Source organism: Haematobia irritans, chromosome 1 (genome assembly GCF_050003625.1).
Source record: "Haematobia irritans isolate KBUSLIRL chromosome 1, ASM5000362v1, whole genome shotgun sequence".
In the NCBI taxonomy this organism is placed as follows: domain Eukaryota; kingdom Metazoa; phylum Arthropoda; class Insecta; order Diptera; family Muscidae; genus Haematobia; species Haematobia irritans.
The window spans coordinates 33,457,035-33,601,213 of NC_134397.1; the positions used below are offsets into that span (position 1 = coordinate 33,457,035).

At 33.4% G+C, this 144,179-nt stretch overlaps 6 protein-coding genes and 1 long non-coding RNA gene across 8 annotated transcripts in view; 3 read left to right on the top strand and 4 right to left on the bottom strand.

Moving 5' to 3' along the window:
• Positions 1 to 14,542: 14,542 nt before the first annotated feature.
• LOC142220541 (importin-9-like) lies at positions 14,543 to 19,987 on the top strand. Its single transcript, XM_075289729.1, has 6 exons — positions 14,543 to 14,922; positions 15,898 to 16,545; positions 16,607 to 17,025; positions 17,093 to 17,478; positions 18,174 to 18,339; positions 18,416 to 19,987. The coding sequence occupies exons 1-6, from the start codon at positions 14,787 to 14,789 to the stop codon at positions 19,748 to 19,750; spliced, it is 3,090 nt and encodes a 1,029-aa protein (XP_075145844.1). The 5' UTR covers positions 14,543 to 14,786; the 3' UTR covers positions 19,751 to 19,987.
• Positions 19,988 to 21,897: 1,910 nt separating this feature from the next.
• On the bottom strand, positions 21,898 to 41,755 carry LOC142220545 (transketolase-like protein 2). The gene is made up of 4 exons (XM_075289732.1): positions 41,507 to 41,755; positions 23,921 to 24,256; positions 22,597 to 23,868; positions 21,898 to 22,534 (listed from the first exon to the last, which is right to left on the bottom strand). Exons 1-4 carry the CDS (start codon positions 41,608 to 41,610, stop codon positions 22,357 to 22,359), a joined length of 1,890 nt encoding a protein of 629 aa, XP_075145847.1. The 5' UTR covers positions 41,611 to 41,755; the 3' UTR covers positions 21,898 to 22,356.
• Positions 41,756 to 45,195: 3,440 nt separating this feature from the next.
• On the bottom strand, positions 45,196 to 47,175 carry LOC142220550 (uncharacterized). Of its 2 annotated transcripts, XR_012717888.1 has the most exons (5): positions 46,856 to 47,173; positions 46,203 to 46,622; positions 46,045 to 46,141; positions 45,670 to 45,927; positions 45,196 to 45,415 (listed from the first exon to the last, which is right to left on the bottom strand). It is a non-coding gene; the product is annotated as an uncharacterized LOC142220550 (long non-coding RNA). The 2 variants fall into 2 exon arrangements; XR_012717887.1 differs by having other exon boundaries at positions 45,670 to 46,141; positions 46,856 to 47,175.
• Positions 47,176 to 53,098: 5,923 nt separating this feature from the next.
• LOC142220544 (inhibitor of nuclear factor kappa-B kinase subunit beta-like) lies at positions 53,099 to 94,281 on the top strand. Its single transcript, XM_075289731.1, has 6 exons — positions 53,099 to 53,456; positions 78,984 to 79,384; positions 83,338 to 84,354; positions 84,419 to 84,582; positions 87,332 to 87,769; positions 90,452 to 94,281. Exons 1-6 carry the CDS (start codon positions 53,348 to 53,350, stop codon positions 90,558 to 90,560), a joined length of 2,238 nt encoding a protein of 745 aa, XP_075145846.1. The 5' UTR covers positions 53,099 to 53,347; the 3' UTR covers positions 90,561 to 94,281.
• A 1,907-nt stretch (positions 94,282 to 96,188) lies between these two features.
• On the top strand, positions 96,189 to 100,548 carry LOC142220549 (protein takeout-like). The gene is made up of 3 exons (XM_075289735.1): positions 96,189 to 96,335; positions 99,367 to 99,741; positions 100,089 to 100,548. Exons 1-3 carry the CDS (start codon positions 96,239 to 96,241, stop codon positions 100,388 to 100,390), a joined length of 774 nt encoding a protein of 257 aa, XP_075145850.1. The 5' UTR covers positions 96,189 to 96,238; the 3' UTR covers positions 100,391 to 100,548.
• A 5,651-nt stretch (positions 100,549 to 106,199) lies between these two features.
• LOC142220548 (circadian clock-controlled protein daywake-like) lies at positions 106,200 to 117,710 on the bottom strand. Its single transcript, XM_075289734.1, has 4 exons — positions 117,512 to 117,710; positions 109,494 to 109,734; positions 109,227 to 109,413; positions 106,200 to 106,567 (listed from the first exon to the last, which is right to left on the bottom strand). Exons 1-4 carry the CDS (start codon positions 117,627 to 117,629, stop codon positions 106,325 to 106,327), a joined length of 789 nt encoding a protein of 262 aa, XP_075145849.1. The 5' UTR covers positions 117,630 to 117,710; the 3' UTR covers positions 106,200 to 106,324.
• Positions 117,711 to 131,914: 14,204 nt separating this feature from the next.
• Sdr (Secreted decoy of InR) overlaps positions 131,915 to 144,179 on the bottom strand; it is a 12,499-nt gene continuing 234 nt past the window's right edge. Inside the window, exons 1-10 of the mRNA XM_075289737.1 lie at positions 143,402 to 144,179; positions 139,012 to 139,248; positions 138,546 to 138,783; positions 138,327 to 138,474; positions 138,052 to 138,257; positions 137,780 to 137,966; positions 133,182 to 133,398; positions 133,037 to 133,115; positions 132,596 to 132,770; positions 131,915 to 132,515 (exon numbers count right to left, since the gene is read on the bottom strand). The exon at positions 143,402 to 144,179 is cut by the window's right edge and continues 234 nt beyond it. Coding sequence (XP_075145852.1) covers positions 132,074 to 132,515; positions 132,596 to 132,770; positions 133,037 to 133,115; positions 133,182 to 133,398; positions 137,780 to 137,966; positions 138,052 to 138,257; positions 138,327 to 138,474; positions 138,546 to 138,783; positions 139,012 to 139,248; positions 143,402 to 143,908 — 2,436 coding nt within the window. The 5' untranslated portion in view covers positions 143,909 to 144,179 and the 3' untranslated portion in view covers positions 131,915 to 132,073. The remainder of the gene's footprint in view (positions 132,516 to 132,595; positions 132,771 to 133,036; positions 133,116 to 133,181; positions 133,399 to 137,779; positions 137,967 to 138,051; positions 138,258 to 138,326; positions 138,475 to 138,545; positions 138,784 to 139,011; positions 139,249 to 143,401) is intronic.

The window sequence follows — 144,179 nt, forward strand, 5'->3', positions numbered from 1 at the left end:
AGTTTTCCCATGGTCAAGCCTATTTTCTTAGGTGGTATCGAAATTCCCGTTGGTAAGTGTGCAAAATACCTTGGGGTTATATTGGACAGAAGACTGAACTTAAAGCTAAGAAAGGACGAGAAAATCCACGGTTACCCTGTACTCGTGCAAAAGGCAATATGGAAAATGTGGGGACTAAAACCGAAAATTGTGAACATTCCTGAGAATTGAAACTTCTTCGCACATACCATCGTCTTGGATATCATCGAATTCGCTGCCTAGCTGACGCGACTAAAGTATTTTCAGTTTGCGACTTTTGTTACTTTTTCTACATTTACGACGCGTATGCGACGTTTACAACTTTGCGACAGTCGCAAACCTAAAAAAGTTTGATACAGACCATCTCTGGTCACATGGCGATCTTGCAATATCAATTGACACTCAGTATCAATTGTTTCCGGAACAACAACTGATTTTCGACGACCTTCATGAAATTCGTCTTGGAATGAACTACGACCTCGGTTAAATTCACCATACTATCGATTAACACTGGTCCTTAACAGAACTTCATCGCCAAAAATTTAATTAAGCTAAGCGATGCACTGCTATTGAGTTAATATATCAACAAATCATTACTATAAATTCGGTGAACTCAACTCGAACCTCCCGAAGAATGGCTACATATGGGAGCTCTAATTTCACTGTCATTTTACACTGTTGAAGCCATCTGATCACCTACCCACTTAAATCAAAATTGATTTTCCAATTGTCCCAAAACGCACATTCAAATTCATCGGAAATTCATTTTCCAAGAATCATCTATAATGCCCATATTAAATTTTCCATGCAAATCCCAAAATAGGGAGATGATGGCGAAATTCTAAACATACCACTTGCATAGAATGTAACTTTCAAATTGAATTTAAATGAAACGTGTCTCAGGAGTACATTCCAATATAACATAAGACAACAATCGCCAGCGAAGCGCAAAAGTAGGAATTAAATTAAACGTCAATCATACGGAGCAACACAGGAAGCGAGATATGAAGGTAATTGAAAAATCAGAAATCAACGCGAACAACAGAGTACAAAATAAATTCTAGGTGCACAAGTGACTTCTTCCACATGGCACCACCTCTTCCACATGGCTACCTATAATATTCTATGCTATTCACCATAGTATTTGTAGTGTGGCCTTCTACTCTCCATTTGGAAGTACTTCCATTGTGGGAGAGCCCTCTTTCACATGGTGCGTGTGCCAGTCAGTTGGTTGTGAACATAAAAGTAAAGGCGAAAGAGAAGGAGTTGGCAAACATCATGCCAAAGTAAGTGACTGCTATACGATGTAAAAAGAATTAAAAGTCCAAGAAATTACCATCTATGGATGAGTGAAGAAAATAATGGATAGAAAATCCTTAAAGTTGCTCCATAAGGATTAGGATCAATTTTTTTCACCAAAAGATATGAAATTTTCCAAGACGAATGCAAGAGATTTCATTGAACCATTAATGGTCGAAAGTTGTGAATTATATATAAATTTCCATTTTTCTGAATGGTTATTAAGGTTAGCTACACAGAAAAAAATATTGACCTAATATGAAAGATTATGCAACTTAAATTTAAGGATGCGCAATTCACATAATATTAAAGGAAATTTCTTGAAAATAATAAAATATAAATTAAAAGAAAGTTTATAATCTTTGATTTAAATTTTTTTATTAATAAAATTTAGGACACGAAGCTTAGAAATTTGCGTCCATTCATTAAAGTCGTATGTTTTTAAATTAAGGAGTATTTCCTTTAAAGTAAAGAAAAACGTATTTGAATTAAATTAATATACTGAATAGAGGTGTGCGCGTGACACGAAATTCTCGCGACACGCGTGAATCACGTGAGTCGTGAACAAAATCCAAAGCAACTCTCGTGAATGTGCGTGAATGGGACTAAAATAAATATTTCGTGCCTGGGCGTGCGTGAGAAATAAAATCGGTTCGTGAATGTGCGTGAATATAATTTCTTCAAAATCACGCTCACAAAAATAATCAAGATTTAATTCACACTCGTATGTTAACTGAAATTAATTAGGCTCTCGAACTATATTCTATTTTTGAATTTTGTTACCTTTGCTGATTTCCGTTTGGAAAATATCGTGAGTCTCGTGAATTTGTCGTGAATCACGTGAATTGTCGTGAATCGTGCGTGAACGTGAGTCTTTAAAAGAAATTCGTGAGTGAGCGTGCTTGAGTACTGGTTTCATTTCGTGAAGGTGCGTGAGTGGGATTGGCTACCACACGTATCGTACGTGAGCGTGCGTGAATAAATATTTTTCTTCACCTTTTTATACCCTAAACCACATAGTGGTTTGGGTATAATAAGTTTGATCGGCCAAAAAATGTGCCTACCAGAAATATTGATTTTCGACCCCATAAAATATATACCGATCGACTCAGAATCACCTCCTGAGTCGATCTAGCGCTTGGTGTCCGTCCGTCTGTCCATGTATTTGTTGTTCACAGGATTCCGGTCGCAATTATTAACCGATTTTGATGAAATTTGGTACAGGGAGTTTTTTGGGCACAAGGACGAACGCTATTGAATTTGGAAGAAATCGGATCAAATTTAGATATAGCTCCCATATATATATGTATCGCCCGATTTCGACAAATGGGGTCACGTTGCGCGTTTTTGCAAACGCATCGTCACCAAATTTGGCAAAATCTTTTCCGTCGCTCTTCAAGTCTGCAAAATTTCATCCAAATCGGTTCAGATTTAGATATAGCTCCCATATATATGTATCGCCCGATTTTCCATAATTTGGCCACGAAACCCTTATTTATCAACCGATCTGACCCAAATTTGGCTAAATGTAGTCTTCTATAGCACTTACTATATGTGCAAAAAATCATCGAAATCGGTTCAGATTTAGATATAGCTCCCATATATATGTATAGCCCGATTTTCCCAAATTTGGCCATAGAACCCTTATTTATTAACCGATCTTACTAAAAGTTTGCTAGATTCAGTCCTCTATAGCACTAAATATATGTGCAAAATTTCATCGAAATCGGTTCAGATGTAGATATAGCTCCCATATATGTATCACCCGATTTTGAAAAATTCGCCCCTAATAACCTTATGTTTGACCATACAGGCCTCATTTCATAACTGATCTTACTCAAATCTTGCACAAGATAACATTTTGTGGTATTAATCAAACCAGCAAAATATTATGCAATTTGGTTCAGATTTAGATATAGCTTCCATATATATACATCGCTCTATTTTCCCAAATTTGGCCATAATACTCTTATTTATTAACCAATGTTACTCAAATTTCAAATTTTGATGTACTAGCCGATCGTATTTATAAGTACTTGTAGCTTTTACATAAGAATATTGCTCGATTTTTACAAATTTTGATTTATTACCCACACTAATTGAACGATTTTCTCTTTTTTAATAATGGGCTCAATATTAGTGGCATACTAACTCCGTAGGCGCAATATCAACACAGCCAGTGTTGCTAGAAGTAGGGGAAATTCCCTATATGTAGGGTTTTTCTAATATTTAGCGTCTTGTAGGGACGTAGGGCCACAATGTAGGACATTTTCACTCAACATAATTTGTAATAATTTTTACATTTTGGTGGCTCTAGAGGAGGAAATTAGAAGCCGGCAAGGCTTGATCTTTAATAATGTGTGGTAAACTTTATTCCTGTAGAAAATTTTGTCAAAATTGTATTTCTATAGAATTTTTTTCAAAATATTATTTCTATAAAAAATTTTCTCAAAATTTTATTTCTGTGGAATTTTTTCTCAAAATTGTATTTCAATAGAATTTATTGTCAAAATTTTATTTCTATAGAAAAATTTCTCACAAATTATTCGATTTTATATTTTTTTATACCCTGCGCCACACTGTGGAACAGGGTATTATAAGTTAGTGCATATGTTTGTAACACCCAGAAGGAGACGAGATAGACACATGGTGTCTTTGGCAATAATGCTCGGGGTGGGTCCCGCAGTCGATATAACCATGTCCGTCTGTCCGTCCGTCTGTCTGTGAACGCATTTTTGTGATCAAAGTCTAGGTCGCAATTTAAGTCCAATCGCCTTCAAATTTGGCACATGTTCCTAATTTGGGTCAGAATAGAACCCTATTTTGCACTAAGAGTACAATTAGTAGTATAGTCAAGTGTGCAAAATTTGATTGAAATCGGTTCAGATTTAGATATAGCTCCCATATATATCTTTCGCCTGATATGGACTAATATGGTCCTAAAAGCCAGAGTTTTGGCCCAATTTGGTTGAAATTTGATTGAAATCGATTCAGATTTAGATATGCTCCCATATATATCTTTCGCCCGATATGCACTTATATGGACCCAGAAGCCAGAGTTTTATCCCGATTAGCTTGAAATTTTGCACAAGGAGTGCAATTGGTAGTATAGTCATGTGTGCCAAATTTGATTGAAATCGGTTCAGATTTTGATATAGCTTCCATATATATGTTTTTCTGATTTCGACGAAAATGGTCAAAATACCAATATTTTCCTTGTTAAATCGCCACTGCTTAGTCGAAAAGTTGTAAAAATGACTCTAATTTTCCTAAACTTCTAATACATATATATCGAGCGATAAATCATAAATAAACTTTTGTGAAGTTTCCTTAAAATTGCTTCAGATTTAAATGTTTCCCATATTTTTTATTACTAATATTGTGTTCCACCCTAGTGCATTAGCCAACTTAAATTTTGAGTCTACACATTTTGTAAGTCTATCAAATTCTGTCCAAATCGAGTGATATTTAAATGTATGTATTTGGGACAAACCTTTATATATAGCACCCAACACATTTGACGGATGTGATATGGTATCGAAAATTTAGATCTACAAAGTGGTGCAGGGTATAATATAGGCGGCCCCGCCCGACTTTAGACTTTCCTTACTTGTTTTTTACTAACATTGTGTTCCACCCTAGTGCATTAGCCGATTTGAGTCTATAGATTTTGTAGAAGTCTATCGTTTTCGGTACACTTTTTCCAAACGTTTTTTTTTTGCGTGTAAAAAGGCAGCCCCTTTGGCTCAGAATCAATACCAAAATCCTTGAGGGAATGTCGAAATCTTTGGATCAAAGTAAACTGGTTTTTAGTGTACAGTCAAAACTAAAATTGGATGTCGCGACATTTTCGACGAGATGGTTGATCAGTTCAAAATCCACCTAATGTGAGTCCTTGGTAGTGGGAATACACCAGGCAACTATAATTCATTTGAATTCAGAACTGAAGTATCCCCTGAAGGAGCCGTAATCACGGAATATTTAGCCTCCTAGAGAGATATTTAGCCTCTTAGAGATATACCATGCGAACCGACTATTCAAGCAGACTGATTTTAGTAGAGAAAATTTTCTCAAAGAACTTTAGGGTCAATTAATTTCCTTGTTTCAATCAAAATTGTAGATACGAAATTTCCCCTAAATAAGACATTTCTAAGGTGCCAGTCAAATTAGCCAAAAACAAAAAGTTCAAACACGCTAAAGACCATCTGAGTACATAAATACCTACTCGTATAGTAAAATGCACAATAACAATAGCAACTACAAATGTGGTAGGAAATATAGAAATGATATTGTACAAACGGAAAAAAAGGAAAAAAAGAACTTTGTAAGAAAACCTCTTTGATTGTTTCTTTTTGAAATGGCAAAGAAAAGAACTTAAATTCATACCCATGCAATCTTCAATTAGGAATATAGAACAGCTTGAGTTTATGTGAGTGCCTGTGTATATTTCTGTATGCATTTCCCTCTCATTCCCTCAAACAATTATAATTTCAATTTAAATGGTATTTGTGCCAAATTGGCAAGCAAAACAATGCCAGTGAGAAAAGTGAGGAGTTTACAGAGTAAGAGAGAAACTGAGTGAGTGAGGAGTTCAGTCAGGCAAGAGCAAACAGCAAAAACCAACAATCATTTCCGTAAACTCACACTGCAGTTATGGTGAAGTTGGCCGAATGCTAACAAAACACTAACATACATACAGACAATACGTATTTGCTCACATACACCCACCATGCAAACATTTTATATGGAAAAAATATCTAAGTACATCCAGAAAAGTTATGTGTGAACATAAAATATCTTTGTCGCAACCATGCTATTTTCTCGGACATTTTAAATCTGATTGCGACAACCATGATATGTTTGGTAATCAAAAAATAACATTTTGCTCCAGAATGACCATGTTTCTTCTCTGACAGTATATTCGCGAAGAAAGAAAGAGCTTTTACAGGTAACTAATACCATACTAGCATACCCATTGGAAATATGGTTTATGGACAATTTTAAGATTAGTTGCCCAACTAATATTTAAAATGGCACCTAATCAGAGAATGAAGTCGACCCATTTTATCGGCGGCGGATGATACAAAAATTTTGCCTCCGGAGGCGGCGGCTTGACGGCTAAGCCGATATAAATTTGTATATTCGGCGGCAGACATTTCACCATTATAAAATCAAATTGACGTTATCGAAATGATTATGAGATTAATTGTACAACTAATCTTACAATCAAAATTTCATATCATTCATATATTTTGAGCAAGATTTTTGCGAAATTATTATAGAAACCTATTATTGAATAATTGTAGATCGAAAGTTCAAAATTTTGCCAGAAAATACAACAATTATTAATACATTTTACTAGTTTTAATAAATATTTATGATTGATTGGCGACTAAATTTGAGTCAAGACGAGATGGCGGATAAAATCATCGGCGCGACTCGACGGCTTCTTTCTCTGCCACTAATCATTCATTTGAGCAAAATTTTATTTTGGTTAAATTTTTTCATTTTTGTGATGATAATCTTGATAGATATTGAAATTTTAGATAAGTTAGCAACTATATACTAGTCTATCAACGCTGGAGTAATCAGCGGCGGTATCGGCTGGGAAAAATTCATCGGTGGCGACTAAAATCGTTGACACGATTCGGTGGCATCATTCTCTGGTCGATAATCTTCTGTTCGAGTCAAATTTGTTTCGAAACGAAAACACCACACAGGATAGTGCTTATTATTGTTGTTGTTGTTACCATAAGAAAATTTCCTAGTGATCCAAAAAAGTGCCATTCTAGCCAAAGACGATAAAATGAATTCCCAAATGCTTGTAGGGTATATACACCGACCACACATACAATACTCTTCCAATTCACCATTTAAACGGCTTCATCAAATGTTGACTTTAAATGTTCAGTTTTGTTATCGTCTTTTTTTGAAAGCGTTAGAAATAATGGTTATCACTGTTTCTTTCATTGTGACGTGAAGAATGAGGGGGAGTGAATGGTGGCATAAGCGGAACAAAAGTCAGAGCAAATTGCCAACACCCTTTTGTAATTCAACGACCGGAAGTGGAGGATTTTTCAGCAAAATAAACTTACGACCACATGCGAAGAGATCGAAGACAAAAAAAAAACAGTACAGCTGCAAATTGATTGGGAGTTTATGGAAAAAGGCCTTTGGTAAAATTATACATGCAGAGAAGGAATATGAGATGATCATATTCCTTCTGGAGCTATTTTTTTGATGGTGAATATATAACGTGTTTGTCGCAACAGATGTCATATTCCTTCTGGAGCAATTTTTTGATGGTGAATTTATAACGTGTTTGTCGCAACAGTACAGCTGCAAATTGATTGGGAGTTTATTGTAAAAGGCCCTTGGTAAAAGTATACATCCAGAGAAGGAATATGATGGTGAATATATAACATGTTTGTCGAAACCATATTACTTTTTCGGACATTATGTATTTGATTTCGACAACCATGTTATGATTGGTGAGAAAACAATATATTTTGCGGCAAAAATATTCCATCCAAAAATAACATTTTGCTCCATCACACAGAATTTTTTTCTTATTCAATCAAAAAATTAATTGATCCAATTAATTTTCTAATCGAAATGTCTGCAATCACGAAAATGATAGTATCAATCACAGTTTTAATTGTGCATTAAAAAAATACTTGATTAAAAATTTAATTGATTTCATTCGCAAATTTCAATTTGATTCAATTAAATGTTTAATTGATGTTGATTGATAAATGCAATTAATTTTTTAATTAAAAACATAACTATTTTTAATCACTATACTATATTTCAATTACTTTCTATAAATATTTTTAAACGCTTTTTAGCTTGATTAAAATATTGATTTTTTTCAAATAAATTTTTAATTAAAAAAATCCATAATTTTTAACTGACTTACCCCCATTTTCATGAAGCTCCGTTAGTGCTCCGTTAAATAACGAACTTTTAAACCGTATTATGGACATAGCTGTCATGTTGCCTATATATTCCATATGCCAGTTAGGAACTTAACTGCAGAAAATTTTTCAGTTATTGTTAACCGGAGAGAAGATATTTGCAATTTACTTTCTGTTAACTGAGAGTTAAAGCCTAACGGAGCTGCATGAAAATGTCCGTTAGTCTTCCGAGTTTGATTAAAAAGTTAATTGTATCAATTATTTTTTTAATTGAAAATTTAAAAATGTTCAATCATTGCGTAAAATGTTTCTAGTTTGATTAAAAGTTTATTAGTATCAACTAATTTTTTAATTGGGAATATTTCCGTGATATTTTTTTCTGTGTACATATATTATATATATATTTTATATTATATTATATATATTTTATTATATTATATTATATATATTTTATTTTATATTATATATATAAAAAGGCCTTCAGTCTAACTTTTCATACTCGCTGTTATTTGCTTTGTGACTCACGTTGGCTATTGCAAAGAAAAATGAACATATCAATTGCTAGCGGAAATCGGAAATGGTATTTGAAATGACACACATACTAAATCAAGATCAATGCATTCAATGTTGTTTGGTCGCTGTTGCTATTATTATTGCTATTTTATGTGTTTCGTATGTGAGCGAGTATTTGTTGCAAATATTCTTTTACTATTCGATCCTAGGAAAGACACACACACATATACAAAAAACCATTTTTCCGATATGTGTCTCAAAAATGGCAAGAGGAAACCAAAAATGTCCAATTGCTCGACATTTCAAGTCAATAGGATTTTACACACCAACTTAGCTCATACAATAAAATTCCTGATGTAAACTCAAAAGTAGTAAAAAAAAAGGTTTCCATGATGATGTAGATTGTATGGTTTAAAGATACTAAATATATTTTGAAGTTTATATACGCAACTATTTCTAGTCTCCACCATAGAATGGGGGATGTGCTAACATAAATTTGTCATTGGTTTTGGTGGTCCAACGAATTATTGGTGATTATTACCCTGAAATGCTTAAAATACGAAATCGTTGCCACAGTTCAACCTAGAAACATCTTTAGATCAATTATTTTCAATGAGGTCCGTTTATTTCGAAAAGTTAAACTAACAATTTGGACAAATATAAGTCGGTGTAAACAAATTATTATCAACACATTTTCAATTAAATGGAAAATATAATTGTATCAATTAAATTCGAGATTAAAATCGTACTAACATCTGTACGAATTATCATCAGATTAAATTTTTTCACAAATATTGGGTGGTCCTAGTAAATATTAATTCGAAACAGCTCTATATCATCTACAAAACACTGTTTAATTTTATTTTTTATTAATTTAATTATACACCACGCCATAGAAATTTAAAATTCAAATCTAAATATATCCTTAGTGTGCAATTCTTTGATTCTCTGGTTCGGAAACACAAAGTTATTGGAACCCGACAAGCCTGTTTTTCTGTGCATTTCTATTTGACTGTTTTTTCTTATCTATTCGTGAATCACCTTTTTGGAGGAGTGGGTATACGCCTAATGTGACCATTATATGATTGCGATTGCATATCCAACAATGAAGTTTCTCAGCATTTACGCTGAACCGAAGTCCCATGGACCTTAATTGCCTAGAAACACAGAATTGCATGAGCAGATTAAATACGCCACTTCACACATACCGATATTCAATGGAGTTGTGACAGTGTCTAAATACCTCTTAACCTTACAAACTCATTTAACTTTGTGACAGTAAAGGTGATAAAGGACAATAATGCGAGAGTTTTGTGAGAAGGTACAGATGATCTCAGAGTCTTCATAGTCATGAACAATGAAGCAAAGAATGAAACATCAATGACGGGCCCATGAAGAATAAGAATTTCATAAACGGTAGTTAAAAATCCAAAAATTTATGTAATTTGTCGATATGAAAAAAAACATTAATGTAAACCTATGGAGTATGAAATCTTGTTCAATTTCTGCACGAGGTAGTTCATTTTTCCCATTAAACAATTCACTTTTTTCTGTGTATATTACGGAATACCGCTCCCTCTTTACTAAATAACAAAAATTAATTTCATTCATCTTCATAATCCTCTGACTACACCGTCGTAGGCTATAATGATGAAAGCCATGGCCTTACATGCTGTCAGCATTCAAGGACTATATCTTGATAGTGGCTGTAACACGTTGAAATTTCTACCCTCTAGCAATCTAATCAGCATAATTTCCGTTGGCTATTTGTTAACATCCGTTTCCGTTTCTGCGGCGAGAAGGATTTTACAACTGTGTGGGTGGTAAGCACACAACATATGCTAGACAAGTTAACATACCTAGGCTAAACAATTACCTCGCATACGTATACACAAAATCATCCCGACTCATATTCAACCAGGTAGAAGATACATAGAGGCTTACTAACAAACGAAGGTAAACTCATGCTGCCAAAGCTAAAGTCTTTCTTGAGCACCACCATCCTTCCGCCTAAAATGCTTTGGGGGGTTTATTTGGCAAATAGTGCCGTAGTGAAACTTCTAATGTATAAATGGCCGAAAATGCATACGAGGTAAACGGAGCTTTTATGGATATTATTGTAAAGCTGCAAAGTTTGCATTTAATGTTGCGAGGTATTGGATGTACATGGAATCTCCTAATGGAAATTAAGGTCATGGTTTATAGCGATCATATTACGAAGATGGTCCGAAAAGCATTGTGCCTTTCTGCCTAATGCAAAAGCAATTTATAATAATTTATTATCGTAAAATTTTAGACAGACGCGAGAATCTCCACATTTTAGAAAAATTGACAAATAGCAAAATCGACCTGTGTCCCGAACCCTGGTTTTGGAAAATACATCGCGCTGCAAAATCAAAAAGCTTTATTGTGTATGGCGACTTTCCTCCTTAGATGGCTACCGGAAAAGATTGGTTTATCACGTTTCAAATAGACATTGTAACGACAATCAAATTTTCGACCTTTCTAATTTTTCCAAATTTGGAAAAATTATACAAGTCGGCAATTACAATTTTCCAAAAGTCGACTTTTCGACTTCTTGGCAAAAAAACTGGTAGTCAATTTGATAAAACTGAGATCAACTTTTGCGATTAATGAAACTTTGGCTCCACCAATCATATATAATATTATAATTATAAATTAAATAAATAAAATCACATAACATAAATGAAAATATAAATAAAATATATAAATCTTTTTCCTCTTATGTTTTAAATTCGACTTTATATCTTTTTTGTTAAAGTTCGATTAGTCGCTTTTGGTCACTATAAAAAGTCGAGCTTGCCACAGCCAGCAAACAGTTTTAGCTCATATTGGATATATAATATCATGGTATGATTATTTTTCAAAAATTATATCCACATATTTGGAAAATGGTTATGGAAAAATGTTTGACACTTATTTTGGTCAAATATTTGCCTAGTGTGACCATAGCCTAAGTAGTGCTCCAAATTGTGGCATACATATGTTTTGCTGTAAACTGCTTCTACTGATTATAGAAATCTTTGTGTAGATTAGGTTAGGTATGGTGGAAACCTGTTATTTTAGGTTCACATAGAGTCACCTAGTCCATTGTGATACCACAAATGGTGAACATTCTTTGAGTATAAACCATAGTCGAAATATCGAAATACATACCTGTTTATAAATGAAGTGTCATATTCATTCAATTAAACATCTAGCCCTATGGAAATTGATCGAGAATGGGAGATTAGTGAATATAATTTTCATATCAAATGTAAAACTTACAGGTATCCAAGCTTGATATCGGAAGACCTAAAATCTTAGTAAAATACTTCTTTTGAACACCACTTAATTACAAATTGTTTTTTCTCACAACAGAGTTCTTTAATACATTAAAATGTACCTTAACAATAACGTCTACAATATATTGCCGTTACAACCAACAGTTGATTGTTATCGCTTTTATTTGTAACCGATTACAAGGTTGTATAATAGTGTTAGCAAAATAATAGCGAATGTCGATGGGCGACTGTTTATGTGTATTTCTCTATTTAGAAAACTACAGAGATTTCAAATGGCAAATTTTCAAAAGTCTAAAACGATAATATCGTGATTATGTATATGGCAAGCCTTTTTGATCGAATTTCTTTAGCAAAATCTTAAAACCGTTAGAAAGTTGGCGAATGAAATCTTTCACAGCCTACCAAATAAAATCTATTGTAAAGCCTTGTGAGCAGAGTGTGAAACCGCCGACCATTTTTTGCCAGTTGATGCCTTCGCTGAATATGTCCACTCATCTCGACTCAAATTTAGCCGCCAATTATTCAAAAATATCAGTTCAAATCGGAAGAATGTATTAATAATTGTCGTATGTTTGCCAAAATATTGAACATTTCATCTTTCAAGGTGCTATACTTATTTTGCAAAATTTTGGCGCAGAAAATCTTATGCGCTTTACAGACTATCAGTTATTCCGGACGACAGTGCTCGTGTCGTACATATCCAATATATTGTGCACACTATAAGTTAAGTCCCAAGGCATAATCGATACTGCTGCATGTTTTTGGGATAGATAACACATTTACCGATTATTTAGTCATCGCCGACAAGTCGTATCGATCCGACACACTGTAAGATTCTTTACAAACACCGACATTCCGACCTGAATGTCGGTATTTGATTGTAAGAGTAGTTGTACAATTAATCTCATTACAATTCTGATGACTTCAAATTGATTTTATAATGTATAATTTTCCGCCGCCGAAGAGACATATTTATATCGGCTAAGCCGGCAATCCGCCATGCCGTCGCCGCCGGAGGCAAAATTTTAGTACTCTGCTTGTGAGTATAAACCACTACTGCCTAATGTTTTTCAACTCATTTTAAAATTTTTCACATTTTTGAAATGTGAAAAGTCTTTAAGGAAATATGCCCAGATGCAAAACAATTTATTGACAGTTTATCGAATGAATTTATATGACAAAAGTAGGCTTTTTTAACTATTTTATATATGGTGGATACCCTTTAAGTTAATTGAAATTTCTTTAGAATTTCTGAAATGTTTTACTTTGAAGTAACTGGTGTAATTTTTTTTTAACTGATTTTTTTTTAACTGATATTTTTTTAACTGATATTGAATAGTTTTCTTAATATATCGCAATAAGATAATGAATATTCGATAAACGAGAACCGTATTCAAATTTTATGTTATTATTGAACTGCAATATGGAATAGTAGAAGCTAGAGTTATAATGAGCTCAGAAAGGAGCTCAAAATGATTTATTACACTTTGCAATTCTTTACTGGAAAGAAGATATTGCATCAGTTTTATTTGGCAACTTTCAATAAAGGTTGAAGGTAGAATTACATACCATGCGTTCAATACGTACAATGCGTCCGATGATTGAAGAGTTGAAATTTCTCTTTGAAATCAAAACCTCGAATAGTCTGCCGCAAACAGAAAAAAATCAACCATCAACGCACGGATTGACGCAGAGTGTGTAATTCAACCTTGATTTACATTAATGCGTTAATCCGTGCGTTGATGGAAGGGTTGGTATTTTTCAGTTTGAAGCACTCTAATGGCCAGTTTCTCATCCTCCGATTAATTTTAACCGGTGGATAGACTTCCGGTTAGTAAAATTTTTGTATGGAATCAGCTGTTTTATCGACACGATAAATAATAACAAGACATTGAGAAACTGGCCCTAACAAAAATGTTGCTTTCAAAGAGAAAATTCAACTCTTCAATCAACGGACGCATTAACACATGGTATGTAACTCAACCTTAAGGTAAGTACTATGTTCGCTGTTCGAGTTGAAATTTTCGCGGTTACTTTATTAAAACAGACAAATTAACTCAATTGATGCGCAGTTTCTTGTTCCTATAGATTTAGGCATGACTTTAATGGAATATGTTTGTTTTCATTTATAATACTGATAATTTCATGAAAAGTAATCGCGAAAATCGAACATAGACACACCTTTAAGAGATAACCTTTTTTCGGGCTTCTTAAAGTCAAGTTACATTTGCCAGGTATTTTAGCAATTAACAACACTGATTTTTATATGGAATATATAAATATTTTTATACAACATTCGGGCAAATTACCGATATTTTGTTCCTCTATTATATCTTCCGACAACATGGCCGATACACTTTTTAAGTATTTTAGCACTTTTGATAGACTAGCTGTGGCAACACTGATTGTCTTTGTTGATAAATGTATTTTGCATTTTTGTACATTATCGATATTTTGCTCCCATCACTGTTGCACACCCTCCTTCGTTTTGCGCGCTAAAATTTGCAAACCTACCATAAACAGAACATCTTCATCAAACAAACTATCGCTGGCAACGGAATATAAGACCACGCGCCCGTCCATTGAGAATTTTGTTTGATAAAATATTAGAAATATTGTGGATCATTAACTACTTACTGAGTTGGATAAGTTGTTCTCCTGGAAATCGGGCGAAACTGTGGTAAATTCTATTCTCCGGACCAATATACAAGTAAAATTCCTTCAGGCAAGAAAGATGTCTTTGGCATTTCAAAATGATTCCGAGTCTGTGAAGCAGGCCTTATTCGAAGAGCTACAAAATCTACTTAGCTCGGAATCCACAGTAAGGATCTCGGCCGAACAACGAATGAAACAATTGGAGTTCACAGAAGGTTTGTTTATTTACGAAAAACATGTTTTAATGGCGTGATTTTAAGGTTATGATTCTGGTGTTGTTAACTTCTGCAAGGGCCACTGGAGGAAAAAATTGCATTGGAGTAGATAGTTTTGTTATAATTATTCATTACAATGAAAGTTAAAACATATAAGAAACCCCTTGGTAACAATAGTGACATTTCAACGTGGCGTTGGATATTATATGTCTACCTAAAGGAACACTGAAGATGGAAGAGTCTTATTAATTGACATAAGAAAGGGGATGGGAAGCCCTGTTGATGTGAGGCGATTGGTTTTACAATAGTCCAGTAGTTTTAACGACCCCTTTTAACCGGACACCCAGTTGACCTTAGCCAATTGTAATAGTCAGGCTGCTGTCCCTGTAAATTGTAAAATTTGTCTTCGCCCGCCTTGAGCCCTTCCTCAATTTTTTTTAATAAAAAGTCCAAAGATTGTTTTTAGATCCCCAATCTATAACCCTGATTTAAATTTCGCAAAATCCAAAATATGGAATTATCTACGAGTTTTAGTTATATGCGATTTGCAGATTCACAAACCAGAAATGCCGGAAAATTCGATTTTTAGGGCCGTGGCTATTTGAAATTTCTGTAGAATCCCTTCCACTAATCTACAATGTATAACTTAGGATATTCGTTTTTCTGTGGCTGGGTTTAACACCATACCAAAACTTCGAATTATGAGTGGATAGTCCTATAAATACTTAGGTAGGACGTAGGTTGGGTGGAGCCCGATGTATCATCGATAATCGACCGCTGAAAAACTTTTTGGTGTTCGGTCGAAGCAGGAATCGAACCCACGACGGGCATGCTAACCATTGCACCACGGTGGTATATTCGGTATATTCCTAACTATCATTATTTCATTATTGAGACCTTCAGTTTTTAAAGAGTAGTTAGCTTTGTTATATTCATTTGCAGATTTTATTAAACCCATATTTTCTTCCTATCTAGGCTATGGCGTTTACCTCGCTGAACTTATAATGAATCAATCTTTCGATCTTCCGTTGAGACAAATTGCTTGTATTATGTTAACACGTTATGTGGAAAATCATTGGGGTGAATTGGATGAAGATGGAAATCCTAATGATGCTGGAAGTGTTGCCACCGACCAAGCCAAACGTACAATTCGCAACATTTTACCCAATGGACTGTATGATCCCAACTCTAAGATAAGATCATCAGTGGCCCATGCTATTTCAGCAATTGCTGCAACTGAATGGCCTGGTGTTTGGACCGAATTGTTTGATATCATCATTAAATGTCTGGGTGGTAATGAAGATTCTATACATGGAGCCATGCAAATTTTACAAGATTTTTCCTATGATGAAAAACAAATAAAAGAACTTGGACCAGTTGTTATCTCAGAAGTCTATCGTATATTCGAATCGGAACAGAATTATTCGATCAAAACCCGCACATCGGCCATACGCATATTGAAACCTTTATTTACTTCCATATGCATTAACATAATGGATAAACAAGAACAGGCCACTATGGCAAATTCCATATTGAACAATTTCATGGATAAACTAATCCACTATTTGTCTATGAATAGTGGGGCTGCTTCCAATTTTATGTTGCGCATGGAAATTGTTAAACGTAAGTTATATAAAAAACGATAAAATTTCTTCTATAGAAAACCTCTTCATTAATTCCTTAGTTCTCACATACCTTGTAACCGAAATGCCCAAATATATACAATGTCATATGGATCGTATTTTGCCCGTTATTTGGCAACTACTAACACAAGTTGCTGAGACTTATGTTAAAGTTACAGTTAATCAAACCGAGCCAAGCCCATTCCCTGCTGCTGATAATGAAGACGATGATGAACTCAATAATTTCTCTGCTATGATTATTCAAATAATCGAATTTGTTCAATGTATAATTGGTGCTGGAAAATTCCGTTCAACTATTAAAAATGTTTTAACAGATTTAATTTACATTATGATTGTGTATATCCAAGTTCCTGTGGAACAAATCGAAGACTGGCATGAAGATCCTGAGAAATTTGTAGAGGATGAAGATGATGGTGGTGTTGAATTGACCATACGTGTCTCGGGTCAAGATGTTTTAGCGGTATGTTATCATGAATGATAATGGAATTAAAGAATTACAATTAATATTTTTTCATCCATACTTAAAGGCTTTAAATGAAGAGTTGGGTCCTAAGGCCTTGACAGCCCTTCAAGAGGCTTTGGGCCGTCATATGAATGTTGCAGAAGCTGAAAAAGCTGCAGGCAATCCAAATTGGTGGAAAATTCAAGAAGCTTGTATGGTTGCTGTCCACGTTTTCCGTGATCTTATCTTAGATTCTGAAGAAAAATTTGAATTGTTAAATTATCTAACTTTGGTACGAAATTGGTTGAACAATCAAGAATGTCCCCACTTAGTGGGACGTGCTCTGTGGACTTTAAGCACCTATTCCAAATCAAAGTTATACAATCCACAGATGTTGGAGGAAATTTTAAATGTCACACTGCAGTGTTTGCAACCCGACAAGGCAATTGTTTTGAAAATTAGTGCTGTGAGGTAAGTGAAAAAAAGTTAAAATTATAATAATTAGAGTTTGTAAGGGGAAAAGTTAATTAAGTTAAATAGTCGATTACCATAAAAATTCTATCACCCGTGAGGTAAGTGAAAAAAAGTTAAAATTATAATAATTAGAGTTTGTAAGGGGAAAAGTTAATTAAGTTAAATATTCGATTACCATAAAAATTCTATCACCCAAACTTTTCTATGAAAGTTCAACGATTATCGAAATTTTCTATGAAATTTCTATAATCATCGAAATTTCCACAAAAACTCAATAGACGGAATTTGTTTATGCAAATTCGATTATCACAACATTTCTGTGAGAATTCGTTTATTATCGGAATTGTCTTTGTACATTCGATTACCATAAAAATTCTATTATCACCGAAATTTTCTATGAAAATTCGATTATCATCGAAATTTTTTTGACAATTCAATTATTATTGAAATTTTCTGTGAAAATTCAATAACGGAAATTTTCTATGAAAATTCATTTATGATCAAAACTTTTCTATAAAATTTCAATGGCCGAATTCAATAACGGAAATTTTCTATGAAAATTCCATTATGATCAAAACTTCTATAAAATTTCAATGGCCGAATTTTTATTATAATGAAATATTTCTATACCCAATTTCTATAAATTATATAACAATAATATAATTATTTTGTCATTTATCCATTTCTTTTAGAGCTATACATGGATTCGTAGAGGCTCACGAAAAATCTGATGGAGAGAAACGAGCTTTGATTCAAGCCAAATTACCTGGTTTTGTCGAAGGTATTCTATCCTTAATTCCCGGTTGCAAAAGCTCTGTATTGAGTATGCTTTTAGAGGCTTTAACGACCATTATAACTGTAAGTTGAATGATTATACTTACATCAATACATTCGTCGACATAAAAAATTGTGTTATACTTCTTTTTATTTCCAGTTCGATCCTGCATTTGCGGCCCAGGCACAAGCGAAAATAATTCCATTGACTATTGCAGTTTTTCTCAAATATCCTGAGGATCCTTTCATATTTGAAACGGTTCAAGATGTTATCAAAGTTCTTTGTCAAAATCCCCATTGTTTCCAACCACTTCAAGAGAAATTCATACCCACAATAGTTAGCATATTGGCTTTGCAGGGTGAACAAGCTAATACGGCCAAACAAGATATTGCTCTTGATGTCCTAACCACAATTGTTAAATATTCCAAAGCTCCTTTACCCCCGGCATTGGTAGATACAGCTTTTCCAGCAATGATACAATGTGTCTTGCGTTCAGATGATCATGCCGTTATGATGGCTGGTGGAGAATGTCTACGGGCATTTATTTTCGTTTCACCCGAACAAATATGCTCCTACAATAATGGCGAAGGTCTTAATTATATCATGCAATTGACCACTATGCTATTGAATCCCATGAACAACGAATTGACTGCTGGTCAGATTGGTCGTTTGGTCATAACTATCATCACCAAAATGGGCAATATGTTGGGTGAAAATGTTGATTTACTTTTGAAAGCTGTCATAAGTAAAATGCAATTAGTTGAGTGTTTGAGAGTAATTATGAGTCTTGTGGTTGTCTTTGCCCATCTGTTTTTAACCCAGATGGATGCCGTATTGAATTTCCTTTCTACGGTCCCTGGTCCAACTGGAGAACCTGCCATGCAGTTCGTTTTCAATAACTGGTTGTCCAAACAAACCTCCTTCTTTGGTGTCTATGAACGTAAAGTCACCACAATGGCTCTGTGTAAACTTTTCGAATATGGTGTAACAACACAAGACACGCGCATAACATCCATTAACGTTAAAGATTTGGTAGTTAATGAGGCAGCTAATAATACACCCAGGGTAAAAACTCGTTCCCAATCTCAAGCAAATCATCAATGGGTTACCATACCAGCTCTAGTAAAAATGTATAAGTTATTGATAAATGAACTCTATCATTTAAAAGAGGCTAATTTGGATGAGTATGAGACCGAATCCGAAGACGATGAAGATCCATCATCGGGAGCTGCTGAAAAACCAGCTGGTAATTCTCCACCAAAAGCACGTTTTGTCTCGGATTTGTATTTCAATGATGATGAAGATGACAACGACGATGATGATCAATTAACACAGGAACTACTAAAGGATCCTCTATTTCAAACGAATATGGAAGAAAATCTAACGAAATTTTTACAGAATTTCTCAAGTAGCGAACATTTCCCCATGTTTGCTGGTCATTTGACAGATAGTGAAAAGGCCGTATTGAAATCAATACAGGTTGAAGTTCCTTAAATACCAGTGAAAAAAGGAATAATCAGCATATACATACATATTTATTTTGTGTCCTTATATCATCTATAATAGAATTTTTATAGCCCATCCTTCATTTGCATAGTTTGTTTTGCCATCGCTGTCGTTATACATTTATAGTTTTGTTTATTTAAAAGTTTTTTTTTCATTCTGTTCACAACGAAACTAATTTTTTATATATAATAAAAATGATAATTGCATCGATATACATATATACTAGATCGGAGTTTGGAATGGTTTTTTCTTCTTGGGGTTTGAAAAAAAATATTCTAGTCTCAGTTTTAACTTTTCTTTTACTACTGTTCGTAATAACAATGTCGCAGGACGATAATGGGTGGCACTATACATGTTACTACACGATGATGTGAAAATTGTTATCTACACTTCTATTTAATTTTGTTTCTAGTTTAGAGAAGCTGACTTTGCACCGGCGTTAATATAGTCGATCACTGTGAGTACCTTGCATGGCGAATGAGGAAACCTCCTCAAGAATAATATGGCCAGACATTTCATTAAAATCGTCTGGTCTGTTCCCGTCCTTTCATAGGATTGAGAGCACTTGCACAATCTCTAAAGGCGGGTCGTACATCAATCTAAATAAAGCCAAAAAGGGAGAGCTAGCGAGAATACACAAAGCTTCGAATTTGACCCCAAAAAGTCGACTTCGACTGCTTGACCGTTTTTGTATCCCTACACTGCACACGCCTGCCGGTAAGTGACCTTAGTATCTTGGGCCTGATTACTTGCAAAGGCTGTCGAATGTGACCCATAGAATCCATCGACTCTGATATTCAGTCGAGTTTCTACTTCTGTGATCCATGAGGAAAACTGTGTGACCAAAGATTTGGTGGTGGTGTCATCAGCGGCTATAACTGGAAATATAAGCAGGGTAGTTTTTTTTTTTTTTTAACTTATCACAGATGGCATTAAGTCATAGTCTTAGGAATGCCTGATACTTGGGTTCAGGCACCGTCCGTCGCCAATGTGACTGAAGCTATGCCATTTTCTGCCGGTGTTCGGGAGGTTATTCTCAGTGTTCCACAATTTATACATGTGCCGTCGGTCCACTTATTGATCTTAAGAAGTAGTTCTAACGATGCTCATGAAGAATGAGATCGGCAGATATAAACCAAGCGGTTGCTGCGTTCACACAAAATAATATTTTTTAGCTTCAATCACGAAATTAATTGATGCAATTAATTTTTAATTGAAATGTATTCAATCGCAGAAATGATAGTATCAATCATCATGGTCAATTAAAAATCAATTGATCCCATTAAAAAAATTAATTGATACTATTAATTATTGCGATTGATTTTTTTTTTTTAATTAAAAAGTTTGTTGAATCAATTAAATTTTGATTGAATATTTTTGGAAATTTAATTAAAATTTTAATTGAGAATATTTTGGTGAATTTTTTTTCTGTGTTGATAAGAGGGGTTTCACTGAAAAGACTCTTAGTGTTGTCTTTTTATTGACATATGTTGCGCGTTCAGAGATTGTGAAATCGACTATGAGATTTAATGGGAGGGTCCCAAATCCAATGAAATGATGGATTCTCAGATTACATCAATTAACAGAGCATATAAAGCTAATCAAAAGTCTGGCGAGTTGTTGCAATCACCTATATTTTTGTGGTGGCCTTCTCTTCCATGATTATTCCTCTTTAGTCATTATCTAAAAGAGAATGCCATAGTTCGTCGTGGGTATTAAAGTCTTCGAAATCCTACCACCATAGTTACTGACAAGATCCTTACACAGCACTTCGTATCTAATGCAAGGTATTTTTCTATTTGAGAAAACCAGGCAACCATGATGCCGCAATAAAATATACCACCATTGGTAAGCTATAAACTGAAAGCACAGTGGCTGGTGTTTATTCCCAGATCCCCTACCTGATCAAATCCTCGACGACACATAAATTACATAAGACGAAAAGATGATCTTCCAAGACCCCATTGATCCTTTACACATTCCTACGATGCAAACATATTTGTTGATTCCAGTGATAAGAGAGGTACAACATCGGTCAAGGTAACACAATTTTTAAATACCCCCGTAAGTTCTAAATAGTTTTTTCTGCATGGCTCTGCACACAGAATTCAATCCGATTTAATAAAAGACACATGTTTAATTTTTTGTTATATGTTTATATGTATGTAAATAGTTCAAAATGTTTATAGAATTCCAAAACAAAAAAAAACGTACAAAAATTAAATCTGTTTTTAAATTTGTACCTTATACAAAATGAAAAAAGGCAATAACACTCTACTAAAAATGCACACTAATAAATGCTGCAATTGACAATGATAATATTATTGAGAGGAATGAAATCTTTAAGATTTTTGTTTTCGTTTTCTATGGAAATAACATTCATGCATAAATAGTACATATAACCAGGTTATATAGTGAAACTTAAATGAAACGGAAAAACTATAGATAGATACAAAAACATGATATAAAAATATTAAAGATTAGGGGTGGATGGCTATGTAAATTCTATATGGGATGTTGAAAACGGCATTATCCAAATGGACAATGCTGGTGCGTAAATTGAATAGATTCATGGGCAGTGATCATTTGCCAGTTTACAATTTCAAAACGGTATTGGCAGCTTCCACGACATGACGGGCCGATACACCAAACATGTCCAAAAGAACAGTAGGTGGTCCAGAGCGTGGTACACCGGGGACAAACAAGTGTTTAACAACGAAATCACGTTTATCAGCCAATACAGAGAGAACAGCTTCACCCAAACCACCTTGTCTGCAAAAAAAATGTAGGGCATTATTAGGAATTCCTTTAAAATAACATTTTCACAAACTTACTGGTAATGATCCTCCACAACAACAACACGACCGCCACAGGCACGACCATTTTCAACAATCAAGTCAGCATCTAAGGGCTTAACAGTGAATGGATCAATAACACGGGCATGAACACCAGCCTTTTCCAATTCAGCTGCGGCTGTCAAACACTCGTACAGTGTAACACCAGCGCCAATCAATAAAACTTGATCATTGGCACTTTGTTTGACCACTTTACCTTTACCAATTACGAAGGGCTCATTGTTGTCATACAACACCGCGGTATTGGGACGTGAAGTACGAATGAAACAAACACCCTTAGTATTGGCAGCCAATTCCACGGCACGTTCACAGCTCACTGCATCCGAGGGATAGAAAACAGTGCTACCGGGAATGGTACGGAACATGGCAACATCTTCCAAACCCATTTGAGAGGGGCCATCTTCACCAATGCTCACACCACAATGAGATCCAACAAAATTGACATTTGTCTGAGAGATGGCACCCATACGAATTTGATCAAAGGCACGAGTAAAGAAGGTGGCAAAGGTGGAGGCGAAGGCAATGGTACGATCACGGCAAGCAGCTCCAATAGCTACGCCTACCAAATTCTGTTCGGCAATGAAGCATTCAATGTAACGGTCTGGGAAAGCTTTCTTCAATTTATCGGAGAATGTGGAATTCTTTGTATCACCATCCAAGGCAATGACGCGATCATTGTGTTGTGCCAGCTTAGCCAAAGCTGTTCCATAGGCCAAACGTGTTGCCACTTGTTCACCCAGTTTGTAAGCTGGAGGAGAAGCCAATTTCACATTGGTGATATCTACAGGAGGAGCTGGCTTGCTCTTGGTGGGAGTTTGAGGAGCCAAAGCTGGTGGCCTGGCAGATGAGTCAACCATCAATCCTTGCAAATGTTTAATGATTTCATTGGCCTTATCACCCAAAGGTTTACCATGCCAATTGTCCAAATCTTCAATGTTGGGGAAAAATTTACCCTTGAATGTCTTGGCAATAATAGCAGTTGGTTTATTCTTTGTGATCGATGCCTCATAGAAAGCCTTGCACAATTCCTCAACATCGTGACCATCAACAACCAGAGCATGAAAACCGAAAGCCTCCAAACGTTTGCGATACACATCCATTTGATGTTGCAAAGATGTGGGCTCCGATTGACCCAAACGATTAACATCGAAGATAACACATAAATTGTCCAATTTATAATGGCCAGCAAAGTGAAGAGATTCCCAAATGGAACCTTCAGCGGATTCACCATCACCGACAACAACGTAAGTCCTAAAAAATCATTTTATAGTTTTATTTTTAATTTCACCAATAATGTATTTACCTGTAATCAGCTTTATCGAAATTTTTGCCCACATAGGCCATACCGGAAGCAACAGCAACACCCTGACCCAAAGATCCAGTACCAACATCAATGAAATTCAAACGAGGTGTGGGATGACCTTCCAAATCACTATCGATTTTACGTAAATTCTGCAAATCTTCCACGGGGAAAAGTCCAGCTTCTGCCCAAGCAGCATACAAGATGGGAGCAGCATGACCCTTAGACAATACAAAACGATCGCTAGAAGGATCGCGTGGGAATTTCAAATTCAAACGCATGGTATTGAAAAACAATACCGACATTATTTCAGCAATCGAGGAACATGATGTTGGATGTCTAAAATTAAAGAAAAAAATTAAAACAGAATTAATGAGAATTTTCGCCTTTAAAGGGTCTATATTTTAAAGTAAGGTGATAAAAGCCATAATCCATATATTATGGGTTTAAATAAACTACACGTTACCAGTTCTTGCCGTTCTATAGACAGCTCATTGTATTATTTACTACCCACCAAATATTCGCATAAAAAAGTCGTGCTTACCTAACCTAACGTATGCACGAAAATGTGGCCCTACGTAAGGACAATCGAAGACAAAAACATGGTCGGCAGATCATGGACGCTCCAACGACGCTTGACACGGTCGCATAAAGCATGTATAGACAGCTAGAAGCTCATGTTCCGTACATTATTATGTCAACAAGATAGACTTTTTTATTTTTATTTATTTATATTTATTGTAAAAATAACCAAGCCTTTAGGTCAATATAAAACGGTTAGAACGGTTTTTCGTTTTGGGGTCTCATTACCAGAAAGGTAACGACTAAAGAAAATGCCGGTGGTACTTCATGTCAGTCACCATGGTGTAATAGTTAGCACACCCGCCTTGCATCCAAACATCCAGGGATGAATCCCAGTATACAATCCACCAAACTGGAATGAGTCTAACTATCTGGCTGTCACTAAACCTTACCTAACCTATCCTGTATATGGCGGCTGTATTTTTTTTTTTTTTTTTTTTTTTCAAAATCAAGCATGTATAAACCATGGACAAGTGGCTGTCCAATCGATCAGTCGCCAATAAGATAGAATTTTCCGTTTTGGGCTATCATTTTAAAGAGCAAGGTAACGACTAAAGAATATGCCGGTCTATGGATCAATCCCAGTTGCCATCAATATGAGATGATTCTAAATAGCAGGCTGCCACTAAACCTTTCCTAGCCTTACCTGTATATGGAGGCTATATCTATATTTAAACGCTAGCATCCTTGAGCCAAAAATATAGCGTGCACAAAATTGGATAAAATAGATGAAGAATTGGGGTGTGTATCCTACGAAACAACAAGTAGATGCACTGACATATGGATACCAAAAGGTTCATAGACTCAGAAGGCGATCCTAAATCGATCGGTATACCAACAACTGTATTATCTAAATTTCTTCAATGAAATTTCCAAAAATTTTCAATTTTAAATTTTAATTAAAAACAAGTATATACAGCACTAAGTTCGGTCCACCACCATGAATCAAATATAATAGTTTACTTTGAAAACTCTTCGTCGTAGCGGGTTAGCAACGACGAATAGAACTTCAGGGGGTTTGATGACAAATATTCTCCCAAGCAAATAAGTTCATCCTGTACGCTTCCCGAAGATAAATTTAAAGATGCTACCTATGAAGACTAGATCAGATTCTGGATTTATAAGACCCAATTTTGTTTGAGTTTCATAAACATATCGTGCAAATGATGATATAACGCCTTGATTTGAAATCTTAAATCTATAGATTTTTACCGCCATTATTTAAATGATTACGAGTAGTAAAATCTTGAAATTGTACTTTCAGTTTCAAGCAATTTTCATGAACAGTTCGCCTGCTATACACTGAAAGAAGAGTTTTCTTTTCTGAGGAACGAAATTTTATACAAGCAAAGTTTCCTTTTACCATAAATTTTAGAGACAATCGTTGAATCGCTTATCAAAAATTCGTATTAAATTCGTATCCAAACGAAAATACTTTATACGAAAGGGGATTTTCGTTTGTTTAAAATTTCATTCCGAAGGAAAATATTTTTCCTTTGGGTGTACCCTCAAGAAGAAAAATCGGTCTATATCGATGCCTTACCATATGGACCGGTAAGAATAAATGCAATACATATTTTTGAGAGTCTACAATACCAGTATATTTATATATGTATATATCGAGCAGATCGGATAAAAACTACGGTTTCTAGAAGCGCAAGGAGTTAAATCGGGAGATCGGGCTATGTGGGGGCTATACCAAAACATGGGTCGACACACACCATATTCAGCTGACCTTTTTGTGGTCAGCCGGATTCTAGAAGTCCTAGAAATTCCGGAGGTAGGCCTATATGGGGGCTATACCAAAACATGGACCAATACTCACCATTTTCGACGCACCTCTTAATGGTTCTCAAATAACTCTAGAATTCCAATTTCAGACAAATTGTCTACATGGGGGATATACCCAATAAAATACCTCTAGATTTTCAATATCAGGCAAATCGGATAGTAAATACAGTTTCTAGAGCCCGAGAAGAAAAATCAGGAAGCCCAAGAAGCAAAATCGGAGATCGGTCTATATGGGGGCTATATCAAAACACGGACCGATAGGCACCATTTTAGGCACACCCTTTTATGGTCATAAAATACCTCTAGATTTCCAATTTCAGACAAACTGAATGAAAACTACGGTTTTTATAAGCCCAAGACCGTAAATCGGTAGATCGGTTGCAAACAATAACCGAATCTGTGCCAAATTTCAGGACGATAGCGCCATTATTTAGGGATGTAGAGTGATTACAACAGACAGACAGACGGACATGCATGCACCTGTCTTAGAATTTCTCCCTGATCAAGAATATATGTATACTTTATATAGTCGGAAATCGATATTTCGATGTGTTACAAACGGAATGACAAACTTATTATATCCCCATCACCATTCTATGGTGGTGGGTATAAAAAAAAAACAATACCAAACAAATATACACCGCAGTAAATACCGAATCTTAAATACCCACCACCATGAATCAAATATTATAGTTTCCTTTGAAAATTTCAAGGGGGTTTTATGATAGATGTTCTCAAACAGAGCAGTTCAACCAGTAAACTTCCCGACGATAAATTTAAAGATTCTACCTACGAAGACTATATCAGATTCTGGATTTATAAGAACTAATTTTGTTTGAGTTTTAGAGGAATCATAAACATGTCGTGTAAGCGTGCAAGAAGATGATGAAATTACTCCTTGATTTGAAATCTAAAATCTGTAGATTTTTACCCCCTGTTGAAGATTTGAGCCTTTTCAAACCTTTTTTCCAAAAAATAAACTAAAACCAATTAATTTTAGACCTTTTTTAACAATTTTATTTTCTCGTATATTTTATACAATGCGAAAGCTCAAGAACGATAATGAATACTCAAAGAAATTTATATCAGCCAGCCGTCACGAACCGCTAAACAGAAAATCACTGCTTTAAAATGAAAGTAAGAAAAGGACAGCAGACAAGTTGTTGGCCTTGAACGTTGGTGAAAAGTAGCGGTGATCACACCAACAATGTAATCGAGTGACTAGTTATAATAGCATGATATGTTGAGAATAAGGCAGCAGCAAGAATGACGATGAGCGAAGAGAATATTTGTATCATTCAAAACGAAGAAATTGTGTATAAGAGATATGTGGCTTGTGTTGATATCAAGAGCAAACGACAACTTTGAGTGGGGATTGCTTAGCTGGTGTGAAACTACGACAAAAAGGGGGTGGTGAAGTGTTTTTGTTCGTAACAAACGACTAGCAACAAAGTAAACAAATGGGGTTTAAAGTGGAATATCGATGATTTTGGTGTTTGGATAAATTTGATAAAAATGAGATCTTCTCTTATTACATGTCTTAACATACTCCCCGCGCCCTTAATTGGAATTAATTGGAAGTTTACAAATCCTTGTTATTGCTCGCTTTTGTTGACCCTCAGCAGTTTTTACAATAACAACTCTGACATGTCCATCTGGCCCTTGTATGGTTTCGACGATTCTTCCCAGTTTCCATTTTAAAGGGGGAAGGTTGTCCTCCTTAATTAAAACCAAATAATTTGTGCTAAGATTGGTGTGTTGTAGTTTCCATTTTGTTTTGCTTTGAAGTTCTCTGATATATTCTGCATGCCATCTCTTCCAAAATGATTGTTGTACCCACTGCATTTGCTGATACCGTTTCAGTGAATCAACCTTTTCGTTTACCACTGAGGGTTCACATATTGTATGAGATGTTCTTCCAATTAAAAAATGAGAAGGAGTCAGAGCACGCAAATCATCCGGGTCACTAGAGAGAGGTGTTAATGGGCGGCTGTTTACAATTGCCTCAGCTTGGCAGCAAACTGTTTGTAATTCATCGTATGTAAACAAGCAATTGCCGAGAGATCTTTGCAGAAAATATTTAGCTTGCTTTACAGCACTCTCCCATAAACCTCCAAAGTGTGGGGAGCGCGGAGGGATAAATTTCCATTGTATACCTTCTTGTCGGCACATTTCTTCTACATTTGTTATGTGTTCTGTGGAGAGAAAGTGTTGCAACATCTCTTTCAATTCTCGATTAGCTCCCACAAAATTTGTGGCGTTATCTGAGTATATGGTATGACACTTTCCACGTCTTGCAACAAACCTTTTTAATGCCGATAAAAACGCTGTGCTGCTGAGGTCTGTAGCTAACTCCATATGTATGGCTTTCGTACTGAAACAAATAAAAACAGCCACATACACTTTAATCAGATTCTTACCTCGCAGTCTTGGTGTAATATGAAACGGTCCGCAGTAATCTACCCCGGTAATAGCAAAGGGATATGTTGGTTCCACTCTATCTTTAGGAAGAGATCCCATTATTTGTTCGGCAATACGAGGTCGACAACGATAACATATTATGCATTGATGTATTACTCGTCGGATTGTATCACGTGAATTTACGATCCAAAATTGATCACGAAGAAGACTGGTTAAAGTTTGAATACCAGCATGCATATGCAATTTATGATAATAGGCAATCAAAACGTCGACAAATGGATGATCATTAGGTAGCAATATTGGATGAACGGTGGCATACGGCAACGAAGAATTTATTAGCCTTCCTCCAACACGAATAATGTTGTTATCCATAAATGGCGACAATTGGCTTAATTTAGACCCAGCCCTCAAATTCTCTTTTCTGGATAATTTTTCATATTCCTCAGAATAACATTCTCTTTGGATTGATATGCATATACACATTAATGCTGAGTTTTCTTCCTCAATGGTTATATCCCCTACGGGTACATCATTTCTTCTCTTACATAAATTAATGAATCTATTTGCATAGGCGAAAACTCTTACGACTCTCTTGAAGCTATTGGCATACTTAAGACCTTTGAACAATGACGGAGATGATGCGACCAACAATGCGGTTGCTTCATGTCGCTCTTCAGGTATAATTGGTTGTGAAGAGGGCTCCAATTGAGGCCATTCATTTACTTCTTTTTGCAGAAATTGTGGCCCATAGAACCACAATTGATTGTCAATCAAGTCTTTGACATTTGCACCGCGTGACACCAAATCAGCAGGGTTCTCTGTTGTAGGACAATGATGCCAAGTATATTGGAACGTAGCTGATTGTATTTTTCGAACTCTATTAGCAACGAACTGATTCCAACGATTAGGGTCACCATTTATCCATGCTAATGCAATTGATGAATCAGACCAACAATGGACATTTTCAGGATTTGGGTTAAAAATTTTGCAAACAGAATCCAGTAGTTCAGCTAATAGCAGTGCGGCACATAGCTCAAGGCGAGGTAGCGTAACTGGTCTAGTTGGAGCAACTCTAGATTTTGCGCAAAGCAATGATGATTCGAAAACACCTTCCTTGCAGACTACATATATACATGCTCCATATGCCTTTGTACTGGCATCTGCAAAACCATGAATTTCAATCTTAGACTTTATATGTACCAACCTTTTTATTTTAAGGTTTTTGATATCTGGCAATGAACGGCAAATGTTTTCCCATTGTGTGGCGATTGAATGAGGTACGCTTTCATCCCAATGTATTTTCAGCTTCCAGAGGCCTTGCATTAATATTTTACATTGTACGATAATTGGGTTTATTAATCCTAGTGGATCAAAAAATGTTGCAATATGCGATAAAATTTTCCGTTTAGTTAATTTTGACGATGTTACAGGTAACTGATAGTAAAAAAGAAATGAATCTGCTGAGGGACTCCACTTTAATCCAAGTGCCTTTATGAATTCCATATCATAAAGCTGAAATGTTGGTTCCCTGTCCGCCATATTAATATCTTTAATTACATTTGAAACATTCGATGCAAACTTTCTCAAAGGAAAGCCACCAGTTTCTAGTAACTTTGTAACTTGGTTTTTAATTTCAATTACCTCGTCTATTGTATCGGCACCAGTCATTAAGTTGTCGACATAAAAATCATTTAAAACTATTTTCGAGCCAAGAGGAAATTTTAATTGTTGGTCCTGGGCTAATTGCTGCAAACACTTTGTTGCCAAATAAGACGCGCACGTAGTTCCATATGTGACGGTTTGTAGTTGATAAATATTAACCGGTTCTGATTGTGAATTTCTCCACAAAATACATTGCCACTTTCTATCGTCAGGGTGTATCATTACCTGGCGATACATTTTTGTAATGTCTGCCATGAGTACAATTTTGTGAGAACGAAAACGAAGAAGAATTGTAAAAAGGTCATCTTGTAGTTTAGGGCCTACTCGAAGAAGATCATTGAGTGATACTCCAGAGGTAGTTTTGCTGGAGCCATCGAAGACAACTCGAAGTTTTGTTGTCGAACTGTCTAGCTTCGTAACATAATGGTGTGGAATATAATTAAACGACGATTGTTTTTGCACAAGCTTCATATGTCCGAGTTCTATGTATTCGTTGATGAAATTGGTGTACTCAACTTTTAGTTCACTATCGCTTTGCATTCTTTTTTCCAATGAGAGAAGTCTTCTATATGCGATATCATATGAATCTCCAAGCTTATCAAACATAGATTTGAATGAAAGACGAACGATGAAGCGGCCTGTTTTGGGACAACGTGTGGTAGTTTGACTAAAATAATTCTCGCAATCTTGCTCTTCGACACTCAATTCGGCGGGTGTGGAATTGATATTCTCTTCTACGATCCAAAATTTTTCTAATATTTTTTCGAGATGGGTGGTTGTTGTTGCAAGAACAGAATATTGAGTAGTCGATGACGCTATGGGTGATTTTGTTATGCCCCCAGCCACTATCCAACCCAAGGAGGTTTTTTGCAAAGTTGGAAGATTTTCTTGAATCTTAATTTGTCCTATCATTAAAAGTTCATAGAAAACACCCGTTCCCAATAACACATCGATTTGACTTGGAATATTAAAATTTGGATCAGCAAGTTTCTTTTTAATGTTCAGTGGTATGTTCCAACCATTGATGTTAAACGCTGTATGTGGTTGATTTCCAGTAATTGAAGGCAAAATAACAGCTTCTACAAAACAGTTAAAAGCATAATGGATAGATTTTAGATTGAAACGACATTGGTTATATGCTTTAATTGAATTTGTTCCAATCCCAGAAATGTCCATATTTATTTTATCGCGTTGTAAACCTAGAATTTGCGCTACACGCTCAGTCACAAAATGCAGCTGTGAAGCTGAATCTAGCATTGCTCGCGCTGTAATCTTCTTTCCCGAAGACGAAACGATTTCCACCAATGCTGTGGCTATAATGATTTCGTTGCCTTTTGTAACTTGAAGAACAACAGGAGTTGATGACTCATCATCAACTTTGGATTTAGTTTTCTCTCTATGGAGCAGCGTATGATGACTCACATTGCATTGCTGACATCGATTCGTTGAAGGACAATTGCTAGACACATGATTTGGAGTCAAACAATTTAAACACAAGCCTTTCTTTTTTATAAGGTCATATCGACCTAAAGGGTCAAGACTCATAAAAACTGTACATCGAAATGGATTATGTTTACCGCCTTGGTCGCAAAGATGACATATTGATTCAGAGACGACAAACGACACTGGTTTTCTATGATGGGAATTAGATTTTGTAAGCCTATCGTTCGCAATAATATCCATAGTTTGACTCTTTTTTTCAAGAAATTTGGTTAGTGAATCCCAATCTGGCAAATAGAATGGTTCCGATGAATGGTTATGGCTATTATTAGAAATTTCTTCCTCCCATTGTGTTTTTGTTTGGATATCGAATTTTGAGACAACGAGATTTAATAAAATTCCGTCAGAAATTTGTGATTTTGAGGCAAATGATTGTATTGCGCGAAGGTTAGCATTGATAGTGTCGACGAAATTTCGAAGTTGCGATGAATTTGGATTTACTAATTTCTCGATGTTAAAGATATCTTGCAAATGAGCATTAAAAATATAACGTTTATTGCCGTACCGAGATGATAAAAGTTCTAAAGCCATTTGGTAATTACTATCTGTAACTTCTAACGAGTGTACTAATTGAGCAGCATCATCTTCCAAACACGATCGAAGGTATTGAAATTTTTCCACATTGGATAGGGATTCATTTTGGTCAACTAACACTGAGAACATATTGTAAAAGTCCAGCCATTGTTTATATTGTCCCCTAAATTTTGACAATTGCAACTTTGGTAGATTAACAGAAACCCTCGATGAATGGTCGTGTTGAGTAATCATTGTGCTATGTAGTGGTGCCGCAAATGATTTTCTTGATGACAAAACATTTACCAGTTTTGCCTTTACACTGCAATACGATGACTCCATATCATCCCGATGAGTTTCATTAAATTGCGTTTCATCCATGTATTCCAAATCGGATTGTAACTGTTCAAAAAGGTTAATTTTGCTTTCCAGAAATTCCAGCTTTACCTCAATTTCGGCTTGCGACAAGTCATCGAATGTTTGAGTATTTAAATTAGACAGTAATTTTACTAATCGATTTCGTTGTAGCATTTTAACTCGGTGCTCCCTTTCAACATTTGGTGATAGTGACTGCGATGACATCATTTTGAAAGTAATTCCTTTTTACGAAGAAACAATCAAATCATCCGGTTCGAAGGACCTTGATGAAGATTTGAGCCTTTTCAAACCTTTTTTCCAAAAAATAAACTAAAACCAATTAATTTTAGACCTTTTTTAACAATTTTATTTTCTCGTATATTTTATACAATGCGAAAGCTCAAGAACGATAATGAATACTCAAAGAAATTTATATCAGCCAGCCGTCACGAACCGCTAAACAGAAAATCACTGCTTTAAAATGAAAGTAAGAAAAGGACAGCAGACAAGTTGTTGGCCTTGAACGTTGGTGAAAAGTAGCGGTGATCACACCAACAATGTAATCGAGTGACTAGTTATAATAGCATGATATGTTGAGAATAAGGCAGCAGCAAGAATGACGATGAGCGAAGAGAATATTTGTATCATTCAAAACGAAGAAATTGTGTATAAGAGATATGTGGCTTGTGTTGATATCAAGAGCAAACGACGACAACTTTGAGTGGGGATTGCTTAGCTGGTGTGAAACTACGACAAAAAGGGGGTGGTGAAGTGTTTTTGTTCGTAACAAACGACTAGCAACAAAGTAAACAAATGGGGTTTAAAGTGGAATATCGATGATTTTGGTGTTTGGATAAATTTGATAAAAATGAGATCTTCTCTTATTACATGTCTTAACACCCCCATTATTTAAATGATTACGAGAAGTAAAATCTGCAAATTTTACATTCAATTTCAAGCAATTATCGGCACACCTTTTTTTTGGTCCTAAAATACTTTTAGATTTTCAATTTGAGGCAAATTCGATAAAAAAAATGCGGTTTCTATAAGTCCAAGATGTAAAATCGGGATATTGGTCTATATGGGGGCTATACCAAAACATGGACCGATACTCACCATTTTTGTGGTCTCAATATACATCTAGATGTGTAATTTCAAGCAAATTGGATAAAAACTATGGATTCCAAAAGCCCAAGAAGTAAAATCAGAAGATAGGTCTATTGGGGGCTATACCAAAACATGGAGAGATTGACATACCTCTTTATGGTTCTAAAATACCTTTAGATTTCCAATTTCAAGCGAATTGGATAAAAACTAAGGATTCTAGGAGCCCAAGAAGTAAAATCGGAAAATGTTTTGGACCGACACTCACCATTTTTGGCACACCTCTTTATGGTCCCAAAATACCTCAAGATTTCAAGCGAATTGAAAAAACTACGGTTTTTATAAACCCAAGACCCCAAATGGGTAAGGTCGCTTTATATAGGGACTATATCAAAACCTGGACCGATATAGCCCATCTTCGATCTTCACCTGCCTGCAGACAAAAGACCAGTTTGTGCAAAATTTCAGCACGATTGCTTCATTATTGAAGACTCTAACGTGATTACAACAGACAGACGGACATGGTTAAATATTTCTGGCAATATATCTCGAAAAATATTTTGGTTATATAAAAAATGTTTTAGAGAATTACTATAGTATATATATTCCAATTTTTGTCAAGGTAGGCTTTTCGAAATGTTCAAATTCGACTTTTGGTGTTAGCCAGAATCGGGTGGAAATCGACTTTAGAAAATGTGAAATTATTATAGTTTAAAAGTAATTCATTTGTACAGAAATACTCTAAATATGAATGTATACATTTTCCAAATTGTCAAAAAGTCGACTAGTTAGCTAAACTTGCTCTGACGGAGCTTCATTAAAATGGGGCGTAAATATGAATACGTAAATATTCTAAATTCTCAAAAAAAATCTAATTTTTAAACAGTCGACTTTTTGATTCTAATTACATTTATTACATTAAATCCCTATACTGAATTTGTATTTAAACAAATTTATCGAAATTTCAACTTAATTTGACAATTCTACTTAACAAAAAATGTCAATGAACATAATACAAATGGTAAATTTCGTTCTTGACAAAACACCAACGACCACAAAAATCATATTGAACACGGTTGCTAAATGAGACAATGTGTGACAGAACCCCACATTCACTTTCATATCAGCGAAAAAATTTGCTGATATAGAAGGTAATAATAGCAAAGTATGTATGAAAAATTACTATTATTTGTTTATATGAGATGCAGTAAACATTCGAAAACACAGACATTGGGTATGTGTGTATGTGTCTGCGTGAATGATTTGTTATAATATCATTCGATGATATATATATGAGACTATCATCTCAAAATGAGAAGAGTAGCGCATTGATATGACAATAGTATTAAAATTTTAATAATTAATGAATGAAAAAGAGTAAAAGCGAAAGTGTTCATAATATTTACGATTTTTATCAGTAGACTCTTGATAATCGAATTTCTCTCATCGACAGGTTGTAAAATATTGCATCCCATTAATATTGCGGGCAAAAAAGAGAATAGAATTATAGTTTTCTGTGGGGTAGGAATTAGCCTATTTTGAAAAACAAAGCATGCATCTAATGAAAAATTTTGTGAGGTAGGTTAATTGCAATGGATTGGATTTGGGAAAAAAGAATGAATTTCTTTTTAATACACCCAATATTTTGAAAAAGTACAGTAGCTTACATCACCCCTCTTACAAACGTCGAGTTTGACTACGAGCTGCTGTCCCACACAATGTATTCTACTGATTTGGCTCCTTCTGATTTATTTTGACTTCCAAATCTACAAAATTCATTCGATTTTAAACAAAAACTTCTAATTAGAAATTTGCTGCTTAAATTCGAATTTTAGTTTTTCAAATTCAAATTTGAATTTTTAGTGTTTGGCCTTACTATGACAAAACTAAGCCGCGTGCGGTATAGGGATTAGATTTATTGGAAAGAGCTTGAGCGCAGTTTTCATAATCATTAAAGTGTTCATTACAAAGGAATTTGAGTTTGAAGTGCAAATTTGAAAATAATTTTTCAACATTTTTTTTATTACGGAGCCCACTATGCCAAAAATAAGCCAAGTGGGATGTAGACTAGGTTCATTGGACAGGGCTTGAACTCAGTTTTCATAAACTCGGCTAAGTTTTTGGAAATTTCAATATTGGAATTTATCTTCACGCACATAATCTGGTTACAATTGGGGTGCAGTTAGATTTAAAAAACCATACAAAATTGAAGGAGAATCGGTCAAGAAATATTTTGGGGATACAAAAGTCGGAGTAGATTTTTCCCTCCGGAAGAAATGGCTACTATTAGTTGAAGTTAAACATGAATATGTAAAAAATATATTTTGAAAAAAAAAAATTAAGAAAAAAATTATAGATTGGAATAATAATAAGTCCAGATACAATAAAGAAGTAGGTTCAGTTTAAGTTTATATTTAGTTATTAAGCTTTCTACTTTTATTTATGTTGTAAAATGTTTTTCTAGTTTTATTTTTATTTTTTGGGACATGAAGGATGAATTGTTAAGATATCGAATCAAAAAAAAAAAAAAAAAGATCGGTGAGAAATCCGCAGATAATTATACCACGAATAAATTGTTCCCTTTTTGAGAGGGGGTTTATTACTGCTATGTGACTTTGGCCAAAGTGAGAATGGTGGAGTGTAGGGTAATTTAAGTAAAGGGTGATTCTTTTGAGGTTAGGATTTTCATGCATTAGTATTTGACAGATCACGTGGGATTTCAGACATGGTGTCAAAGAGAAAGATGCTCAGTATGCTTTGACATTTCATCATGAATAGACTTACTAACGAGCAACGCTTGCAAATCATTGAATTTTATTACCAAAATCAGTGTTCGGTTCGAAATGTGTTTCGCGCTTTACGTCCGATTTATGGTCTACATAATCGACCAAGTGAGCAAACAATTAATGCGATTGTGACCAAGTTTCGCACTCAGTTTACTTTATTGGACATTAAACCAACCACACGAATGCGTACAGTGCGTACAGAAGAGAATATTGCGTCTGTTTCTGAGAGTGTTGCTGAAGACCGTGAAATGTCGATGAATGAAATGTCGCAGCAATTGGGTTTGTGTTATTCGACCACATGGAAGATTTTACGCAAAGATCTTGGTGTAAAACCGTATAAAATACAGCTCGTGCAAGAACTGAAGCCGAACGATCTGCCACAACGTCGAATTTTCAGTGAATGGGCCCTAGAAAAGTTGGCAGAAAATCCGCTTTTTTATCGACAAATTTTGTTCAGCGATGAGGCTCATTTCTGGTTGAATGGCTACGTAAATAAGCAAAATTGCCGCATTTGGAGTGAAGAGCAACCAGAAGCCGTTCAAGAACTGCCCATGCATCCCGAAAAATGCACTGTTTGGTGTGGTTTGTACGCTGGTGGAATCATTGGACCGTATTTTTTCAAAGATGCTGTTGGACGCAACGTTACGGTGAATGGCGATCGCTATCGTTCGATGCTAACAAACTTTTTGTTGCCAAAAATGGAAGAACTGAACTTGGTTGACATGTGGTTTCAACAAGATGGCGCTACATGCCACACAGCTCGCGATTCTATGGCCATTTTGAGGGAAAACTTCGGAGAACAATTCATCTCAAGAAATGGACCGGTAAGTTGGCCACCAAGATCATGCGATTTGACGCCTTTAGACTATTTTTTGTGGGGCTACGTCAAGTCTAAAGTCTACAGAAATAAGCCAGCAACTATTCCAGCTTTGGAAGACAACATTTCCGAAGAAATTCGGGCTATTCCGGCCGAAATGCTCGAAAAAGTTGCCCAAAATTGGACTTTCCGAATGGACCACCTAAGACGCAGCCGCGGTCAACATTTAAATGAAATTATCTTCAAAAAGTAAATGTCATGGACCAATCTAACGTTTCAAATAAAGAACCGATGAGGTTTTGCAAATTTTATGCGTTTTTTTTTTTAAAAAAGTTATCAAGCTCTTAACAAATCACCCTTTATTAATGATTAGTATTGATAACTTTACAATTACTATTTTTAAGAACAATACGATTTATTGGCCACGAAGGCTTACTGTATTGTTAAATAAATGAAATGAAAAAGAAGTCAATGATTTAACAGTTTTTTTTTTTATTTTGCCAAAATATTATGATAAATTTCTTATTAAAATCTAATTATATATAACTCAACTAACTCATTTCTAATACCGTGTATAATTGTTAAAATTAAACGTAATCTTTGTCTGTATTTGGTGCGACAAACATTGACGCTATAGTTTTGTTGATTATCTGTGCTTGTTGATATTCATTTGATTTTTTTTCTTTTACTGCTTTCTACTTTCTATGTGCGAATATTGTATACGAGCAAAATCTGAGGTAAAATATTCGCAATAAACAAGCGGGAAAAATTACGATAATCAAAAAGCCCTATTGATAATGCCGGTATACTTTCGAAACGAAGCAGTGGAAGAAAAGGCACATAAAACTAAATAATTCATAGTTATTCAATCACATATGAAGATAATGATATTAGAGTTGCCATCATTAGTTCTTTTGATTTCTAATTTGTTTAAAATATATTTAAGATTATCAAACGATTTTCATAATCATCAGTCTGAACGTTAAATATATCAGTCTAACATTTCATGGATCTCTCAGTAAAAGGGGATAAAGCACAGATGATGATATCGAGCTGTTGATATGAACTGTTGAAAATTAAAAATTTAAAATAGTCGAGAAATTTATCTACCTTGGAACACCTGACTTAACTTAGGCTCAGCAACAACGTCAGTAGGATGAATGATAAATTCTAAATGATTTTTGGCTAGCATTCACTATAGGAACAATACATCAACGATGTCATTATTCACATTGTGTTTTTTTTTGCTGCCTCCGGGCAATGACACGCCAAACTTGCGACGCTCTGAAACACCTCTCTAAAAGTGAACAATTCCTGTAAACCTTTTTTATATTAACGCATTAAAATTAACCTTTCATAACTGGTTAAATGTGGACAAAATTTAGCCGACCGTGAGTGTCCAATTCTGAGAGTTTTCATTGCATTTTACTTGTCAGCCTCATTGTTCACTACATGAAAAGATCAAATCAATATACAATTTGACATCAGAGTCAATGGCGAAAAGAATTTAAAAAAAAAAAAAACGTTATAATCCCCCATATTCCGATACGGAATCGCAAATCGCCAGAATTTAGTTTTCTTATAAAGAAAAATATTGAGATACTATTGGACTTAAATTCAATTTCTATTTAAATTTCTTATTTATTTATTATCCACAAAATAATAAATAAGCCTCAAGGCCAAAAAAGAGAACTATGTTGCCAAATTTTTAATTTATATGTTTTGGGGTTAAGAAAATATGGCAAAACAAACATTTTGCGATTTGCAATTCCGAATATCGGAACATACCCCGATATTCTCGGTGACACAAACTTTCATAGTAAACTGTTCATATCACTGTTAATTTTGATAAGCTCAAAGGTGGACAAAAAATCCTCAAGTCACATGTTGGCAACGCTTGAGCTGCAGCACTTCCCTGGATCTTCTTTATGTGACTACTTTGATAATCCCTATGTGAAAACAGTACATGTTTTCACAATAGCACAGGATGTTATCGCGGTGATCATCCTAATTGCCACACTGTCGACAAGTAACCACAACGAAGGAATGTCAGGGTCGATATTATTACATAGAAAGCGTTATAAAAGTATGCTTCTTGACCAGGCAGGATACAAGAAGCGAACAGAACAGTCGTAATATGGGAGTAAAATCATATTACTGGAGGGCGAAAAACCCGCGGACCAGCCTAGTTTTTGCCGTACTAAGATCTGGCCAGTGCAGCCGTCTGAACTCTTATTTACCTGTGATTGATTGCAGCGTAACATACATGTGACCCCATGTAACCTACCGTCACATGACACGCATCATGCATGTCCTTGTACCGCCTTGGGAAATCCCGTCAGAGTCGAAATATTCCGTGATCTGGATACAAGATGAAAATAAACCCATATCGCATCAGCCTGATTATACTACCTGTTCTGATGCATGACTTTGTTATAATTCGAAACTAAATTAGCGCATGAAATAATCCAAAGATTGTTCTTAAAATATTTGTACCAATCCGCTTTGACGAATTGCTTGGAATGTTGGTCCTCACAGTGGTACACATTCTTAAGATCCCAACAAAACAATATGGATACAAATCACAATCTTGTTTTACCATAAATTCAGAACCCATTTTTATTGGGATTAGAATTGGGTGGTATGCAAATCAATATCGAAAATTGATCATGCGGAACAAAGTAGGTGCAAGAGAATGTATTTTAAGGATAGAATATTAAGTAAATTAAAAATTTACAACTATAATAATAAAAATTTAAAAACTGTAAAAGCAAATTAAAATTATAACTTTTTTGATTAACATGATGATCCAAAGTTTCGTGTAGGTTTTTTGATTTTTTTCAATTTGTTTTAATTGGTGATCTTTTTAAAAGTTCCCTCTACATTTTTTTTATCGAATTCGCAATGTACTCTAAATTAGCTCTAATATGAGTACAATATTGCTTATATGGGAAGGGGTCCACATTTCGATCAGGACCTCTTTGGGTCCACGGGTATGAGATTTTTATTTGAATTCTAAATATATGATATATTACATTTTATTTGGATACCATATTCATTATACAATGAAACCTCTCAAACTTGGACACTCTGAAAACCCGACACATCCCAAACATGGACAGTTGTCTGGATACGTTTGCTATATTAACACATTAAAATCTCTCAACCCTGGACACATCTCAAAGGTGGACAAAATTTAGGCGATCGTGGGTGTGCACCTTTCAGAGATTTCACTGTAGTTGGGGTAGATTTGGTGTGTTGGATACCAAAACCAATATAAGCAATAAGGTAGTATCCAGTGTCTGCAACTTCACAAATATGCCTTTCTGACAAAAGGTGGAACATTACATTGAGTTCAAAATAAAAAAATTTATGCCTTTGCCAAAAATTGGACCTATCCGGATAACATGTGCTAAGTACATTCAAGCTGACAATGCAATACCTAATACCCAAAAGAAATACTCCCAAACTGTTATTATATTTAGTTTCATGGTGTCACATAAAATCTAATTGGAAGCACTTGAACATCTTAGAGACCCATGTCATGCAAGCAAACATTCAAATACAAACTTCAGTGGTGTGAGAAGTTTAGTGAGTATTTTTTGTTTTGTGCTTAGCTAGACACTATCACTAGTCAAGGTCGAAAAAGGTCACAATAGAGATTGCAGCAAGTTATCAAAAAAATGATACAAAATGCGGTTTAAATTTAATTTGAAAACCAAAATTTTAAAAATATAGTCATGTTATGCGATATGAAACCACGTGTTCCAAAGATAGCTACCCATACTGGCTCACACTGCCTGCATACATTTGCAACATTTTTTGCAATAACCATAAAGCTGTAAATGTTCAACATATTGTGTGTTTTCTCTGGTGTTACTACTAGACCAAGGATAAACTACTTTTACTCCTACTTGAAATCATAAGTAATGTCCATTATTTACAACTTAAAAATATATATGAAGGCTTTATTCAATGTATAAAATATGAGATATTAAAATGCACTGTTAACCTGAAATATGATACAATATTGAAATATATAAAAGTTTAGCTTACCCGGATTTGGAGGCCTGAGTTGAGGTAATGGAATGGATACGCAAACGTTGTGCGATATCTTTCAATTCCTGGATAGCTTTAGCTTCAGGTTTGTGGTAAGACATATTGTTGTTTTAAATGCTTTGTAGTTTATTTAAATAAGAATTAGAAAAAATATACTGTTGCACTTTGTTCTGTAAAACCACACTTGCTACTACTTCGTTCTATCTACACAACTTTAATGAGCTGTTTCGTTGTTTAGCGGCCGGCTTTCGAAATCAAACTGACATTTTTAATTTTGCAAATATTTGTAATAGCCGGGTGACAAAATAATGACGACGTTCATAGCAGTGATGCCAATTTGGTGCTTTCAGCACCAAATTTAGTGCTTTTTGATTTCCAAAAAGCCCCAAACTGGCTTTTTAGTGCCTTTTCAAAAAAGCACCAACTTGGTGTTTTCTGGCGTTTTCTTTAGTGCTTTTTCCAATTTCAACAGTAGGGCTGTTTTCTTTTTGCACTGGATGCAACATTTATATGGGCTATCCAGAACATCGTTGCACTGGTATTCTATCCAGAACATCTCATCAGTGCAAGTCGCGCCGATGTTGCCAGATTGTATTTGGATAAAGTGACGCTTCTTCGATTCACAATAGCAATTTATTGTGACTATTTTGTTGAAAAACATGAAATTCAAAGTGATACAGTGTCATAAATAATCGCAGCATTAAATATTTATTACTAATTGGTGCATTTCATACATTAAAAATGCAAGATTTCGGGATTTTCAGATTTTGACTGAGAACAAGCAGACGTATAACTTTATCGCGGAAAATATTTTTTTATTTTATTTATAAATATTTGATAATATTGCTGACCCAGGCAATTCTACTGCAAATATTGCAAAGAATATGCCTGGCCGTATCCCACAAGACATGGAGTTTGATGTAGCTGAGGTAGAAATACCACCAACAAATCATCATCAACAGGCTATCATTGCCGGTAACAATAACAACGATCAAATCAGTTTACAATCGAATGATCGCAAAAGACAAAGGCTTGAAAAAGCAATAACATCGCCAGATATCGTAATTCCCGACCTGTCAGAAAAATTAAAAAACTACAAACCCACTGACCAGAACAGGTTTGGCATTCTAGGAGTGTTAGCAGATGTCAATATTGGAAGTCCCAGTACAAGTGCACAAGCCCCCACCAAAAACAACATTAACAACAACACAAAAATACAAAAACCAAAATGGTGTCCACCCATTATCATTTATAATGTTAACATAAAAACTCTTGTTGACACTCTTCGTAACACAATACCGACATTTTCTTTCAAAATTAAAAATATCAACAAAAATAAAAGCAAGCTTTACTTTTCAGATGTGACTGTTCATGCATCAATGATGGCAATCCTAAGGGAGAAAAACATACATTCATATTCTTTCACACCGAAAGAACTGAAACAAACATCTCTAATAATTAGAGGCCTCACTCCAGATACTGACACTGGAGAAATTGTATCTGAACTGAATACTATTGTTCCCGACACTGTGGCAAGCGTAGTCAAATTCACTACCCCAAATTCCATAAAGAATAATATTGATACCGGACTTTTTCTTGTATCACTATTTCCAGGTAAAACATTGAGTGACGTTTCTAAAATAAACGCACTACAAAGTCAAATAATTGAATGGGAGAAACCAAAAAAAAAAGGGGAAGACATACAGTGTCGCCGATGTCAGAGATGGGGTCACACCTCAAAAAATTGCAATTCGGGGTACAGATGCGTGAAATGTGATCAAGATCATAACCCTGGTGAATGTCAACGAAAGAGAGAAGATAATAAAGAACCATTTTGCAATAATTGCAAAGAGTCGGGACACCCCGCAAACTGGCGAGGCTGCCCCACTTACAAAAAATATGCAGCAGCCAGAAAACAAAGGATTGCCAAAGCAATAGAAGAACGTTCCATTGCAAGAAGCAATGTACAAAAAGCAATTGGTGTATCAAATATCATTCCCGAGCAAAGTTTTGCAAGTCTTTTCAAGTCACATCCTGTGCAGAGTCAGACAACACAAAAACCCTCTATTATAGAGCAATTTATGAGACTGAGTTCACTTTTCCTTGAACCAGAAGAACTAACAATTGAGCAGGAGGTAAACATATTCATGTCTGAATACTCAAAAATGAATAAAGCGGAAGCCAAAACTGAATTTATTCGTATTCTTAACAAAATTAAAACTAAATATGGACCATAGATCCATACATTTTTTAACTTTTAATATAAGATCTCTGGTTGATACCAGTAGACAGATTGACCTTAAGAATACCCTACTGCACAACAATATTGACATTGGCTTCATCCAGGAATGCCATCTGAAAAGAAATAGAAGACCACAAATAAATGGATATAATTTAGTATACGATAACTCACCATTAGGTGTTGCTGTTGTTGTAAAAAATACATTTCATTATGAGAGAGTTTATTTAAATGATGTTGGTTTCAAAGCCTCCTTCATAAAAGTTGAATCGTCCTGTAATAATATAAGGAAAAGATATTTGCTTGGGTCTGTGTATATTCCTTGCAACCACCCAGTTCAGTCGTTAGAATCTGACTTGGAAAAATTACTGAATCTTTGTCAGAACTTTGATGCATTTATACTTGGCGGTGATCTTAATTCAAGAAATCCGGCTTGGGGCGATGTAGTCGAGAATTCAAATGGTAAAATTCTGTTCAATTGGCTGGAAAATCATACATTGGATGTCGCCAGGTTATGTGATTCTTCGCCATCATACCCGAATGGTCCATCCTATCTTGATCATTTTTTAGTTAGTTCTCATCTGATCAGTGGAAATGGAACAAATTATTCAATTTCAACTTTATCATCATTCTCAGATCATTTTCCACTTAAACTTACCCTATCATTTGAACATTCTGGTCTTTTATTGAGAGCTCCAATTACCATCACCTCTTATAAAAACACAAACTGGAACAATTTTCGCAGAGATATGGATCTTTCCTCTATTCAATTAATGCCTCAACACAACAACAATCTGAACAATACTGAAATCGATAACTTAATTGAAGAATTCAATGAAAGTTACAAAAGAATACATAATTCACACTCTCAACAAATTCAAATCACCAATAATAAATTCCCGCTGTCGGAAAGAACGAAAAAACTTTTCAAAATTAAACATAACTGGCAAAAACAACTGAAAAACATATTTCACCGTACCGGAAACAGATTGAGTAGTGAGTATACCATTCTCTCGAAACAAATCCAGCTATTAAAAATAATAATTAAGGAATCAGTTAACATTGAGCAAGCTGAAAAATTTAACCAAAAACTACAAAACATCAAACCTGGTCCGTCCGCCTTCAAGGAAATTTACCAAATAACGGGGAAAATAAAATCCCCATTTTGCAGTCATATCAATATCAATGACAATATTTCCACAAATCACAATGAAATAGCAAATCACTTCCAGCAATATTACACTACTGTCTTCCGGAGCACAACCCCCCCTAATCCAATCTCGGATTTTTACACAAAAGTACCTGCTTATCTCAGGGCTACAACTCCGCATATGTACTCATTTGATAATAACCTAAATGCATCTCAAAATTCTGATAGCTTACATTTTACAAATATGGAGCAGATCGGGAATATAATACAACGCATAAATAATAAAAAGTCGACTGGTATTGATGAAATCTCAAACTTTATTATTAAAAAATTTCCCAGTACGACATTAAAAATACTTACATTTATATTTAATCACTGTATAAATAATGGATATTTTCCCTCAGTGTGGAAAATTGCAAAAATATTGCCGATCAAGAAAAAATCAGATAGCGCTGAACCAGCAGACTTCCGGCCAATCTCTCTCTTATCTAATATTGGAAAACTTTTTGAACATGTACTAAAAGAGAAAATTACAAATGATTACATAATTGATCCAATATCAAATTTCCAATTTGGCTTCAGAAAAAACCATTCCACCCAGCATGCACTTTTAAAATTCCATAATGATATCATTTCAAACCTCAATAGCAAAAAATGTACTGTTGCCATTGCACTTGACATTCAGAAAGCGTTCGACACAGTATGTCACATGGGAATTTTGTATAAACTTGCTGGACTGGATACTGATCCATTCATTGTGAAAATTCTTACCAGCTATTTCACGAACCGGAAATTCTTTGTAAATATTCAAGGTACATCCTCCAGTCTAGGCGAGGCAAACAGCGGGGTACCTCAAGGAAGCGTACTGGCTCCATATCTTTTCAACATCTTCCTGAATGATTTTCCGCACACTCATGCTGAATCACAGGCGATTCTTTATGCTGATGATTGTTTGATTTATGCCCACAGCTCCTCTCCGGCGGATGCATTGGATAAAGCATTTGACCATCTCAAACTCATCAATGAATACTACGAAAAATGGGGTATAACAATTAATGCATCAAAATCTGAAGCGATATGCATAAGAAATGCATCTGGTAAATGTCCCAGGTTTGTAGTCCCGGAAAGCAAAACACTCAAACTCACGCTAAATGGCATCGAAATTCCCTTCGAGACCGAAATAAAATATCTGGGAGTCACATTCGACAACTTGCTAAAGTTTAACACACATGCACGAGCAACACTGAAAAAGACAAAGCGTGTACTAGGATCATTCTCCTACATTCTGGGAAACAAATACTTACCTCAAAAAACAAAACTCCTACTTTATAAAGTAGCCATAAGACCAATCTTGATATACGGATTTCCAATCTGGTTCACTATCTCCCCGACAGTGGCTAATGAATTGGAGATCCTCGAACGGAAAGTCTTGAGAAAATGTGTCAACAAGCATTATCAAAGCCGCGAAAAAAAATTCTCGAATTCCCATATTTATGAAATATCTGGAATTCAACCTCTATGCAGATACGCATTCAACCTCCAGCGAACATTTATTGAGAGGCTTGCTACTCACGAAAATGAACTGTTGAGCACAATTTATAACATTGAAGAATACTCTAACTGGTCTGATTCTAAATATCTATCATCCGTTGCCATCATCAATGAAAACCTGGACAATGAATCAGCCAATCACACTTTGCCGCAGTTTTTCCAGCAAACAACACCTGGAACGCATAGAGGATAGTTAATAATTATGTTAATTTCTTTTTACTATAAACTAGTCATAGAAAGAAACATGCTCATATATATTTTATTTAGATCATTAGATCTATAAAAAAAAAACAAAAACAAAAACATGAATCGCCAAAATTCACTTACTTACCTTTAACACAAACGTACCTACATTATGCTTATGCATATTCGATTTAATCTGTGATATTAATGTATAATTACTTACCTTTTCTATAAATGTTACTGTATTAGCGTTCGTAGCTAACACACAAATTGTTATCTCGTTTTAAGTGTTTTGTAGTTGTAGATTATTTATTATAAACGCAGACATTCATGCTCTGCAAGCAACAGTAAAGGTCTAGAGCAAGCCTTATTTTCATTCATCCAATGTGCAATATACGCACAATCGATATATTTACTATGAAGCAAGTTGCTGTATTACATTAAAAACCGTGTATTAGAACAAGACAAATATAGTTCTAAGTTTACTATAACTTATCGATAAGTCCACATCAACAATGTAATCGAAATGAATAAGTCTCAAATAAAAAATATACTATACTATACTAATGCAAGATTTCACTTCTTTTCTGTGATTGTTTTTAAACAGCTGATGACAGTGTTGCATATTTTTTGAGTTGTCCTGCATAAACGAGTACTCTGTTTTCTTTTACAGCCTGTTTCTGTATGTCGAACGAGCTCAATCGATCGACTGAAATTGACACAAACAGCTGAATTTATAACCAGAAATCAGCTGTTTCTATGCATTCCAGTCGATCGATAGAGCTCGATCGACATACAGAAACAAGCTGTTAGTCCTTAACGGCTTAGCATATCCAGTGCTAAAAGAAAACAGCCCTAGTATTGAGTTTAATTGACGACATCATCCATACAAAAATTCTGATTCGACCATCAAAAGCTTCATAAACTCAACGATATTGCCGTAGAATTTGATTTTTATGAAGGTGGTATTGATCCTTTTAATCAATATAGTTATTTATGGTATTTTTTTATAAAGTTTAGCGACGAGTAGAATTTCTGAACTCGAAAAAGATGGCATTAAAAACGTTAATATTAAATTCACAAAAGCACTCATAACTGAAATAAGAAATAGACTCCCTGCAAATATTAATATTTCCAAATTTAATGTCGAAACATTTGTTTTCTCCTCCGAAAAACATATTTTGAAATATAAGATACATTTTTGGAAGTTTTTTAATAGTAGTAGTAGTTTTTATACCCTGCGCCACACTGTGGAACAGGGTATTATAAGTTAGTGCATATGTTTGTAACTCCCAGAAGGAGACGAGATAGACACATGGTGTCTTTGGCAATAATGTTCAGGGTGGGTCCCTGAGTCGATATAACTCCCATATATATCTTTCGCCCGATATGCACTAATATGGACCCAGCGCCAGAGTTTTATACCGATTTGCTTGAAATTTTGTACAAACTTAACACTTAGTCGTATAGTCAAGTGTGCAAATTGAATTTGATTGAATTTGATTGAAATCGGTTCAAATTTAGATATTGCTCCTATATATATATGTTTTTCTGATTTCGACAAAAATGGTCAAAATACCAACATTTTCCCTGTAAAATTGCCACTGCTTAGTCGAAAAGTTGTAAAAATGACTCTAATTTTCCTAAACTTCTAATACATATATATCATAAATAAGGTTTTGCGAAGTTTCCTTAAAATTGCTTCAGATTTAAATGTTTCCCATATATTTTTACTAACATTGTGTTCCACCCTAGTGCATTAGCCGACTTAAATTTTGAGTCTATAGATTTTGTAGAAGTCTATCAAATTCTGTCCAAATCGAGTGATATTTAAATGTATGTATTTGGGACAAACCTTTATAAAGGGTGATTCTTTTGAGGTTAGGATTTTCATGCATTAGTATTTGACAGATCACGTGGGATTTCAGACATGGTGTCAAAGAGAAAGATGCTCAGTATGCTTTGACATTTCATCATGAATAGACTTACGATCTGCCACAACGTCGAATTTTCAGTGAATGGGCCCTAGAAAAGTTGGCAGAAAATCCGCTTTTTTATCGACAAATTTTGTTCAGCGATGAGGCTCATTTCTGGTTGAATGGCTACGTAAATAAGCAAAATTGCCGCATTTGGAGTGAAGAGCAACCAGAAGCCGTTCAAGAACTGCCCATGCATCCCGAAAAATGCACTGTTTGGTGTGGTTTGTACGCTGGTGGAATCATTGGACCGTATTTTTTCAAAGATGCTGTTGGACGCAACGTTACGGTGAATGGCGATCGCTATCGTTCGATGCTAACAAACTTTTTGTTGCCAAAAATGGAAGAACTGAACTTGGTTGACATGTGGTTTCAACAAGATGGCGCTACATGCCACACAGCTCGCGATTCTATGGCCATTTTGAGGGAAAACTTCGGAGAACAATTCATCTCAAGAAATGGACCGGTAAGTTGGCCACCAAGATCATGCGATTTGACGCCTTTAGACTATTTTTTGTGGGGCTACGTCAAGTCTAAAGTCTACAGAAATAAGCCAGCAACTATTCCAGCTTTGGAAGACAACATTTCCGAAGAAATTCGGGCTATTCCGGCCGAAATGCTCGAAAAAGTTGCCCAAAATTGGACTTTCCGAATGGACCACCTAAGACGCAGCCGCGGTCAACATTTAAATGAAATTATCTTCAAAAAGTAAATGTCATGGACCAATCTAACGTTTCAAATAAAGAACCGATGAGATTTTGCAAATTTTATGCGTTTTTTTTTTTTTAAAAAGTTATCAAGCTCTTAACAAATCACCCTTTATATAGCCCCCAACACATTTGACGGATGTGATAGGGTATCGAAAATTTAGACCTACAAAGTGGTGCAGGGTATAATATAGTCGGCCCCGCCCGACTTTAGACTTTCCTTACTTGTTTTAGTAGTAGTAGTAATTTTAGCTGGTTGTAGAGTAGGAATAGTTTTTGTGGCGGGAACTGGTATGTTAGAATTTATAATATATTTTTGGTACGTTTTGCCCTTCGGAAGTTGGCATCACTGGTTCTCAGTATCCCCAATAAACACAAGTATTGGAGAAATGCTTATATTCAACACGCTTTCAAACATTTTTTCAAAGAATTACCTTAAAATTCAATTTGAGAAATTGTTGAGAAAATCGCGTTCTCAACAAAAAACAGACATTACCCTCAACAGTAGAATTCAACACGTTAGCAACAATTTCTCAACATAGTAGCAACAACTTTTCAAACTAAATTTAATTTTAATGCTTCAAACCCATTGGAACATTTGTTGAAGGCAAGCAATATGCAAGGCCATTTGAACTAATGTTGAGGATGGGATTCACTATCAAATTGATATGGCGTTACCTACGAAAAATGTTCATCGTTGTGTTTGTTGGGAAATAACGGCGTGATATAAAAAAGGTATAAAATATGGCCAGTGATGGAATTTTTGTTGGTAAAATAATAATTACAATAAATAATACATAATAAAAAATTAGCAAAAACTAACAGGGATAAAATTTGATTACGAGATTACACACACTGCACGAGAAATTATACATTTATTGACTTCATACAACATAAGAAAAATATTTGAATTAAACAACAATAAATACATCTTAGACTGCCAACAATGAATTTAACAACCCTGCCAATTTTTGTTTGATTTTGACGACACTACTGAGAATCGAAAACAATCGTATACGACATCAAAAACTCATGGGAAAAGCGCCGTCACTATTGGGAAGTTGTACAATGCCAAGTTACTACGAAAAAGTTTCTCATTAAATCAATTATTAGGTGCCTTTTTAGATCAATTTAGAACAACGCCAATAAGAGCCCCTTCAAACTATCAGAAAAAGTGCATTTTAAGGTAGTTGTAAAAGAAGAATTTATTAATTTGATTAAACATTTATAAATTCTTACTTTTATCTCATCACATTTAAATTATCTCTCATCACATTTAACATAACTTTCTTGTTTTACACGTAGCAAGTTACATGTTGCAGCGTCTATCAGCCGTTTGTTTATTCTCGAAGGAGGCAGCGTGTCTGAAAAAAACAATCACTTTATTCCATTTGGAAAGTCGAAAATTGTTCACCATATACCTTTCACAATTTTAAGCGTAATAACTATGTTTTCAGTAATTTATATTCGTTTTTATTTAAATAATTTATAATAAGCTAGTTGCACTTGGCGTTTCACAAAATATAAAATGGCTCTTCTAACAATAGTGATGGCAAAATACTTTCATGTACATTTTGTACTTTTTGATATGCTTCCTCCATTACAGTTGGTGATTGCTGTAGTGACATTTATGAGTCTGTGGTAGCGATGAAGATGAAATGGAACTTTGAAATGCTGGCAGGGATAATTATGGATTGATAGGACTTTTAAAGGGCATATGATGACATCAAATTCGGAGTTTAAAGCTACCCAATGAACACAAACGTTTGAAAAATGCTAAATTTCAACAATTTTTCAAATATTTTTTCAAAGGATTAGGGTAATATTCAAGTTGAGAAATTGTTGAGAAAATCGCGTTCTCAACAAAAAACAGACATTACCCTCAACAGTGAAATTCAACACATTAGCAATAATATCTCAAGTGTTATCCTCAAATTGAAATGCATCGCTACTCAATAATTTGTCAAACAATTTTCGATGCGAGTCAAATTCAAAATTAACATCGTTGCAAATACTTTTCAACCTAAATTTGTATGAATGATATCCCCACTTCAAATTGAAATTCAAAGCCAAAATTCTATGAATTTTGTATAATTTATTTATTTTCATCAAAATAAAATATATAATAATACACTACACTACATAATACACTACAATACCAATTGATAAATAATAATCTTATTAAACATATCAAAACAGCATTAAAATTTATTAGCATGCGGGCAATTTGAAATTAGGAACGTACTGGACCGCGTGTTAGAATTGATTTCCAGCAGAAGGAATTCACAAAATATCCATTTTAAACTGATAATAGCATATGAATTAAACTGACGATGTGATGCACATTTTCATCCAGAAGTTGTTGATTTCAACAATTTATTGTTTTTAACAATTTTAATTGGTTGCACTTGGAAACTGGAAACTTTTTCTTGTCGATAAGCCACTCATTTTTCATTGGTCAGCTTCTTAATGTTTGCAAGAATGTAGCATCCAAAGATTTTAGTTTTCTGCAAAGAGATTTAAATTTAGTGACTTCTCTAAAGTGTTGATTTAATGTTTCATATTGACGTACCAATTATTATAAACTATTTGAATCAGTTCCAGTTAATTGTCCACCATTTATTCATCAGTCAGCGTTTTAATGTTTTCAAAAATGTAGAATCCATAATTTTAGTTTTCTGCAAAGAGATATACATTTAGTGACCTCCTTAAAGTTTTATTTCATTTATTATTTTCACTTACCTATTTTTATAAACTATTTGGTTATTTGTCTAAAATTTTCCATTTTTTATTTCTTGCAATTGACCACGAACTTCGTTGCACAAATAAGTATTGAAAACCACATGGTTTTTTCGTTGCATTTTTGGGTAGTGTTTTGTCAAAGTTTTCTCATATTATCTTCAACACCTTTTCAAAGATTTCGTCAACATTTTGGCAAATTGGAAGTAATTCGCAAACAATTTGAGAATGTATTGAGGATGAGCTATTTCAAGTCAAGTTGAATTTATGTTGAAAATTATATTTACCCTCAAACTGAAAAGTTGTTGCGCTCATCCTGTGTTTATTGGGTAGGAATTGGTTTATATCGGGTCTGCATATATTTTTTAAGGACCGAATTGGGCCAATTTTTGCATGGTTGTTAGGGAGCGGTGAAAATCCTTCAAGAGGCCCTGGAAGCCAAATCTGCGAATCGGTTTATATGGGGGCTATTAAAAATATTAATGCATCCAAATTTTTATCAGATAAACACGATCTTTTCATGTTGTCGACGGATCCTTTATCATTGTCTTTTATTTTATATGGCACGAATTCCATTGTTCGAAGAAGGACCTTATCGTTTACTTTTTTTTATGAAATTGTGCTTTTTATAGTAAACCTCATGTTCAATAAATTCCTACTCAAAGTGTATCATATATGTTTATTAACTCAATTTGTCGGGAATGAAATCAAGGGGCCATTTGCACTGAAGGTGTATCATATATGTTTATTAAATCAATTTGTCGGGTTTGAAATCAAGGGGCCATTTGCACTGAATGAAGACTCCAATTTATTAATTAATAATTCCAAAAAAAAACACAAAAATAACCGATTGCAATTAGTTCCCGAAAAATCCTAGGATTCGTGATTAATCCCCTCCCGAAAATCCCTGGATTTTGGAACGGGATTTATCCCAATCCTACTACTAAGGAGATTCCTACATTGACATCCCTATCTATACGTGAAACATATACAATACGTTTGGCAATAATTGATGACTATAAATCAGCTGACATTGGCGATTGGCCTCCAAGAAAGAATCCTCTCTGTTGTTTTGTTAAAACGTCGAAGAAAATCTTGGAATTCAGATCGATTTGCGGAAAAACGAAATTTCGTATGAATTTTTGAATATATCACTTCGGAAAGCTGGTCGCGATTTTCGTACTTTGTGTGGGAATGTTAGTTTAAATTTAGAGACCTATATAAAAATCACAAACAAAAATAGTGTAAAAGAAAACATAAAAAGCAAAACAAAATAATAAAAAAATAATAATAATGCAACAATTTCGTTCATATTCTGATTGGGAGATGGTCGAAGCACTTGGGGAAGGTGCTTTCGGCCAGGTCCACAGATGGCGACATACCATAACTCGCCAAGAAATGGGTAAGATTCCGATCATTCGCCATTTTTTATGAATATATAGGTAATAACACCTATAGCAGCTGGCGCGCAACAAGTGATTTTATTGCACTGTCTATATAGAATTCCAGGAATTGCATTATTCGATACACATCACCCCTGTACCCCCTCTATTAACGTTTTGTGTTGTTGCTGTTTTAGACAGAAAGAGATTTGTTTGTGTTGAATTATACCCACCACCATAGGATGGGGGGTATATTAACTATGTCATTGCGTTTGTAACACATCGAATTATTGGTCGAAGACCCTATAAAGTATATATATTCTGGGTCGTGGTGAAATTCTATGTCGATCTAGCTGTGTCAATAAAAACTAAATCCGTTACAATTTCAGGCAAATCCGATAAAAACTACGGTTTATATAAGCCCAAGGAGTTAAATCGGGAATTCAATCTATATGGATGCTATGCCAAAAACATGCACCGATACACAAGATTCAGCACACCTAACTGTGGTTCTGAAAAACCTACAGAATCTAGACCCAAATCGGAGGGCGGTTTTATATGGGGGATATATCAATATCTGTACCGATACACAATTTATTCGGAATACCTATTTATGGTCCCCAAAAAACTATAGATTTTACATTTCGAGCAAATTGGATAAAAACTGCGGTTTCTAGACGCTCAAGAAGTAAAATCGGGTGATCGGGCTATATGGGGGCTATAGAGAATCATAGACCTATACACACCAATTCCGGAATTTTTGGCAAATTTTATGAAAGGTTCGGGACACTTCCTGGAGACGAAATTCCGGGACAATCCACGCGAATACCGGCCATCTGGCAAGCCTAACTAAGATCCCAGAGATAATTCGATTTAGATATGTCCATTTGTTCATTTACATTGCTTTTGGATTAGGAACCATGAATATTTGTTTTTATAGATATCGGATGAAATAAAAATACAATTGTATAATCGTATTTAATTGAAATGATCCAAGGATATTGCCCTCTCTGTGTCTGACACGAAATAAACCACCCAAAGTATATCAATCTTGGCGGTAATACAATTACAATGAAAATTTTAACAAAGTTAGAAATAAAGGTTTTGACAAGATTTTCTATATAAATAAAATGTTGGCAAAATTTTCTATAGAAATAAAATGTTGACAAAATGTTTTCTATAGAAATAAAATTTTGACAAAATGTTTTCTATAGAAATAAAATTTTGACACAATGTTTTCTATAGAAATAAAATTTTCACAAAATGTTTCCTATAGAAATAAAATTTTGACAAAATGTTTTCTATAGAAATAAAATTTTGACAAAATGTTTCCTATAGAAAAAATTTTGAAAAAACGTTTTCTATAGAAATAAAATTTTGACAAAATGTTTTCTATAGAAATAAAATTTTTACAAAATGTTTTCTATAGAAATAAAATTTTCACAAAATGTTTCCTATAGAAATAAAATTTTGACAAAATTTCCTACAAAAATAAAATTTTGACATAATTTTCTATAGAAATAAAATTTTGACAAAATTTTCTATTAAGCATTGAACAAAACCAACAATAACAAAACAAAACGAATGGAAAATTTTCTATAGAAATAACATTTTGATAATTTTTTTTTATAGACATACAATTTTGACAAAAGTGTCTATTGAAATCGGATAGACTTTTTTATTTTCTGAGTAGATCTGGCGAAGACCATCCATCTGTCAGTTCATCTATAAAATCATTTGGGTTCGATTTTTGCTTCGACCGAACACCAAAAAAGTTTTTCAGCGGTGGATTATCCCACCTCAGTAATGCTGGTGACATTTCTGAGGGTTTTAAAAGCTTCTCTAAGTTGTTTCACTGCAATGTGGAATGCCGTTCGGACTCGGCTATAAAAAGGAGGTCCCTTGTCATTGAGCATAACATGGAATCGGGCAGCACTCAGTGATAAGAGAGAAGTTCACCAAAGTGGTATCACAATGGACTGAATAGTCTAAGTGAGCCTGATACATCAGGCTGCCACCTAACCTAACCTACGGCTGATATTTTGGACCTGATACTTATATGCCCTCTAACAAAATCGGCCCATAATTATTTAGAGACCTCCGGATTCTCTGGAAGAAGCAAATTTCATCCGATTCGACATGAGGTTAGAGGGCATATCATGGTACATGATATGTCCTCTAACTACCATACAAAATTTGGTCAAATTGATCCAAATAAATATATACAGCCCCCTATATAAACCGATCCCCAGAGTTGACTTCAGGATCCTGTGGAAGGAGCAAATTTCATCTGGTTCGTGATGTCAGTATATGCTTGTAAATAATCATGCAAAAAGTTGATCCATAATTTTGGATCAATAATTTTTTATGGACCAATATAAACCGACTCCCAAGATTTTACTTCTGGAACCTCATGGAGGAACACACTTTGTCCGGTCGCATTGAATCACGATGCGAAAGTTGGTTCATATCGGTTCAAAAGTATAGATACTTCTACAAAAATCGATCAAGAATATAAAGTGGTATTTAATAATCTTCCTTCTTTTATTTTACAAAGACGCCATATCGATTAGGATGCAATTTTGTAGCCAATTTTAACAAGGCTTAAGAAGCCTTGCCATCGTCAATGACAAGCGATTTCCTTTTCATAGCCGAGTCCGAACCGCATTTAACATTAGGGTGAAACCACTTAGAGAAGTTATGAAATGCAACAGCTTGCAACTCCTTTTTGATAGACTCAAGGCAATAGTCATATCAAGCAAAAGTTAATCAGTAAAACTATATTTCCATCCAAAGAAATAAAGTCTTTAAATTAGCAACACATCGCTGTACTGTCTTTACAATCATTTATTATTGGTTACGTGATAACAAAAAGTAAGGTCTTTGTCAAACAAAGAGATACATTTTAACACTCCATTTGTACTTAAGTTTGTATTCTTAAAAAACCGCAATGCTATTTGTAACTGCATTTTTCATAAAATAATAAAACAAATAGATAACAAATTCACAGAAAAAGCCGGTCGGTCCTCAGTGACTGAATTTAATATAGTTATCGAAATCTATTGAATTGTTTGCCCCAACATCAAATTTTTTCCGAAACCATTTCGCTATCGGTGGTCTTATCAAAGTACTACTAGCACTATTCCGAAGCCGGTGAAAAAGGAAATAAAAAAAAAACAATAACTTATTGTTCGTTTATACTTATAAGTTTCTAGATTTGTGTATTCACGTTTATTTAAATTCATCTTAGCATCTCTAATACATGCAAATATTGCTTGCATCGCAAAACAAAAATAAGAACTGTACGTTAAACTTAAATCGAATGAATCATTTTCCCTCCAACAATGTTTTATTGAAAGATTATTATCACTCTCTCGCATCGGAGAAGTCTACTCGGACGCTATAGAATTTACATGTAAGATTTTTTTTTTATAAATATTCAACCCATGTCATACGCTAATAGTCTGAAATGTGGGTATTTTTTAATTATTGATATGATCCAAAAGCATTTTTTATATGAATGGGGACTCCCTTTGGTTTGCCGGATACAAAGCACCTATTTTTAGAATAAGTTTTCTCAATCAAAAACAAACAAAAAACGTATACGACACGCAATTTTGAGAACATTTTTCTTATATGTACATATTTATTTATATATACATAAGTATGTAGACCATTGTTTGAAAAGGAAAAAAGTACAACAATACAAAATGTTTATAAATTCAAAATTTTCACAAATTAGATTGTGTGGAAATTCCTATAAAGAAATTGCACAATGCTTTTTCTGCACACAAAAAAAAGTCGACAAATTCTAAGGCCATTTCATTTTAATTTTAGTAAACAAAAGTTATATACACTGATAGAAAAAAAGTCTGCTAAAAACAGCAGCAAAATTTTATTTCTATAGAAAATTTTGTCAAAATTTTATTTCTATAGAAAATTTTGTCAAAATTTTATTTCTATAGAAAATTTTGTCAAAATTTTATTTCTATAGAAAATATTGTCAAAATTTTATTTCTATAGAAAATTTTGTCAAAATTTAATTTTTATAGAAAATTTTGTCAAAATTTTATTTCTATAGAAAATTTTATCAAAATTTTATTTCTATAGAAAATTTTGTCAAAATTTTATTTCTATAAAAATGTTGTCAAAATTTTATTTCTATAGAAAATTTTGTCAACATTTTATTTCTATTGAACATTTTATTTTATTTTTTTCCTCTGTTGGTTAAGCTACACCTGTAGTTTAGTCAATGCATGGTTTTTAAGCTGAAATCAAAAAACAACAACAATGAAAAAAAAAATACCCAACAGTAACAAAACAAAATTTTATTTCTATAGAAAATTTTGTCAAAATTTTATTTCTATAGAAATTTTTGTCAAAATTTTATTTCTATAGAAAATTTTGTCAAAATTTTATTTCTATTGAACATTTTATTTTATTTTTTTTCCTCTGTTGGTTAAGCTACACCTGTAGTTTAGTCAATGCATGGTTTTTATGCTGAAATCAAAAAACAACAACAATGAAAAAAAAAATAACCAACAGTAACAAAACAAAATTTTATTTCTGTAGAAAATTTTGTCAAAATTTTATTTCTGTAGAAAATTTTGTCAAAATTTTATTTCTATAGAAAATTTTGTCAAAATTTTATTTCTATTGAACATTTTATTTTATTTTTTTTTTCCTCTGTTGGTTAAGTCAATGCATGGTTTTTATGCTGAAATCAAAAAACAACAACAATGAAAAAAAATAACCAACAGTAACAAAACAAAATTTTATTTCTGTAGAAAATTTTGTCAAAATTTTATTTCTGTAGAAAGTTTTGTCAAAATTTTATTTCTTTAGAAAATTTTGTCAAAATTTTATTTCTTTAGAAAATGTTGTCAAAATTTTATTTCTATAGAAATATTTGTCAAAATTTTATTTCTATAGAAAATTTCTTCAAAATTTTATTTCTATAGAAAATTTCTTCAAAATTTTATTTCTACAGAAAATTTTGTCAAAATTTCATTCCTAAAGAAAATTTTGTCAAAATTTTATTTCTATAGAAAGTTTTGTCAAAATTTTATTTCTATAGAAAATGTTGTAAAAATTTTATTTCTATAGAAAATTTTGTCAAAATTTTATTTCTATAGAAAATTTTGTAAATTTGTTGAGGGTAATTCACTAAACCCAAAGTGAACTACACTTGAACCTCCCGTAGTTCACTTTGGGTTTAGTGAATTACGCGAATTTATTCAGATAATCGGTTGATAGTTTTTCTGCAAGTAAAGGATGCTGATGAGGAATGTGGTAATTCCGAAACAGCTGTCCATCCAACCGTCTTGCAGGCTATAGGACTTTTCCCAAATAAATTTTATTTCTATAGAAAATTTTTTCAAAATTTTATTTCTATACAAAATTTTATTTCTATGTAAAAATTTTTCAAAAATTTATTTGTATAGAAAATTTTATCAAAATTTTATTTCTATAGAAAATTTGTTAAGTATTTGCAAAAATTTACCAAAACATCAAGAATTCTACCAATCTAACATACCAAACAGTAAAAAATCTACAATTTTGGTAGAATTCTACCAACAGTGGTTTCTATACTCAAAAAAAGTTTACTTGGATCCAAAGATTTTGACCTTCCCTTAAGGATTTTGGTATTGATTCCGAGCCAAAGATGTGGCTTCTTTAAAATAAATACATTTTTTAGCGACCTATCTGGCTTTGAATCTAGGATCAATAAAATTAAAATTAGGATACAGATCTCATTTATCAAATTTTCATTCTCTTTTCGAGGTTTATTTATAAAGGTGCTCACGTACAAATAAATGCCAGTTTAAAAATCCAAATTATGACGGATACCTCAAAGTAAAAAATGTTTTTTTAATTCCAAAAAAAAATTTAAACCAAAGACGCTAAATCCTCAAAATAAGTCTTAGCCTATATTTGAAGCGTTTTTATCTTAAATCTAAAGTTTCACAATTTCAGTTAATTTAAGGACAATTTCTTTAAATCAAAAATGTGTTTCTTTACTTTAAGATTGAGAATGAATTCTCAAAATTTGCAATATAATTTTTGGCCATTTTTCGCACGACATAGTTCATTTTTCCCATAACATAGTTTACTTTTTTATTGTGTAAAATTAGGTTTTAAAATGTTAACGCAAAGTTTTGTTCCAGCCTAAAATATCCTTAAAACCTTTAAATTCCCTAATTTAAGTTAGGTTAGGTTTAATTGGTAAGATTTTTCCTTTATTTTTAGTTCATTTTTGCTTTTAGAGAAGGATGCATTTCATAAATGGTAGTTAAAAATCCACAAGTGTCAGAAAATTTTCTTTAATTTAATTAATCTAAAAATTTGGAATACCATTTAGTTTAATTTTCGCACGAGCTAGTTATTTTTTCCCCCATAACATAGTTTACTTTTTTGCAGACGTTTTGCTATTTTAGCAAATTTTTCTCCTTATATTATGTTTCATCCTAATCATATCGTTTTCAAGGCCCCAAATAGTTAATTCCAGTTTCTAAACATTTGTTTGCTTGCAGCCAAATATCTTAAATATAAGTGAGTTGGTATACAAAAAAAAAAAAAACACATTTATTTATATACAAAATATGTAAGCCGATAAGCAATCATGATTCATGAATATTTACTCATCAACCCACACCGTGGTGCAATGGTTAGCATGCCCGCTTTGCATACACAAGGTCGTGGGTTCGATTCCTGCTTCGATAGAACACCAAAAAGTTTTTCAGCGGTGGATTAACCCACCTCAGTAATGCTGGTGTCATTTCTGAGGGTTTCTCTAAGTGGTTTCACTGCAATGTGTAACGCCGTTCGGACTTGGCTATAAAAAGGAGGTCCCTTGTCATTGAGCTTAACATGGAATCGGGCAGCACTCAGAGAGAAGATCACCAATGTGGTATCACAATGGACTGAATAGTCTAAGTGAGCCTGATACATCGGGCTGCCACCTAGCCTAACCCACACTTTTATTTGTTGCAATTAAACTTGCAGTTTTACATATCTTGACATGTTTTCGTTATCTATTTCCATCGCCATCTTTATCTCTTTCCTCTATTTTCTCTTGCTCTCTCCGATGTTTCTATGTTTCTACGAAATTTCTAAAATAATATCTATTTGCATCCAAAGACATTATATTTAAAAATATGTAATGTCCCAATCATTAACATATATGTCCCAAACAAATTAGACTAGTTTATGAATATTATATGCTTGCACTTTGAGTTCCGAACATATAATGTTTTCACCGAAACATACGAAATACAGTTTTTTTGTCCTTGTGTTTATGCCTAAATAGAAATGTCATTCGGATCGACAAAAATATGCGCAATTCAAAAATAATGCAATAATATCATCGTGAATATATACATATATTTTTTTAAATAAACTTAGATGCAAATGTTATTGTTGGCTTGGAAGCAATACAATAAGCTGTGTGAACTATGTTAAATAATCACTAATTCTAACAATTCTCAAACTTAGTTCAATTTGTATTGCTCCTAATGCCTACACACAAAAAATTTTTTTTCTGATTCAATCACCAAATTAATTGATCCAATTAATTTTTTAATTGAAATGTCTTCAATCACGAAAATGATAGTATCAATCACAGTTTTAATTGGGCATAGAAAAAATTCTTGATTAAAAAATTAATTGATTTTTTAGTAAATTTCAATTAATTTTTTAATTGATTCAATTAAAAATTTAATTGATGTTGATTGCAAAACTCAATTAATTTATTTTAAAAAAGGTAACTATTTTTAATTACTTTCTGAATTGGCTTAGAGTTTTATTTGGATTAACAAATGATTGTTTGAAATACATTTTTAATTAAAAAAAAAATCAGCACTTTTTTAACTGAATTAGTCTTCCGAATTTGATTAAAAAGTTAATTGTATCAATTAATTTTTTAATTAAAATTTTTAAAATTTTCAATCATTGACTTAATTAACTTAATGTTTCTATCATGATTAAAAAGTTAATTGTATCAATTAATTTATTAATTAAAAAAATTTTCAACTTCAATTAACTTTTTAATTGGAAATATTTTGGTGATATTTTTTTCTGTGTAGAAGATGTTTGTTTATTTACATTTATATTCTTGGAATTTAGCCAGTAATTTAGAGAATGGCCGGAGTGTATAGCAAAGAAAATGTATACACACACAATTTTGCTAATAAACGTAAGAACTGAATTTCAAACGTTATCAATAAAATATTCCTGTTGTGGTTTATTAAAATTTAAATCGACACGTGCGGCGATAGATGAGAGCAAAAAACGTTTGTTGTTGAAACAATGTAATAGCTAATTGCATATTACTCGACTTATGTTGCTATATACACTCAAAGAAATTTGTTAATAATCTGTTTAAACAACAAAATGCCTGTTGAAAAAGGGAAAGCAGTCACTGAAATCGCAAAAAAAAATATTAGAAGTATGTCTTGTATTTGCTAAAAGAAAAAAATGTTTGCTGATCGCTTTTAGGAGCCTTTAAAAATTTTAAAGGTCAAGAGTATAGAAAATTATTGTTTGTTCTTGAAAATACCTCAAAACTAAATATTTTTGGAATAGTTCTTTGTTAGATCATGAAATACGAAAATGTAACAGAAGACTTTGACCGTTGTTTTTAGCTGACTTTTTTCTATGAGGGTATGAAACCGCATCCATTGGATATGGCGAATAAACTATAATTTTATTACTTTACCATTATAGATTTATTATTGACGGTTGAACACAGTGAAACAAAAGAGAAAATAACTTTAAATAAATTTCATTAAAAAGCATATAGCATTAGATGCTAATATTTTTTTTTTTAATTTATTATAATTTATAAATATGTATACACTGAAAAAACTGTGAAACTGTGTTTTTCAGGAAAGAACATTTTAGTTAATCTTAGAAAAAAAATAGATTAATTTTAGAAAATTTTAACTAAAGTGTATTAGAAAGGTAGATGTCGATTTTACAAAAATAAGTAAATAACTTTCAAATTCAAGAATTTAGTGGACAAAATTATTATTTTTCACTTATTACTTATTATATTATATTTAAAAGTTTGTAGTTTGAAGGAAAAAATTGGAGTTCAAAATTGCTAAAATGTCTTTAGTGCCATATAAAGTTTAAGATGGGCGCAATATTGGTAAAATTTACAAATTTAAAAAATAAAAATTCTAAACTATTTTGCGGGAGACACGAATTTAACAGGCTGATAAGTCCCCGGTCTAACAAAGAAAAATACATTTTTTTTGTCAAAATTCGTGTTTATTATTCAAGAGCGATACAACGATTATAACGACCTTCCAATTTTTTGATACTATTTTGGTAGTACTCCTTCGGTTTTGCCTCAAAATAGGCCTCAGTTTCGGCGATCACCTCTTCATTGCAGCCAAATTTTTTCCCTGCGAGCATCCTTAACGTTCGGATGAGCACGTACACACAAAAACATTTCACGAAAATTTTTCCAATTAAAATTTTAATTGAGTTTTAAAAAATATTCAATTAAAAATTTAACTGATTTAACAAATTTTTTAATTGAAACAAAAATCAATCACAAAAATAATAGTATCAACTAATTTTTTAATTGGATCAATTAACTTTTTAATTGACCTTCAATTAATTTTTTAATTGATACTATCATTTCTGTGATTGAAGACATTTCAATTAAAAATTAATTGGATCAATTAATTTCGTGATTGAATCAGAAAAAATTTTTTTTGTGTGTAGCAGGGATGGAAAATGCAGTACGAAAGTACTTTTTCAATACTTTTTCATCCCGGTCAGTACCGTAGTACCCCCGCGAATGATTTAGTACCTTTTGTGTAGACATTTTTGAGTCGATATCAGATTTATGGTACAATAGCTTTGACAAAATATTTTAATATTTTGAGAAAGTCTTTATCAACCTTATTTGCTAATAATCTTTTACAAATGTGGCAAAACAGACATGTTCATGTGGGAAGAAAATCTCGATTTTGTAAAAGACAGTATTTTATTGAACTTCAAGAATGTTTTAGTCGAAAAAAGAATGCGATTCTATATTATCGATTTTTTATTTCGGTAGAAAATGTTGTCAAAATTTTATTTCTATATAGAAATATAGAATTTTGTCAAAATTTTATTTCAATTGAAATAAAATTTTCCCTGAATACGGCCTTGCTTTCGGGCGTCCACTGCGTTCACCGTCCTCCGTGCTCATTTCACCACGCTTGAATTTTGCATACCGATCAATTATTGTTGATTTCCCTGGGGCAGAGTCCGGAAACTCATTATCAAGCCAAGTGTTTGTTTCCACCGTATTTTTTCCCCTTCAGAAAACAGTATTTTATCAAAACACGAAATTCTTTTTTTCCATTTTTTACACAATAACAAAAGTTGCTTCACAAAAGGCGCTCTATCTCACGAACTAATTGTCTTACAGACGTCAAATTTTGACACGAATCGTTTGAAGGTTGTTATTATATAAAAATTATATGCATTTATAACTAGCGACGCCATCTATGTGTCAGACCGGGGACTTATCAGCCAACCTGTTAATTCCAAAAAAAATCAAACCAAAGATGCTAAATCCTCAAAATAAATCTTAGCCTGTATTTGAAGCGTCTTTATCTTAAATCTAAAGTTTTAATATTTCAGTTAATTTAAGGGCAATTTCTTTAAATAGAAAATGTGTTTCCTTACTTTAAGGAAAATTAGACTTAGTTCAAAGACATGCGACTTTAACGGAGGGACGCAAATTTACAAAATTTGTGTCCTAAATTTAATGAAAAAAAATTTTGAAGCAAGGTTTATAAACTTTATTTTAATTAAAAATTTCATTATTCTAAAGAAATTTGTCCTCAATATTTTGTAAATTTCGCATCCTAAAATTTAGGTTGCGTAATCTTTAATATCACGTAAATATTTTTTCCAGTGCATGGATCCAGACTAGTTTTCTCTCTGAAGCCGTCCCAGTGGACTTTATTCTACTTTATGAATGTCCGGCGTTGAGAGATTATAAAATCGGAGGGTCGGTCAATGGTGAGAATTATGGGGAGGTGGTATGATCCGAGTGAAATTACGGGTTACCACGATACATCATTCAGCGTCAGGTGACGCTAAAGATATATCTGACGAACTTTCTGTAATCACCCATAATTCCTTTTCGTTCACCATGCAAAATGTGGAGTCAACTATCTGCTCTGCCTAAGTTATGCCTCTGTAGCCATTACCCAGGTGTCCTAACACCAATCGGGGTTTCGCACACAACAACCACTCAATGTTTGGGCCTTAGCCTGGAGCACAATTACAAACCGGCGTTATATACACGTTGCATATCTCTATCTCGGCAGCCCTCAGACATGACCCATACATTCCATGTAGGGGCCACTAGTGTCTGACACAGGCGAGATAAGTCTATACTGCTCGGAACGGTGTAATATCAAAGCCAGGCCTCCACCTCCATTCCTTGTGCGATCATTACATAGCCCATTGTATCCATCACAATGGCGCAAGCTACAGGTGGCATTTTGCTTTGTCTATTTGATCGCCGCAACCCTGATTCTCTTGCGAATCAATGTCGCTTACCTTATCTCGGAGCCTGTTGCAATTAAAATACAATAATACAATAATATTCCGTATAAGATGCTGCGGTGGATCATGTCGTCGGATGACCCACTACTTCCATCGTTGGCAACACGTACGTTGATGTGGCAGCCGCAGGCGAATGAGTTGGACCCATGGGGTCAATCCCATCCATAGAACACACCGCCGTGGGATTGCCAGATCAGTTTTCAAAGTGTTTGCCGTTAATAAGGCCCATTTTTTAAGAAAAAAAAATTCTTCGGTTAGATTTTGGTTAAATTCTTGTACTTCTATCGAAGAGTAACCACGACTTGTTTGACAAAAGTCGGGTTTTGTATACACTGAAAACAAAGCATACCCGGTTCCAAAGATTTTGTCTTTACTTTAATAATTTTGGTATTGATTCCGAGCTAAAGAAGCAGAGAATACAAGTAAGGATACTTTTAAGACACAATTCTCTTTTAAATTTGGGGTTTGGTACTTGCTTTTAGGAAGCAAATTTTAATTTTTTGTTTTTTCAACTTTTTTTCTTCATATGCTATCAAAGTCCTTTAAAAACGAGTTAACGACAACTTTATTTTCCAAATTCAGACTCGACTTCCAGTAGAAATTATGCTATGTTTCAAGAAAAAAACGTCTTTAAAATAAATTGTTGAAAATCATGTCCTATTTTTGAACAATTTTTTGTAGTCAAGATGCAAAAAGACAACAAATTTAAAGACAATTTCATTAATTTTAAAGGGAGCAACTCTAATTTAGCTATACCACTTAAATTTTTTTTTTGTTTTTTGGGTCGATAGAGAATTAAATTTGATGTCGAAATAACAAAGTAACCGGTTTGCGGTCGTAAGCGGATAACCGGTTATTCGAGCCTAAAGTATAAGTAAATATTCGTTAATAAAACCGGTTCTATTGAACCGATTACTTTTATATGTACATCACTAAAAGGGTAAAGCTATCACCTTCCAAATGAGGTATGATCCGGCTATCGGTCTAGGTTCCACGTTAATAAATGTGAATTTTCGAACCGGTTTTTTTTTTACAAAACTGGCTATAAATCCAAAAGTGTTCGATGTAAGGTCCTAAGTAACCGGTTGGAAATGTAGCCAACACTTCCACTTAACCGCTAAATTTACATTTAGGCAGATATCTCTGCCAGAACCGGAGTTATGCGCCAATTTAATTGTATCCGTGAAATGTGGACTTTTGCATAGTAAACTATTATCCTAATTTTTATACCCTCCATCATAGGATGGGGGTATATTAACTTTGTCATTCCGTTTGTAACACATCGAAATATTGCTCTAAGACCCCATAAAGTATATATATTCTGGGTCGTGGTGAAATTCTGAGTCGATCTAAGCATGTCCGTCCGTCCGTCCGTCTGTTGAAATCACGCTAACTTCCGAACGAAATAAGCTATCGACTTGAAACTTGGCACAAGTAGTTGTTATTGATGTAGGTCGGATGGTATTGAAAATGGGCCATATCGGTCCACTTTTACGTATAGCCCCCATATAAAGGGACCCTCAGATTTGGCTTGTGGAGCCTCTAACAGAAGCATATTTCATCCGCTCCGGCTGAAATTTGGTATATGGTGTTTGTATATGGTCTCTAATAACCATGCAAAAATTGGTCCACATCGGACAATAATTATATATAGCCCCCATATAAACCGATCCCCAGATTTGGCTTGCGGAGCCTCGAAGAGAAGAAAATTTCATCCGATCCGGCTGAAATTTGGTACATGATGTTGGTATATGGTCTCTAACAACCATGCAAAAATTGGTCCATATCGGTCCTTAATTATATATAGCCCCCATATAAACCGATCCCCAGATTTGGCTTGTGGAGCCTCTAAGAGAAGCATATTTCATCCGATCCGGCTGAAATTTGGTACATGGTGTTGGTATATGGTCTCTAACAATCATACAAAAATTGGTCCACATCGGTCCATAATTATATATAGCCCCCATATAAATCGATCCCCAGATTTGGCTTGCGGAGCCTCAAAGAAAAGCAAATTTCATCCGATCCGGCTGAAATTTGGTACATGATGTTGGTATATGGTCTCTAACAGCCATGCAAAAATTGGTCCACATCGGTCCGTAATTATATATAGATCCCATATAAATCGATCTCCAGATTTGGCTTGCGAAGCCTCAAAGAGAAGCAAATTACATCCGATCCGGCTGAAATTTGGTACATGGTATTGGTATATAGTCTCTAACAACCGTGCAAAAATTGGTCCACATCGGTCCATAATTATATATAGCGCCCATATAAACCGATCCCCAGATTTGGGTTGCGATGGCTCAAAAAGAAACAAATTTCATCCGATCCGCCTGAAATTTGGTACATGATGTTGGTATGTGGTCTCTAACAACCATGCAAAAATTGGTCCACATCGGTTCATAATTATATATAGCCCCCATATAAACCGATCCCCAGATTTGGCATGCGAAGTCTCCAAGAGAAGCCAATTTCATCCAATCTGGTTGTAATTTGGAACATGGTGTTAGTATATGATCTTTAACAACCGTGCCACAATTGGTCCATATCGGTCCATAATTATATATAGCCCCCATATAAAACGTTCTCCAGATTTTACCTCCGGAGCCTCTTGGAGGAGCAAAATTCATCCGATCCGGTTCAAATTAGGAACGTGGTGTTAGTATATGGTCGCTAACAACCATACCAAAATTGGTCCAATCACACAAAAATTGGTCCATATCGGTTCATAATCATGGTTGCCACTAGAGCCAAAAATAATCTACCAAAATTTTATTTCTATAGAAAATTTTGTCAAAATTTTATATTTTATATCTGGAGCAAATTTTGTTAAAATTTTATTCGGTTCATAATTAAATTTTTATCATTGTCAAAATTTTATTTCTATAGAAAAGTTTGTCAAAATTTTATTTCTATAGAAAATTTTTTTCAAATTTTATTCGGTTCATAATCATGGTTGCCACTCGAGCCAAAAATAATCTACCAAGATTTTATTTCTATAGAAAATTTTGTCAAAAGTTTATTTCTATAGAAAATTTTGTTAAAATTTTATTTCTCTAGAAATTTTTGTCAAAATTTTCTTGCTATAGAAAATTTTGTTCAAATTCTTATTTCTATAGAAAATTTTGTGAAAAATTTATTTCTATAGAAAATTTTGTTAAAATTTTATTTCTGTAGTAAATTTTGTCAAAATTTTATGTCTACTTTGTCAAACTGAATTATATACGTATTGGATCGATCTTTTTTGATTTAATATATACCACGTATGGACTTACATACAATTTAGAAGATGGTGTTAGGAGGTTTTAAGATACCTTGCCATCGGCAAGCGTTACCGCAACTTAAGTAATTCGATTGTGGATGGCAGTGTTTAGAAGAAGTTTCTACGCAATCCATGATGGAGGGTACATAAGCTTCGGCCTGGCCGAACTTACGGCCGTATATACTTGTTATTTAAAAGTTTTTTACCGGGTAGAATAAAACAGAAGTGGTTTGAAACCGGTTATGGCAACGTGGTTGTAGTGAATCGTTTGTTTGGAAAGACACATTTTGCAAAAACACACGAATTTTTGAAAAAAAAAACTTTTTAAACCGGATACGGATATGAATCTGTTAATATATCTGGTTCTAAAAAAATTCGATGTAAAAAGCGCCGCGGGCGAACTTGTTGTTTAACGGATATGGATATAAATCGGTTTATATATTCGGTTGTAAGAAGAATGTAAATGTAAAAAGCGCCTCAGACGGAAAGTATTTTTTTAACCTGGCTATTGATGCAAATGAATAAATATTTCCGGTTTTAGCTACAATTTGGATGTACAAAGTGCCGCAGGCGAAAAATTTTTTCAATTTTTTTCATTTTTTTTTGCAACCATAATATGAATATAAATCGGCAAAAATCTTCGGTTTTATGAAGTAATTAAATGAAAGAAGCAGTTATAACAAAAATCGCGCGATTTTTTTTGAAAAAAAAATTCATTTTGTTTGCAAACCTAATATGAATATAAATCGGCAAAAATCTTCGGTTTTATGAAGTAATTAAATGAAAGAAGCAGTTATAACAACAATTTGACTGTTAAAAGCGCTGCCGGCGAAATTTAAAAAAAAATCGCGAGATTTTTCCAATTTACTTTGTAAACCGGATATGAATATAAACCGGTTAATATCTACGGTATTAGTGGTGATATTCGCCTAAATTTAACTACGACGGATAGGTAAAAATGTTAGCTACAAAATGGAATCAGTTAATTAGCACCGAGTAAAATTTGAGTTTTGAGATGTTTTGTAAAAAAATCGGATCCAAAAAACACGTTTTCATCTGTATATCCGGAACGGGTGTATCGAATAGATCGATTTATGCATAATTTGAAAGGGTTCATCATTAGCTTGCTAGATATGTATATTTGAAAGTAATCGGTTCATCAGAACCGGTTTTAGTAACGATTATTTACTTATACTTTAGAACCGAATAACCGGTTACCCGGTTACAGCCGCCAGGGGAAAAAATTGTTGTTGTAATCTACTCTTAGAGTTCTACCATCTATGAAGTTTTGGAAGAAATCTGAGAGGTATAGCTTAACTAGAGTTTAGCCTTTTAAAGAATTTTTATGAATTATTAAAGTCAAGTTGACCTTAGCCCAAAAATTTTTTCTTTCATGTTATGATACCCATTTTTAAGTCAAATCGCTTAATTATAAGGACAATACGACTTCATTTAAAAGTTTGGACAATGAAAAAAACTTTATATTAGAGAAATGCGTCTTCTAAGTTAAACAAAATTTACATTCGTATTTTAAGGACTTGAAATCTTTGGCGTCACGACAATATTTTTTTCAGTGTAACTTCTGCATGCCCTATATTCATAAGATGTGGTCCCAGCGGATGCTGTACTCAAATTTGGAAGCTCATGGTGAACAAATCTTATTTGAATGACAAAAATGAGGTCTATTTTGAAGTAGAGTAAGATTATACTACAAAAATGATATGGCAAAGTTGGAGACATGGTTGGGAGGGTGGTCCGATAAGAGTTTAGCCTCACAGCCTGATTCAAGATTATAACAAGAGCAAGAAACTACCATGGCAATTTATAACACTTTGGTCCACTCCGGAGTGAAAAGGAGATACATTTGTTTTATGATTTCCTTTAATTCATCGCAGCTTGTCTATTCAGTTCTATAAGAAAATATGTCCGTTGTTGGTTTAGTTGTTCATAAATTTGCCAATTGGCAACCTCACGTCAAAATCTAATTAAGGAAAAAATATGCAAGTATATGATGTCGTTAACCAAAGAAATTGTTAACTGGAATAGCTGTTTTGAACAAATGTGTAATAATTGAATGTTTGTTTTCAAAACATCAATGGATATTTTTGAAGTTGGTGCACTATTAAATTTTTTATGATGCCCCTTTGTCGTACCAAAAACCAAAAAAAAAAACTGTTATATAGGTATATGAGAACTGTAGTTGATACTCTTGTAGTGAAATTTGAAACCACAAAACAAAAGTTTATTATGCATGAAGCCCTTAAAAATGCATATGTTTATTTTGTTTTTCATCACACAATATTATTGCATTCCAAGTGGAAAAAATACTTTATACCTAACAAAGCTATGAGGTTAGTGTATTGTAAGATGGGACATAAAACTTCAAAGAACAATTTTTGCTTGAGAGACATTTAAATCTACCGATAGGCTCAAAATCCACCATATAGTTGGTATGTATGTTGTTGTTACAGTTCTACACTGAAAAAAAGTAAGGAAAGTCTAAAGTCGGGCGGGGCCGACTATATTATACCCTGCACCACTTTGCAGATCTAAATTTTCGCATCATATCCGTCAAATGTGTTGGGGGCTATATATAAAGGTTTGTCCCAAATTCATACTTTTAAATATCACTCGATCTGGACAGAATTTGATAGACTTCTACAAAATCTATAGACTCAAAATTTAAGTCGGCTAATGCACTAGGGTGGAACACAATGTTAGTAAAAAACAAGTAAGGAAAGTCTAAAGTCGGGCGGGGCCGACTATATTATACCCTACACCACTTTGTAGATCTAAATTTTCGATACCATATCACATCCGTCAAATGTGTTGGGTGCTATATATAAAGGTTTGTGTTTAAACATCACTCGATTTGGACAGAATTTGATAGACTTTTACAAAATGCAAAAAGCAGTGGCGATTTTACAAGGAAAATGTTGGTATTTTTACCATTTTTGTCGAAATCAGAAAAACCTATATATGGGAGCTATATCTAAATCTGAACCGATTTCAATCAAATTTGGCACACATGACTATACTACCAATTGTACTCCTTGCCCAAAATTTCAAGCGAATCGGGATAAAACTCTGGCTTCTGGGTCCATATAAGTGCATATCGTGCTAAAGATATATATGGGAGCTATATCTAAATCTGAATCGATTTCAACCAAATTTGGCACGCATAGCTACAATGCTAAATCTACTCCCTGTGCAAAATGTCAACCAAATTGGACCAAAACTCTGGCATTAAGACCATATTAGTCCATATCGGGCGAAAGATGTATATGGGAGTTATATCTAAATCTGAACCGATTTCAATCAAATTTTGCACACATGACTATACTACCAATTGTACTCCTTGTGCTAAATTTCAACCAAATGCGGCCAAAAATTTGGCTTCTGGGGCCATATAAGTCCATATGGGGCGAAAGATATATATGGGAGCTATATCTAAATCTGAACCGATTTCAATCAAATTTTGCACACTTGACTATACTACTAAATCTACTCCCTGTGCAAAATTTCAACTAAATTGGGCCAAAACTCTGGCTTCTGGGGCCATATAAGTCCATATCGGGCGAAAGATATATATGGGAGCTATATCTAAATCTGAACCGATTTTAATCAAATTTTGCACACTTGACTATACTACTAATTGTACACCTAGTGCAAAATTTCAACCAAATGCGGCCAAAAATTTGGCTTCTGGGGCCATATAAGTCCATATCGGGCGAAAGATATATATGGGAGCTATATCTAAATCTAAACCGAGTTCAATAAAATTTTGCACACTTGACTATACGACTAAGTGTTATGTTTGTACAAAATTTCAAGCAAATCGGTAGAAAACTCCGGCTGCTGGATCCATATTAGTGCATATCGGGCAAAATATATATATGGGAGCTATATCTAAATCTGAACCGATTTCTTCCAAAATCAATAGGGTTCTATTCTGACCCAAATTAGGAACATGTACCAAATTTGAAGGCGATTAGACTTAAATTGCGACCTAGACTTTGATCACAAAAATGTGTTCACAGACAGACGGACGGACGGACGGACAGACGGACATGGTTATATCGACTCAGGGACCCACCCTGAGCATTATTGCCAAAGACACCATGTGTCTATCTCGTCTCCTTCTGGGTGTTACAAACATATGCACTAACTTATAAAACCCTGTTCCACAGTATGGCGCAGGGTATAAAAATTGGCCTCTGTGGTCATATTACACGCATATGGCGAAAGCTATATATGGGAGCTATATCTAAATCTGAACCGATTTCAACCAAATTTGGCACGCATAGCTACAATGCTAATTCTACTCCCTGTGCAAAATTTCAATTAAATCGGAGTAAAAGATTGGTCACTGTGGTCATATGAGTGTAAATCGGGCGAACGATATATATGGTAGCTATATCTAAATCTGAACCGATTTCACTAAAATTTGGCACACTTGGCTACACTACTAATTGTACAAAATCTGAACCGATTTCACTAAAATTTGGCACACTTGGCCACACTACTAATTGTGCAAAATTTCAACCAAATTGGGGTAAAACACTGGCTTCTGGGACCGTATTAGTCCATATCGGGCGAAAGATATATATGGGAGCTATATCTAAATCTGAACCGATTTCAATAAAATTTGGCACACTTGACTATAGTACTAATTGTTCTTCTTGTGCAAAATTTTAAGCAAATTAGGGTAAAACTGTGGCTTCTGGTGCCATATAAGTCCATATAGGGCGGTAATCTTGTAGGCATTGGCGGAGCTAGAAATTTTCTCTGGGGGGGGGGGGGGGGGGCATAGCCTTCAACATCCTTCAAAATTTTGTCGAAATTTCCGAAGCGATAAATTACCCCTATTGATAAAACTATACATCCTCAATTTTATTGCGGTGTTAAAGGCAATATGCAGCAAAATCAATCAAAAACAAAAAAAAAACTCAATCACAAAAATTTGTTGTATCAATTAATTTTTTAATTGGCTTTGATGATTGATACTATCATTTTTTTTGATTGAATACATTTCAATTAAAAACAAGTAAGTAAAATCTAAAGTCGGGCGGAGCCGACTATATTATACCCTTCACCACTATGTAGACAAACATTTGTGTTACCATCTCAACTACTTAAAATTTGCTGGGAGCTATATAAAGGTTTGCATTTCCAGATACAAATACTTTTAATGGAAACAATTTTTTGTACTTCTACAAAAACTCTAGAATTAAAATTTAAATCGGCTAACGCCCTGGGATGATACACAATGTTAGTAAAAAATATGGGAAATATGAAGCGAGAGAAATTTTAATGCAATTGTACAAAAGAGATTTTTAATTTTTCAGGCGATACATATGTATTCGAGATATAGGACAATTAGAGTAATATTTACAATTTTTGCTACTCAGCAGTGGCGATTTTACAAGGATATTGGTTAGATCTCGCCAAGATATGTGTAGGGCGACTTGGAGCCTTATTTAAAACTCATCCGTTCTGTGGAAATTTTGGCATTGCAGTGTGTAGGATATGGGGAAATCATCACAGAATTTTGTGTAAACTGTGAGAATTTTGGCCATATTTGTATTCTCTGTGGAAACTATCCAGTCAATTGGAGGAAAATCCCATTGAAAATGGGTCTAAAATATGAAACAGTCGACCATATTTCCCCAACTCTGGTGTACGTATATATGGGAGCTATATACAATCTGAACCGATTTTGAATAAATTTGACATGTATAGTTAGAATAATAATTCTGCTATCTATGCGAAATTTCACGTAAATGGGAGTATAACTTTGGCCCCCCTGGTCATATGAGTGCAAATCGGTCGGGAGATATATATGGGAGCCATATCTAAATCTGAATCGATTTCAACCAAATTTGCCACAATTACCTATACTACTAAACGTACTCCTTGTGCGAAATTTGAAGCAAATCACGGCAAAACCCTGGATTTTGAGGCCATATAAGTTCAATCGGACGAAAGATATATATGGGAGCTATATCTAAATCTGAACCGATTTTAACAAAATTTGACACACTTAACGATACTATTAAACGTACCCCTTGTGCAAAATTTGAAGCAAATCACGGCAAATCTCTGGCTTTTGTGGCCATATAAGTTCAAATCGGACGAAAGATATATATGGGAGCTATATCTAAATTTGAACCGATTTCAATCAAGTGTACCAAGCATTGGTAGAATGCCAATTCTACCCTCTGTGCAAAATTTCATGAAGATCGGTAGTAAATTTTGGGCTCTGTGGTCATATGAGTCTAAATCGGACGAAAGATATATATGGGAGCTATATCTAAATCTGAACCGATTTGGCTGATATTTTGCAAGATTTGCGAGATTCATTAAATATTTGGATGTACGGTATTTCAAGAAAATTGGTTGATAAACACGCTAACTATGACCACATCGTAGATAATTATATATGGCAGCTATATCTAAATCTGAACCGATTTTTTCCAAAACCAATAGCAATTGTCTCTGTCTCAAGAAACGGCCCTATGCCAAATTTGAGGACGATCGGACTTAAATTGCGAGCTGTACTTTGTGCACAAAATTACATATAGAGACAGACGGACGGACAGACAGACAGACAGACAGACAGACGGACATCGCTAAATCGACTCAGATTTTAATTCTTACCCGATCGGTATACTAAAAGATGGGTCTATGACCACTATTTCTTGGCGTTATATACAAATGCACAAACTTATTATACCCTATACCACAGTAGTGGTGAAGGGTATAATTAATTAGATCAATTAATTTCATGGGTGAAGACAAAAAATATTTTATTGTGTGTGGGAGCCGGTTCCACGACACCGCTATAAATAATCAAATAGCAACTTACCATTATTTAATATAACAAAAAATAAAAGCATTGCTTTAAGTATGTGTTTGAAAAATATTGTTTGTAATTTATTTTTAATTCAAGACAACAAACATATGATTTTTAAATTTTATTTAAAATGTGAGTTTTAAAACAGGACTAGAAATCATAAAGCAAAACATAAACTTAATATATGCATCGTGTATAAAAAATACTAAGAATAAAAAATTAAATAAAAGGCAAAAAATAAATTGAATATTATAAAACGTCTATCTTCGATTAGTTTTTAAAAATTCTCTGAGAACAGAATACAACGAAGCAACTGTCGAGAGCAGCGGTGCCAACTCTGTGGATTTTTCGTGATTTTGACGATTTTAGATGGTAAATTGGGCATGTGACGATTTATGATTTTAATCAACGTAGTTATAAATTGACTATTTTTGAAAATGTGCGTCTCAAGTTTCCTTTTAGTGTTTTTATTACGTGTTTTTAGTTGTAATGTAAATTTCAATACTAAAAAATATGCTTAACATACTCTCTCTGCCACAATCTTAATTGGATTAAACACATCGCAAAGCTTGAATTAAAATATAAAACAACTGTAGCTTTGATTATTCTGGGGGGGCAAGAACCCCCTAGCTACGCCAATGCTTGTAGGTAAGCCTATTTAAAAATTAATAACCACTTATTAATTGGCATCGCTTCGGATTACATTTACATACGCATATCCTAGGAGGAAAGTACTTCTGACCAGGCATACTTTCGGCCATAAAATAAGTAGTGCATTTAAAGCATATAATCACCTAATATGTAATGGCTTATTCGTAGAAACACCAAAGCTTGCAAAATACCCACTTATTGTCTCAGGCAACCAAATCTCGAAAATATTGCTTTCTATCGCCGATTACAATGGATCAAAATATGGCGAGTGGTGCTGTAATAGGAGAACTACTTGAATAGAAACGAATATTGTATAAATAAACAAAAATTCTAATAAATAATCTCAATAAGATTACACTCAAATTAATTTCACACTTCAAATAGAAATAAATGTAGGTTGTTTAAGGGAGTTGAATTCGTGAATTACGTTATAATATATCCAATAGCCAATTCACGAAATCTACTAAAAGTGGATTTTAAGTCTCTTTTTTATAAGGCAAATGGCATTTGAAATTTAGTTTAAGCGCATTTTGGAAGTGTAATGTCAATGAGGTATAAGAAAGCATTTATTTAAAACATAATATGATAATGTCATTAAACACAATTATTATGAACTATTGTGATAAAAAATTCTTAACGGAAAAATCTTCAGAATTACCGTTACATTACATATTCTTTTTGATTTTTTATGTAAGTGCTCGATTATGTGAATACTTATATTAACTACAACTGCCTAAAAATTTGAGAATAACAATTCGAAAATTACCGAGAAGTATATATTATTTTTGTCATTACAAGTTAGTCATTATAACTCGCCGCAATGTAATGAATCGTGTAATGACAGCTTTACTCCTGGTAATGTCAATTGTAATGAGATGTGGTTACCTAGTTTTTGCTGGGTATATATGGGAGCTAAATCTAAATCTGAACCGATTTCTTCCAAAATCAATAGAGTTCTATTATGAGCCAAAACACATACTTGTGCCAAATTTGAAGTCGATTGAACTAAAACTGCGACTTAGACTTTGATTACAAAAATGTGTTCACGGGCAGACGGACATGGCTATATCGACTCAGGAGCCCACCCTGAGCATTTTTGCCAAAGACACCGTATGTCTATCTCGTCTCCTTCTGGGTGTTGCAAACATATGCACTAACTTATAATACCCTGTTCCACAGAGTGGCGCAGGGTACAAATATTGACCTAAAAAGAGAATGAAATGAATTTGACAAGTATATACGGCCGTAAGTTCGGCCAGGTCGAATCTTATGTACCCTCCACCATGGATTGCGTAGAAACTTCTACGAAAGACTGTCATCCACAATCGAATTAATTGGGTTGTGGTATCTTAAAACTTCTTAACATCGTTTACTAAATTGTGAGTTAGTCCATACGTGGTATATATTAGACAAAAAAGTTATGTATAGGTAAGTCTACAAATAATTACGAATCGATATGGACTTTTGCACGGTACCTAGAGAGCCAGAATTGAAATATGGGGGTCGCTTATATGTGGGCTATATACAATTATGAACTTGATATGGACCAATTTTTGTGTGATTGGGGATCTATTTATCTGAGGGCTATATATAACTATATACCGATATGAACTAACTAGGTCCATGGTTGTTAACGGCCATATACTAGCACAATGTACCAAATTTCAACTGACTCGGATGAAATTTGCTCCTCCAAGTGGCTCCAAAACCAAATCTCGGGATCGGTTTATATGGGGGCTATATATTATGGACTGATATGGACCACTTTTGGCATGGTTGTTAAATATCATATACTAACATCACGTACCAAATTTCAACCGAATCGGATGAATTTTGCTCTTTCAAGGGGCTCCGGAGGTCAAATCTGGGGATCGGTTTATATGGGAGCTATAGATAATTATGGACCGATTTCCGGATCGGATGAAATTTGCTTCTCTTAAAGGCTCCGCAACTCAAATCTGGGGATCGGTTTATATGGGGGCTATAGATAATTATAGACCGATTTTGACGAATTTTTGCATGGTTGTTAGAGACAATCTACTAACACCATGTACCAAATTTCAGCCGGATCGGATGAAATTTGCTTCTCTTAGAGGCTCCGCAACCCAAATCGGGGGATCGGTTTATATGGGGGCTATATATACTTATGGACCGATGTGGACCAATTTATTCATGGTTGTTAGAGACCATATACTAACACCATGTACCAAATTTCAGCCTGATCGGATGAAATTTGCTTCTCTTAGAGGATCGGCAAGCAAAATCTGGGGATCGGTTTATATGGGGGCTATATATACTTATGGACCGATGTGGACCAATTTTTGTATGGTTGTTAGAGATCATATGCTGACATCATGTACCTAATTTCAACCGGATCGGATGAAATTTGCTTCTCTTAGAGGATCGGCAAGCAAAATCTGGGGGTCCGTTTATATGGGGGCTATACGTAATGGCCCATTGCCGATATGGCCCATTGCCGATATGGCCCATTTCCAATACCATCCGACCTACATCACTAACAACTACTTGTGCCAAGTTTCAAGCCGATAGCTTGTTTCGTTCGGAAGTTAGCGTGATTTCAACAGACGGACGGACATGCTCAGATCGACTCAGAATTTCACCACGACCCAGAATATATATACTTTATGGGGTCTTAGAGCAATATTTCGATGTGTTACATACGGAATGACAAAGTTAACATACTCCTCGGAATCATTACCAAAATCCTTAAGGAAGATTAAAAATCCGAGTGAACTTTTTTTTTGGATTGTAGTGATAAGAGAGTTCACCATTGTGGTACCACAATGACCTGAATGTGCACCCAGAGAAGGAATATGATCACCTCAAACATGTTTTAAGAGCAAAATGTTATTTTTGGGTGGTGACCATGTAACATGGTTTTCGCAACCATGTTATTTTCTCGGAAATCATGTATCTGATTACGGCAAGCAGGTTATATTTAACGAAAAAATAACATTTTAGTGACAAACATGTTACATGGTCACCATACAAAAATAACATTTTGCTCTTGAAACATGTTTGAGGTGATCATATTCCTTCTCTGCGTGTGGCTAAGGAAGCCACAAATAACGGCCTGCCATTATACTTAACCGTTTTGGATCTATTTAACCAGTTTCGAACTTCCAACCAACACTATTACATTGATATATGCCTTTGCCATTCTTTTATTTCTAGCGACAAAAATGTTAAAACCTAACGCCAGACTAAGACCAGAGGAACTTGAAATATTCAAAAAACGATGGATACAAGAATACAATTGGATGCAATCATTGGGTACATTATATATTGTGGGTACCGTCAAATTGGATAAGGAATTTATGCAATATCTTCAAAGTCAACATTTTTATAAACAATTACCTGTAATTTTTATGGAATATTGTAATGGTGGAGATTTGCGTAGCCAATTGGAAATGGAAGAACATATCAATGGATTACATGAACAAAATGTACGAGATGTATTGCGGACATTACGCCATGCCGTTGAATATTTGCATAATGAATGCAATATTGAACATCGCGACATAAAGCCCGAAAATATTGTCATACATCGAAGTGACACTGGAACGATATATAAAGTAAGTAAAAAAATAGAACATAACGTGCTAACCGAGAATATTTAAATTTCATTTAATACTTTTTACCACTCACGACAATGATACATATCTTGTCATATTCTCAGTGTTCGGGGATGATACACAGAAAAAATTTTGGTAGTTAAACTAACGCTAAATTTAACTTATTTTTACTGGAAAAAATTTATTTGCTTTTAGTTGAATTTTATTATTTTTATCGAAATTTTCCACAGCTTAATGAAATCTTACTTGTTTTAAGTATGTCTCAAAAATTTATGAACTAAACGTGAGTATAAAGTTCAATGACCGTACACATAAGTTTAATTTTCGTACGATTCCCAAAAATATTAAGAATGAAGTACTGTATGGGTAAAACGGTCATGATTTGGCGCCAATGATTTTCTTCTTTACTTTTAGTAAAGAAGAGATGATGCATTTTCGTGAACTGCAGTTAAAAAGTATAACAGTGCATTAAAATTTCATGGTTTTAACAACGCTTTGTGGAAATCTCTCAAAATGTGGAGTAAAATTTAGTTCAATTTTCGTGCGAGGTAGTTCATTCTTCCTATAAAACAGTTCACTTTTTGTTTGGTGTATCTTTGAATTTCGGCTATTTCAAGTTTCTTACATCCTAGACCATCGCTTCGTCAATTTCTCAGTCATCCGGTGGGCTCTTTGTATGATATTTCCATAGTCTATGATATTTTTTAATTGTTACTGCAAATTTTTACTCTGTTATGTGACAACTGGATATTGTGGATATTGGACCGTAATGGAATTTTAAAGTCCTTGAATACTAGATCATCGCCTCGCCTAACATACTTCTCACTCATCCGGAAGGCAACCTGTATGATATTTCCATAGTGTAGGATATTTTTAATTGTTACTGCGAACTTTCGACCTCCAAACGCTCCACTAAAGCCATATAGTAGTCACTATTGATGATTTTTCCCTTCTCAAGATAATCGATAAATATTATTCCATGCGCATCCCAAAAAACAGAGGCCATTACTTTGCCAGCGGACTTTTGAGTCTTTCCACGCTTCGGAGACGGTTCACCGGTTGCTGTCCACTCAGCCGACTGTCTATTGGACTCAGGAGTGTAGTGATGGAGCCATGTTTCATCCATTGTCACATATCGACGGAAAAACTCGGGTGTATTACGAGTTATCAGCTGGAAACACCGCTCAGAATCATCAACACGTTGTTGTTTTTGGTCAAATGTGAGCTCGCGCGGTACCCATTTTGCACAGAGCTTCCGCATATCCAAATGTTGATGAATGATATGACCAAGACGTTCCTTTGATATCTTTAAGACCTCTGCTATCTCGATCGACTTCATTTTACGGTCATTCAAAATCATTTTGTGGGTTTTTTTGATGTTTTCGTCGGTAACCACGGGCGTCCACTGCGTTCACCGTCCTCCGTGCTCATTTCACCACGCTTGAATTTTGCATACCAGTCAATTATTGTTGATTTCCCTGGGGCAGAGTCCGGAAACTCATTATCAAGCCAAGTTTTTTCTTTCACCGTATTTTTTCACTTCAGAAAACAGTATTTTATCAAAACACTAAATTCCTTTTTTTCCATTTTTTTTCACAAAAACAAAAGGTGCTTCACAAAAGACTATCTATCTATCTCACAAACTAATTGACTTACAGACGTCAAATTTTGACACGAAGGTTGGTACTATATAAAAATAATATGCATTTAATACTAGCGACGCCATCTATGTGTCAGACCGGCGACTTATCAGCCAACCTGTTATGTGACAAAGATACAGATATGATCTTCTAATACTTCTGAGTATTAGGAAGTCATACCTTTGAATTTCGGATCGGACCAAATGTGTGACTTTGTTTTCTCGAGGAAATATCACCAAAATATTTCCAATTAAAAAAAAAGTTTTTCAATTAATGAATTAATTGATACAATTGACTTTTTAATCAAGATAGAAACATTACGTTAAGTTAATGATTGAATTTTTTTAAATTAAAAAAAAATACTTGATACAATTAACTTTTTAATCAAACTCGGAAGACGTTACATGCCATGCGTTAATGCGTCCGTTGATTGAAGAGTTGAATTTTATCTTCGAAAGCAAAAGTTTTGTTAGAGTGCTTCAAACTGAAAAATATCAACCCTTCCATCAACGCACGGATTAACGCATGATATGTAACTCAACCTTAAGTCATTTAAAAATTTTGATGGATATTTTTTTTAATTAAATTTTGTTTTTTCAAACAATAAATCTTTTAATCAAACTAAAAACACAAAGCCAGTTAAGGAAGTAATTGAAAATAGTTGTAATTAAAAACTGTATTGAGTTTTGCAATCAACATCAATTAAATATTTAATTGATTCAATTAAAAAAATTAATTGAAATTTGCTCATGAAATCAATTAATTTTTTAATCAGGTATTTTTTTATGCCCAATTAAAACTGTGATTGATATTATCATTTTTGTGATTGGAGGCATTTCAATAAAAAAATTAATTGGATCAATTAATTTCATGATTGAATCAGAAAAAATTTTTTGTGTATAGGGAACCGTAGGCTCTAAGGTCTCAGTGAAGTAATTGTCGATTCCAAGGCCCAAAGGTCTTAGTGGGGGAACTGTAGCCGCTAAGATTTCAGTGAGGCAACTTTCGATGCCAAGGTTTCGCTGGGATAACTTAGTGGGGGAACTCTAGGCTTCAATAAAGGAATGTACAACCCCAATACGAAAGAGGGGGGCCTTTAAGTCCGCAGTTGTTATTGGGGTAAGATCTTATTAAAGGAACTGTCGTTCCCAATGTATAAATTAGGGAACTGTAAGCGCGAAGGTGTCATCGTCCTGTACAGAAAAAAATAAATCACGAAAATATTTCCAATTAAAGTCTTAATTAAGTTTTAACAAATATTTAATTAAACATTTAATTGATTTAACAATTTGTTTTATTGATACAAAAAACAATCACAAAAATTAATAGTATCAATTAATTTTTTAATCGGATCAATTAATTTTTTAATCTATGATTGAAGACATTTCAATTAAAAATTAATTGGATCAATTAATTCCGTGATAGAAGACAAAAAATATTTTTTTGTGTGCGGAAATATACGTTCGCACGTGTAAAAAATTGACGTTAGCACTTTTAAAAAAATTGACTAATCGTCCTACACAGAAAAAATTTCACAAAATTATTTCCAATTAAAGTCTTAATTGAGTTTTAACAAATATACAATTAAAATTTTAATTGATTCAACAATTTGTTTAATTGAAACAATCACAAAAATCAATAGTATTAATTAATTTTTTAATCGGATCAATTAATTTTTTAATCTGTGATTGAAAACATTTCCATTAAAAATTAATTGGATCAATTAATTCCGTGATTGAAGACAAAAAATATTGAGTGTGTGGAAATAATACGTTAGCACGTGTAAAAAAATTGACGTGTAAAAAAAATTGACGCACAGAAAAAAATTCACAAAAATATTTCCAATTAAAGTCTTAATTGAGTTTTAACAAATATACAATTAAAATTTTAATTGATTCAACAATGTGTTTAATTGAAACAAAAACAATCACAAAAATTAATAGTATCAATTAATTTTTTAATCTGTGATTGAAGACATTTCAATTAAAAATTAATTGGATCAATTAATTCCGTGATTGAAGACAAAAAATATTTTTTGTGTGGGGAAAAATTGACAACAATCTGCAAACTGGATGATGCAAGTCTGCATCTGTCTCCTTTCAGAGTCTATCTTATTTTGGAAAAATTGTTAATAAGAGAGACTTAGCGTAATTAAATTCTAAATTGAAAATTTCATTCGGTGTTCATAACATAGAGACAACTTGGAATTCTTCTTTTAGGATTTAACAATAAAAAATCGTATAATGCTTTGAACCAAAATTGTGATGATATTACTTTTATACACAATTTTAATTTCATTTTTTTCTCTTGCAGCTGACAGATTTCGGCTATGCACGTGAAATTCCCGAAAACACAGTGGCTCAAAGTGTTGTGGGTACCAGACATTATGTGGCTCCAGAAGTTATCGATCCAGGGCAATATAATAACACTGTAGACTATTGGTCTGTTGGTATCGTAATATTTGAACTAATATGTGGAGTTCGACCCTTCCTACCGCTCAAAGATTTTCGAATTATTCTTGAAAATGTGCTGAATAAACCCAAAGATTGTATTGCTATAACTGAATCTGAACATGGCAACAACTTTCAATTTCATGATAAAGTGTTCGCTCAAAATCGTTGTAATCCAATTTTTATTGGAAAAATTGAAAAATGGTTAAAACTGGCACTTGATCGAGACTACAATACAAGAGGCTCAGATCAAGGTGTATTAAAATTTTATACCAGCATTGATGACATTCTAGATACAAAAATAATTGGTATATTTTCACTAAATACATACGAATATTTTTACTATGATATAAGTTGCTTTAGAGATTTGAAAGAATTTTTCGAAACGATATCTAGAGATACTCGTATACCTACAACAGAAATGTATATGACTCTGCCAACATCACATCCGATCAAATCCATCGAACAAGCCAAGGTCCCTAGTGATTTTTATGTAGCCGATTGGTGTGATACAAGTGATCCCGATAATCCCCCGGTAATGTTATATGTTTCAAATGTTACAATAAGACAATGCGACCGCAATGTATACAAAAATTTTACTACGATCATAGAAGAATGCATAAAGGTCGATAAGAACAAATACCATAAGGTACCTATTTGGTTATTGGAAAAACTTGAGAGGCATATCCATTATTTATTGTCTGAAGAAAAACGATATTTAGATTGCTATACAAATGGTCTGCATGAGCATGCCATATCCATAGAGGAGGAAGTGTTTCATTTTAAATCAGCTATAACAAAAATTTATGAAGATACTCTTGTGCTCTCTGGCCGAATCGAGCAATTCGACGCAACAATACAAAAATGTCAAAGCAACAAGGTTTGTAGGCGTAAATGAATTATATCAGAAAACTTTAATTAAAAATATCTCTGTCTATTTCTAGGATTGGCTCGATAAAGCCATTTACTATAACACAATCTGTTGTAAACTTAGAAATAATGTCGCAACAAAAATTAGAGAAAGATACGATTCTGTTTTCAGACATTGTAAAGAGCTTGCTAATAATTCTGTTTTTAAAAGTCTACCCAAGGAAGATATCTATGGAGTGTAAGTAACAAAATGTATACTGTTTTAAATTTAGTTTTTCTTTCACCAAAAACCGCGCGACACCGGGTACAAATTAGAGATTCTAATGAAAAATCAAAGAGACAATTTTTTTCAAAATTGAAAATTTACATTTCACCTATGCTTTTTGATAAGTTACCAGCATTAAAAGATCTACAACACGTTGGCCATTTTTTCAAGTTTTTTCGTTAAAGACAGATAAGCATCTATCAAAATTCGATAAGTGGATTTAAAATTACAACTATGAAATTCTTCATAAATTTTTTATAGAAATAACATTTTGACAAAATATTCTACACAAATAAAATTCTGACAAAATTTTCAATAGAAATAATATTTTGACAAAATTTTCTATAGAAATATAAAATTTTGACAACATTTTCTATGGCAATAAAATTTTGGTAGATTATTTTTGGCTCGAGTGGCAATCGTGATTTTTCTGTGATTGGGGATCGGTTTATATTGGGGCTATATATAATTATGGACCCATGTGGACCAATTTTTGCATGGTTGTTAGAGACCATATACCAGCACCATGTACCAAATTTCAGCCGGATCGGATAGAATTTGCTTCTCTTTGAGGCTCCGCAAGCCAAATCCGGGGATCGGTTTATAAGGGGGCTATATATAATTATGGACCGATGTGGACCAATTTTTGCATGGTTGTTAGAGACCATATACCAACACCATGTACCAAATTTCAGCCGGATCGGATGAAATTTTCTTCTCTTTAAGGGTCTGCAAGCCAAATCTGGGGATCGGTTTATATGGGGGCTATATATAATTATGGACCGATATGGGCCAATTTTTGCATGGTTGTTAGAGACCATATACTAACACCATGTACCAAATTTCAGCCAGATCGGATGAAATATGCTTCTCTTACAGGCTCCGCAAGCCAAATCTGGGGATTGGTTTATATGGGGGCTATACGTAAAAGTGAACCGACATGGCCCATTTGCAATACCATCCGAACTACATCAATAACAACTACTTCTACCAAGTTTCAAGTCGATAGCTTGTTTCGTTCGGAAGTTAGCGTGATTTCAACAGACGGACGGACGGACGGACATGCCCAAAATATATATACTTTATGGGGCCTTAGAGCAATATTTCGATGTGTTACAAACGGAATGACAAAGTTAATATGCCCCCATCCTATGGTGGATGTACATGAGCCAGACGCAAGCAACTTTTGTAACTTTAGCAACATTAGTCAGAATAAGGTCGCGAGACGATTGAATCCAATCTATGATGCTGTAGAGTTTTTTTTAGGTTAGGGTTGATTCCCATGTGAAAATATTTTTCATTAATGGTGTGAGAATATCTTTTTAATAGATTAAATAGATAGAAATTCCTGGAAGTACAACCTTAAACAAGGTTGGTATATTTTTAATCTATTCCAAACAAATTGGGTGGACATAATGAAGCGTGGACCACGCCTTTGTTGCCGTTCTTAGTTTACACGTGCTTTATGAGACTGTTATAACGGTTTCAGAGGGAAATAAAAATACTTGTTCAGAATTTTAGTAGTGGCGCCCAACGTGGGGCCATGGTCAATGACCGAAATCTTTGCGTCTCACGGTTCCAAAATGTTTTCCCCAAAATAACTCATACTTACTTTGACGCCAGGTCTTATAGCAACGATTAGAGAGCGGGCTTCGGCCATCTTATACCATCTCTTCAGATGGAAATATGACCATTTGTAGATGTACAGTTGCGTACCGAGCTTATCGGTCATTTTGGGAGTTGAGTAATTTATTCGGTTATGCGCTGCAACTACTTTGCTCTTTTGCTGTGGTGTAAGATAGTGCAGGATACTTTGAATATGTGGATTTCGTTCATTTCAGGCCTTCAATTTTCGAAACATTTCAGAAGTTTTCGTTCACTTGGAGGTTCCGCGACAATAACCACTTAGGGGGTGAATAAGATCCTAATTTTACTTTACATTTTACTTTACAATGAATTTTTACTTGTAATAGATAAAATCCACTTGTTCTCAAAAACGTTGAAAAATCAAAGTTGACTTCTTGCAGTCCCTAAAATCGATTAATAGATTTTTGAATATTTTGAAAATCGTCAAATCGGTTAATCGATTGTTTATATTTGTCGAAATCGACTATTCGACTTTTTATAGTGACCAAAGTCGAACTCAAAAGGGAATGACATGTAGCTGAAAAATACAAAGGTCGACTTTTTAGTAATCGTAAAAACTGGTTCAACTTGGGAGAAATGATTCTCGTATGTAATTTTCATAGGAAATTACCATATAAGACCCAAATTAAATCATCTCATCCAGCCAGATCTTACTAGACACTATGGAAATGTGGATTGGCCGACACTGAAACATATGTATAGTCAGGCTTGTAAGTTGGATATCAGGCATTTTCTTGTCTATAACTTAATAATATCAATTCCTTAAACTTCATGTCCAATTAGCTCGCATTAAAATTGTAATAATCCGTAAAGTAATTGATTTGGACAAAACACCGGCCTGTGTTGATATCAGGATAACATAAAAATAGTAATCGTAAAAGATTTATATTTTTTTAGAGTCGAAAAATTGACATTTACGAATTTGAAATTTTTTTTATACATTGAATTAAATACAAAAATGTTGATAATGAATAATGTAGGTATGGTACGTGGTGAAGGGTACAACATAACGTTTCCATCCCATTTTGCTTTTAATATACATTTCTTATATACATATTTCTTTTTTTAATTGCAGCCTTAAATTTCGTAAAATTTTAAAAGAGGCACGCACGAACAAAATGACTAAAAATGAAGATCGAATGACTAAATGCCTCCAATACTTTGATAATTGGGCTTCTAAAGCATCATCATGGCCTTACGATATTGCAACAATACACAAAGAAATAGTTGTCCAGTATGAACTATTCCGCAAAATAAAGGAAAGTGTGAAACAATCGCAAGGTCTTATGGCTAAATATAAAAATGAACTAGAAATGGAGACTGAAAATCTTGTGAAATGCTTAAGATATGATTTTAAGGCTGAACAGCTTTCGCAACAAATGGATACTTTGTGCATGGCTGATTCATCGTCTATGCCAAATGGAACTTTACCATTTTCCTTAATGAATGGTCATGGTGATATAGACAGTGAATATGGCAGTGTTGACAAATTGATTGAAAACACTGAAAATTTGTAAGTAGTAATATATGTGCAATTAACTGTTTCTCTAATAAATCTATTTTGCCAAAAGTAGTAGAATAAAGTAAGTGCTCATATTTATTCAACCATGGATATGATTTTTACGGTTCGCGAAAACGTATTTTTCAGGCGGGATAAAAAAAACTGGATCTGGAACAATAATATATCGTCACTTCTCCAACTGTATTTGTAGCCAGCCCACCTTCAAAATGATTTTTGCAATTTCATTTGAATTGACCTGGGCGAAATTTTGCCGTAATTAGTATCCCACTTTTTTTAATTAGAGTTTGATGTTTTTCTTGATTTGCCAATGGTTATTTTTACTGCAGCTAATTTTGCATCATGTAATAATGTATTCCCTATTTATATCGATCGCTCAGTTATACAATTCTGATTCATATTTCGACCCGCAAAGTAAGGTGACCAAGATTTTTATTCCGTTGTTTCTAAATTACTCAAGATTTTATACCGCATAAAACAAGGATTCAAATCCACATTCATCGTAGCGACTGAACTGCGTATAGAAAATATCATCAACAAATTCTAAATTTTATAATTCAATTAAACAAATATTTAAAAATTGAATTGATTTCAATTAAAACAAATTTTAATTGGAGCAATAAATTTTTTTACTTAACGTCGATGATTGATAATACTATCATTTCTGTGATTGAAGAGATTTCAATTAAAAAGTCATTTCTTGATTGGTGCGTTTTTATACCCTCCACCATAGGATGGGGGGTATATTAACTTTGTCATACATCGAAATATTGGTCTAAGACCCCATAATGTATATATATTCTGGGTCGTGGTGAAATTCTGAGTCGATCTATCTATGTCCGTCCGTTTGTCCGGCCGTTCGTACGTCTGTGGAAATCACGCTAACTTCCGAACGAAACAAGTTATCGACTTGAAACTTGGCACAAGTAGTTGTTATTGATGTAGGTCGAATGTTATTGCAAATTTGGTACGTGGTGTTAGTATAGGGTCTCTAAGAAACATGCAAAATTTGGTTCATATCGGTCCTTAAATATTTATAGCCCCCATATAAAGATTTGACCTCCGGACCCTCTTGGAGGAACAAAAATCATCCGATCCGGATGAAATTTGGTATGTGGTGTTAGTATATGGTATGAAATGTGGTATGTGGTGTTAGTATATGGTCTCTAACTACCATGCAAAAATTTATCCATATCGGTCCATAATTATATAGAGTTCCATATAGTCGGATCCCCAGATTTGATTTCCGCAACCTTTTTTAAGAGAAAATTTCATCCGATCTGGTTGAAATTTGGTACGTGGTGTAAGTATATAGTCTCTAACAACTATAAAAAAATTAGTCCATATCGGTCCATAGTAATATATAGCCCCCATATAAACCCATCCCCAGATTTGACCTCCGGAGCCTCTTGGAGGAGCAAAATTCATCCGATTCGGTTGAAATTTGGTACATTGTGCTAGTATATGGACGCTAATAACCATGCCAAACGTGGTCTAAATCGGTCTGTAGCTATATATAGCCCCGGATAATCCGATCCCCAATCACATAAAAATTAGTCCACATCGGTTCATTTCTATACGAGGGCGGTTCGGTAACGTCTTAGCCTATCAATGAAAGAGAATAGTTAGTTTTTCAAAAATATTTTTTTTTCAATATAATCTCCTGAAACTTCAATACACTTAGTCCAACGCTTTTCTAGCAATTCTATCCCTTGATTAAAATAGTTTTCCTTAACCCTTTCACTACCGAATAAAACATAATGTTAAAAACTTTAATTTTTCCTCTGTTTCTACTTGTACTAATAGCATGTAGAAAAAATATTGCAATTTTGAAGGCCTACCTCAATTATTTATAAAGCGTGTGCTTGTTTTGAAAACTTAATTCTTGAATTGTGACCAAATGGTCATACGAAACTAAATGCTATTTGGCCTGTAATGTATGTTGAAGTCTGGGAAAGAAATCAAAAAGGAATCTGCAATAACATAGGTTATAGTTTTTATATGAAAATCCATTTACTAGAGACGTACTGTCGAAAAATTGTCCCAAAATTGTGCATTTTTCGTTTATTGTCAAGAAATGTTATGAAAATACATTTTAGTGCCCAGCAATATGGAAAATATTTATAGCTTATTTAGATAAGAGCCTCTTCTTTGAAATAACATAGAGAAATAAATCGAAACTAAGTAGGGAGTTAGAGTTTGGAGTCGTTTTCGAATGTCCTCTGTAGTGGACATCGGTAGTGAAAGGGTTAAGGTTTTCAAAATAGTGGTTTACAACTGTAATTGCATCTTCATTTGAGGTAAAACGCTTGCCAGCAAGGAATTTTTTTAGATTTTGGGAACAAGTAAAAGTCACTGGGAGCTAAATCATGAGAATAAGGAGGGTGGTCAAGCAACTCGTACTTTAATTCGTTGATTTTAGCCATTGTTAAAACACTCTTGTGCGCTGGTGCGTTGTCTTGATAAAAAGTTATTTTTTTGTGTTGTAAGCCAGGACGTTTTTCTCGAATTTGTACATTTAATTGAAGTTTCTACGCAATCCATGGTGGAGGGTACATAAGATTCGGTCTGGCCGAACTTACGGCCGTATATAATTGTTCTTACTTGCCTCTACTATTGTTATTAATAATTAAATTCACCTATTTTATTTGGAATATTTCTAAATTTCCGTTTCAGAACCCAATTAATATCCAAAGTTTGGCAAGATGGTGGTGACGATGAAAACTCTTCAATGAGTATAGATGAGAATACTGCAAATATACCTACAACTATTGGAGAGCTTTAAGAGCACATAGTTCTATATACGTATTATGAATATAGTTTATTTTAATATTTTATATGTTCAAGTTTTACACATAGTTTGTAAGTATTTTCATATATTTCTATTTACATAACCAAAGATATGATCTGAAATACATTACATATTTGTAATGTTTAGAGTTTTTTCAGAAAATATCATCGAATATTTTATTTGTGACTGCATGATTCTACTATGACGCTACACGATTTTGGCCAGTGTTACGAGAAATTATCCGTTCGTCCTTATAGTCATTTTCTTATATAGAGGAAAACTTTTTGATTTAATTAAATTTAAAAAAATCGGTCTATTAGTCGACTTTGAAATTCGTGAAAAGTAAATCGATTTTAGATGTGCAATAAAAAAAATATAATTAATATTCCCTACAAATCAAAATCAATAAACAAAAAATTAGAAAAACAAAAGGGAAAGAAGATTGACACGTTAACATTGATTTTTCTACTGTTTTACTTTGACAAAAAGTTGAGACATCGATTTTCTTAGGAAAAGAAAATGCTTATAAAAACTTTGTATTTGTTAAACTTCACAAGTATTAAACTTCGCAATTGAGAGATTAAATGATATTTAGGGTCATAAAAAGTTTATTAGTTCATTTCTAATGCAGTGCCACATAGTTTAGGTTGTGGTTGTGATTGATGGCATTCAGTCTATAGTTACACCACAGATGGTGCAAAAATACAAGCTCATAAAAAAGAGTTAGTTATACGATTTCAGTAATTGTTAAAAATTATGAATGATACCGGTTAGTCGGTTACAAAGCCAACGAAAAGTAGGCTTTTAATTTTATATTTTTTTCTAAAAAAAATAAATAAACATTTTATGAATTTCCATTCGAAAAAAACGATGTTGGCTTACGATTTTTTTGGACCTAAATTTTATTAGTAGTGTTTTGTAGATCCCTTTCATAATATATAATACTTGTTATAAATATTCAAAATACTTAAAGGAGAGATTTGAGCATAAAAAAAAATTGTTCTTCGAAAAAATTTTACCAATGGATCAACGAATCTGAATAAATTTTTAATAAAATATTTTTTGTTTAGTAATTTTCTTTATCTGTAATATTCATAGAGAATATGAAAACAGTTTTAGATCCATTTTGTTTCCTTAGTTTTAAGTTATTAACCTCATATGCAAAAATTTATGGGTAACTTTAAACCTACTTTTGCAATAAAAATTCCTTTGACAAATTCTCTATCAATTGATTTTAATATGAATATTAATATGCAGTTATAAGTGAAACTTATTCAGGAAATAAAATCATAAAAAACGTGTCATATTCATGTAAATTTATATAAACTAAGATAAATATAAATGAAATTATTGAAATTTTTATACAAAATATCCATGCATTTGATGCAGAGATTTTATAAGAACTCATAAAGTTTATTATATATGCAAATATTGCAAAATATCCATGTATCGGGTAGAGTTTTTATAAAAGTTATTATATATTTCAAAATATTGCAAAGAACTTTAAAACCAATTTAGTATGATATTTCGGTTTTATAAATCATAACTGATTTATTTTATGATCTATTTTTTATCTATAATTTCTTTTATGTATGTTTAGTTTAAGAGTTAAGTTTTGTATGAAAACTTGCAATGAACAGGTTTATTTATTAAATTCCCAAAGCTATATTTATATTTTCGTACTACGAAGAACAAAATATGGAAATAAAAAATATAACAATTGAATACAGCCGAATTTTCGGGAAGACCGAATCTTATTCTTATCGAACTACTTGGGTTTTGATAACAGTTGCCTATGGCAAATATATTTTAAGCCTTCTTCAAATTGTCTACTAAATTTAACCTAGTCCATATGGAGTCTTTAGTGTTAGATAAAGAAAAGTCAGTTTAAGTTTATATAGAGGAATCTATATCTAGGAAATGATATGAAGCTATATTTACATGGTAATTAGATGGCCAAATTCAACGTGACCGTATGAAATTTGTGCCTCCGTGAGGCTTCAGAAGTAAAATCTTGCTCGGTTTTTATTGGGCCTATTTAAAATTATTAACCGATATGAACCAGTTTCAATGCATCGAATGAAATTTTGCTCCTTCACGAGTCTCGGAAGGTTAAATCCTGGGATCGGTTCATGGACTAATTTCTTCACGTTTGCTAGAGGGCACATACTGACATCATGAACCAAATTTAAACCGGATCGAATGAATTTACTCCTTCCAGAGGATCCGGAAGTAAAATCTGGGGATCTGCTTATATGGGGTCTATGTCTAATTATGGACCGATTTGGACCAATTTTTGCAAGGTGTTAGGGCATTTGCTCTTCCAAGAGGTTGCGAAATTCATATCGGGGGTCGGATTATATAGGGGCTATATATAAAAATAATGCGATATGCACAAAATTTTTAAATTCCCCACGATAGAAATATTCACTAGTTTTTACCAGTCGAATCCGCCGCCGAATTTGTCGACTCATCTCGACTCAAAGTTAGCCGCCAATTAATTAATAATGGTTGCATTCTTTGCCAAAATGTTTAATTTTCCACCCAAAATCCGTCCGTATCAAGTTGCTATAATAATTTTGCAAAAATTTGGCTCAGAACATTTGAATTAAATGTAAATGTGCTTGTAAGATAAGTTGTACAACTAATCTCATTACCATTCGGATAACATCAAATTTATTTTACTATGGATAATTGTCCGCCGCCGATAAGACAAATTTATATCGGCTTATCCGTCAAGCCGCCGCCACCGGAGACAAAAAATTAGTATCAGCCGCCGCCGACGAAAATGGGTCGGCCTCATTTTCTGGTGTAAAGTTATTTTAGATCCATAAAGAGTTGTGCTAAATATTTTTTCTATCGATCCACGACAATTCGAAGTGTAGGGGCTAATAGACCGCCGGTATCCAGATTTGAGTTTTTCAACATTGTTCAATATAGACTGATCTCTAGATCTCAATTAATGAATTCCAACTTTGAGGTGTGGAATCTACACTCAGTTGTTTCGAAGATCTTATCATTCATTTGACCCAGAGGGAGAAATCTGATGCTGTTAAATCACAATATTTCAGTGGGCAGCAGTGATCAACTCTTCGAGAGACAACACTCTTCGGAAATTTTTCAACAAGACACAATTTCAACAAAAATTTGCCGAATATTTTAAAATTTTGCAAACAGTCGATTTGGGATACCAATTGTGATCAACTCTTCGAGAGATATAACATTCCGGATAAATGACCAATGGTTTTGTTGATTGTGTACTAATATAAAATACACAATTTCAATAAAAATTGGACGGACATTTGAAATTTTACAAACAGTCGAACTCGGCAAATATTTAACCAAAATTAATGCCAAACATCTTTCTAAGATCATTTTCGAAATATCGGGATACAATACTCCTATTGATATTTCTCAATTTCAGTTGGACCATACCGTTAGATATTCTTTAATTTATTGTTCATATAGATTAATCTTTCGCTACGACTTCTTGATGATCTCAAAATTTTTTAGAATCCACATATTCAGATTCTTTTAATTGAGTAACTTAAGCCATAGATTCAATTTTTTTTGGACGATTTTCTGCAAAAAAAGGCATACAGTGGATATATAGATAGATATTTATGTTTCGTTTTACTTTTCAACAAAAAAACTAGCTTTGGGTCTTTACTGCATGTATGAAGAGTTTTTAAGTAACGTAGGTGACCAGTATGGAGCCGTCAATCAGAGTTCTACAATTCCTGACGCACGGTTGCCACAGTTGGTAGAATTCTATCAAAAATGGTAGATTTTTTACTGTTTGGTAGCCAGGTAGAGTTCTTTATGTAGATTTTGCAAAATATTTCTCTTCATTTTGACAAAATTTTCTATATGAATAAAATGTTGACAATATTTTCTATAGGAATAAATTTTGTCAAAAATTTCTATAGGAATAAAATTTTGACAAAATTTTCTTAGAAATACAATTTTCTATAGAAATTAAATTTTGACAAAATTGTCTATAGAAATAAAATTTTGACAAAACGTTTTCTATAGAAATAAAATTTTGACAAAATTTTCTATAGAAATAAAATTTTGACAAAATTTTCTATAGAAATAAAATGTTGACAACATTCTCTATAGGAATAAAATTTTGACAAAATTTTCTATAGAAATAAAATTTTGACAAAATTTTCTATAGAAATAAATTTTGACAAAATTTTCTATAGAAATAAAATATTGACAAAATTTTATATTTTTTAAAATTTTGGCAAAATTTCTTATAGAAATAAAATATTGACAAAATTTTTTATAGAAATGAAATTTTGACAAAATTTTTTATAGAAATGAAATTTTGACAAAATTTTCTTAGAAATGAAATTTTAACAAAATTTGCCATAGGAATAAAATTTTGACAAAATTTTCTATAGAAATAAAATTTTGGCAAAATTTTGTATACAAATAAAATTTTGACAAAATTTTCTATAGAAATAAAATTTTGACAAAATTTTCTATAGAAATAAAATGTTGACAAAATTTTCTATAGAAATAAAATTTTGACAAAATTTTCTATAGAAATAAGATTTTGACAAAATTTTCTATAGAAATAAAATTTTGACAAAATTTTCTATAGAAATAAAATTTTGACAAAATTTTCTATAGAAATAAATTTTGACAAAATTTTCTATAGAAATAAAATATTGACAAAATTTTCTATAGAAATAAAATTTTGACAAAATTTTCTGTAGAAATAAAATTTTGATAAAATTTTCTGTAGAAATAAAATTTTGACAAAATTTTCTGTAGAAATAAAATTTTGACAAAATGTTCTATAGAAATAAAATATTGACAAAATTTTTTATAGAAATAAAATTTTGACAAAATTTGCCATAGGAATAAAATTTTGACAAAATTTTCTATAGAAATAAAATTTTGACAAAATTTTCTATAGAAATAAAATTTTGACAAAATTTTCTATAGAAATAAAATTTTGACAAAATGTTCTATAGAAATAAAATATTGACAAAATTTTTTATAGAAATAAAATTTTGACAAAATTTGCCATAGGAATAAAATTTTGACAAAATTTTCTATAGAAATAAAGTTTTGACAAAATTTTCTATAGAAATAAAATTTTGACAAAATTTTCTATAGAAATACAATTTTCTTCATCATTTGGTTACTTTTTTTAGTCGTACACTTCTTACAAAACTTAATTTTAAGGCTATAATATATGTATCTTTTATTCTAATGAATGTTTAGTCTCACACGAGTAAGTTTGTAGTCTATCACAATTTTATTTTACAAAATTTTTGTATACATGTAATTTTATGTTTGTAAACTGATTTTTTATTATTAAATATTTCTTGTTTCATACTATAACCATTGTTACATATATAATATTTACTCCACTACATATGTACGTTGAACGTACGATAAATACATGACAATATTGTTTTTTTTTTTTTTTTATAAAATTGAAGAAAATGCAATAAAAAATATGTGTGTTTTCTCAGAAAGACAAAAAAGATGTCACGTTTTCTAGTTTTTTACTTTTCATTAACAATGTCACCAAATTTTGTGGTAGTCAGCATAAAAATGCGTTATTAATGGATGGTGTTGATGACTTTTGATAACAGTCTTGGTTTGGGTTTTGATTTCATTCTTACGTTTTGGATTTTAGTTGGGACAAAATGTCAAGTTTAAAACAGATTTCAATTTTACTATTTGTTGTATTCCTGTGGTCTTCGATAGAAGCAGCTTCGGTGTCCAGTAAAAGAGTCAGATTACGTGAGTATAAACGATGTATTAATCAAAGAATCGTACATATTAACTAAGCCTTTATCCACCCAGTAGACATTGGACATATTGCTGTAGGCAAAAACTTAGTTAAATTTGTTTGCAAAATGAAAAATCTTTTTTTATTATTCTATTCTCTTCAAAGTGATCGCCTGCCGATAAAATACACATCTGCAGAAGATTTTTCTAATTCTCGAAACATGCTAAATAACCCCTTTCTGGTAGAGCCATTAGCGCCTTTTTCAATTCAGCTTTTATCTCTTCCTTGATTTATCTCCTCAATGGTTTCGAAACACAATCCTCGGAGTGGTCTTTTAGCTGTTTAGACTAGACAGAAGTCACAAAAAGTGGCAAATCAGGCGAATATGTTGGTTGTGGAACAGAATTTTTGTTGTAGCCCCTGGGAATTGATGTATGAGAACAAATAGGTAGAATAAAAGACAAAACAAATTATAAGGATTAGACATTTAAGCTTTTACATCCACTTCGAGGAAATGAGCTGCCTCTACCGGATGAGTTCAGAGTGAAGTAGATGTCAGGTCTGTAGGTCGTTATGTGAGGATAATGTCCACAATTTGGGCAAACATCTTAAATTGCCGGGTTCCGAAGGGAGAGGTAACTGCTTAAATACCTAGAGATTCCAGATCTTAGCTGAGATAGCATCGACCTGGTCTCTCTATGCCGCTGTCTATTGTCATCGCTGACAGGGTGTGGTCTTTTGCCTTCTGAACCACTGCCGTGTGTGCCGCCCTCAATGCTGACCCTGTTGTTGTTGTAACAGTTTATTGTGATCTCATCCATTTCATGTTATACGCTTGGTACATCAGCTTGTTGGCAGATCAAGGAACTCTGCGACTAAGATGGGGTGTGTCCAGAGTGATCTGGTGGTAAGTCGGGTTGGTTTGGCTGGGCAAGAGAAAAGATGACGCGTGTCGTGTGGCCCTTGGTTGCAAATTGGACAAACGTCAGCTACGCTGCTATCAATCACCGATAAGTAGGAATTGAGGCGGCTGCACTTGCCTGATCTTAATTGGGCCAAAACTACCCTAGTCTGCCGTGGGAGGTCTCTTTCCTCCGGTGCTATGGGCGGTGGTCGGACTCCAAGAACAGGATTAACCTTGTAGCTTCTCACCGCTTCAGCTACAGTATCCTCATGAATCCTGTTCAAACCTGCCTGGTACGCTGCTTGATCTAGAGGCTCTCTTTTATAGCGCTGGATCTCGCGCTCTAGATTATGTATATCAACCCTAACGTTCCTGGGTGGTGGTTGTGTATCCATAAGATGGTGGTTTGGATGATTACTGCGATAACAACCCAGGAGATACTGCTTTGACAACATGTAGTTGTGTCTTCGCACAGGGATGATCTTTGTCTCCACATAAAGGTGATCCAGGGGTGTGCTGCGGAGACACCCAGTCGCAGTTCTAAGAGCAACGTTCTGGCAGGTTTGTATGTTATTCCACTGCGTATCACTGGTCTGCGGTGTCCACACTGGCGCTGCATAGTTTACCACTGACCGGCCAATTGCCTTATAAGTAGTTAGCAAGGTTTCTTTGTCCGCACCCCAAGTACTGCCGGCTAGTGACTTGAGGACCTTGTTTCTACCACGGAGCTTATTACAAATTGCAAATATTTATGCCTGGGTAACATTTTTTTTTCAAAATCACGATCACAAAGAAATTATAATTCACAAATTGTCGTATAATCACAAAAATTTTTGCGAATCCCGAGAATTTTCATGTCACGAAATTTGTCGTGAACTACGAAAGTTTCACTACTCTCTTCACTAAAATTATATTTAGTCACGAAGATGAGCATGAATGTTTAAATGTTGTTCGGGCATGAATACGTCTTTTTATTTTGTAAATGTGCTTGAGAATTTTTTAAAATTACGATCACGAAAAAAAATCACATTCACGATAAAATGCACGCTCGCGAATTGTGGTGTCATCAGGAAAAATATCGTGAATCACAAGAATTGTTGTGTCACGAAGATTGTCATGGATCATGAGAATTGTTGTGACACGTGTGAGTCACGTTAGTCGTAAGCAAAATTTAAGGCAAGACAGGTGAATGCGCCTGAATAGGAATGAGACAATATTTTTCGACGGAAAACAATATCTGTTCGTGAATGTGCTTGAAGAAAATCTTTTCAAAATCACGATCACGAATTTAAATTCACGAATTTTTATATCATCACGAGAATTGTCGAGTCAAGAAGTATGTCGTGAAATAGGAAAGTTGTAGCTTCACTTTCCCAATTGTCGTTAGCCATGAGAATTGTTGTGCAGCGAGCATGGGAGTAAGTCTTTAAACGTTGTTAGTGCGTTGAATATGATTCTTCATTTTGTGAATATGTGTGAGCATTTTTCAAAATCACGATCGCCTAAAAATTCACATTCACCACACCCAGAAAAGGAATATGATCACCTCAAACATGTTTTAAGAGCAAAATGTTATTTTTGGGTGGTGACTATATAACATGGTTTTCGCAACCATGTTATTTTCTCGGAAATCATGTATCTGTTTTGGGCAAGCAGGTTATATTTGACGAGAAAATAACATTTTAGTGACAAACATGTTACATGGTCACCATACACCATACAAAAATAACATTTTGCTCTTGAAACATGTTTGAGGTGATCATATTCCTTCTCTGCGTGCACATAAATTACGTCCACTATTAAATTCACGCTGACGAATTGTGGTAGCATATATCAGGAAAAATATCGTGAATCGAGAAAATTTTCATATCACTATAATTGTCGTCAGTCACGAGAATTTCTGTCAATCGTGGGTGAGTGTGATACTTTAAAAGTTATTCGTGTGTGACTAGGTCTGTGTGAGAGAGGGAATTGGTACCACATCGTGCGTGAATTAGATTACACAAATGTGAGTGAATCAAGTAAATAAAAAAAGCCTTTTGTGTTTGTAACACTTCGTGTCAGCTACTATGTTATGTTTTTTTGTTTTTAATTTTTACTACTTTTTTTCTATTTTAATTCTTTTATTCCTTTTTCAGCCTCATTCTTAAAAGTATGTCGCCGCTCAGATCCCCAACTAAACAAATGTGCTCGCAATTCATTGAATACCCTAAAGGATCGTCTAGCATATGGTATTCCTGAGCTATATATACCACCTTTAGAGCCATTGATTATACCAGAAATAAAAATGAATCAAGATACTGGTGCGGTTTATTTGAAATCTACCTATCGCAATGTTGAACTCTATGGCATGTCGAAATTCAATGTGAAATCATTTAACATTGATACAAACAAAATGAAATTTACAACTGTTATGCATTTCCCAAGTCTCACCATGAACGCTGATTATGACATTGATGGTAAAATAATGATGATGCCAATGGTGGGAACGGGACAATGTAATGCAAACTTTAGTAAGTATATGGAATTTTTATATCTTCAGTGCTACAATGGAAAAATGGATGGAGGATAAGAGATACATCAAGAGAACTTTAAGATTTGTTGTAGACAACAAAGGTTCAGGGAAATCGAATGTTTGATCAACAAGTCAAGAACGCTCGTTTACGAAACACAATGTTTCTTCTTGATTTTTCTGAGTTTCTTCTTGATTTTTTCTGGATTCCTGAATTAATGTCCTTGATGTAGTTCTACCGTGTTTTCTCTTAGTGTAGTATTTAAATTTGATAATTTACACATTTCTAGAAATTGTGAATTTTAAATTAATTTTGTGTGTTTAATTTTTTCTTCTTATTTCGGATAGCTGATGTTACCATGACCACTGTAATTTTGGGTGAACGTCAAAAGAAAAATGGCAAAACCTATTTAAAGGTTAAGGATATTGATGTTAACTATAAGGTCGATAGAGTTAAGATTCATTTGGATAATCTCTTCAATGGTGACAAAGCTTTGGGTGAACGCATGAATGAATTCTTAAATGAAAACTGGGATTCTTTGTCTGAGGAATTGAGACCACTATTGGAGAAGGCACTTTCGCGTGTGGTCAAAACATCCACTGAAAAATTATTCAAGGCATATAGTTATGATGATTTGTTGCCCAAATAATCACATTGTAAACGTAGAAATTATTTAATTTAATTTATATTCAGGATATATTTTTTATTGATATATTTATTTATTGTAAATTTGAAAACAATTTTTTAATTTTTCATAATCAACGTAATATTTTTTGTATTTAATACACTTTTTTAACAGGATTTAAATATGAGTTTTTTGTTGTTGTTTTTTTTTTTAATTGTAATCATTAACTAAAAGTTGGCTTCGAGGCTTATACCCATGTTAGTATATCCACTTCAATTCCATTTCCACTATTCACGACAAATGTCTTGAATTCCACGGTGTTTTTTTAATTTCGGTGGTCAGCTGGGTTACACAAGTCACCTTAAAATTCACTACAGTGGAAATCGAAATAAGTGGAATCAAAATTCTATTTTAGTTTATTATTATATCCTCCACCATAGGATGGGGGGTATATTAACTTTGTCATTCCGTTTGTAACACATCGAAATATTGCTCTAAGACCCCATAAAGTATATATATTCTGGGTCGTGGTGAAATTCTGAGTCGATCTGAGCACGTCCGTCCGTCCGTCTGTTGAAATCACGCTAACTTCCGAACGAAACAAGCTATCGACTTGAAACTTGGCACAAGTAGTTGTTATTGATGTAGGTCGGATGGTATTGCAAATGGGCCATATCGGTCCACTTTTACGTATAGCCCCCATATAAACGTACCCCCAAATTTGGCTTGCGAGGCCTCTAAGAGAAGCAAATTTCATCCGATCCGGCTGAAATTCGGTACATGGTGTTAGTATATGGTCTCTAACAACCATGCAAAAATTGGTCCACATCGGTCCATAATTATATATAGCCCCCATATAAATCGATCCCCCGATTTGGCTTGCATAGCCTCTAAGAGAAACAAATTTCATCCGATCCGGCTGAAATTCGGTACATGGTGTTAGTATGTGGTATCTAATTACCATGCAAAAATTGGTCCATATCGGTCCATAATTATATATTGCCCCCATATAAAACGATCCCCCGATTTGGCTTGCAGAGCCTCTAAGCAAGGCCGTATTCAGGGGGGGGGATGAGGGGGATCAAACCCCCCCCGAAATGAATGAATATTTTTATATTAATAAAAATTTATTTTTAGCTGCATAGAAAAATCTTATCGAAGATGTTGAAGAAAAGCTGGAGGTTTTATTTTGAAAAACGCTTCCCAATAAAACTTGCACAAATCATAGAATACTAGTTGAAAAGCCCGTCAAACGACGGTCGAAAAAAAAAACAAATTATTTTTGTTCTCGCACCACAAATTTCATTTTTGGAAAATGTATTTCTGCTTTTTATGTGTGTTTGTTGTTCTTTTTGTGAACAAGACTCGCTTTGTTTGGCCATAGCAACAACAACGAAACAGCCAAACACACATGTGTAAATGAAATGGCGCAAAACCTGCGAAAAGAACCTGCCTAATTCAGCGATGGAAGCAATAAAGAGATTTTTCCAAACGTGCATATTCTTTTAAAAATTTTGGTCACTTTGCCAGTTACTCAGGGATGAAAAATACAATTTTTAAGAAAGTACAAAAAAGGTATTTTTTGACCGGAAAGGTATTTTTTACTAAATTTCAACAAAAATTTCACTGGAAGATTATTGCCAAAAGACTGAATTTTAAAGAAAATAAAATTTTGGCAAAATTTTCTATAGAAATAAAATTTTGCAAAAATTTTCTATAGAAATAAAATTTTTACAAAATTTTCAATTGAAATAAAATTTTGACAAAATTTTCTATAAAAATAAAATTTTGCAAAAAGTCTATATAGAAATAAAATGTTGACAACTATTTCTAGCGAAATAAAAAATCGATAATATAGAATCGCATTCTTTTTTCGACTAAAACTTTCTTGAAGTTCAATAAAATCCTGTTTTTGACTATGTCTTTTACAAAATCGAGATTTTCTTCCCACATGAACATGTCCGTTTTGCCATATTTGTAAAATACTATTAGCAAATAAGGTTGATAAAGACTTTCTCAAAATATTAAAATATTTTGTCAAAGCTATTGTACCATAAATCTGATATCGACTCGCGGGGGTACTACGGTATTGACCGGGGTGAAAAAGGTTTGAAAAAGTACTATAGTACTGCATTTTCCATCCCTGCAGTTACTACGTGCTCATTCGAACGTTCATTTTCAACAATGAAGAGATTAAAAACGTATCTTAGAAATTCGACTAGCGAGAGTAGACTCAAAGGATTGGCATTAATGTCGGTTCATCGCCGAATAAATGTGTCGACTGAAGAAGTCATTGATTTATTTGCTGTCCAAAAAGCCCGTCGGCTCAATTTAATATTATAACAAGTATATACAGCACTAAGTTCGGCCGGGCCGAATCTTAAATACCCACCACCATGAACCAAATATTAGGGTTTCCTTTGAAATTTCAGGAGGGCTTGAGGACTTGAGGATATTCCCGAAGATAAATTTAAAGATTTCACCTATGAGGACTATATCAGATTCTGGATTTATAAGAACCATTTTTGTTTGAGTTTTAAAGGAATCATTAACATCTCTTCTAAGTGTGCAAGAAAATTATAAAATAAAGTCTTGATTTGAAATCTTAAATCTGTAGAAGTAAAATCTGGAAATTTTACATTGAGTTTCAAGCAATTTTCATGATCAGTGCGCCTTCTACACCCTCAAGAAGTGAAGTTGGTCTATATGGAGGCATTACCAAATGGATCGATAAAAACTTAATCCGATACACGTTTTTGTGAGCCTAAAATACCAGAATATTTACAATTTCAGGCAAATCAGATAAAAACTACGGTTTCTAGAAACTCAAGGAGTTAAATCGGGAGATCGTTCTTATGGGGGCTATACTAAAATATGGACCGATACTCACCGTTTTCGGCACACCTCTTTATGACCCGAAAATACCTATAGATTTCCAATTTAAGGCAAATAGGATAAAAACTTCGGATTCTAGAAGCCCAAGGAGTAAAATCTTGAAATCGGTCTATATGGGGGCTATACCAAAATATGGACCGATACTCACCATTTTCGGCACACCTCTTTATGGTCCTAAAGTACCTCTAGATTTCCAATTTCAGACAAATTGGATAAAATCTACGGTTTCTATAAGCCCAAGACCCCAAGTCGGGAGGTCGTTTTATATGGGGACCATACCAAAACATGGACCGATACTCACAATTTTTGGCACGCGTATTTGTGGTCCTACAATACCTCTAAATTTCCAATTTCAGGTAAATTGAATAAAAACTGCGGTTTCTATAAGCCCAAGAAGTAAAATCGGGAGATCGGTCTATACGGCGGCTATACCAAAACATGGACCGATAATCACCATTTTTGGCACACCTCTTTATGGTCATAAAATACCTCTAGGTTTCAAATTTCAGGCAAATTGAATAAAAACTACGATTTCTATAAGCCCAAGACCCCAAATCGGGAGGTCGGTTTATATGGGGACTATATCAAAACCTGGACCGAAATAGCCCATCTTCGAACTTGACCTGCCTGCAGACAAAAGACGAGTTTATGCAAAATTTCAGTACGATTGCTTCATTATTGAAGACTGTAGCGTGATTACAACAGACGGACAGACAGACGGACATCGTTATATCGTCTTAGAACTTCTCCCTGATCAAGAATATATATACATTATATAGTCGGAAATCGATATTTCGATGTGTTACAAACGGAATGACAAACTTATTATACCCCCGTCACCATTCTATGGTGGTGGGTATAAAAATATTGTATACATACCTATGCATAAATAAAATTTTCTACACATGAGATTATATGAATATTTTTTTTTAAAGTTGAACCCCCCCCGAATTAAAATCCTGGCTACGGCCTTGCCTCTAAGAGAAACAAATTTCATCCGATCCGGCTGAAATTTGGTACATGATGTTAGTATATGGTCTCTAATGACCATGCAAAAATTGGTCCATATCGGTCCATAATTATATATAGCCCCCATATAAACCGATCACCAGATTTGACCTCCGGAGCCTCTTGGAAGACCAAAATTCATCTGATTCAGTTGAAATTTGGTACGTGATGTTAATATATGGCCTCAAACACCCATGAAAAAATTGGTCGATATCGGTCCATAATTATATATAGGCCCCATATAAACCGATCCCCAGATTTGACCTCCGGAGCACCTTGGAAGAGCAAAATTCTTCCCATTCGGTTGAAATTTGGTACGTGATGTTAGTATATGGCATCCAACAACCATGCAGGAATTGGTTCCTATCAGTCCATAGTTATATATAGCTCCTATATAAACCGATCGCCAAATTTGACCTCCGGTGCCTTTTGGAGAAGCAAAATTCATCAAAATTCATTTAAATTTGGTACGTGGTGGTAGTATATGATATGCCATGCCAAAAGTGGTCCATATCAGTCCATAATCATATATAGCTCCCATATAAACCGATCCCGAGATTTGGTTTTGGAGCCTCTGGGAGGAGCAAATTTCATCCGAGGGAGTTGATGACAGTCTTTCGTAGAAGTTTCTACGCAATCCATGGTGGAGGGTACATAAGATTCGGCCTGGCCGAACTTACGGCCGTATATACTTGTTTTTCACTTAATAAAACTCAGGTATTATACATAAAATTTTAAATCTTTTAAATGCGTAACTAATTTCTTTTTACTGCAATTTCTTTCTACTGCAATATTTTTTTTGTTTTTTTTTGTTAATTTTGACCAAATCCCTAACGTTACGGATTTGATGGGTGCCTTCACAAAAAAACGAGTTTTCCCGTCTAATTACACTACTCTAATTAATTAAAAAAATAATTGAATATATTTAAGTTGACATTTATGAGCAGAACGTTGTTTAAACATTGCCATTATGCTTATCTAAAACAATACTGCTGGCAAACTTTGTTATAATAAAAAAATAAAATAACTTGTCGGAGAATAATCCTATCAAACCATTTTAGTCACCTGATTCAGAGATTCCATAGTTTTACCACGTCAATTTAACCTAACCTAATCTAACCTACTACATCACGATCACGATTGCCACAGTTGATAGAATTCTACCAAAAATGGTAGATTTTTTACTGTTTGGTAGATAGGTAGAATTCTTGATATTTTGGTATATTTTGCCAAATATTTCTCTTCAATTATGATGTACTTAAATTTTTATAGAAAAATACAATTTCGACCAAATTTTCTATAGATAAAATTTTGACAAAATTTTCCTATAGGAATAAAATTTTGACAAAATTTTCTATAGAAATAAATTTTTGACAAAATTTTCTATAGAACTAAAATTTTGACAAAATTTTCTATAGGAATAAAATCCTGAGAACATTTTCTATAGGAATACAATTTTGACAAAAATTTCTATAGAAATAAAATTTTTACAAAATTTTGTATAGAAATAAAACTTTGACAAACATTTTTATAGAAATAGAATTTTGACAAATTTTTCTATAGAAATAAAATTTTGAAAAAAATTTTCATAGTAATAAAATTTTGACAAAATTTTCTATAGAAATAAAATTTTGATAAAATTTTCTACAGAAATAAAATTTTGCCAAAATTTTCTATAGATATAAAATTTTGAAAAATTTTCTAGACAAATAAACTGGCAAATTTTTGATCAAATTTTGTAAATTTGGTAGATATTTGGTAATATTTTCTTCAAATTTTGGTAGATTATTTTTTGGCACGAGTGGCAACCGTGATCACGATTCAAATTCACTTTTTTTTTTAAATTACTACAACACCATTATTGTGAGTGACCATTTTGTTACACTTGATAAATATTCTCACCAGCATTAAATTACAACGAAAATACAAATTTCTAATTTTTTTTAAATTTTATTTATCTAAATCTATACTAATTAGGACTACAATAAATATAATAAAAAAAATAGACAAAGATTTAAAAATTAATGAAGCAAAATATGAGTGGAAAAAGAAATTTTACACTAGCCACAATTTAAGCGGCATTTTTGAAAATACATTATTCCAAAGACCATGAAAGATATCCGCTAGACCTTTCTCTAAATCTGGTCGTAATTCTGAAATCACCTCATTGCCATTTTGATTGAGGAAAGAGTTTATGGATGCTGCTAAAATTTCATTGCCATTAAAAAGATTGTTCAAATGAATTCGCATAGTGCCGACATTGAAGGTTACTTTCATATCGTCAATGTTGATGACCTCCTGAAAATTAAGAAAATAAAACACAAATTAAAACAATAGGCAAAAACCCAAATTAAAAATACTTTTTATTAGTATTTTTAATTTTTTTCCAGAAATTTAAGATATTTATTTGAGTATATTCAGTTGTAGTGTATGCATTTCACTAAAAGCACCTAAGCTAAAAGAGCACAGTGTTCGTTAAACATTTTTTTAATATTGATGGCTTATCACCAAACCATATAGCACGCCATATAACAATATAGGTCTCACCAGTCTGTTCCTAACTACTATACATTCCCCCCATTTACTCGATTGTTTTTTGTATGAATCGTTTCTCGCTTTCTTCACAATGGAGCTGAAAAATTAAGCTTCTTATCCTAAATAAATAAATAAATTTTAAAATTTTTTTCTATAGAAATAAAATTTTGCCACAATTTTGTACAGAAATAAATTTGAAAAAGAATTTGTATATATACAAAATTATACAAAAATTTTATATAGAAATAAAATTTTGGCAAAATTTTCTATAGAAATAAAATTTTGGCAAAATTTTCTATAGAAATAAAATTTTGTCTAAATTTTCTATAAAACTGGAATTTTGACAAAATTTTCTATAGAAATAAAATATTGACAAAATTTTGACAAAATTTTCTATGGAAATACATTTTTACAAAATGTTCTATAGAAATAAAATTTGCGCAGAAATAAACTTAAACAAAAATTGTATAGATACAAAGTTATGCAAAAATTTTTTATAAATTTTCTATAGAAACTGAATTTTGACAAAAAATTCTATAGAAATAAAATTTTGAAAAATGTTCTATAGAAACTTTCTATAGAATTAAAATTTTGGCTAAATTTTCAATAGAAATAAAATGTTGGCTAAATTTTCTATAGAAATGGAATTTTGACAAAATTTCCTAAAGAAATGAAATTTTGACAAAATTTTCTATAGAAATAAAATTTGGACAAAATTTTCTATAGAAATAAAATTTGGACAAAATTTTCTATAGAATTAAAATTTTGACTAAATTTTTTATAGAAATAAAATGTTGGCTAAATTTTCTATAGAAATAATATGTTGGCTAAATTCTGTATAGAAATAAATTTTTGGCTAAATTTTCTATAGAAATGGAATTTTTACAAAATTTTTTGTAGAAATAAAATGTTGACAAAATTTTCTATAGAAATAAAATTTTGACAAAATTTCCTAACGAAATGAAATTTTGACAAAATTTTCTATAGAAATAAAATTTGCGCAGAAACAAATTTTAAAAAATTTGGTAGAGATACAAAATTATACAAAAACTTTGTATAAATTTTATATAGAAATACAATTTTGCGATCATTTTCTATAGAAATAAAATGTTGGCTAAATTTTCTATAGAAATAAAACGTTGGCTAAATTTTCTATAAAAAGAAAATTTTGGCTAAATATTTTTATAGAAATGGAGTTTTGACAAAACTTCCTAAAGAAATGAAATTTTGACAAAATTTTCTATAGAAATAAAATTTGTGCAGAAACAAACATTTGACACAATTTTCTATAGAAACTTTCTATAGAATTAAAATTTTGGCTAAATTTTCTATAGAAATCAAATGTTGGCTAAATTTTCTATAGAAATGGAATTTTGACAAAATTTCCTAAAGAAATGAAATTTTGACAAAATTTTCTATAGAAAAAAAGAAAATTTTGGCTAAATATTTTTATAGAAATGGAGTTTTGACAAAACTTCCTAAAGAAATGAAATTTTGACAAAATTTTCTATAGAAATAAAATTTGTGCAGAAACAAACATTTGACACAATTTTCTATAGAAACTTTCTATAGAATTAAAATTTTGACTAATTTTTTTATAGAAATAAAATGTTGGCTAAATTTTCTATAGAAATAAAATGTTGGCTAAATTCTCTATAGAAATAAATTGTTGGCTAAATTTTCTATAGAAATGGAATTTTTAAAAAAATTCCTAAAGAAATGAAATTTTGGCAAAATGTTCTGTAGAAATAAAATGTTGACAAAATTTTCTATAGAAATAAAATTTTGACAAAATTTCCTAACGAAATGAAATTTTGACAAAATTTTCTATAGAAATAGAATTTGTGCAGAAACAAACTTTAAACAATTTGGTAGAGATACAAAATTATACAAAAACTTTGTACAAATTTTATATAGAAATAAAATTTTGCGATAACTTTCTATAGAAATAAAATGTTGGCTAAATTTTCTATAGAAATAAAACGTTGGCTAAATTTTCTATAAAAAGAAATTTTTGGCTAAATATTTTTATAGAAATGAAGTTTTGACAAAACTTCCTAAAGAAATGAAATTTTGACAAAATTTTCTATAGAAATAAAATTTTGACAAAATTTTCTATAGAAATAGAATTTAAAAAAAAAATGTTCTATAGAAATAAAATTTTGACAAAATTTATAGAAATAAAATTTGGAAAAATTTTCTATATAAATAAAAATTTTGCATAGAAATAAAATTTTGACAAAATTTCCTATCGAAGTAAAAGTTTTGGAAAGTTTTTAACTTTTAAATTATATTAATTTAATGTGAAAATTTGGTCCGCTGGTACGAATTTTGGTCCAATTTTGGTCCAATTTTGGAAAAATGTTAGTCCAAAAAACAAAAATTCATTGTGGCAACGCTGATCCCACCCATATGTACATACCTCTGGAGAATTCCGTAAACTTATTTTCGTATGAACAGCTGTCTTCACATCCTTTAAAGCCAAACGTACATCTCCATTTCCCACTAGCGGCAATACTAATATATGACCATTTAAATTATATTTGGCTCGTATCCTTAGCAATGGAATTTCCAATTCAAAATTCAATATTTTCTTATCTAAATCTAGGCTGTAATAAAATGAATTGCAGAAATTTAGTTAAAATTTTAATATAGTTGAAATTTAATTTAGCTTATTGTAGACTCTCACGTAGCTCTTTTTACAGTGGCATTTGATGGGCCTCTTATGACCAGATTTTGAAAACCTCCAGCTAATATTAAATTACCACTGCCCTTTTGAACGGACACTTGATCGATATGTAGTGGCTCGAAACCATTAACACCAATTTCTGGAATGCCGGCGGCCAAGGCAGGAAAACATCCTTCGAAGAGTTTACGAAAGCATTTGTCCTCATTGGGATTGGAGCGAGGACATGTTTTCAACCATGGGGCTGTAATAAAAATAAAAACGTGAAATATTAGATTAAATTGGGATCGTGGTTTAATTGTGGTGATATTTTGTGTGCCCGAAATGAGCTAAATATAGAATGGGGAAGCACTCATTGATAAGGGAGGCACTGGCCGCTTGTGGTAACACAATAGACGCGGCCTTGTAATACCAGAAAAATACCCAATCAAACCTTAAATTCTTTTTCTTATTGATTTGGTGATGCATTGAAGTGACGTTTCCGAACTTTTCGAAATATTTAGTTCACTTTGAAATAATTTTCATTTTTATACTATCCCGAAAAGAACAAAATTTTTTGTGTGTTTCTACAATCTTTAGAGAAAATTCAACAAAAAAAAACCTTTCCTTTCATTCCATCTTCCGTCCACTATGCGTTACTATCCTAATGGCGATATCAACATTTATTGGGAGTTCAATTCTTGGGACTTATGTACCCGTTCCCCGGAAAAATCTTGGAAAAATAAATCCCACATGGGACCCAAACATGCCATAGCCTATTGGAGAGATATAGAAGGAGCCAAAATGACAAAAATCAAACGTAACGATTTAAGTATTAAAGGCTGGTCTCAATCACGCATTCGTGTTGAAGCTTGTTTGCCATTGTATTATGGCGTGGGTCAACGTTTTATATGTTTGGAAAAAGATCAACCAGCTGGTTTTAAATGTTCTCAAATACCATTGAATTTACAAGAAGCCCGTGAAGTTAAAGCTTTGTACAGACGATTAGCAAAAGAACGCAAACTTTTAAAAAAGGAACAGGAAAGATTAAGACAAAATATAAAACAAAAAAATCGATTTTTAAAAAAATAGAAAAACTTGAAATATATTTTTGAAAAAAAAAGAAAACAATGGAATTATGCTATAATCTTTATTATAATATAGAAATATTATATGTATATAAAACATAAAATATATAAGATTGTTTTCTTTTCTTGTATGGGTTTATTAATAACTGAAAAAATTTTCGGAAAATTTTAAAAATTCTACTACATTGAAATTCAAATTTTTTGAATAATAATCGATTTAAATAAAATAATCTGAGAAAATTTGATTACATAAAATTTTCTTTATAAAATTTTGAATAACATCGATGTTCTAAAAATTCGTTTAATATCAAATATATACAAAATCTACAAAATAACAAATTTTTTGTGAAAAATCAATTAAAAACAAATGGTCCATTCAACATTAAATTTTCTATAACAAATCATCAACATTAAATTTTCTATAAAAAATACTATATTAGAAAATTGTCTACGAAAATCCGACTATCATCAAATTTTCTACGAAAATCCGATTATCATCAAATTTTCTATTAAAATTCGATTGTCATAAAATTTTCTATGGAAATCCGATTATCATCAAATTTTCTATGAAAATCCGATTATCATCAAATTTTCTATGAAAATTCGATTAACAATAAATTTTCTATAGACATTCGATACTAGACAATTTTCTATGAAAATTCGATTAGCAACAAATTTTCTATAGACATTCGATACTAGACAATTTTCTATGAAAATTCGATCAAGAACAAATTTTCTATGAAAATTTGACCAACAACAAATTGTTCATGAAAAGTTGATCGACAACAATTTTTTTTATGAAAATTCGATTAACAAAAATTATTCCATGAAAATTTGATCAACATCAAGTTCTAACAAACATCCTACATATGAAAATTCGATTAACATTAAATTTTATATGAAAATCCAATAAATAAATTGTCTATGAAATTTCGATTATCATCAAATTCTATATGAAAATTCGATTTACATCAAATTCTATATGAAAATTCGTTTAAAAACAATTTTTTTATAAAAGTCCAGTAACAGCAAATTTTCTATTAAAAATTTGATTAACATAAAATATTCTACGAAAATTCGATTATCAAATTTTCTATGAAAATTCGATTCACATCAAATTTTCTATGAAAATTCGTTTAAAAACAAGTTTTTTATAAAATTCCAGTAACAGCAAATTTTCTATTAAAAATTCGATTAACATGAAATATTCTATGAAAATTCGATCAAGAACAAATTTTCTACGAAAATTAGATTAACAATAAAATTTCTATAGACAGCAAATTTTCTATTAAAAATTCGATTAACATGAAATATTCTACGAAAATTCGATTATCAAATTTTCTATGAAAAATCGATTCACATTAAATTTTCTATGAAAATTCGATTTACATCAAATTTTCTATGAAAATTCGTTTAAAAACAAATTTTTTATAAAATTCCAGTAACAGCAAATTTTCTATTAAAAATTCGATTAACATGAAATGAAAATTCGATCAATAATAAATTTTCTACGAAAAATTAGATTAACAACAAATTTTCTATGAAAATTCGATCAACAACAAATTGTCTATGAAAAGTTGATCGACAACAATTTTTTTATGAAAATTCGATTAACAAAAATTTTTCCATGAAAAATTCTAACAAACATCCATGAAAAATTCTAACAAACATCCATGAAAAGTTCTAACAAACATCCTATATATGAAAATACGATTTACATCAAATTTTCTATGGAAATTCGATTCACATCAAATTTTCTATGGAAATTCGATTTATAACAAATTTTCTATGAAAATTCGTTTAACAACAAATTTTTTATAAAATTCTAGTAACAGAAAATTTTCTATTAAAAATTCGATGAACATGAAATATTCTATGAAAATTCGATTATCATCAAATTTTCTATGAAAATTCGATTAACAATAAATTTTCTGCGAAAAGTCGATCAACGACAAATTTTCTATCAAATTTCGATTAGCAACAAATTTTCTATAGACATTCGATACTAGACAATTTTCTATGAAAATTCGATCAAAAACAAATTTTCTATGAAAATTCGACCAACAACAAATTGTCCATGAATAGTTGATCGACAACAATTTTTTTTTATGAAAATTCGATTAACAAAAATTTTTCCTGAATATTTGATCAACATCAAGTTCTAACTAACATTGTACATATGAAAATTCGATTAACATCAAATTTTATATGAAAATCCAATCAATAAATCAATGAAATTTTGATTATCATCAAATTCTATATGAAAATTCGATTTACATCAAATTTTCTATGAAAATTCGATTTACATCAAATTTTCTATGAAAATTCGTTTAACAAGAAATTTTCTATAAAATTCCAGTAACAACACATTTTCTATAAAAATTCGATTAACATGAAATTTCGATTGACATCGAATTTTTTATGAAAACTCCATTAAAAACAAAAATTCTAATAAAAATTCAATTAACAACAAATTTTCTATGAAAATTCGACTACATCACATTTTCGATTAAAATCAAATTTTCTATAAAAAATCGATCAATCTCAAAATTTGTATGAAAGTTCAATTAATAACAAAATTTTTAGGAAATTCAATTAATAAAAAAATTTGTATGAAAATTTGTATGAAACTTCGATTAAATTTTATATGAAAATTCGATTAACATGAAATTGTCTATGAAAATTCGATTATAATCAAATTTTCTAAGAAAATTCGGAATGTAGAATCGTGGTATGGAAACCTTCTTCTTTGACGTATTGGCAAACAATATATGTGGATCATTGATTAATCTTTTTCTTCTAAAGAGAGCAAAAGATTGTTGATGGCAACAATGTTATATGTTCAAATACCACCACGTCAATCACATATCTTGGGAATAATTACACAATAAGTTCAATACTACTAATTTATTGACTAAACAATTAAAAAGGGGACTTCACAATTGAGATACAAACATATTAAAATTTACGTTTACAGATTCATTCAAGATATGTTTGAAATTTTACTACAGATTTCAAACACTTCCTGAATAATTACATCCATTATAGGTTCATAGGAAATTAATCCAAATATTTTCGAGTTCCATCATTTTTTCTTCTTTTTGGTATTTTTACTTTTTTCCCGATTATCCGAAGAACTTTCATTATTTTGCTCTTTTTGTAGTTTGGCTTCCATCTTAGCTAATTTTGTGTAATAGGCATTTAGAGCACGAACCTCCCTAAGACTAATTGGCATAGGAGAGCATTTAAATCCCAATGGAGGTGCTTTTTGAAGATATATGAAACGACTTCCTACTCCATAATAAGAGGGCAAACAGGCTTCATAACGTATCCGAGATTCTCTCTTATCAAAGTAGAGATGTTTATGCATAACTCTTCTTAAAGCAGATCCCTCAAGATCACGATACACGAAAATTGTACGAGGAGGTGGTGTGACACGTTTCCATGATTTATGTGGATTGCGGCAATAAAGGCTCCAACTGGGGGGAATATCGTAGTAGAAATTTATATCTGTGGTTGGATAAAATCGCATATTTTCCGATGGTCACTTGCTATTAATTACAATTTTTATAAAATAATTTTAGATTTTTTTACTTTTAACAATAATTAATGAAATTTCGTAATGACGTTTGCCATATGACAAATCTAAAATAACAAATATTAACAAAAATTTTTTTCCGAAAAAAAAATTGTATGCATGATATATGTATCAAGATAGAATGTTTATAGAAAAAAATGATTGTAATCGAAAATGAGATGTGGTCGAATTATTATAGAAATTTTTTTATTCATCGAATTTTCATCGATAAATTTGTTATTTTTTCATAGAAAATTTGATGTTAATCGAATCTTCACAGATCATTAATCGAATTTTCACAAAAATCTTGATGCTAATCGAATGTTTATAGAAAATTTGATGATATTCGATTTTTTATAGAAAATTTGTTGTTGATCGAGTTTTCATAGAAAATTTGATGTTGACCGAATTTTCACTGAAAATTTTGATCATTAATTGAATGTTCATAAAAAATTTTCCTAAAAGAAATTTATCAAAAAAAAAAAAAAATACGTTAATCGTATTTTCATAGAAAAATTGTTGGTAATTGAATTGTCATAAAAATTTTGATGTTTATCTAATTTTCATAGAAAATTTTATGTTGATCGAATTTACACAGAAAAATTTGATGGTAAATCGAATTTTCATTAAAAATGTAATGCTTTCTTAAAAAAATTGATCTTAATTGTATTTTCTTAGAAAATTTGTTGTTAATCGAATTTTCACAGAAATCTTGATAATAATAGAATTTTTATAGAAAATTTGATATCCAAGTTTTTATAGAAAATTTGATGTTAATCGAATTTTTAAAGAAAACTTTTGTTGATCGAATTTTCATAGAAAATTCGTTGTTGATCGAATTTGATTGTTAATCGAATTTTTACAGAAAAATGTGATCTTTCATCGAATTTTTATAGAAAAAATTGTTGTTAATTGTATTTTCATAGCAAATTTCATGCTAATAGAATTTTCATAGAAAATTTTATGTTGATCGAATTTTTATACAAAATTTGATATTAATCAATTTTTCATAGAAAAAATTATGATAATCGCATTTTTATAGACAATTTGTTGTTAATAAAATTTTCACAGAAATCTTGATAATAATAGAAAATTTTATATCCAAGTTTTTATAGAAAATTTGATGTTAATCGAAATTTTATAGAATTCTTGATGATAATAGAATTTTTATAGAAAATTTCATTTTAATCATATTTTCATAAAAAAATTTTTGTTAATCGAATTTTTACAGAAATCTTGATGATAATCTAATTTTCATAGAAAATTTTATGATATTCGAATTTTTATAGAAAATTTGATTTTAATCGAATTTTCATAGAATATTTGATTTTAATCGAATTTTCATAGAATATGTGATTTTATTGGGATTTTTATAGAAAATTTTATGTTAAAATAAAATATCGAGCTTGTTTTCAGAAATATTCAAGTTAATCGAATTTTCACAGAATCTTAATGATAATAGAATTTTTATAGAAAATTTCATGTTAATTGAATTTTCACAGAAAATTTGATCATTAATCCAATTTTCACAAAAATCTTGATTATATGATATGATAATCGAATGTTTATAGAAATTTTGATGATATTCGATTTTTTATAGAAAAATTATTGTTGATTGAATTTTTATAGAAAATTTGTTGTTGATCGAGTTTTCATAGAAAATTTAATGTAACCGAATTTTCATTGAAAAATTTGATCAGTAATTGAATGTTCGTAAAAAAAATCAATCGTATTTTCCTAAAGAAATTTATCAACAAAAAAATACGTAGGAGGACATTCGAAAAGGACACCAAACTCTATTTCCCCATTTACAGCCAGAGAAGGAATATGATCACCTCAAACATGTTTTAAGAGCAAAATGTTATTTTTGGGTGGTGACCATGTGACATGGTTTTCGCAACCATGTTATTTTCTCGGAAATCATGTACCTGATTTCGGCAAGCAGGTTATATTTGACGAGAAAATAACATTTTAGTGACAAACATGTTACATGGTCACCATACAAAAATAACATTTTGCTCTTGAAACATGTTTGAGGTGATCATATTCCTTCTCTGAGTGTAGTTTCGATGTATTTCTCGATGTTATTTTAAAGTAGATGTTTTAATCTAAATAAGCTACAAATAGTTTCCATACTGATGAACACTAAAATGCATTTTTATAAACTTCTTTAAAAATAAACGAAAAATACGAAATTTTGAGTCCATTTTTCTACTGTATGTCTCTAGTAAATGGACATTCGTACAAAAACTATAACTGATATTTTTCGAGCTCTTTTTTGTATTTTTTCTCACACAATTAGTGCTTATTTTCATAGATCTATTTGGTCACAATTCAAGAAAAAAGATTTCAGAACAAACTCATATAGCTTTTGAAGTAATTGAGGTAGGTCCCCAGAATTACAATTTTTATTCTACATGCTGTTAATACAAGTAAAAACAGAAGAAAAATTAAAGTTTGTAACATTAAGTTTATTTCGGTAGTGAAAGGGTTAAAAAATTTGATCTTAATTGTATTTTCTTAGAATATTTGTTCTTAATCGAATTTTCACAGAAATCTTCATGACAATCGAACTTTTATAGAAAATTTAATGATATACGAATTTTTATAAAAGATAATCGAATTTTCACAGAAATCTTGATAAAAGAATTTTTATAGAAAATTTCATGTTAATCGTATTTGCATAAAAAATATTGTTAATCGAATTTTTACAGAAATCTTGATGATAATCTAATTTTCATAGAAAATTTGATGATATTCGAATTTTTTTAGAAAATTTGATTTTAATCGAATTTTCATAGAAAATTTTATGGTTAATCGAATTTTCATAGAAAATTTTATGTTAAATTAAAATATTGAGGTTGTTTTTAGAAATTTTCATGTCTATAAATTTTTGTTGAAATATTTTATGTTTCCCAATAAATAAAATTAAAAAAAATATTTTAATTTAAATTTGTGTAATAATTTGATCAGAACTATATTTTATTTTTTAAATTTTGTTAATTTTTGTCGTTGTTCTGTTGTATGGTTTTTTTTTGCAATACGAGTAATCATAGGTTAGGTTAGGTATAGTGGCAGCCTGATATTTCAGGCTACATTAGACTATTCAGTCCATTGTGGTACCACAGTGGTGAACTTCTCTCTTATACACACATGTCAACTGATCATAAAATAGCCTCAAAATTATTGGGCTATTATTATAGGGTTATTCGTTCAGTTGTTATTATATTCATTTCATTTAATTTTTATAAATTCTTTCGTAGTTATATTTATTTCACTTATTTCGGTTTTTATTGTTCACAAGATATTGAAATATTTTATTTGATTTTAAAATCGAATGTGGATTTGTATACGATATTGGTTTATGAAATTCTTACGCCTTTCTGATAGCTGCGGTTTATTGTTAATTATTTCACGAGTAAATGCCATCACCGTTGTTATATAAAATATATAGAAAATAAAAATTATTTCCAAATTTTTTATGTGATTTAACATTGTTGTTTTTTTTTTGTTTGGTAAAGATATCCTTTAATTTCCTATATTTGCTATTGGTTTTATAACATTCGATTTGGAATTTAAATTAACCGCCTAGGCCGTCCACAACCGTTAACGTTTCAAATGAAACTGAATCTTGTATTTTGTAAAAATTCGTAACACCAGGTAAATCCCAACCAAATAAGCCAAACAAACAAGACAACAACGAAAACCACTTGAAAACATTTCAGTTCCAGTTTTATTGTTTCAATCTTTCCCCAAAAAATTTGAATGCTACTATACAATAACATGGCATCTTGTCCAGTAATAATGTATGGGAGTTTGCATGATCGTTTCGTCATTGCATTTGTAAGAGGCCTAAATTTAATCAGGCATGAGATATATCCCAATTTAAATTCCAAGGTTCAATCCCATTATTACATTTTCTACATTGATAGATGTATGTTGGGTTACCTAAGGTGCTAGTTTGTTTCGAACGATCACCTCACACGCAGAGATGGAATATTTTTGTCTCAAAAATGTTGTTTTCTTGGCAAAGATATATATGATTGCCGAAATCGGATAAATAATTTTCGAGAAAATAATAAGGTTGCGACAAAAATGTTCCATATTCAATTTCCAAAAATAACATTTTGCTCTCGAAACATTTTTGGGATAATCATATTCCTTTTCTGAGTGCAAAAATATTTCAAGAGCAACGTGTTTTTTTGAACGGGAAACATGTAGCATGTTTGTCGCAACCATGTTATTTTCTTAGATCAACATTTTGGAACCTCCTTAGAGCTGAGCTCGAACACCACTTTGTGAATTACTTAGATATGTCTCTAGGACAGCTTATACAGGGTAGCTGACACGAAGTGTTATACAGTGTTATATCTCAAACTAAAAATTATAGTTACACATTATTTGATAGCTCATTATATTGTTTACAAGCCATCAAATGCATCTGAGTTGAATTAAAAAGGACGTTATTCGTGAGTCGAGCCACCGTGAGGGAGCCACCGTGATGCAATGGTTAGCATGCCCGCCTTGTATACACAAGGTCGTGGGTTCGATTCCTGTTTCGACCGAACACCAAAAAGTTTTTCAACGGTGGATTATCCCACCTCAGTAATGCTGGTGACATTTCTGAGGGTTTCAAAGCTTCTCTAAGCATAAGCGTAGTAAGGCCTCTGGTGGGAGGGCTTAGTCCCCTGCAGAAAAAAATTAGCCCCCCCTAGAATGTGAAAACCTATATATGATTTTCCATTATATATTGTTACTGTAGTATAGATAGGGGGGCTATAGCCCCCCTGGTTAAAAATGTCTAGATACGACAATGTCTCTAAGTGGTTTCAGTGCAATTTGGAACGCCGTTCGGACTCGGCTATAAAAAGGAGGTCCCTTATCATTGAGCTTAACATGGAATCGGGCAGCACTCAGTGATAAGAGAGAAGTTCACCAATGTGGTATCACAATGGACTGAATAGTATAAGTAAGCCTGATACATCGGGCTGCCACCTAACCTAATCTATTCGTGAGTAATTTGTGCATGTCAACCCACAAATTTTTGAAGTTTTTCTAAGGGCACAATTTTAAAAACACTTTCAATAATGTCCTCCAAAATATGTTCTTTATTTTAACTTCACAGGAAGTTCTTTTCATTCAAATTTGTATAACTCGCTTGTTTTCATATTTTTAATTGGTAGTTTTGGCTTTTTTGTTTGAAATAGTTTGAAAACGGGGGAAAAATCATAAAATGGTACAAATGCTAACATTTGTACAATTTTAGAAAAATGTCGAATTTTTAAAAATATTTGAGGCCAAACGTTTTAGACGTGAATTCATTAAAAATCATATCACTGAATTCGGATCACACCTTAAGAAGTGATGCAAATTCAGTGCCACGGCTGTTAAAATAGTGGAGATCTGTCCTATGACAAGCCCATGTTAAATTCATCGCTTCTGAGCGAATTTTGCACCCACTTCCGGGTCCAAAAAGAAAATTTTTTGGCGACGCTTTGTTTTTGCTGGAAAGTGAAACTATGAATGAATGAATATGACGCTGAGAATGCCAAAATTTGGTTTCAAACTGTTTTCATTGTTTCATGACGTGAACGATTTTACGATTTATTTTTTGAATAAAAATATACAATTTTCGTACGTTGCTCGCTACCGTCGTACTGGCAGTTTTGCATTGCGTCCAAAAAATGGACAAAACAAAAACGGCATCAACATCAGAATGCTCCGACAAATGTGGGCCACTGGTCGCACCCCGCTTCTATTTATCGACCGTGGAGTTAAAAATCGGGAAAATGTCCTAGAGACACTATTGAAGCCCTGCGCAAACAAACATTTCGTCCGCATATCATGGACATTCTATCAGGACTCAGTACTCGTCAACCAATAAGGGCTTAAAGGGGAGATTCCATGTTTCATTTCTACCGTTCAAAGGCCACGAAAATATTCAGATCTCAATTCGTGGACTTTTGCATCGAAGCAAAAATCGACTGAAAAGATCAAGGAGTGGCTTTGCTTGCACGAATGGGACCACTTATGGGACCAGCAGTTTGTGAACAAACAAAATGATCGGTTAGCTGAAAATGCACACCTTCGATTGGCCACCAGATCTAGGTTAGGTTAGGTTATGTGGCAGCCTGGTAGACTATTCAGTCCATTGTGATACCACATTGGTGAACTTCTCTCTTATCACTGAGTGCTGCCCGATTCCATGTTAAGCTCAATGACAAGGGACCTCCTTTTTATAGCCGAGTCCGAACGGCGTTCCACATTGCAGTGAAACCACTTAGAGAAGTTTTGAAACCCTCAGAAATGTCACCAGCATTACTGAGGTGGGATAATCCACCGTTGAAAAACTTTTTTGGTGTTCGGTCGAAGCAGGAATCGAACCCACGACATTGTGTATGCAAGGCGGGCATGCTAACCATTGCACCACGGTGGCTCCCACCACCAGATCTAAAGCGCGACCGATGTTAATAATGTGGGTCAGCCGTTACGGCAATCATTCCCCATTCGTATTCATCGACCGTGGGTTCAAAATAAATGCCGAATATTATCGGGAAATTGTCCCAAAGACAGTATTGAAGCCTGGAGCTGACAAACATATCGGCGGTAGACCACGGACGATTGTCTAGGACTCACAACCATAGCACTCAGCAAGAGTCAGGCAAGAACTGCTTAGAAAAAGTTTCCTAGCTTCTTTTCTACTGGACATTGCCCGTCTTGGAATCTCAATCCGTTGGAGTTTTGTACCTTAGGCATTTTGGAGAGTAAGCACTAAAGAATACAAAAGGGTCAATCATCTCGAGATAGCGTTTCGCCGGGGGGTGGGCCAAAATATTGCAGAGCCAATTACCACGTGATGCCTTTGTTAGTCGTTTGAAGTCCCACAATTCGAACAAATCTAAAATGATTCCAAAATTGTATGTTATTTCCAACACAAAATTAAAAAAAATATATAACACTTCACATTGTTGCATTACATATCGGCCACCCTGTATATAGCAGTAAATATTAACTGCTGTTTTAGCAGACTGTTTTTATGTGTACAGGTTAGGTTCTGGCTCACATAGACTATTCAGTCCACTGTGGGATACCACAGTGATGAACCTCTCTCTTGCCACTGAGTTCGAACTTTGCGATGGAAGAAATATTCACCACACAATACACTCAGTGAGTCTTCATACATTTTAATCATTACACAATAGTAGAGATAATTCGATTCGACCAATACCAATTAACCAAAAAATTCATTTCATTGAGTGAGATACCACAGTGGTGAGCTTCTCTCTTGTCACTGAATGCGAACTTTTCGATGGAAGAAATATTCACCACACATTACATTGAGTAAGTCTTCATACATCTTAATTATTACCCAATAGTAGAGATAATTCAATTCGACTAATACCAATTAAGCTAGAAATTCATTTCATTGAGTTATGTGTTGCTTATTTTCGGGTTTCTGCATTGATGTAACAATGCTAACGACGGAAGCGTGCCAATGGCGCTGCAGCGTCTTGCATGTCTTGGATGAAATTGACCATGCGAAACACCATCCATGCCCATGCCCATGTACATAAGTGAATTTCCAATAATGGCCGGGCTTCTTTTGTTATTTGGATAATATTAACCGGCAGAGCAACTGGATAGTAGTTGTAATCATAATATGGTAGCTGGATGGTCGATCGATGATGATGCAAATGCAAAATATAAACCATGACATTAAGTCACTCTGTTAATCGGGAAAAAGTGGCAAGAGCAGAGGTAGCGAGTATCATCGAAAGTTGTCCCACCACTCAGATGTTGTTTTGTCCAATGTTTATGGAGGTATGGTACATTGTTTGGACGCCTGGTAGGTTGGTAGGTAGTGGTGGGTAATAATGGGGCGTTTGTGATGTTGTTCGACCAGTTAACTGCATGCTGCAGATGCTGGTAATGGCCCGTGTGAAGTTGTTAATCATTCAGGAAATGTGTTCCAAAAGAAAACACAGCAATAGAGGAAATTCCTAACTAAATGGTATTTAAATATGGTAACTCCTGGGACTGATATCATCTTCATTTAAGGAATAAGCAAATACGTATAATAAAACTTCCATTGGCTTTCACATCAGAATTTGGATTGGTAATCTATCGGATTGAAATACTGTTTATATTCTTATAAGGAAACTTTAGATTTCAAATTTGAGGCGAATCGAATATGGGGGCTACATACAATAATGGACCTATATGGACCAATTTTTGCATGGTTGGACTTCGCGTACCAAATTTCAAGCGGGTCGAATGAAATTTGCTCTTTAGAAAAGGTTCCGGTTGTCAAATCTGGAGATCGGTTTATATGGGGTTTATAAGGGTCCCCGGTCTGACACATAGATGGCGTCGCTAGTATTAAATAGATAGAGCGTCTTTTGTGAAGCAACTTTTGTTATTGTGAAAAAAATGGAAAAAAAGGAATTTCGTGTTTTGATAAAATACTGTTTTCTGAAGGGAAAAAATACGGTGGAAGCAAAAACTTGGCTTGATCATGAGTTTCCGGACTCTGCCCCATGGAAATCAACAATAATTGATTGGTATGCAAATTTCAAGCGTGGTGAAATGAGCACGGAGGACGGTGAACGCAGTGGACACCCGAAAAAGGTGGTTACCGACGAAAACATCAAAAAAATCCACAAAATGATTTTGAATCACCGTAAAATGAAGTTGATCGAGAAAGCAGAGGCCTTAAAGATATCAAAGGAACGTGTTGGTCATATCATTCATCAATATTTGGATATGCGGAAGCTCTGTGCAAAATGGGTGCCGCGCGAGCTCACATTTGACCAAAAACAACAACGTGTTGATGATTCTGAGCAGTGTTTGCAGCTATTAACTCGTAATACACCCGAGTTTTTCCGTCAATATGTGACAATGGATGAAACATGGCTCCATCGCTACACTCCTGAGTGCAATCGACAGTCGGCTGAGTGGACAGCGACCGGTGAACCGTCTCCGAAGCGTGGAAAGGCTAAAAAGTCCGCTGGCAAAGTAATGGTCTCTGTTTTTTGTAATGCATATGGAATAATTTTTATCGATTATCTTGAGAAGGGAAAAACCATCAACAGTGACTATTATATGGCGTTATTGGAGCGTTTGAAGGTCGAAATCGCTGAAAAACGGCCCATATGAAGAAGAAAAAAGTGTTGTTCCAAATTTGAGGCGCACCGTGCCACAAGCCATTGAGAACGATGGCAAAAATTCATGAATTGGGTTTCGAATTGCTTCCCCACCCACCGTATTCTCCAGATCTGGCCCCCAGCGACTTTTTCTTGTTCTCAGACCTCAAAAGGATGCTCGCAGGGAAAAATTTTGGCTGCAATGAAGAGGTGATCATCGAAACTGAGGCCTATTGTGAGGCGAAACCGAAGGAGTACTACCAAAATGGTATCAACAAATTGGAAGGTCGCTATAATCGTTGTATCGCTCTTGAAGGGAACTATGTTGATTAATAAAAACGAATTTTGACAAATAAATGTGTTTTTCTTTGTTTAACCGGGGGCTTATCAGCCATTCGCCTGTTATTATAATGGACCTATGTGGACCAATTTTTTCCATGGCAGTTAGAAGACATACACAAACATCGCGTGCCAAATATCAATGGGATCGCATGAAATGTACTCCACCAAGAGTCTCCCGAGGTCATATCTGGAGGTCGATTTGACAAACGATGTAGACCAATTTTTCCATGGTTGTTTGAGGGCATATACTAACATCGCGTACCAAATTTCAACCGGATCGGATGAAATGAATACCTCCAAGAGGCTGCGGAAGTCAAATCTATAGATCCATTTATATGGGGGATATATATAATTATGGACAGATATGGACCATTTTTTCCATGGTTTTAGAGAGCATATGGTACACTAACATCACGTATCAAATTTCAATCGGATTGTATGAAATTCACTCCACCAAGAGTCTCCCATGGTGAAATCTGGAGATCGGTTTATATGGGGCGCTATATCTAATTACAGAACGATATAGAAAAAGAACCATGGACAAAATTTATGGGGGCTATATATAATTATAGACCGATATGGACCAATTTTCCGTAGTTCTTTGAGGGCATACACTAACGTCACGTACCAAATTTCAATCGGATTGGATGTAATTCACACCACCAAGAGTCTCCTGAGGTTCAATTCTGGAGATCGGTTTATATGGGTGCTATATATAATTATGGACAAATTTTCCATTGTTCTTTGATGGCATACACTAACATCGCGTATCAAATTTCAATCGGAGTGGATGAAATTCACTCCACCAAGAATCTCCCGAGGTCAAATCTGGAAATCGGTTTATATGGAATCTATAAATAATTATGGACCGATATGGAAAAAGAACATTGAAAAAAAATTCCATGGTTCTTAGAGGACATACACTAATATCACGTACCATATTTCTACCGGATCTGATGAAATTTACTCCTCTGAGAGGCTTTGAAAGCCAATATGGAGTTGGGGTTTATATGGGAGTTTTATATATAGATCGATATGTACTAAAGCATATAGCATGGTGGTTAGGTGGTAGTACTAACGTCTCAAACGGATCTGATAAAATTTACTCCACACAGAGGCTCTTGAGGTCAATTCTCTGGATTGGTTTATATGGGGGCTACATAAATTACGGACCTATATGAACCAATTTTGCATATTAAATTTGCTATTTCACGGGACTCCAGAAATCAAATCTGGCGATCGGTTTATATAGGGTCTATATAATTATAGACCGATAGGGCATATACTAAGGTATATGGCATATAGGTAAGGTATAAGGCATATGGGTAAGGTTGTTAGATGGTATTTACTGACGTCGTGTAGTAAATATCCACTTGCTCGGATGAAATTTCTTCCTCCAAGTGGCTCCGGAGATCAAATCTGCGGATCGGTTTGTATAGGGCATATATAACATATAATTGTGCATCGATATGGACCAATTTTTTCAAGGGTAAATGCTAATATCATGTACAAAATTTCAACCGGGATCGGATATAATTTGCACTTCCGGAAATCTAGGCAGTGTTGCCAGGGAAAATATTCGGTTTACCCTACAAGAACAAACAAAGTTCCCTACTTTCCCCTACATTCCCAAAAAAATTTCCCTACAATATTTTTCGTAAAATTTAAACAAAATTTACAAAACAAAAATAGTTATATGCGCTTTATTATCTTAAAACATATGAAAATGCAACGTATATTATGTAAAAATAATTATTTTTATTATTGTATAGTATTAAAATTTTGGAAAAGTTTCCATAAAAAAATGGAAAATGTTTCTATAGAAATAACATTTTGAGAAAAAATTCTTTAGAAATAAAATTTTGAGAAAAAATTCTTTAGAAATAAAATTTTGAGAAAAAATTCTTTAGAAATAAAATTTTGAGAAAAAATTCTTTAGAAATAAAATTTTGACAAAATTTTCTATAGAAATAAAATTTTTACAAAATTTTCTATAGAAATAAAATTTTGACAAAATTTTCTTTAGAAATAAAATTTTGACAAAATTTTCTATAGAAATAAAATTTTGACATAAATTTCTATAGAAATAAAATTTTGACAAATTTTTCTATAGAAATAAAATTTTGAGAAAATTTTCTATAGAAATAAAATTTTGAGAAAATTTTCTATAAATAAAATTTTGTGAAAAAATTCTATAGAAATAAAATTTTATGAAAAAATTCTATAGAAATAACATTTTGAGAAAATTTTCTATAGAAATAAAATTTTGAGAAAATTTTCTATAGAAATAAAATTTTGACAAAATTTTCTATAGAAATAAAATTTTGACAAAATTTTCTATAGAAATAAAATTTTGACAAAATTTTCTATAGAAATAAAATTTTGACAAAATTTTCTAAGAAAAATTTTGAAAAAATTTCCATAGAAATGAAATTTTGACCAAATTTACTATATAAATAAAATTTTGACAAATTTTTCTATTGAAATAAAATTTTGACAAATTTTTCTATTGAAATAAAATTTTGACAAATTTTTCTATTGAAATAAAATTTTGACAAATTTTTCTATTGAAATAAAATTTTGACAAAATTTTCTATAGAAATAAAATTTTGACAAAATTTTCTATAGAAATAAAATTTTGACAAAATTTTCTATAGAAATAAAATTTTAACAAAATTTTCTATAGAAATAAAATTTTAACAAAATTTTCTATAGAAATAAAATTTTGACAAATATTTTTATAGAAATAAAAATTTGACAAATTTTTCTATAAAAATAAAATTTTGACAAATTTTTATATAGAAATAAAATTTTGACATAATTTTCTATTGAAATAAAATTTTGACAAAATTTTCTATAGAAATATATGTTTGGTAGATTTCTGGTAAGATTTTCTTAAAATTTTGGTAGATTTTTTTTTGGCACGAGTGGTAACTGTGGTTACCACACATTGTTAATGATCAGGTCATGCCGGCTTCTAATTTCCTCCTCTAGAGCCACCAAAATGTGAAAATTATTAAAATTTGTGTTGAGTGAAAAGGCCCTACACTGTGCCCTTACGTCCCTACAAGGCGCTAAATGTTTGACAACATTTTCTATAGAAATAAAATTTTGAGAAAATTTTCTACAGAAAAAAATGCCCTTACGTCCCTACAAGACGCTAATTGTTAGAAAAAACTCCTACATTTAGGGAATTTCCCCCACTTCTGGCAACACTGTATCTAACATAGGGGTCGATTTATAAGGAAGATACACGTAAAAGTAGTCTGACATTGCCCATTTGCAATACCTACATCAGTAAAAACTACTTGTACCAAGTTTCAAGTCGATAGCTTATTTTGTTCGGAAGTTTAGCGTAACTTCAACAGACGGACGAACGAACGGAAATCACTAACCATCTGAGACCAAAATTTTAATGCGTCACAATTGGAAATGAAAAGTTTGTATAGCCCCTATCCTGTGGTGGAGGGTATAAAAAAACATTTCCGGAGAAAAAGCCCTCCCGGGACTCTGCCTCTTCAATACTCGTCCAATACAAAAATATGTCCGATCTGGCAAAGTGTCTTATCGTACCACCCACGTATATTACTTTTACTTTTAACACTTGTATTAGCTTATTGTCATTCAAATGAAATGCAAGTACAACCATGTTTTAAATGTGGACTGTACTCTTTTGGAATTTAAATAGGAAATTATGTGGAGTTCATTGCTATCGAAGACCTTAACCCAAAAACCACCACAATCCAAATTGAACAAAAAAAGAAATAGACAAAACACTGTTAGATTTGTTTATAGTTGGGTTTTTTATTTGTTTACTCATTGCGATACTCTTGGTTAACAAGTAAGTGATTTTTGCAATCATTGTATTGGCAAGACGCTTTGACACCTCAATGATGTTCGCTTGGGTAAGACATCTTAAGTGGCCTCTGGTTATATTTCGCTTTTATCTTTCTTTTACGGGAAATCTCTTGGCATCCAGCCGTTCGTTAAATTGGTAAAATCAAAAAATTGTTGTTATTTAATATGGCTATTATACCATGACCAACCCTAGTCCACAATGATACATATGGGAGTTTTAGATTTGTTTTTTCTATGATGGCTTGTAATTAAAAAGTTATCATTGGTCAATTGGCTTAGTTAGGTGGGATTTGATAACACTTTTCATCATGCATACGTGATACTAGGCAGTAAAAGTCAGTGTTGCAAGTAGTGTTATCGTTTTGCCAGTGGCACATTTTTAATTTTTTGTGCCTCTTTTTTGTCATCTTGTGCAACTTTTCAATTAATTCCTTCTATACTGCAATCGTTTTTTGTGAATTAAGTTGCGTTATTTTAAAGGTATCCGTGGATCGTGGATGGAAGCTATATAAAATTATGGACCAAGCTTTATATGGTTGTTAAAAGGCATATACTGACATCAAGGCCGTAGCCAGGATTTTACTTCGGGGGGAGGGTGGTGGGGGGTGGCTTGGGGTTCAACTTAAAAACAAAAATATTCATATAATCTCATGTGTAGAAAATTTTATTTATGCATACAATATTTATGTATACAATATTTTTATAATATTAAATTGAGCCGACGGGCTTATTGGGCAGCAAATAAATCAATTACTTCTTCAGTCGGCACATTTATTCGGCGATGAACCGACATTAATGCCAATCCATTGAGTCTACTCTCGCTAGTCGAATTTCTAAGATACGTATTTAATCTCTTCATTGTTGAAAATAAAAGTTCGGATGAGTACGTAGTAACTGCAGGGATGGAAAATGCAGTACTATAGTACTTTTTTCAATACTTTTTCACCCCGGTCAGTACCGTAGTACCTCCGCGAATGATTTAGTACCTTTTGTGTAGACATTTTTGAGTCGATATCAGATTTATGGTACAATAGCTTTGACAAAATATTTTGAGAAAGTCTTTATCAACCTTATTTGCTAATAGTCTTTTACAAATATGACAAAACAGACATGTTCATGTGGGAAAAAAATCTCGATTTTGTAAAAGACATGGTCAAAAACAGGATTTTATTGAACTTCAAGAATGTTTTAGTCGAAAAAAGAATGCGATTCTATATTACCGATTTTTGATTAGTTACTGATTTACACAAGATTTTTTATTTCGGTAGAAAATGTTGTCAAAATTTTATTTCTATATAGAATTTTTGCAAAATTTTATTTTTATAGAAAATTTTGTCAAAATTTTATTTCAATTGAAAATTTTGTACAAATTTTATTTCTAAAGGAAATTTTTGCAAAATTTTATTTCTATAGAAAAAATTTTGCAACATTTTTTTTCTACAGATTTTTTTTTGCAAAATTTTATTTCTATAGAAAATTTTTGCAAAATTTTATTTCTATAGAAAATTTTTGCAAAATTTTATTTATATAGAAAATTTTGTCAAAATTTTATTTTCTTTAAAAATTAGTCTCTTGACAATAATTTTCCAGTGAAATTTTTGTTGAAATTTAGTAAAAAGTACCTTTCCACTCAAAAAATACCTTTTTTGTACTTTCTTAAAAATTGTATTTTCCATCCCTGAGTAACTGGCAAAGTGACCAAACTTTTTAAAAGAGTATGCACGTTTGTAAAATATCTCTTTATTGCACTCTCCAAGTGCTTCCATCGCTGAATTAGGCAGGTTCTTTTCGCAGGTTTTGCGCCATTTCATTTAGACATGTGTGTTTGGCTGTTTCGTTGTTGTTGCTATGGCCAAACAAAGCGAGTCATGTTCACAAAAAGAACAACAAACACAAATAAAAAGCAGAAAGATTTCATCCACCCCCCCCCTCCCCCCCCTTGACTGACATAACGTACCAAATTTTAAAGGCATCGAATGAAATTTGCAAGAGGCTCCGGTAGCCAAATTTGTGTTGGTTTATATGCTTGTTTCCTTCGGAAGTTAGCGTGCATCCAACAGACGGAAGGACATGGCTAGATCGACCCAGAATTTCACCATGTACCAGAATATATATACTTTATGGGTCTGAGACCAATATTTCGAAGTGTTATAAACGGTATGACAAAGTTAGTATGGACGGTATGGTGGAGGGTATAATTAGATGGTGGGTCCGATCATTTGCTAGTACATTGCCGGTATTAATTTCGCATTATTGAGTGGAAATGGGAATTTTTTTTCATGATTTCTTTTCTTTAATAATTAATTTTAATGAATATAAACTTTTTAAATTGTTGCTTTAGATCATACCTCATAAAATTGTAATAAAATTTGCACCGAACATTTTTATTTCATATTGTTTTTAAGATTAAGAGGTTAATACTTAACCGGAGCATTGATTACAGGTTAGTAAAAATTGTGTATGGTATCAGCTGAAAGAAACAATAAATAATACAAAAAAAATTGAGAAACCGGTCCTAAGTGAAGTTAAACGCTTTAAGATTAAATGAACTAGCCGAAGTTTGTTAATTTATAAATTAAAATTTTCGGTTTCGGCTAAACACAATTGTCTTGCCAGATATTTCATAGGTAGGCGACATCTGTTGTTTCCAAGTAAAACTAGCTAACGGTTTGTGACATTGCTACTTATTCAAAATGTAATTCCCTCAAACAAGCTATAGATGTCGCACTGATTATTCTCATTTATATTATCAAAGATGTAAATTTCCTAAAGATGCCTCACTTCAGATGTACAATATGAACAACAGGGGAGTGAATATGGTTCCAATCTTTCATTTCATTGGAAAAATTAATTTCTGAACTTGCACTCATGACAATATTGCCGTAGTGGCAATTCGCAGTAAATAGTCCAGACACATTTTTAAAATACCTTTTGTGAGATTTTTATCTCACTTTAATTTCAAATCAAATTAATGTGTATGACATTAAGGGTTTAGGTTTATACATATTTGTTGCATTGCAAAGATTACAATGCAATTTCTATAATTTAGGCATTAGTTATTCCTGCGAAATAACCCCCTATGACACTTTAATATATTAGCAACGGCAGCTCTGATTGATATTGAATTATTAACTTTTGTGGCATACTTTTTGGCGCTTATTTTAACTCAATTTGCTATGGAGTGTGTCTTCGATAAGCACACCATAGTGTTGTATTTGGTGGCAATTAGGGTCGTTTAAGATGGGTTTGTCATCGGACGGATGTCCACCAATACGACAGCCAGTGTTGCCAAAATTCCCTACATGTAGTTTTTTTTTTTCTAATATTTAACGTCTTGTAGGGACATAGGAGCACAATGTAGGGAGTTTTTCATTCAACACAATTTTTAATAACGTTTACATTTTGGTGCCTCTAGAGGAACAAAATATTTCTATAGAACATTTTGTCAACATTTTATTTCTACAGAATTATTCAAAACTTTATTTCTATAGAAACTTTTAACAACATTTTATTTCTCTATCAACCATGTTTCTCTATCAATCATGGATACCATATACTAACATCACGTACCAAATTTCAACCGAATCGGATGAATTTTGGTCTTCCAAGAGGCTCCGGAGGTCAAATCTGGTGATCGGTTTATATGGGGGCTATACATAATTATGGACCGATGTAGACCAATTTTTGCATGGCCATTAGAGACCATATACTAACACCATGTACCAAATTGCAGCCGGATCGGATGATATGGACCCATTTTTGCATGGTTGTTAGAGATCATGTGCTAACACCACGTACCAAATTTCAGCCCTATCGGATGAAATTTGCTTCTCTTAGAGGCTCCGCAAGCCAAATCTGGGGATCGGTTTATATGGGGCTATATATAATTGTGGACCGATGTAGACCAATTTTTGCATGTTTGTTAGAGACCATATACTAACACCATGTACCAAATTGCAGCCGGATCGGATGAAATTTGCTTCTCTTAGAGGCTCCGCAAGCCAAATCGGGGGATCGGTTTATATGGGGCCTATATATAATTATGGACCGATGTGGACCCATTTTTGCATGGTTGTTAGAGATCATGTGCTGACACCATGTACCAAATTTCAGCCCTATCGGATGAAATTTGCTTCTCTTAGAGTCTCCGCAAGCCAAATCTGGGGATCGGTTTATATGGGGGCTATATATAATTGTGGACCGATGTAGACCAATTTTTGCAGGGTTGTTAGACACCATATACTAACACTATGTACCAAATTTCAGCCGAATTTTATGTTTATAATATACCCCCATCCTATGGTGGAGGGTATAAAAAAATTGTTAAACTTGAAGCTGTTGTATGTTTTAATTTTCCTTCATATTTCTTCCTTCGGAACAAAAGTATTTATAGTAGAAAATGCCTCGCTACATCAATATGTACGAAATTAATAAATGTTTACTTATTTCATTATGATAATCACAATTTATTGTTGTTCTCTAAACAATAGGAATTTTTATTCGAATTCATCACAATATGTTTGATTTTACTCTCTTACAATCTTTCGCACACACACACACGCTCTCTCTCTCGCTGTTTCTATCTCTCTGATTCTCTTAATTATCCACACCAGTATTTTCTAATACAGGTGTGAGATTAAAACTCTTTAATATATTCACATATTGTTCGCTTAGAGTTTCTGCCCATAGAATCGTATCGGGTCCACATCCATTAACCAAACCCTCTACACAAGCACGTATACTAATACGATATGTTGTATGAGGCTCTAGATTTGTGAGAGTATATGTGTGAGTATTAGGCGGAAATGTTTTATATTCCTCAAATATTTCCTCTTCTTGGCAATTATTCTCCATTTTATAAGCTACCGAAGGATTATGTATTTTGCACAGTGGTTGAGGAGTGTTGATGTGAAAGGCATTTTCACCATGATCTTGTTCCTTGATGGAAGCATTTAACATTTCCTCATGGACACGTTGGAAATTCTCTTGAACTTCTTCCAAGGTAATTGTTTTATTAACATTTTTATTTTTCGAGGGTCTGGAAAAAATTGAAGAAAATATTTTTTTTTAATTAATAAGGAAGGATTTTTTGTTGGCATATTATGGAAAAATATTTACACATAGACAAAATTGTACATAGCCTCATCATAGACCATTTGCTCACGATGAAAGTAATCTTTATCGACGGGCATGGGACCACTTAATTCCGGATCCAATTTTGGGCAATGACACATTTCATTACTAAAGTTGGTTTGTGATGATGGCTTCTCGTTTAACGAGTCAACGGAGTGATCTAATTGACAAAAGTGGGATATGAAAAAAAATGTTTATAACTAATTGACAATTTCCCATATTCGAAGCGAATGCTTTCATACAACTAGAATGTCCAAAATATCTGAATATGTAACGAGAAGTCCGATATATTTGGCTTTTCAGTCGAACGAAAGTGTTCGTTTCGTGTGGGAAAAAATGTGTTCCAAATAAATTTTTTGGTGGCCATAATTTTTTTGATTATCTTTAGAAATTTCTTTGATTTGCTACCTGTTTTATTAAACTTACTGGTATCAGCTCTCTCATATTTCAAAAGATATTTTTCGAGTATTCCATTTGTCAAACGTGGTGGCCACCAGTGTATTTCCTTAAAAAAGAAAACATTATTAATTTCATAAATTTTTATTATTATTATTTTTTTTTAATTTCTTACTATTTCATTGGGTGATAATGAGCGATAGTAGATTTTTTGCAATGGTCCCGGTTTAGCTGGTGCAGTTCGAAAATATTGAATTTCGGTTGAAGCATCCACCTGGTAATGATAATCGGCTATGGTTAATGTCTTCACAAAGTAGGCATATTGTGTATTGGGCCTCAGGTGTCGTAGAACATGACGTCTTTGTTTACTGGGTGCTGTGTCCACGAACCAACTGCGAAATAGAGAATATAAAAAAATCTAATTATTCAAGGGTTAAAGGGAGAAGGTGATGACATTTTCGGTTGAATGTGAGAATAAAGTAGTTCTATTATTTAGATTCGCCTTGGTCCCGTTTGTAGGTGACATATAGGTCGATAGTATGGACGTGACATGAGCTCTGGAAAATAAAGGGATAGGCGAAAAACTCCCTAGGAATCACGCAAGGAAGATACCGATGGTGATATAATCCAGCGGAGGAGTATAACGAGGATCAGGGGAGTTTAATTCATTCCCGCCCTTGTAGCAGAGATACAGGATCTAACCCAGACCCAGACTTAAAAGACAACTTAAAGATGTCTATGAGATGGCCAATGGCATCTGTGATAATTTAGTGTGATATGTCCATATTATCCACCTGAAGAGGATAAAGAAGATCGGGGGAGGTGAAGTCCATCCCCCCCCTTAAAACAGCGTTATGAAATCGGATTCCTACCGACACTTCAATGATTACTGAAAGTGTGAAGAGGTGTACGTTATGGCCAATAGCATCGGTGACAATTTAGCATCAAACAGAAGACTACTGCCAAAGACTAAGGAACACTGCGACGAAAGTTTAAAAATATGAAACAGATTTCAAGTATGCTGGGAAGAACAAGTGCTACTTCCACGACAGTCTCTAAAGATCAGAGTATAAAGGAGAACGTTACTTTCGGCCCAGATGCGAAGTAAGTGCACACATCCATCGAGTTGTATGGGAAGAAGGAGGATTGCGAGAAAAAGTGCACTGATGTCTGAAGAAACTGCAGCAAAACACGGATGAAAATCGCCCAACAAAGGAGGAGACATTAAGAGACAAGAAAGGAAGAGAGATATTCACAACTAACTACGACTACAGAATGTCTCCTATCGTAACTCCAGACAGTTATAAGATTTCAGGAAGAGAATCAGATTTCCGGAAGAGCAGAACAGTGATATACAGATGAAGACAAAAAAACAACACGATTTCCAAGAAGAGCAATTTGTGCTCCCACAAGTGCTACTCTCAGTCTGTAAAGAGCAAAATTCGAAGAAAGACGTCGACAAATAAAGCACACGCATCCATTGAATTAGAAGAAGGATTGCGAGAGAATGTGGACTGATGTTTGGAGGGAGTGGACTGAAGAACCTGCAGTAAAACACGCATGAGAATCCCTCAAAAGCGGAGGATACATAAAAAGAAGAGGGAGATCTCACAACTGACTACGATTACAGAATGTCTCTTAACTCCAGGTTTCAGGAAGAGTGTCAGATTTCCGGAAGAGCAGAACAGTGCTATATAGATGAAGAAAAAAAAAGCTCCACTATTTCAACTAAGTTGGGAAGAACAATTTCTGCTAGCACAAGTGTTATTCCCAGTCTGTAAAGAACAAAATTCGAAGAAGGTCGGTAATTGTGGCCCGGATGCGAAGATATCACGCGCATCGATCGAAATGTATGCTAAGGAGGAGGAATACGAGGAAAAGTGGACTGATGTCTGAAGAAACTGCAGCAAAACACGGATGAAAATCGCCCAACAAAGGAGGAGACATTAAGAGACAAGAAAGGAAGAGAGATATTAACAACTAACTACGACTACAGAATGTCTCCTATCCTAACTGCAGTCATGTACAATAAGACGCATTCTTAAGGTTGTGAGACCATGGAACAAAGTTTTGGACGTAAATAAATGGGAGTCATAGAGATAGAACTTTTTGTGTTGCGATGGCACCAGATCTCCTCGTCCTTCCTCAACAAAACAGAATGAGCTCTGGAAAAGAAAGGGATAGGCAAAAAGCTTTCGAGGAATCACGCAAGGAAGACACCGATGGTAAGTCGAAATGTTAGGAATAGAAACCAAAGATGGGCAATCGAGGAAATCAACAATTCTGCAGGAGGAAATATGACAAGATATCCATATCAATTTACACCGGAGAGAAAACAAGGCAAGCAGCGCTCTGACGGCTAAGTCCTTAATTTAGGAACCTTGGACAATTATCAACATCGTAAAGGGGTAAAACTATGCAAATTACTAACTTATATGTGATATAGAAAACGTTTTTCAGTAGGATTTCGAAAAACCTTATGGATGCCGGAGTGAAGGCTACGGTTAAAATAGATAGACCAATACCAAACCCTATTCGGAACAATGGCAAATTTGAAGTGAATCGATTTTTGAATGCAGACGGAAGATTAGAAATGAGTAGTTCGCGAACGAACTAGTTCAATTGAACGGTTCACTGAAATGAGCGAGCTGAACTAGTTCACATCTATCGTTCTTTTCTGTTCAACATGTCAGTTTAGCTAATTAAGCACATTGTATCAGCTTGTTCGCTTAGTTATTTTCACTTTCCTTGATAATTGGACAATTTTCTGCATTTACGCTCATATCGATATTTTTTACACATAAGCTGTTCGGGATTCTTTTCACATGGGTTTTTTGGGATGCATAAATCAACGCAAGGCTAATATGTTAAATCAACAACAGAAGTCGAAATGAACCAGTCACCGACCGAAAATGAACTAACTGACCCAACTAGTTCGTTGATCGAAAAAGAGCTGAAGTGAGCGATCACTACACTGAACTATAATGCCCAACACTACGTTAGATCCCTTTTACTATTTTACTTGCAGAACAACAAACAAATCCGTGAGAAAATTTGAGAGCGGTATTTGACGCGATTAAGGACAATCTGAAGGAGTCTCTGAATCGTTTTGTGATAGTCTACGAAAGATGGATCTATTTTGGAAGCCATCATGGTGCAGAGAGAGCTAAACATAGAATCCGGCAGCACTCATTGATAAGAGAGACCTTCACCACATTTGGCTATACCCAGCTTAACCATATGGGTTCATTTGTACTTGTCAGAACCCAGGGAACTGTCGAAACAGTGGTCTGCAATTGGCGAAAGTGCTTCGAAGAATACGAAGACTGGCCCAACGGCGGGAAGATCATGGGACAGAGAACTGTATTAACAGGTTAGCTGATAACATAGATGGCTTCGCTAGTATTAAATGCATAATATTTTTATATAGTACCAACCTTCAAATTATTCGTGTCAAAATTTGAAGTCTGTAAGTCAATTAGTTTGTGAGATAGAGCGTCTTTTGTGAAACAACTTTTGTTATTATGAAAAAAAAAAAATGGAAAAAAAGGAATTTCGTGTTTTGATAAAATACTGTTTTCTGAAGGGAAAAAATACGGTGGAAGCAAAAACTTGGCTTGATAATGAGTTTCCGGACTCTGCCTCCAGGGAAATCAACAATAATTGATTGGTATGCAAAATTCAAGCGTGGTGAAATGAGCACGGAGGACGGTGAACGCAGTGGACGCCCGAAAGAGGTGGTTACCGACGAAAACATCAAAAAAATCCACAATATGATTTTGAATGACCTTAAAATGAAGTTGATCGAGATAGCAGAGGCCTTAAAGACATCAAAGGAACGTGTTGGTCATATCATTCATCAATATTTGGATATGCGGAATCTCGGTGCAAAATTGGTGCCGCGCGAGCTCACATTTGACCAAAAACAACAACGTGTTGATGATTCTGAGCGGTGTTTGCAGCTGTTAACTCGTAATACACCCGAGTTTTTCCGTCGATATGTGACAATGGATGAAACATGGCTCCATCACTACACTCCTGAGCCCAATCGACAGTCGGCTGAGTGGACAGCGACTGGTGAACCGTCTCCGAAACGTGGAAAGACTCAAAAGTCCGCTGGCAAAGTAATGGCCTCTGTTTTTTGGGATGCGCATGGAATATTTTTTATCTATTATCTTGAGAAGGGAAAAACCATCAACAGTGATTATTATATGGCGTTATTGGAGCGTTTGAAGGTCGAAATCGCGGCAAAACGGCCCCATATGAAGAAGAAAAAAGTGTTGTTCCACCAAGACAACGCACCGTGCCACAAGTCATTGAGAACGATGGCAAAAATTCATGAATTGGGCTTCGAATTGCTTCCCCACCCACCGTATTCTCCAGATCTGGCCCCCAGCGACTTTTTCTTGTTCTCAGACCTCAAAAGGAAGCTCGCAGGGAAAAAATTTGGCTGCAATGAAGAGGTGATCGCCGAAACTGATGCCTATTTTGAGGCAAAACCGAAGGAGTACTACTAAAATGGTATCAAAAAATTGGAAGGTCGTTATAATCGTTGTATCGCTCTTGAAGGGAACTATGTGTAAATAATAAAAACGAAATTTGACAAAAAAAATGTGTTTTTCTTTGTTAGATCGGTGACTTATCAGCCAACCTGTTATTTAGTGTTATTGGGATAATCCGACGATGAATTGAAAACAAAAACGGCCTCACTACCCTTTCTTCCCCGGCTTGATTCCATCACCTGCATTATCACCAAGATAACATGATACTCACCTATCTTGACCACATCCATGTCGATTATCATAGGTAGTAAGATTACGTCTTGGAGCTTCCCTATAGTAATAAATGTAACCGATTAGAGGTGTTAAAGCTTCGGGTGTTAAATAGTCAATAAGGATAAGAGCTTCATTGGCATTTACAGAATCAATGGTGGCATTTAAATCACTGACAATGCTATCACCTAAAGAATAGAAAAATATAGTTTTTTTTTTATATATACATAAGGAAGAGGGAGGGGATTTCATGGTTTCGTATATTTTTCTTACAGTACACCTGCTCGCCATTCGAATTTCTTGAAGCATCTGTCACAGATATATCAGACTCCTTTAAATGCGGTTTCAACTCTTGAATTTTATTATAACACAAACGTGGATTTAAATGAAAGAAGACATGACCTCTGGGTATAGAAACTTTTTGATTAATATTCCAAAGACTTTCCAAATGATGATTATCTACTACATAAAATGAATATCTGGAAAAAAACGTAAAAAATGCAAATGTTAACTATGACATTTAATGATATTCCATGTTTTGAACTCACTTATCTTCCACTAGATAATTTCCGGCAATTGTATGGAGATTTTTAAAGAATTGCAACGAAACTATCTGAGGTGAGTTGATAATTTTCAAATAGCCTTTGATCTCACGAAGATTTGTGAAAGCTATATCCAAATCATTGATTTTTGTTTCTGCAAATGGTATTTGTTTAGGCTCTATGATTTCTATGTTATGTGAAACGATTTGGTGGGAAATAACTTACTTTTAATATCTGTTAGTTCCAGTGTCAATGATCCTTCAAGGATAACACAATCTTCAAACCCTTTCAAATCTTCTGATGATTTTATGGTGAAATTACCATTACAATTGAGTGTGCAGGTAATTTCACCATCATTTGCTTTGACAGGTTGATAGAGCTCAGGGCAATGATCCACACATTCCGAACCATATCGAAGAAGATTATAGGTATAACAATAGGCAACACATTGTCTGCCAAAGGCCTAAGAGAGGAAATGGGGCAATATTTTAAGAGAAAAATTTTATATACATTGAGAGTTTAAGATATTTGAAATATTGAAGGCAGTAGCGCGATTACAATGGCCAAATAGAAAGATGGACATCTCTAGATCGTAGCTAAATTTTATGAAATAGATATTTCGATGTTTTTTAAATGGAACGTGAACTTATATCATTTCATTTGATATGATAAAAATATTTATAAATCTTACCAAAGCATATGGAGGGAAGCAGTTATTAATACATTTCTTGCCATTGGTTATACCAATGCAAACTTTGCAATTTTCATCATAGCATCCTGTCAAACAATTTTCGCTACGCTTCTTTTTACATTGGCTAATTGGTGGTAGACGTTGTTCTTTTCCCAAAGACCAACATTGACGATAACGATCCCCGTCCGAAGCCTTAGGACCATGACACAGAGGGCAAAAGTTGGGTGGTTTGTTGTTCTGAAAAAAAAGATAGTTGTAGTAATAAATGAATTTAAAAGAAGTATATACAACAGAAAGTTCGGCCAGGCCGGATATTATGGATTGCGTACAAGGTTCTACTTAAGACTGTCATCTACAATCGAACTACTTGGGGTTTGGCAATAGTTGCCGATGGCAAGGTATAGTTTTAATTCTCAACAATGTCTTCTAAATTGTATGTGGAGTTTCCCAACGGGAAATTGGTGTAAATTTCCACTGACGGACTTATCACAGGACTGGCGCCGGTGTTCCAGTTTGTAGCCATTTTATAGATTTTAATATAATTTATTGATTTCCATACTCTCTTGAGGGAGCCACCGTGGTGCAATGGTTAGCATGGCCGCCTTGCATACACAAGGTCGTGGGTTCGATTCCTGCTTCGACCGAACACCAAAAAGTTTTTCAGCGGTGGATTATCCCACCTCAGTAATGCTAGTGACATTTCTGAGGGTTCCAAAACTACTCTAAGTGGTTTCACTGCAATGTGGAACGCCGTTCGGACTCGGCTATAAAAAGGAGGTCCCTTGTCATTGAGCTTAACATGGAATCGGGCAGCACTCAGTGATAAGAGAGAAGTTCACCAATGTGGTATCACAATGGACTGAATAGTCTAAGTGAACCTGATACATCGGGCTGCCACCTAACCTAACCTAACCTACTCTCTTGATATTAAAATATTATTGGATGTAAACATTTCCTGAAATAAATCACAATAGACTATTTAAAATATTCCAAAAACTTTTCTTTCCTAGTTCTTAAAATGAAACAGATCGGTTGAAATTTCTTCTTCCAAGAGGATCCGGAAGTCAAATTCAGTGATCGGTTTCTATATCGGTATAGACGATTTTTGGCATGGGTATGACAAAACAGAACCTGACATCACATATGAAGTTTTTTTTTTTATTAATATTATTTGTTATTCTATTAAAAACTTTACAATTATGTTAAGGCCTCAGCGCCTTAAGGCATTTTTGAGGCAAGTTGGCAAATGTGTGACAAAGATAAATGTTTTTAATATATTATAATTTTAAAAATATAAGTACGAAATTAAAAAATCAACAAGAAAGAGAAAAAAAATAATAAAAAGAAATTACAAAAATAAATCCGTACCATAAACCATAAATTTTGAATGTAATTTAAGCTAGAAGTATCTCAACATTTTCAAGCAAATATTTCTTAAGTTTGGTCTTAAACAGCGATATATTAGATGCATGCTTCACATCATGGGGTAATGCATTAAATAGGGAAGTACCAATGAACTCAATTCTCTGTTTGGTAATTTCCAATCTACACCTCACTACCCTTAAAGATGTTCTGTTTCTAGTGTTAAAAGCAGATTGATTCCAGGAAAATTTTAACGTAGAATAGCCGATATTTTTCTCAGTCTTATAAATATATAGCAACAACTGATATCTATACAAACCATGTACAGGCAAAATATTTTTAGAAATTTCCGCGTATAGTGGTATCGTCGAAAACCTCATGGGCAAGTTGAAGACGGCCTTGAGGGCTTTATTCTGAATGCGTTGTAAGGAACGTAGAGCTGAGGTATTCTTCCATCCAAAAATGACTGCCAAATAACCAAGATGACTCTGCACCAATGACTGATATAGCATCATCTTAGTTTTGGAGTCCAAAAGGTACCTCATCTCTTCAACCGGATCGAATGAAATTTAATCATCCAAACGCTTCCGGAAGTCAAATCTGGAGAAAGATATACTAAATTCACATACTAAATTTTAACGGCATCGGATGACATTTGCTCCTCCAAAGGATGTGGAAATACTTGCCGATGTCATGGTATGTTAAAACTCTTCTAAATTGTAAGTTAGTCCACACGGGGTATATATTAGACAAAAAAGCCGAAACAACATACAAAATTTCAACTAAATCGGTTACAATTTGCTCCTCCAAGACACTCCAGAGGTCAAATCTGGGGATCGGTTTATATGGGGCCTTATATTATTATGGACCGATTTGTAACAATTTTTGCATGGGTGTTAGAGGCTATATATCAATACCACGTACCAAATATCAACCGGATCGGATGAATTTTGCTCCTCCAAGAGGTACGAAGGTCACATCAGGGGATCGGTTTATATGGGGGCCTTATATTATTATAGACCGATTTGGAACAATTTTTACATGGGTGTTAGAGGCCATATATTTCAACAGACTGACGGGCGGGCTTGGTTAGATCGACTCAGAATTTCACCACGATCCAGAATATATGTACTTTATGGGGACTTAGAGCAATATTTCGATGTGTTATATACGGAATGACAAAGTTAATATAGCCCTCATCCTATGGTGGATTTTTTCTGATACAATCACGAAATTAATTGATCCAATTAATTTTTTTAATGGAAACTTCGTCAAGCACGAAAATGATAGTATCAATCACAAAATTAATTAGAAAACTAGTAAGGACAGTCTAAAGTCGGGCGGTGCCGACTATATTATACCCTGCACCACTTTGTAGATCTAAATTTTCGATACCATATCACATCCGTCAAATGTGTTGGGGGCAATATATAAAGGTTTGTCCCAAATACATATATTTAAATATCACTCGATCTGGACAGAATTTGATAGACTTCTACAAAATCTATAGACTCAAAATTTAAGTCGGCTAATGCACTAGGGTGGAACACAATGTTAGCAGGGTGGCGCAGGGTATAAATATGGGAAACGTTTAAATCTGAAGCAATTTTAAGGAAACTTCGCAAAAGTTTATTTATGATTTATCGCTCGATATATATGTATTAGAAGTTTAGGAATATTAGAGTCATTTTTACAACTTTTCGACTAAGCAGTGGCGATTTTACAAGGAAAATGTTGATATTTTGACCATTTTTGTCGAAATCAGAAAACATATATATGGCTATATCTAAATCTGAACCGATTTCAACCAAATTTGGCACGCATAGCTACAATGCTAATTCTACTCCCTGTGCAAAATTTCAACTAAATCAGAGTTAAAAATTGGCCTCTGTGGTCATATGAGTGTAAATCGGACGAAAGCTATATATGGGAGATATATCTAAATCTGAACCGATTTCAACCAAATTTGGCACGCATAGCTACAATGCTAATTCTACTCCCTGTGCAAAATTTCAATTAAATCGGAGTAAAAGATTGGCCACTGGGGCCATATGAGTGTAAATCGGGCGAACGATATATAAGGGAGATATATCTAAATCTGAACCGATTTCAATCAAATTTGGCACACTTGACTACACTACTAATTGTACTCCTAGTGTAAAATTTCAACCAAATTGGGGTAAAACTCTGGCTTCTGGGACCGTATTAGTCCATATCGGGCGAAAGATATATATGGGAGCTATATCTAAATCTGAACCGATTTCAATAAAATTTGGCACACTTGACTATAGTACTAATTGTTCTTCTTGTGCAAAATTTCAACCAAATTGGTGTAAATCTCTGGCTTCTGGTCCATAGTCCATATCGGGCGAAATATATATATGGAAGCTATATCTAAATCTGAACCGATTTCTTCCAAAATCAATAGGGTTCTATTCTGAGCCAAAACACATACTTGTGCCAAATTTGAAGTCGATTGGTCTAAAACTGCGACCTACGACCTGCGACTTTGATTACAAAAATGTGTTCACGGACAGACGGACAGGGCTATATCGACTCAGGAGCCCACCCTGAGCATTTTTGCCAAAGACACCATGTGTCTATCTCGTCTCCTTCTGGGTGTTGCAAACGTATGCACTAACTTATAATACCCTTTCCACAGTGTGGCGCAGGGTATAAAAATGTACTTGATAAAAACATAGTTGATTGGTATTCGGCACATTGAATTAATTTTTTAATTGGTACAATTAAAAATTTGTGTGTTTAAAGCTTCTCGAAGTGGCAAGGTGAAACGCCGTTCAGACTTGGCTATGAAAAGAATAGTATAGGTGCCTTGAATAGAATCGGACAGCACTCGTTGATACGAGAGAAGTTCACCACCTGTGGTACCACAATGTACTGAATAGTCTAAGTGAGCGTAAAATAACGAGTTGACACTACTCGCAACCTAAGTCCAATATATATATTAACATTGACTATTAACATTAACACCACATAGAGATGATGATTGTTTTCAATTTTTTCTTACCTTCAATATGTAATGATACTTTTTAGTCCTATTACCCAATATCGATACCCAATTGATGGTGTGGGTATAACACAGCACTGGATTCGATTCAATGCGTATAGAACCACGGAAGACTCTTAATAATTCCACCAAGCCAATATTCAATAAATCTCGATTTTCCAAAATCACCAATCCATATTTTTCATAAAGTAACTTAATACCACGTATAACCAAAAGTTTGGGGAAAATTCTCTCTAAAGTATCTAAACCATTAACACGATAGATTAATAAATATTCGGTGATTTCTTCAATGGCTAAAGGTTTTAGCATCGTTAAAGTAGTCTCATTAAAATCCATATGAACTATACGAATGTGTCCAGCAAGTATGGTACAATTTTCCAATTTTTGAAAATCTTCAAAAGTTCTCACTGTTATTGATTTACAAATTTTAGGCTCTTTATTGGCAGACACCATTAAAACGCAGAAAGCTGGGATGATGAGTAGTAGTAAATATTTCATGGTGAACATTTTGGTTTTTAAGATTTTTAGTTGTTTTTTTCGGCTTTATTGCAAATTGCGTATGCGGCATATGACGATGAGAACAGCTAATGTCAAAAGCGTAGTTCTCTGATACTGATGACGATGCACCATTTACTCACTTAATTGTTTAATTGAAATTGACCCCGAAACCAATAGACGACATTCATTAGAGTTAAATAATTTTTTTGTTTTCTTAGGCTGTCGTCTACTTTCTGTGAGGTTCATAATTCACACATGCACACACTTATTGATCAATGGG

What these genes read in the sequence shown, in the direction of transcription:
- LOC142220541 (XM_075289729.1), top strand. Translation starts at nt 14,787, where the DNA reads ATGTCTTTGGCATTTCAAAATGATTCCGAGTCTGTGAAGCAGGCCTTA. An exon ending in TTGAAAATTAGTGCTGTGAG is followed by an intron (nt 17,479 to 18,173) that starts GTAAGTGAAAAA and finishes CATTTCTTTTAG; the next exon opens with AGCTATACATGGATTCGTAG. An exon ending in CTTTAACGACCATTATAACT is followed by an intron (nt 18,340 to 18,415) that starts GTAAGTTGAATG and finishes TTTTATTTCCAG; the next exon opens with TTCGATCCTGCATTTGCGGC.
- LOC142220545 (XM_075289732.1), bottom strand. Translation starts at nt 41,610, where the DNA reads ATGTCTTACCACAAACCTGAAGCTAAAGCTATCCAGGAATTGAAAGAT. An exon ending in TTCGATAAAGCTGATTACAG is followed by an intron (nt 23,869 to 23,920) that starts GTAAATACATTA and finishes ATGATTTTTTAG; the next exon opens with GACTTACGTTGTTGTCGGTG. An exon ending in GTTGTGGAGGATCATTACCA is followed by an intron (nt 22,535 to 22,596) that starts GTAAGTTTGTGA and finishes TTTTTTTTGCAG; the next exon opens with ACAAGGTGGTTTGGGTGAAG.
- LOC142220544 (XM_075289731.1), top strand. Translation starts at nt 53,348, where the DNA reads ATGCAACAATTTCGTTCATATTCTGATTGGGAGATGGTCGAAGCACTT. An exon ending in CATAACTCGCCAAGAAATGG is followed by an intron (nt 53,457 to 78,983) that starts GTAAGATTCCGA and finishes TTTTATTTCTAG; the next exon opens with CGACAAAAATGTTAAAACCT. An exon ending in ATTGAAAACACTGAAAATTT is followed by an intron (nt 87,770 to 90,451) that starts GTAAGTAGTAAT and finishes TTTCCGTTTCAG; the next exon opens with AACCCAATTAATATCCAAAG.
- LOC142220549 (XM_075289735.1), top strand. Translation starts at nt 96,239, where the DNA reads ATGTCAAGTTTAAAACAGATTTCAATTTTACTATTTGTTGTATTCCTG. An exon ending in CAGTAAAAGAGTCAGATTAC is followed by an intron (nt 96,336 to 99,366) that starts GTGAGTATAAAC and finishes TTCCTTTTTCAG; the next exon opens with CCTCATTCTTAAAAGTATGT. An exon ending in ACAATGTAATGCAAACTTTA is followed by an intron (nt 99,742 to 100,088) that starts GTAAGTATATGG and finishes TATTTCGGATAG; the next exon opens with CTGATGTTACCATGACCACT.
- LOC142220548 (XM_075289734.1), bottom strand. Translation starts at nt 117,629, where the DNA reads ATGTTAAATCACATAAAAAATTTGGAAATAATTTTTATTTTCTATATA. An exon ending in ACCGCAGCTATCAGAAAGGC is followed by an intron (nt 109,735 to 117,511) that starts GTAAGAATTTCA and finishes TTTTTATTACAG; the next exon opens with CCCCATGGTTGAAAACATGT. An exon ending in GTTTACGGAATTCTCCAGAG is followed by an intron (nt 106,568 to 109,226) that starts GTATGTACATAT and finishes CTTAATTTTCAG; the next exon opens with GAGGTCATCAACATTGACGA.